The 121,896-nt window shown below is 42.0% G+C and overlaps 4 protein-coding genes across 9 annotated transcripts; 1 reads left to right on the top strand and 3 right to left on the bottom strand.

The window, feature by feature from the left end:
- Positions 1 to 2,110: 2,110 nt before the first annotated feature.
- LOC106560385 (beta-1,4-galactosyltransferase 6-like) lies at positions 2,111 to 22,174 on the top strand. Of its 5 annotated transcripts, XM_045687748.1 has the most exons (10): positions 2,113 to 2,707; positions 7,506 to 7,621; positions 8,081 to 8,197; positions 8,543 to 8,656; positions 10,093 to 10,217; positions 10,496 to 10,612; positions 10,804 to 10,991; positions 11,784 to 11,906; positions 12,005 to 12,106; positions 17,532 to 22,174. In XM_045687748.1, the coding sequence occupies exons 3-10, from the start codon at positions 8,098 to 8,100 to the stop codon at positions 17,677 to 17,679; spliced, it is 1,017 nt and encodes a 338-aa protein (XP_045543704.1). In that variant the 5' UTR covers positions 2,113 to 2,707; positions 7,506 to 7,621; positions 8,081 to 8,097; the 3' UTR covers positions 17,680 to 22,174. The 5 variants fall into 5 exon arrangements, with proteins under 5 accessions (XP_013978735.2, XP_045543704.1, XP_013978734.2 ...); XM_014123260.2 differs by lacking the exons at positions 7,506 to 7,621; positions 17,532 to 22,174 and adding an exon at positions 13,553 to 14,410 and having other exon boundaries at positions 2,111 to 2,707; XM_014123259.2 differs by lacking the exon at positions 7,506 to 7,621.
- A 2,088-nt stretch (positions 22,175 to 24,262) lies between these two features.
- ttr (transthyretin (prealbumin, amyloidosis type I)) lies at positions 24,263 to 27,768 on the bottom strand. Of its 2 annotated transcripts, none has more exons than XM_014123263.2 (4): positions 27,596 to 27,768; positions 25,353 to 25,492; positions 25,059 to 25,194; positions 24,263 to 24,438 (listed from the first exon to the last, which is right to left on the bottom strand). In XM_014123263.2, the coding sequence occupies exons 1-4, from the start codon at positions 27,659 to 27,661 to the stop codon at positions 24,331 to 24,333; spliced, it is 450 nt and encodes a 149-aa protein (XP_013978738.1). In that variant the 5' UTR covers positions 27,662 to 27,768; the 3' UTR covers positions 24,263 to 24,330. The 2 variants fall into 2 exon arrangements, with proteins under 2 accessions (XP_013978738.1, XP_013978737.2); XM_014123262.2 differs by lacking the exon at positions 27,596 to 27,768 and adding an exon at positions 27,439 to 27,589.
- Positions 27,769 to 35,385: 7,617 nt separating this feature from the next.
- si:ch73-74h11.1 (desmoglein-2) lies at positions 35,386 to 61,026 on the bottom strand. Its single transcript, XM_014123213.2, has 14 exons — positions 60,775 to 61,026; positions 51,116 to 51,244; positions 50,173 to 50,328; positions 49,889 to 50,027; positions 49,312 to 49,481; positions 48,816 to 48,950; positions 47,883 to 48,068; positions 47,179 to 47,708; positions 44,911 to 45,053; positions 41,617 to 41,838; positions 39,267 to 39,512; positions 38,913 to 39,037; positions 37,342 to 37,707; positions 35,386 to 37,135 (listed from the first exon to the last, which is right to left on the bottom strand). The coding sequence occupies exons 1-14, from the start codon at positions 60,835 to 60,837 to the stop codon at positions 35,960 to 35,962; spliced, it is 3,786 nt and encodes a 1,261-aa protein (XP_013978688.2). The 5' UTR covers positions 60,838 to 61,026; the 3' UTR covers positions 35,386 to 35,959.
- A 22,855-nt stretch (positions 61,027 to 83,881) lies between these two features.
- On the bottom strand, positions 83,882 to 110,887 carry LOC106560387 (desmoglein-3). The gene is made up of 14 exons (XM_045687747.1): positions 110,675 to 110,887; positions 107,495 to 107,626; positions 105,218 to 105,376; positions 104,803 to 104,944; positions 104,280 to 104,443; positions 102,146 to 102,280; positions 101,679 to 101,864; positions 101,080 to 101,477; positions 100,785 to 100,927; positions 93,286 to 93,507; positions 92,347 to 92,586; positions 90,140 to 90,270; positions 89,668 to 89,985; positions 83,882 to 89,035 (listed from the first exon to the last, which is right to left on the bottom strand). The coding sequence occupies exons 1-14, from the start codon at positions 110,723 to 110,725 to the stop codon at positions 87,821 to 87,823; spliced, it is 3,636 nt and encodes a 1,211-aa protein (XP_045543703.1). The 5' UTR covers positions 110,726 to 110,887; the 3' UTR covers positions 83,882 to 87,820.
- Positions 110,888 to 121,896: the final 11,009 nt, after the last annotated feature.

Here is a 121,896-nt window from a genome sequence, read left to right as displayed (position 1 = left end):
ACTGATTCCGGTCCAGTCATTACCACAAGCCTGTTCTCTCCAATTAAAGTGACACCAACCTCCTGTGCTTAGCCTACCAGATCAGGAAAAACTCTGGGTCCCAGGGACCCCCCCCCCATAACACATATTGGAAGGAACTATGAAATGTAAGATGATATATCCATGACTCTTTATTGAAATCCACCCCCACATTTTTTTTAACGTTACTTAAAAAAAAGATATATCTTATGAACACAACAAATACAAAAAAAAACGAAATATACAAACAAGAGTACATAAACCTAACAGACAGGGGTATTACATATCAAGATTCATTTTCAATTTGTTAAATCCTTTTATGGTGCGTATTGCTTTTTTGTTTTTACATTTACTGATCATTTCAAAATAATATTTAAATTCTATCTTAAATAATGTGAAGAGTGGTTTGTTCTCTGCCCACTTAATTTTATGGAAAAAGAATCTTCGATGAAAGATAAACAAAGTTAAATCAGGGTCCATATAATTTGGATCAAAATAAAACATAACATCAGAGTCTCTCAAATTAACATTAATAGTTGTTTCTTTTAAAATAAAATCTTCTAACTCACTCCAAAATCTGGGTCACAACCACAAAATACACATTTGTTATCAATAGCTATTTTAAATCTGTGTATAATAAAGGTCTTTACAGGGTAGATTCTATGAATGAGTTTGTATGATACTTCTTTCACCTTATTAGATATACAATATTTACCAGACAACAACAAAACTTTGTTCCAGTTCACTTGTCCTAAGGCTGCATTCCAGTACATTTTAGCAGAGGGAATAGTAACATATTGACATAGTTTCCTTATATACATGTTATTACATTTATAGTTTAAAATGTCAATTCCTTCTAATTGTATTGAGGCTACAAAATACTCAATATTTGCACTTGGAGTATTGTTATATTCTCCTAAAAGAAGAATAGCACCTTCAGGGACAGCTCTAACAACAATTTGATACTCCTCAGGAGTGAATGTAACATTGTGTGTTCTCATAAATGCTGGATAATCATATAGTTGTCCATCATTATTTAGGTTAAACAATTATTGAATAATGTTGTTTTCAACCAGTTCTGGAAAAATAAGACTTGTTTTTGTATTTTGTCTTTATTATTCCAGATTGTATACCTATGTTGGGAAAAATTGGGTTTGTACATGAGTTCCAAGTTAGAAGTACTTGTTAATGAAAGTTTGCAAGCTTAATAGGGATTTTACCCATATCAAAGTTGCATTTTAGTAAGAATTCTAGACCACTGATCTGTTGGAATATGAAATTAGGGATGATATTCCAAATGTAACACTTATTTCTTAAATAGTTTTGTATCCATTTAATCTTAAATATTATATTAGAGGTTTTAAAATCCACCGCATTCAACCCTCCCTCACTTTGGATACTACATATTACCACTTTTCTTAAATAATTAGGTTTATTCCTCCATTTGAAGTTAAATAATTCAGTATCAACCATTGTAGTTACTGACAGAGGAACAGCCAAGGCAAGGGAGGTATAAACTAATCTGGACAGACCTTCAGATTTTGATAAAAGTACACGCCCAGATAAAAAAAGATCTCTTAATAACCAGGAGTTAAATCTCTTTCCAATTTTCTCTACAATAGGAGAGAAATTTAAGTTGGCCCTTTCTTTCTGATCTTTGCTAACTTTAATACCAAGATATGTGATCACATATTTTACAGGGATATTACATACTGAGTTTAAGTCACATCTTTTCAACGCAAATAATTCACATTTCCTAATATTCAGAGAGAAACCTGATACATGTGAGAATGCATTATTAATACACTCAATAGCTTTCCTGACTTCATTATGATCTTTCAAAAAATGGTGGTGTTGTCAGCCAATTGTGAACACCCCACATCTTGGACCTGTTGTACCACCTCTGAAATCACATAATCTTACAAATTAAGAAAAATATTCTTTAGGTATGCTCTACTATCTAAAATTGTCGATTTAGTATCTCGAAATGTTTAGATAGTATGTCGAGATACTATGTACGTTTACAGAAATCGTGACGGGAATGGGCTTCCGTGCAATCAGAATCGTCAGATATCACTGCTGATTTGGTTAAGTAGTTTGCCAAGTGTGAGTGTTTTGGAAACATAGTTGAGACTTATTTGTGTGTGGTGGGAGGCAGCGGTGCAGACCAGCTTCCACCCGATGGTCTTTTTTTAAACCTTCAACGCCGGGCGAGACATACATATCTAAACATGGACCAATATAACGAGTATTCCTAAGAAATGTGCCAGTATTAGTTATTTGTCTACCCATATCAGTAGCTAACGGTTTCACTATGCCCGATGGACAGTGTTCTTTGAAGCTTGGCAGTTCCTGATGCAGGCCTATTTTTTTCGATCTGGAAATTTCTTGACGGGAAACCAAGATTGGGCAGCTTGGCTAGCTATCCCAGTATTACCCTTTTCGCTGCATCCCCGACTCAAATGATGCGGGTTATGTCGTTGCATTGATTTTGCATGACCATATAATCTACTTTTAGCTTTTTTTTATTCAAACAGTATATTTTATGGGATTAGCGGTAAATCAGAAACAAATATGGTGAATTGGAGGCGGCTGCTGCGGGTATCGAACCGCTCCTTTTTGGCCTTAATTTTTTTCTTCTCCATGTCTACGACGTGTCTCTACTTCATATATGTTGCTCCTGGGATAGGTGAGTTCATTAGCTAGCTAAACACGATCAACTAATGTTATCTTATAGCTAACTACCCAACCTTGGCATCATCAGGGATGCTTTCCTGACAACTAGCTGGCTAACGTTACTAATTAGCTTGTTGCTAGCTAGGTGGATGGCTGGCTAGCTAACTAACGTTACTCAAATCAGAGTTAATTCATCGTGACTGTGTGGCCAATCGGACAAGCTAGCGATCAGTTTACAAACTATTAGGATTAGTTAGTGAACCGGTACCTTGTAGATCTAAGTTAACTAGCTAGTCATGTGGATGATTGCGTTATATGTTGCTACAATACTACCACGGATCTGTGCAAAACTGCTACAGTATCTAGCTAATTGTATTTTTTTATTATATATTTTTTTATTTCTTGCTGATGTGAAACATAAGGGGCATATCAACGTATGTTTTGAAAATCGGTTTTAAAGCGATGATTATTCACTTTTCTAAATGTTAAACAGCGTCGGGATTGTAGTTAACATGGAACCAAATATGGGCGAATGTAACGGTTGAAAACCCTAGCTACATACGGAGTAGGGTTTGTGAGAGCTATGTTGCTGCTTGCTTGCTAGCTAGCCAACTACCGTTAGCTACATTGTGATGCTAGCTAACTGGTTACTGTAGCAACATTGACTGAGAACTATCATGCGCTCCCGATTTTGCGACTTGTCTGCTTGCTCTGAAACAAGCCATCTAACAATGTAATAAGCTAGCTAGTTATCCTAACTAATTCATTTTCTTTCAGGGATTTCATAAAGGAACATTTAACTGATGGTTGACAGGGTCTGTTAGCTACCCATTGGCAACAAGCTCTTATAAACATCTGTCATGCTGTTGGGCCATGCCATGGTGGGAATATGGGGTTGTCCCCATTTACAAATCATTGACAGAGCCTGCAAGTTGATCCACATGACCAATCCTGCTAGCTAGCTGGTTTAGTAGCTAGGGTACATCTAAAATGATAGGTCTATATTTATTTCACATGAACAGAGAGTGAGCAAGGTAACCTAGAATAGGACCCATGTCTATACCATCAGTCAGCCAATGCTTACTAAGGTGGCAATAGACCAGCTGTTTCCAAGTAGGCTAACACTTGTCTTGAAAGTTATTTTGGAGTCGTTTGTTTCTTTGATCAGCAAATTCGTTGTCCCAGGGGCAAAATCTCTCTATAGCTATCAGTAGCTAAAATTACTTGGGCCTTTGTTTTCTGAAGCAACACAGGCTTTTGTTTACATATAGTTAACCAGCTGTTAAGCCTATGTCCATAGTCACACACTGTAACTAGGAATGGTACAGTGTTATGGCTACTGCTAAGCTGTAAGGATCACATTATGGACATAGTGCTGATATTATAACTACTGTTCTGCAGCACTGTTTTGACAAGGACAACAGACAGCCAGGAGACACTAACCTGGTCCCAGACTTGTCCGTGCTGTTAAAGTAACTGTTCAGTTAAAATCTCACTTAAAAGTTAATATTCTGTTAACTCATACCCAAATAATGTTGTTCACTCATACTATATTCATTTTTGTGGCCAAAGCATAAATTGGAGGGAGACAAAAACACTTAAAAACCCACCTCAAACTTGTACCTCAAACAGACTATATATATATTTTTAAAAGCTTGCTATTTCCTCATAGAGAAAGTCATAATCCTGAGGAAGATGATCTGGCCATTCAGCGGTCTACTTGCATTAATAGTTTTAATGACTGGTATATGTCCACATCATTCTGTTGTTGGGGTACACCCACACCAGTCCAACACAGAAAATTTGCATTTTAACATACTTAATTACCATTTTTTGGTAGGAAAACTATTTCCCTCATATTGTAAATCATATAGGTCATATTTCATAGAAATCTGGAAACACTACATAAATGTTTAACAATGACCATAGGAGTTGGCAAGACTGCACAGAGTAATGCTCTGTTTGATATCACAGGAACTTCCCACTGACTGTCCCGCCGACATTTGCAATTTGGGCAACTCTGGCGTTTGTCACATTAGCTGAAACCTAACCCTTTTTCTCTTCAAAGACTCTCTCAAAGCAGTTGAGAGAGTAAAGTCAGCACTAAGAGATACATTTTTTTTTGAATAAATGGATCAATGTGTTTAGTTTGGATGGCAAAATAGATATTCACCTGACTTTGTATAGCACATGTTAGGGGCCTACTGGTTAAAATGTTTGATTTTGAAACCGCAAATAGGGAGGGGACATTGTTTTTAGGCCTAAATGTCATGGGCGTGGTCCACTGACTAGTTCTGTGTGGCTGGGCTGGGGTGACCTGTCTAGGCATTGGTGGTGTTGTGGTGTGCTGTTCAGTCCCTGCAGGATTCTGTGATCGCAAAGTGCTTAGTAAAATGAACAATTCCCTGCATATTATGAGAGGGCTTGCAAGTTGGACCAATCACTGCACTATTTCTGCATAGAAGAGGCAAATCATTGCAATATTATCACATAAAATGGACCCATCACCGCAGTACAAAAAGGGGGCTCGCAATTTCAACCAATCTCAACCAACTTCTTCCCTCGTCAGTGCATTTTTGCAAAAAATGTATCGCATCTTGCCACGCAAAATGTCAGAATTGATGCAGCAAAATCAACTATTTCTCCCCTGCAAATATAACAAAACATCCTGGAGTGACTGGCTGATGTGGTACTTGTCACCAAAGTTGTTAGCTCTCCCAGATGAGCACAGTGACACAACTGTCTGGATGGGGACAAAAACACATTTCAAACGTACAATACCGTTCAAAAGTTTGGGGTCACACAGAAATGTCCTTATTTTTCAAAGAAAAGCTAATTTTGTCAATTTTTTAAAATAACATCTAATTGATCAGAAATACAGTGTAGACATTGTTAATGTTGTAAATGACTATTGTAGCTGGAAACGGCAGATTTCTTATGGAATATCTATATAGGCGTACAGAGGCCCATTATCAGCAACCATCACTCCTGTGTTCCAATGGCACGTTGTGTTAGCTAATCCAAGTTGATCATTTTGAAAGGCTAATTGATCATTAGAAAACCCTTTTGCAATTATGTTAGCACAGCTGAAAACTGTTGTCCTGATTAAAGAATCAATAAAACTGTCCTTTAGACTAGTTGAGCATCTGAAGCATCAGCTTTTGTAGGTTCGATTACAGGCTCAAAATGGCCAGAAACAAATCACTTTCTTCTGAAACTCCTCAGTCTATTCTTGTTATGAGAAATGAAGGCTATTCCATGCGAGAAATTGCCAAGAAACTGAAGATCTCGTACAACGCTGTACAATCTCGTACAGAACAGTGCAAACTGGCTCTAACCAGAATAGAAAGAGTGGGAGGCCCTGGTGCACAACTGAGCAAGAGGACAAGTACATTGTTTCTCTAACTAGACGCTTCACAAGTCCTCAACTGGCAGCTTCATTAAATAGTACCTGCAAAACACCAATCTCAACGTCAACAGTGAAGAGGCAACTCTGGGATGCTGGCCTCCGTTTTTTAATATTGGATGTTTCTGTTTGTTTATGTGCCGTGTGTCTCCAATGATTGGGACAGTTTGATTATGTAACGGGTCTGGATTATATAGTCAGTTGATCACAGTTCGTATTCTACAGTTAGCTACGGTCAGCAGCACAAAGAGCATGTTGCACACACACCCTCATCTGTGCTTCTACATTGCTTAAAAAATGTGATAATGCCCTAGTTATGATGGCACAGCACTGACCTTGATATGCAAATGTTTGTGGTTCAGACTCTGAGATAGGCATATTTCTATGGGTAGGTCAATGTGGTGTTCTGTATCTATGGGCCAGCCTGCACCATGAAATGAAATGGGTTGATGGTGTCCAATCTAATGATGGAATGATTGATGTTTTAATACTCTCTTGTTAAACCTGAGTCAGTCTTAGACCATCTCTAATAACAGTAACAAGGTTGATTTGCTTTATGCTGTTGGGCTATACTATAGGCTAGTCAGTGCTGCAGTCCTGGTTGAAGTCTTGTTACTTAGCCAGAAAATGCGTCTGTGAATGTTTTAGTTGGCATTTCATTGTAATGGGCTCGTAGTGCTTGACCTGTCCTCTCGCCCCCCTCTGGTCGAAGAAAGTCTGGCTGCTTCTGATAAGACTCAGAGGCATAATTCTCCTTTTACCGAAGTAGATACACTCACGTATACACACATTAATGCTTGCACACTGTACACATACACAGGGTGCGCACGCACACACTGCAGACCGAGAGGGAGTCATACTTCTGGAATCCATCATTCAACAACACTCATTGTTTGCCGTGGCAGGCTTGCATCCTTATAAAGATGAAGGAACTGAATTGCTATACAGGATCAAAAGGTCCTCTGTAATGGGTGATAAAGCAAGGCATGCAGGTGTGCTTAAATGCGGGGCTGGGAGAGCGTGGTGTCTCGGGGTGTGAGTTTGTGGTGATGCAATTTGTGTGTGTAATTGATGACGTGACCGTGTTTGTAATTGATGAAATGCTTGAGTGTGTAAACTGACAAGTCGTGTGTGTGTGTGTGTGTAACCTTAGCTGATGAGATGTGTCTGTGCACCCTGGCTGTTTTGCTGCAGTAGTGAATATTGGTAAATGATTCAGGGCCCTGCTGTTTGTCCGTAGTCGACCGTGAGACTGAGTCCCAAATGGCACCCAATTCTCTATATATCACACTACTTTTGACTGGGGACCATAGTGTGTAGTGCACACTATAGGGTGCTATTTAGGACGCAACCTGAGACGGGGAATTTCCTCTTATCGTGCCTCTTATCTTGCCCGTCGGCCCAGTGCGTCTCATCGCTAGCTGCTGCTGGGAGTTAAACCGTGGCATTGGGCCGGTGACAGCGAAGGTTGTTCCTTTCTGGCCAAGAGGCTGAGGGAGAGAGAGCTCTAATGCTGATGACGTGAGTCCGCTAATTTACTGTCACTGCACTTAGGAGTCACTAGACTGGTACGCGAGGGGTGTGTAATAGATCCACTGAAAACATTTCTGACTTCACTCTTCCTCTCTGTCCCTCTCTCTTCCTCCCTGCACCTCTATTCCCCCTCCACCTCGTTGTCCTCCATCTCTCTTCCATCCTCTCTCGCTCTGTCCGTCCCTGCATTCCACCTCGTCTTTCTCCATCTCTCTCTCGCTCTGTCCCTGCACCTGCATTCCACCTCGTCTTTCTCCATCTCGCTCTGTCCCTGCATTCCACCTCGTCTTTTCTCCATCTCGCTCTGTCCCTGCATTCCACCTCGTCTTTCTCCATCTCTCGCTCTGTCCCTGCACCTGTATTCCCCTTCTCTCCCCGTCTCCCTCTTGTTTCCTCTCTGCCCCGCTCCGTCTTCTTATCTCCTACCTCCATCTCCCCCTCTCTCAGCCAACACCTACTTCTTCATGGTGCAGGCCCAGGGTATCATGTTGAGGGATAACGTGAGGACTATTGGCCAGATGATCAGACTCTACACCAATAAGAACAGTACCCTCAACGGCACAGGTGAGTTCAATTGGAGACCCCCGTCCCACTGACCCGTCTGGCCAACCTCCTGTATTAGGAGGGTAGTAGGCTTGACAGTGCTTTAACCAACATGGGACGGTGGGCAGCCAGAAATCCCAGGAATGGCCTTCGCTCACAATCTAAAGGGAGTGAGAATTGCTATTTTCCTTCTGTTCTTGTGATTTTTGCCTGCACTTTGTCTCATGTTGGTTGAACCGCTGTCTAAACCCCCCCCCCCACTACCTATTAATCAGCACGATCCCTCTCTTAGCTACCTAAAAAGGGGAAGATGGGAAAAGTCCAAAGAAAAACATTTATTTACATGTCATTGTTTTGTTTCTGTAGATTACCCAGATGGCAGTAACTCCAGTGAATATATGGTCCAACCAACCACATACCTTCCTGAGAACTTCACATACGCCCAGAACCTCCCCTGCCCAGAACGCTTACCTTCTATGAGTAAGTAACCAGAACACTAACCTTCAAACATCAATTTGCCAACTAAGAGAATCTTAGTGAGATCAGGTGATGATATTATGTAACAACTCTCATGAGATAAGCTAGTCTTTGGTGTATCTTTGTGCCGCCTCTCTCTCTCTAGGCTGTTATCACGCTGGTTAGATCTAGATGGATGCTTTGGCAAAAGTTAAATGTTTTGCATTACCCATAATCCTCTCTGTGCTGTCAGTGAAGTCTGAAGACAAATGGGAGGACTGTTCTATGGCACACACACATTTTGTGTACCAAACATTAGGAACACCTGCTGTTTCAATGACAGACTGACCAGGTGAAAGCTTTGATCCTTTATTGGTGTCACCTGTTAAATCCACTTCAATCAGTGTAGATGAAGGGGAGGAGACGGTTAAATTATTTTAAGCCTTGAGACAATTGACATGGATTGTGTATGTGTGCCATTCAGAGGGTGAATGGGCAAGACAACATATTTAAGTACCTTTGAACGGGGTATGGTAGTAGGTGCCAGGTGCACCCGGTTTGTGTCAAGAACTGCAACACTGCTGTGTTTTTCACACTTAACAGTGTGTGTATCGATTGTGGCTGCTTTGCGTGATGTGTTGTCTCTACCTTCTTACCCTTTGTACTGTTGTCTGTGCTCAATAATGTTTGCTATGTTTTATGCTGCTACCATGTTGTTGCTACCATGCTATTTTGTCATGTGTTGCTGCCTTGCTATGTTGTCTTTTGTCTCTCTTTATGTAGTGTTGTCTCTCCTTTATGTAGTGTTGTCTCTCCTTTATGTAGTGTTGTCCTAAATGTATATAATTTTTTTAAATCCCAAACCCCTGTCCCTGCAGGAGACATTTTGGTAGGCCGTCATTGTAAATAAGATTTATTTTCTTAACTGACTTGCCTAGTTAAATAAAAAATCAAGAATGGTCCACCACCCAAAGGACATCCAGCCAAATTGACACAAATGTGGGAAGCATTGGAGTCAACTTGGGCCAGCATCCCTGTGAAATGCTTTTGACACCTTGTAGAGTCCATGCCCTGATGAATCGAGGCTGTTCTGAGGGCAAAAGGGGGTGCAACTCAATATCGAAATGTTTTGTACACAGTGTGTGTACACACCTACACACTCCCCTCTCAGTCTAGTGCTTCGGCCTCATAATATTATTTTTTTGTTCAATTTGACTTTAATCACATTTGGTTTGCGGTGACAGGGCTGGGTCTATTCCAGCTTTAGTCCAACCACTGTGTTCATGTCAATGCGTGATGTGTGTGTCTTCTACCCGCATGGTTTAAAAACCTGTGATTACTGCCAGTCTTCAGTTGAATATGTTAAGTGTTGTGCCTTCTTTGTAGGGTGTCCTTCCCCATAGCTGTGTATAGTAGTCATGTTTATGTTTGTTAAACAGGTCTGTGTTGTGTATTCTCAGAGGGTCCTATAGATGTGAATATGACTGAGATTCCTATGGAGGAGATTGATCTGAAGTTCTCTAAGTATCTGGATGTTCAGTTTGGTGGCCACTGGAAACCCAAGGACTGCAAACCACGCTGGAAGGTAGGACTGTGGACATGTAGGACTGTGGACATGTAGGACTGTGGACATGTAGGACTGTGGACATGTAGGACTGTGGACATGTCAGTTATTTTACTACTTTTCTTATCTTTGTTGTCGATAAAGAAATTGAACTGTAGTCATATTTCTATACACCTGTCTTTATTTTATTATATTAGAAGCGTATCTTATGCTTCCTCTGAATTCAAAACACATGAGCTTATACATGCTGTGGTTATGTCTGACTGTCCCCGCTCTGACTGTCCCCGCTCATTGTGTAGGTAGCCATCCTGATCCCGTTCCGTAACCGCCACGAGCACCTTCCCATCCTTTTCCAGCACCTCACCCCCATACTGCAGAGACAGAGACTGCAGTTCGCATACTACGTCATCGAGCAGGTAACACCGTTTTCTGTTTGTCTGTAAACAAGATCTGTTGTTACTGCCCACATTTATTCTGTCATCCTATTTGGTCTCTTTGTTTTGTCAACTCTGCCACCCACTGGTGAGAAATATAGAATCTATGATGTAGACAGAGCCATGTTATTTAACGTGTCGTTCTCGCTCCTCCCTCTTTCCCTCTCCTACAGTCTGGGACGCAGCCCTTCAACAGAGCCATGTTGTTTAATGTGGGTTTCCTGGAGGCCATGAAGGATCTGGACTGGGACTGTCTGGTGTTCCACGATGTTGACCACATCCCAGAGAATGACCGTAACTACTACGGCTGTGGTCAGATGCCTCGCCACTTCGCAGCCAAACTGGACAAGTACATGTACCTGTAAGTCACTGAACACGCCCAGGACACACAGCAAGTCAAGTGACCTAGTTATGAACCTTGGCGTGTCAACAAGTCAATGTCCCAGGCACATCTTCCAAGAAACACTTAGAAAAGCAATTCAGTAGACCGCCTCCTCACTCAAGGGGAAAATAGGACCTCTGATCTTGTTTAGTGACTGAAGATGAGACCTGGAGAGTTGATGCTCTCCCATAACCAGACTATGGTTTCACTTCCTGTATGGGAGACATGTACTGAAGAGTCTCTTTATGTTCATTATTTCTTGTCATTATTGTTCAATATTTTACATGTTCCTTTTCTTTCTTTACAGACTTTTTATTTCTACAACAAAAGGAATTAATGAATGTTTTCATGATTTTCTGAGTTTTTAGTTCAATGTGAGAATAATTTGGGAATAAACCGCTTCATTTAAACAGACTGTAAAACACGGGCTTGAAGGCTAAATCATGTTGTCATTGGCTCTTACAAGGTCCTGAAGTAAGGCTTAATTTATGAACAGATTTTCCACTCTGGTTATGTGTGCGTCTCTTCTAAATTTGATGGCTGTATTGTACATAGTCTGACAACATAATTGTGTGTTGTAACACAGCCAGACTTGTCCTTTGTTGCTTGGTGCTTACCTTTGATACCGACTGGTAAGGTTTCTCACTTTTTCCTTTCTTGTTTTGTTTAACACTCACTCTCTCCCCAGGCAGGGCTTGGCTATGTAGTTGTCTGTCCTGTGTTTGGTTACAGGTGTGTATGTGTAACGGTGTCTGTGTGTGTTTTGCACAGACTACCGTACAGTGAGTTCTTCGGGGGCGTGAGTGGACTTACAGTGGAGCAGTTCCGCAAGATCAACGGCTTTCCCAATGCTTTCTGGGGCTGGGGAGGAGAGGACGATGACCTCTGGAACAGGTTAGTGAGTTTGTCAGTTGGCTGTGTGTTTGAGAGAGACACATGTATTATCTAATTGGGTAACTTAGTGAAAGACTCTGTCCCCCTCTCTCCCCCAGAGTGCGCTATGCTGGTCTGAACGTCACGAGGCCGGAGGGAGAGATGGGTAAATACAAGTCCATCCCACACCACCACCGAGGAGAAGTGCAGTTCCTCGGCAGGTCAGTAACACGCGCACACACACGCATTAGCAGTGCGTCACCATGTCAAAGAATGTTTACCTAACATTACCGTAAACGTCAAATTAGCTTTGCTCTTTCAATACACCTTTGCTCTGGTCATTGTTACTCGCTACTTGAATGCAGCTATTTCCTCATCTATTACTCCCCATTGAGCAGGTTGTCCAGCGCCCTCTGCAGGCAGGGATGTGTCGCTGCATTTTAATCTAGTTTTATTGGTGTTCCCTCTTAAATTTGTTCTCGTCATTTTAACAATAACTTTAATGTTATTGTACTCATGGAACATTCAACCGTGTGACATCTTTCTGACTATCACAGTTCTGTAGTCCTGCTAGCCTTGGTGTACACAGAGAGATATGATCAATAGAATAGGAGTTGCTTTGCTTCCAAGGTTTGTGTAGGTGTTTGCTCTGCCAGCTTTGAGTTATTTAACCTTCCGTTCATTGGCTGAGTCCCTTTTGCCCTGTTGAGTCATGTCTCTTTACTCAAGTCAACCAGGTCTCATCCTCATACAGCCCACAGAGTAACTCTGCCCTAGAGGACTGATCCTCATACAGCCCCCAGAGTAACTCTGCCCTAGAGGACTGATCCTCATACAGCCCCCAGAGTAACTCTGCCCTAGAGGACTGATCCTCATACAGCCCCCAGAGTAACTCTGCCCTAGAGGACTGATCCTCATACAGCCCCCAGAGTAACTCTGCCCTAGAGGACTGATCCTCATACAGCCCCCAGAGTAACTCTGCCCTAGAGGACTGATCCTCATACAGCCCCCAGAGTAACTCTGCCCTAGAGGACTGATCCTCATACAGCCCCCAGAGTAACTCTGCCCTAGAGGACTGATCCTCATACAGCCCCCAGAGTAACTCTGCCCTAGAGGACTGATCCTCATACAGCCCCCAGAGTAACTCTGCCCTAGAGGACTGAGGGCTATGAAGGCAACCCCTTAGCATGTAGAGGGTTCAGATACAGAGAGGGATGGAGGGAGGGACAGCGTTTAGTTTATTTAGGTTCCCATTAGCTGTTGCACATACAGCAGATACTCCCTGTTCCTGGGGTTCAGAGGAGGGGAGAGAGTTTCTCTCTTGGGGTTAGGGTTTTCTTTCTGCAACTAGAGCACAAGCTGCTCCAGATAGCTTTAATGCTAATGAATCAGCTTACACTAAGGATCCTCCTGGTGTCGTTATGCTTGTGGGTACAGTGCATTCAAAGTATTCAGACCCCTTGACTATTTCCATATTTTATGTTTCAGCCTTATTCTAAAATTACATTTACATAAGTATTCAGACCTTTTACTCAGTACTTTGTTAAAGCACCTTTGGCAGCGATCACAACCTCGAGTCTTCTAGGTTATGACGCTAAAAGCTTGGCACACCTGTATTTGGAGTTTCTACCATTTTGTTCTCTGAAGTTCCTCTCATGCACTGTCAGGTTGGATGGGGAGTGTCACTGTACAGCTACTTTCAGGTCTCTCCAGAGATGTTCGATTGGGATCAAGTCTGGGCTCCGGCTGGGCAACTGAAGAACATTCAGAGAGTTGTCCCGAAGCCGCTCCTGCATTGTCTTGGCTGTGTGCTTAGGGTCATTGTCCTGTTGAAGGTGAACCTTCGCCCCAGTCTGAGGTCCTGACCTCTCTGGAGCAGGTTTTCATCAAGGATCTCTGTACTTTGCTCCATTCATCTTTCCCTCAATCCTGGCTAGTCCAAATAAGTCAAATCAAATGCTAAAGATAACTAAGGATCCCCCTGATGTCATTATGCTAATGCTAACTAAGGATCCCCCTGATGTCATTATGCTAGCTAAGGATCCCTGTGGTGTCATTATGTTAATGATAACTACGGATTCCCCTGATGTCATTATGCTAATGCTAGCTAAGGATCCCCCTGGTGTCATTATGCTAGCTAAGGATCCCTGTGGTGTCATTATGTTAATGATAACTACGGATTCCCCTGATGTCATTATGCTAATGCTAGCTAAGGATCCCCCTGGTGTCATTATGCTAGCTAAGGATCCCTGTGGTGTCATTATGTTAATGATAACTAAGGATTCCCCTGGTGTCATTATGTTAATGATAACTAAGGATTCCCCTGGGTTCATTATGCTAATGCTAGCTAAGGATCCCTGTGGTGTAATTATGTTAATGATAACTAAGGATCCCCCTGGTGTCATTATGCTAGCTAAGGATTCCTGTGGTGTGTAATTGATTTGGTGTCAATACTAAGTGCTAAAGTAGTTTTTATGGAAATTATTCAACCATTTATGTTGAATATAATAAACTACATTCATCAATCTGACTCCAATATTATGTGAATAAATGCAACTGGCTGTGCGTCTCTGAAGGAATCTAGTCAAGGTAGCGAGCCTTACATCACCTCTCAGTATGACTATAATGAACATGTTTAACTTGTCCGTTATACAATTATTAAGAGACTATGTACAAATGGCTAATCCTGGTGACCAATGTTCTAGCATTAATTTGAGCCAAGCAGATCAGAGACGTCAAGGTGGTATCCAAGCATGTGTAGCGTAAATCAGTGGTTCACAACCAGGGGTACTAGGACCCCTGGGGGTACTTGTCCTATTCATGCGGGGTACTTGAGAAGGCTCATGAGACCGTAGGCCTACTGGTAAAATGCACATTAGGGGGTACTTCAGGGATACTCCGGGCAGAGCAAAATTCAGTTGGTGGTACAGTAAATAAAGGTTGGGAATCACTGGTGTAGATAACTACCTCTAGACCTACAAACATTTTAAGTGTATAGTCAATCAAATAATTACTCCATAAACAAGGAATACATTTCAATTCAACTAATAATTATGACTAATACATTCTGACACTCAAACAATTAGTGTACATGAAATGCATGATACATTAGACTACTCAGAGTAAATTACCATCACCAGTAGGTTAAGACTTAGTGCCCTCAAAGTATTCAAACCCCTTCACTTTTCATGCATTTTGTTACAGCCTGAATTTAAAAAAATTGTCACTGGCCTACACACAATTCACCTATGTCAAAGTGGAATTATGTTTTTAGATATTTTTACAAATAAACGAAAAGCTGAAATGTCTTGAGTCAATAGGTATTCAACCCCTTTTGTTATGACAACACTATTTTGTGCAATAAGTGTTTAAGATGAATTTTGAATGACCATCTTATCTCTGTACCCCACACATACAATTATATGTAAGGTCCCTCAGTCTAGCAGTGAATTTCAAACACAAAGACCAGAGGTTTTCCAAAGGGCACCTATTGGTAGATGGTTAAAAATAAAAAAGCAGACATTGAATATCCCTTTGAGCATGGTGAAGTTCTTAGTTACACTGGATGGTGTATCAATGCCACTACAAAGCTACAGGCGTCCTTCCTAACTCTGCCAGAAAGGAAGGAAACCGCTAAGGGATTTCACCTTGAGGCTAATGGGGACTTTAAAACAGAGAGTTTAATGGCTGTGATGGGAGAACTGAGGATGGATCAATAACATTGTAGTTACTCCACAATACTAACCTGATTGACATAGTGTAAAGAAGGAAACTTGTACAGAACAAAAATATTCCAAGGCACTAACGTGATGTATTGTCAACCTTCTTGCCCTTTGTGTTTGTACCCGTTTTGTGCTGCTACCATGTTGTATTGCTACCATGCTGTGTTGTCATGTGTTGCTGCCGTGCTATGTTGTTGTCTTAGGTCTCTCTTTATGTAGTGTTGTCTCTCTTGTCGTGATGTGTGTCTTGTCCTATATATTTTTTTAATCCCAGCTCCCAACCCTGCAGGAGACCTTTTGGTAGGCTGTCATTGTAAATAAGAATTTGTTCTTAACTGACTTGCGTAGTTAAATAAAAAGTAATACTGCAAAATAATGTAGCAAAGCAATTCACTTTTTGTCCTGAATACAAAGTTGTATGTTTGGGGCAAATCCAATACAACACATTACTGAGTATCACTCACCATTATTTTCAAACCTAGGGGTCGCTGCATCATGTTAATGTAGCTAAGCACAGGCAAAATCCTAGAGGAAAACCTGGTTCAGTCTGCTTTCCAACAGACACTGGGAGATGACTTCACCTTTCAGCAGGATAATAACCTAAAAACAAGGCCAAATCTACACGAGTTGCTTACCAAGGAGACCGTGAATGTTCCTGAGTGGCCAAGTTAGTTTTGACTTAAATCTGCTTGAAAATCTATGGCAAGACCTGTCTAGCAATTATTAACAACCTATTTGGCAGACCTTGAAGAATTTTTAAAATAATAATGGGAAAATGTTGTACAATACAGGTGTGGAAAGCTCTTAGAGACATACCCAGAAAAACTCACAGCTGTAATCGCTGCCAAAGGTGCTTCTACTAAGTATTGACTTGGGTATGAATACTTATGTAAATTAGATTTCTGTGTTTGCATTTTCAATCAATTTGCAAAAATGTCAAAACAGGTGTTCACTTTGTCATTATGGGGTATTGTGTGAGGATGAAACATATTTAATCAATTTTGAATTCGGGCTGTAACACAATGTGGAATACGTCGAGGGTTATGAATACTTTCTGAAGGCACTGTAACGTGGTTACACATGTCTTCAGTTCAGAATCATCTCTAAGAGTGAACTGTGTGTAATACACACAGGAGCTTGCTAGCAACTTCTCAAAGTATGAAAAAATTCACTGTCTTTTTTAAACCAAATTCAAGCAGAAACTTGAATTAACATTTCTTAAAAACAAAAGACAGGAAAACACACCCAGATTCTAATCAACTCAATTTAAATGATAGGAGCGCACCCCTGTGTTGCTCCCTCTTTCAACTGTCCGCTGTCCGACAAACAAATCTGTACCACTTACAGTACAATAAAACATATCAAAATTCGTAGCTCTTTATTAACTCTTGAAACAGTCCAAACATTACAATTTAATTCACACTAACATTAATTTCCTCAAGTTTTCATCAGTCTTCACACTAACGTGTCCGTGCTCCCAGGGATCTGTGGGAACATCTCTTCTCCATGAATACCACAGATAAGGTGTGTTTGACCCCTGTGACAGCTCACAAATGGTCAGCCATCCAAACACAATGTCATAAATCGTGATGGAGTCATCACGCTGGACCTCAGGGCCTGCAAATCACCAGTCACAAGTATATCACCTTCTCTCATTTTTCCACTACACGAACTAGACCAATCCTCTCCTTTCACTGTGACTCCAAGTATAAATCATACTGTAACGGCTAGCTTCACCTCCTCTCCTCTCTTTCCCTATGTCTGCACCTGAAATGGAACCCTATTCCTTACGTAGTGAACTACTTTTGTTCAGGGCCCCTAGGGAATATGTATTTATAGCTAGGGAATAGGGTGCCGTTTTGTGACTGTCAGTATGAATGTTAACCGCTAGCTAATCCTCCCCCTCCCTGTCCTCTCTCTCCAGGTACAAGTTACTGAGGTATTCCAAAGAGAGGCAGCACCTGGATGGACTGAACAACCTCAACTACACCCCTGAGATCTCCTTGAGCTCCCTGTACAAGAACATCACCGTGGACCTCCACCCTGACCTGGCCCCCATTACAGACTACTGAACTCTGACCAACTGTCCCTGACCTCGTCACACCCCCTCACACTCCAACTGGGACCCCAAAGCAGGGCAGAGGGGGGCTGGGGGTGTGGTGGGAGGCACACCGTGTAATGCTGCCAAGAAACCTTACTCTGAAGAAAATGTCCAACTAAAATATGAAAGCGGAAGGGGCATATAGGGTCTGTTTAATCAAACAATTGTGTGTTTTGTGAGGATTGTGGATGTTGAGATGGGGGGGTGTGTGTGTGTGTGTGTGTGTGTGTGTGTGTGTGTCTCTGCATGTCAATGTGTCCATGCTGGCTTTAGCTATTAAGCTACTTAACATCAACATGTCATAATTCAGTATGAGGAGGGAGAGGCAGTGTTGTTTTCACATCAGATGTTTACTGCAAAGCCTTAAAGTGTCAGGCTCAGCCTCAGAACCATGGCTCTCTGGTTGCCTCCCAAACCACACCCTATTTCCTATATAGTGCCCAGGGTCCTTAGTGCTCTGGTCAAAAGTAGTGCACTTTATAGGGAAAAAGGTGCCATTTGGGACTTTGCCTTTATCTCACAGCTCAGCACAGTTTTCACTTTTAACGTCTCAGTACCATCACCTTGCAAGCCAACAGACATTTTGTGTCTTCACTTTATATCATTTTTACACTGTTCGTTTAAAAAAAAAATGAAACATATTTCTTAGAGGACAGGCGCTAAGTGAAGGTGACTTACTTGTGTATTTGTGATGTACATTTTCTGATATGGTCAAATGTTTTTTTCCTTTTTTAAATCTTTTTTTCCTTTTTTTAACGGACGTTTTAAAGCACTATCCTGTTTCTCTGTGTCACATGAGTGTTTTGCTGTTCCTTTGCTGCACTGCTGACACGCATGATGCACAGAGCATGTATGTAAATACTTGACTCTTAAAGCTCGAGCATAGAACACGTATGTAAATATTCAGCCTTTTAAATGCTCAGAGCCTGTTATTATTCCAGTGGATTTGAATTTTGTTTTGGCAGCTACCTTCCTGAGGACTTACCTGGTTCTTCCATTTAAATGGGAAGATGTTCTAACAATAGATGGCTTAAAAAAGAAAAAATATATCAATCTCTTAGGCTGACATTCTTTTGCATGCCTTAATTTATTTTATTACAAGATGTTTTTTTCTTTTAATTGTAATTTATATCATTTTGAGATGTCTATATTTTGTTCCAGTTTAGCCTTTTGTGTCTTTTTATCCCTCGAGGTGCACTGTGTGGAAAGACTAACTGACGTTATGAAGTGTGCTCCTGTACAGAAAGACGGGTCAGAGGACTACAGTAGCTCTGGTTCAGGGTGTTATGTCAGGCTTGCTGAGCCTTCAACAGCAAGCCACCCGCAACAACCTGGAGCAGAGCTTAAGACTGCAGATTCTAAAGCTGGATGTCATTTTTCCTCTGGTATTTGTAGTCTGTTATTATGGAGGAGTTTATACAGTGCGGACAGTGTTTGGTACAGGATTATGTTTCAGACGTGTGTGTGTGTGTGTGGCTCATGTATTAGGTAACTGGACCATGTGTTTGAGCATATGTTAGGTGTCTTTAATGAGTGTGAGCTTGCAGATTGGGCAGCGTGTGTGTTTGTGTGTCTGAACCAATTATTTATATATATACTAGATGACTGACGACAGGCGCTGTTTTGAAGCCACCGCCCCTCCATCTTGGCACTCCCCCTACATCGCAAAAATGTATTTTTGAAGCTGTAGAAAGGCATTAATGTTTAGCTCACAATTTAAAAGTATACATTAAGTGTGTAATAGAATAAACATAGAAATAATTTGTTTTCCTTAAAGTATACTTTATTGAAGTTGTAATGCTACTGTCCCCATTACAACAACAAAAATACTTGTCATTTTGTCCTTGAACCATTTAATTGAAATGTTGTAGAATTTCATTCGTTCCTATGGAGGACTGCTTCTTCTGTGGAGTGCCAATATTGCTGACCGGTGTCTTCAAAGCCTCTTACTAGCCAATAGCATTCGCAATCCAGGGTTTGTATACAGTATTGGTCTGAACTGTGGTGTGTTCCTAATAAGCTTGCAAGGTATTGAGAGGGGCCAGAATGAGAGAACAGCAGCTAATGCAAACAGCTAACCCTGTTCTTGAATGGCACAGACTGCAACTTGGGCCATAAAGACTTGAAATTCTTACAATTTTTAGCACTACTAAGATTAGCAAGGACAAATGTAGGAGGTATTTAATTTTTTACCTGTTAGTGTTTTTTTCTTGTACATAGTTTTCTCATACACTTCATATTTATGCGTAGATTTACTTTTATCTGTGTTTTTCTAGTGATTTGTTCATTTGTCAAATGTACTTCTCAAGTAGAACTGCTCTATCTAAACAGCCCAGGTTTTCTCCATCACAGTACTGCAAGAATGCAGGAGAATGAGTGTGTGTGAATCAAACTGTGATATTCCTGTCCTGTTCCAACCATGGGGTTTGTTGGAAATGGCACCCTGTGTCCTATAGTGCACTACTTTTGACTGGACTCCTATGCGTCCTGGTAAAAAGAAGTAAACTATACGGGGAGTAGGGTGTCATTTGGGATGCAGCCTTGCTCTCTCCGTCCTGTCACTCTTGTAGTGCTGGGGAGGAACAGTCATTTTTGCTCATAAGCTAAAGTGGCTAACAAAGCACCAGGCTAAAGTCTGTGTTTGGTTTGGCTCAGATGTGGCTACAACGGTCACATAAGACCTCAATGGTGTATTTCTGACCAATCAGATGAGGTGAGACAGAATATAAAAAGACATGGTAGTAATGACATTCTTTTGGAGGTGGTCAACTGTGCCAAAGTTCCACTTCTGATACCCATCATCATTCTACCTACCTCTCTTCTGCACTTATCTCTACTCGTCTTTCCTTCCTTCCCCTTTTCATTCTCCTCCCATGAGATCCTCTATGGTGTCTCAGTAACTCGTCAGTGTTGAGAGAAACCTGACAGACTTAGTGTTGATCATAGGGATCAGGGTTGAGGTATTACGGGCCATATATCTATGACATACTGTATACAACGTATAGCTCTGGGTATTCGGGGTATAGGTCAGTGTTGGGGGCTTCTCTTGTGCTATGCCTTATGCTCCGTAACAGATTTTTGCATAGGTGGATAAATGCTCTTGTTGTTTTTATACGTTGCGGAAGATGTGAGCAGTCTAGTTGTCGTCCCTCTTGAGGGCATTATGAGTTACTGTAGCAGAGACACTGAGTCGGTGGCTTCTTTCTCTGGATCCCGTCATCTTACTTGCTACAAAGGATCTGCTTCTTTTTATCTAATCCTGTTTATATTGTCTCTTTCACTCTGTTCAGGGAACAGTTTGAAGAGATTAATTATGGAAAGCATCCATCACTGGAGCTGGTCTAGGATCAGTATTCTGGCTGTGTCCCAAATGGCCACACCCTCTGTTGTACATATTTATTGTTATTGCCTCTGAGGGGAGTGGGGGGAGGGAAGGGTATGTTAGGGGGCTGCCGGGCAGTGTGCTGGCTACACCTGGTCACAAGTGGTTTGGTTTACACCCCCAGCCTACCTGTGAGGAGGGCAATGACTCCCCTCACCCTTCCTACTGCCTCTCTATTGTTTTTGTTTTTTTCAAATGACTATATTCACCACTACACAATTAGTAATGTGGACTATTACATTTTTGCAGTATTCATATTTGTGCCTTTTTTTATTTTTCTCTCGGTTTTCACTTTGCATTCTTGGTTGAAAGATACAGTAAAGGTTTGGATTGTTTTTGAACTGAAGTTAGAGTGCACTTTTTCTTTTTTCTAAATCAATTTTTTTTTAAATTCAGATTAAGACGCACGATACATTTCCATGACAATGGGCTGAGTAGGTGTGTATCAATGTTTGTCCGTAATCAATTTTTCTGCTGTTCAATCAGAGGTCTGGCTGCTTGGACCATGTACAATCCTCTTGAATCCTCAGCTCTCCGGTCTCCTCAATATGCTCTGCTCTGTTTGAACAAAGAGTCATAACTGGAGCCAGAGGGCAGACTCTCGCGTTACTACCGTCTGCCAGGAAGTGCAGGATGACGCAGAGGAAGTAGTGACTTTTTTTAATTGCAGTCTGTCGGATTAGTGTCATCTGGTCTACAAATCATAAATTCTCATTTGAGGTCAGGCATATTCATTTCGACTTTGTGGGTTTGTAATATTTAGATTGTTCGGAGAATAAATTTGTGAAAATATAAAGACCTTAATTCGTTGTAGCGCCTACTCATGCGCCACACACCTTCTCGCAGTTCTGTCTTGTTCTGAAATTTCGTTGCCTATAATCATGTGCTATAATTCCCCCCCCCCCAGACATCAGACAACTTTTTACATGGTGAAGCTGACCGGTTAGCCATCTTGTCAATCTTCCACAATCTTTGGTATAACAGCCAGTAAAAGAGTACTAGAGTTGAACTGTTAGACTTTGTAAAGTTTTTCTTTTTGTCAACAAAAGATGAATAAACAACTTCATTGCCAGGTTCTGGGAAACACCTCTGAAGTCTTCGATTTTTTTGAATGTGTTCTTTTTCTGCATCTTCGACCACTGGTTCTTATGCTGTGTTTAAAACCAAGTGGGAATGTGGTAATTACCAGTTGGATGCATTCATGTGCTTTGAACTCATTGAGAAACGCCGAATGGCTAATGGCCAACAAGCTGCGTAATCCATTAACTAAAATTACAACGCTCATACTTTTAAACAAATTAGTGTTTAAAAAACCATGTTAATAGAAAGCTTTTTATAAATGTTTTGTTGCATTTAACTGCATTTCCTTAGTAGATGATGTCAGAGGGCAGCATGTGGGAGAAGTCGGAGCTCAGATGATAGACGAGTTTCCCAGTAGTAATTACCAGTTGGAGGTGTGATAAAATCCTTAATTTTTTATCCCGTTTGTATGTAGTAAATACCACCTTCTCACTTGGTTATGAACTCAGCATTATCATTAGGTTGTCAAAAGGCCAAAACAGAAAGCGATGTCATATAGAGAAATAACTGTGTGTAAGACAATACATGCAGTTGAAGTCGGAAGTTTAGCCAAATACATTTAAACTCCGTTTTTCACAATTCCTGACATTTAATCCTAGTAAAAATTCCCTGTTTTAGGTCAGTTAGGATCACCACTTTATTTTAAGAATGTGAAATGTCTGAATAATATAATTATTTCAGCTTTTTATTTCTTTCATCACATTCCCAGTGGGTCAGAAGTTTACATACACTCAATTAGTATTTGGTAGCATTGCCTTTAAATTGTTTAACTTGGGTCAAACGTTTCGGGTAGCCTTCCACAAGCTTCCCACAATAAGTTGGGTGAATTTTGGCCCATTCCCCCTGACAAAGCTGGTGTAACCGAGTCAGGTTTGTAGGCCTCCTTGCTTGCACAGGCTTTTTCAGTTCTGCCCACAAATGTTCTATGGGATTGAGGTCAGGGCTTTGTGATGGCCACTCCAATACCTTGACTTTGTTGTCCTAAAGCCATTTTGCCACAACTTGGAAGTATGCTTGGGGTCATTGTCCATTTGGAAGACCCATTTGCAACCAAGCATTAACTTCCTGACTGACGTCTTGAGATGTTGCTTCAATATATCCATATAATTTTCCTCCCTCATGATGCCATCTATTTTGTGAAGTGCACCAGTCCCTCCTGTAGCAAAGCACCCCCACAACATGATGCTGCCACCCCCATGCTTCACGTTTGGGATGGTTTTCTTCAGCTTGCAAGCCTCCCCCTTTTTCCTCCAAACATAACAATGGTCATTATGGCCAAACAGTTCTATTTTTGTTTCATCAGACCAGAGTACATTTCTCCAAAAGTGGAAATTGCTCCCAAGGATGAACCAGACTTGTGGAGGTCTAAAAATGTTTTTCCTGAGGTCTTGGCTGATTTCTTTTGATTTTCCCATGATGTCAAGAAAAGAGGCACTGAGTTTGAAGGTAGGCCTTGAAATACATCCACAGGTATACCTCCAATTGACTCAAATTATGTCAATTAGCCTATCAGAAGCTTCTAAAGCCATGATGACATTTTATGGAATTTTCAAAACATTTTAAAGGCACAGTCAACTTAGTGTATGTTAACTTCTGACCCACTGGAATTGTGATTCAGTGAAATAATCTGTCTGTAAGCCATTGTTTGAAAAATTACTTGTCATGCATAAAGTACATGTCCTAACCAACTTGCCAAAACTATAGTTTGTTAACAAGAAATTTGTGGAGTGGTTGAAAAATTAGTTTTAATGACTCCAACCTAAGTGTATGTAAACTTCCGACTTCAACTGTACTTAACAAGTTGCATTATACAGTAACTAGGCTTTAGGTATGCGCTACTCATTGATTAACCTTCACCACTATTCATTACCTTAGTTAACCTACACAGTAGCCTATAGAAGGGAACTGAACTAATCCATGAATGTAAATTACCTTCCGACAGGTGGCTGGTACTCATACGAGACCCTCGTCCTTCAGCAGATCAGTGCAGACAGTTGTCACGCTATGTGTAGTTAGACAACGATGAATGTCTGGAATATGAGTATGTTGGTGAATGTGTGTGGCATTGTATGTTAAACAAAGGAAGGCTCAGTCAGTTCTTTACCTGCACTTTATTTGTTAAGCTTGGTCAGGTGTGTATTTTGTGTGTGTATGTGTGTGTCACTCATGTGCTTTCATCACGACAGCCGTGGTAGTGTAGGAGAAGGGACTCAGCAACAGGGCCAGAGTGTAGTGACGATGTCCCTCCGCATGGGCCTCGAACACCACCTGTACACACGACACATCAGTTTGTACTGCTGTTTTACTTCTATGAATTCTCTCCCACAGACTGATATCCAGGAAGACCGATTTACTTTTGTCCAACTAGGTCTATGAACTCTTTCCACTTAGGACAAATTATTTCCATTGAGTAGCAAACAAAAAGTTATTGATACAGGTCAAAGCCAGTGTGCTGTCGCAAACAATTTAATCACATCATGGCGTTTCATATAATTCATAATGGAAGGAGGGATATTGTCACATTCTGTTATTTTCTTTTCCCTTTAACCAGCTAATTATTTTGTCTCAGATTTTTAGGTCCAACTGTTTATGGTTTGTCTACTTTCCATGTTGGGTAATATATCTATGGGGAAAAACTGGTGTATTTCTAGATGTAATCTAGTCTTTAGGCACATTACTGAGTTACAAATGTCCGCTGTCTGGCCTACTACACAGGTTGTACACAAGGTTCTACATGGAACCAAAAAGGGTTTGCCTTTGGAGACAGCCGTAGAACCTTTTTGGAACCTTTTTTTCTAAGAGTGTACTGTAGTACATCATGCTACACAACCTTAGTTTGTAGGTCTCTGAGAGCAGTGAGAGGGTTAAAGGTTGGTGATTGTACTCACTTCAGCAGTCTCATGGAAAGGTGTGGTTCCCTGAGACTTCCAGTAGGCCTTAGTGTCAAACTCAACTCGGTACACCCCCGACTGGAAGTCCTGATCTGAGATCAGATTATGGACCTCCCCTGTCAAGTCTGTCACTCTAAGAGAGAGAGGGTGTCACAGGTTACACTTTTATAGCTTAGAAGCATAACATTTCATTATGAAATTGGTTAACAAATCTTTCTGAATGCATATTATATTAGTTTAAATAAGTAAGTTAACAACATTACCCAAACAGTGGTGCATCCTCATACATACCCACTAGCAACCTGTGCCCAGGTCATTTCATTGACTCGTCGGGAGACACTCAGTGTCACGGCGCCTGCTGGAACACCCTTCACCGCATCCAAAATCTTAACCATCAATGGGCAGTGAGTGTCTGACTCACCGTGCCTGTCCTGGACCACAAACCACAACCATGGTTATAACTAATACAATCCATAAACTGGCTGGACCACAAACCAACCGTCACACACTGCACACAGACAGTATCACAGTCATTCAAGACTTACCACAACACAATCATAACTAACAATACACATAACACAGGACCTAGTTTACAAAGACAAACACTAGAATCAACATCCTGGACATTGAGAAGACTGACCACACAAATATAAACACCCATGGCTGGCCAGACAGTTAAAAGTTCGGTGTTACTTTTTGGCTATCAGTTGGTGCCCAGCATTAGCATACCCATGTGCCTATGCCAGCCAGACACAACACCCCTTACAAAAAAGAAATGCAGTTTTGAAAGTGCACTAACTGCAGTTGACTGTGGTATTTTGGACGCAGTAATTGCAGAATAACTTCAGTTTACTGAGCAGCAGGTAGCCTAGTGGTTAGAGCATTGGGTCAGTAACCGAAAGGTTGCTAGATCGAATCCCTGAGCTGACAAGGTAAAAATGTGTCATTCTGTCCCTGAACAAGGCGGTTAACCCACTGTTCCTAGGCCTTCATTGTAAATAAGAATTTGTTCTTAACTGACTTGCCTCGTTAAATAAAATAAAAACTGCAGTCGCACTGCAAAATTACTGCAGTAATATTGTATTTGCAGCATACTGCAATCTTATGAAATAAGGGACAACTCTGCCAACAGGGTTAGAAATACATACCGTAGTAGACAGACAGTAACCTACAGTAATGCATTCTGTTGGCAGACAAGGCATTCTATTGGTCAGACAAGGCTGGTAGAGTTCAAATAATAGCTATAGAAATGGTTACAAACATTTAACCAGTTGTAATCACAACACTTGGCCTTAATATTGTTTATTTGGTTCTATCACAAGGTAAAACCAGTCATGAAACAGAAGGCTTGGAATATGGGTTTGACTTTCTAATTATGAAAGTATCTGAAAATCTGCCATTTTGTAATGTCTGAGCTTTGGATTTTGAGGATAGAAAATGGTAGGTAAGCCTAGGAACTTTGTCCAGTGCTCCCATGTAAAATGGGGGAGGAAAGAATGAGGACTACTTTTTCCAGCTAATTTTAGTCATTTCCAGTGTAGTTGGAGGACAAGAAGGTCAAAGTGTGGATGTGGACCAGAGAGAACAAGTGGGGATGTGAGGTCATTGACCGCGTTGCATTCCATCCCACACTGATGGTAAACACTACTGCCTGTAATGCACGCACACACACACACTCTAAGATGCTGATAGCATCTGACAGTGTTGGAAGCTACTCTGAAAATATAGTTTTCCAAGCTACCAATTACTTCACACTGGAGGAAGTTAAGCTACCCTTAAGAAATATATACTTAACTAAAGTTACTGTGAAAAAGTAGTTCAAATCATCTAAACTATTTTGTGGTATATTATATCTAAATTTGAAATGTCATACACTACAAATTGCAAGAACAGATCACTCTGGACTCAGATGTTAACAGAACGTGTAATTTGGCTGATTTAACACAAACACTGTGTTTTAAGTGACAGTTATGCACTGATGGCGAAAAATAGAGAAATTATTGTCTACTTCACCTTTTATTTTATTTTAGCCCAAAAAAGTACAAGTACATCTCTACATGGCAAGAAAGTAAAATATGTTTTTTTTGCTACTGCAAAATGTAGTTAAACTAGTAATTTAACTATATGTAGTTCAGTATTCCCCAACACTGGCATCTAATATCTCAACTTCAAACACAAACAACTGCGCAAATGTTTCATATTCTAGGTATGACTTTTTATGATCTAATATTGTATGTTTACACAGCTAACAAACCCTATCAGTTATTGTTTATCAGTTAAATGCCCTGACAACATGCTGACAACATGCCCTGACAAGCCCACACTGAATGGTGCAGTGACCCCTGACAAAGACAGACAGACGCCCAAACATACTCACCACTGGGGCGGCGCTACAGAGTAGGACAGCAGCGGCTAACAGCACACAGAGCAGTGAACTGTCCATTTGGAGCGATAACTGGTTGGCGGCTCTAACACAGGCAGACCTATAGACTGTGACCCCTGACAAAGACAGACAGACGCCCAAACATACTCACCACTGGGGCGGCGCTACAGAGTAGGACAGCAGCGGCTAACAGCACACAGAGCAGTGAACTGTCCATTTGCGATAACTGGTTGGCGGCTCTAACACAGGCAGACCTATAGACTTACAGACTGACTGACTGACTGGCATAGAATTGGGCAACACACCCCTATCTGGTACCTTTATACACTGACCCCCCCCCCGGCCCGGTGCCTGACTAGAGAGGCCGGTGCCTGCATCTATTGACTAAGTCAATAATGAGGGAATCAGTAACTCTCACACACAAATCATGCTTTGTGGCCATCTTATAAAAATGTGATTGGGAAGAGGGTAATAGAATAACGTAGGTGCCAGTCTTCTAAGAATCCAGATTACTCTAACCTGGAACAACAATGCATGGGTCCAATCCAGGAGCGGATATAAATGTCACCTTAATTAACCTGGAGATAGAATTACAAACCACGTTCCCTCAATTCCCAGACCCAGATTTACCTGTCATTAGGTGAAATTACATTACATTGCAGAATGTTATCAAAAGTAGCTGCTGTCTATCACTAAACACATCACTGCCAAACAAACAGAGATTCATAGTACTTCATACCAATCTCAAATACGACACAAACCTACATCCAGGTTCTGGAGGATACTCTAGCATACACAGTAGAAGTACAAGTTCAGCTCTTGAAGTAAAAAATGCTTTCCTGAAGACAACAGATTGACTCCTCAAGAATTAATAAGAAAACAAGGCCCTAGATAAATCCCAACTTTTCAAAGTTATTTTATAACATGTTCCTGTTCCAATACTTCCTCTCCTCTCTTGGCTATTGATAGAGAGGCTTAGTGTACTGTAATGTGTCAAGCTACTGTCATACAGTACAGTATCTTCTTACATTTTGCCTGCAGATGAAGCCAAAGCATTTATAGCTCATGTTGGTTAGTGATAAACCACCGGGGAGGCCTATATTCAGTAGGTTGCAATGTTCAGAGGCCGACCCACAGATAAAAAAGTTTAGTATACAGTGAGGGAAAAAAGTATTTGATCCCCTGCTGATTTGTACGTTTGCCCACTGACAAAGAAAAGTGAGAGACAGAATAACAACAAAAAAATCCAGAAAAACGCAGGTCAAAAATGTTATAAATTGATTTGCATTTTAATGAGGGAAATAAGTATTTGACCCCCTCTCAATCAGAAAGATTTCTGGCTCCCAGGTGTCTTTTATACAGGTAACGAGCTGAGATTAGGAGCACACTCTTAAAGGGAGTTCTCCTAATCTCAGTTTGTTACCTGTATAAAAGACACCTGTCCACAGAAGCAATCAATCAATCAGATTCCAAACTCTCCACCATGGCCAAGACCAAAGAGCTCTCCAAGGATGTCAGGGACAAGATTATAGACCTACACAAGGCTGGAATGGGCTACAAGACCATTTCCAAGCAGCTTGGTGAGAAGGTGACAACAGTTAGTGCGATTATTCGCAAATGGAAGAAACACAAAAGAACTGTCAATCTCCCTCGGCCTGGGGCTCCATGCAAGATCTCACCTCGTGGAGTTGCAATGATCATGAGAACGGTGAGGAATCAGCCCAGAACTACATGGGAGGATCTGGCCAATGATCTCAAGGCAGCTGGGACCATAGTCACCAAGAAAACAATTGGTAACACACTACGCCGTGAAGGACTGAAATCCTGCAGCGCCCGCAAGGTCCCCCTGCTCAAGAAAGTACATATACATGCCCGTCTGAAGTTTGCCAATGAATATCTGAATGATTCAGAGGACAACTGGGTGAAAGTGTTGTGGTCAGATGAGACCAAAACGGAGCTATTTGGCATCAAATCAACTCGCCGTGTTTGGAGGAGGAGGAGGAATGCTGCTGTCATGACGTTGGCCTCTTTTGGTACAGGGAGGACAGTTGACCCCCTCCCTGTTGCACCACCACCCAACCCCCCCCCAATCGACCCTGTGTGTAAAGGGTCGTAAAAACTCTAAAATTCCAGGAGAGTCTCTGGCCACATGGCCCATAGAGAGACAAAGGAAATTCTTCCAACTCATAGAATTGGAGAGCCAAGCGACATTTTGTGTTCTGGAGAAGGTATGGAAGATTGGTGAAGAATCCAGCTACGAAATGATCCGCTTGGTACAATTTTGTGATACTCAGAAGAGACAATATAGCCATATTACCATAAAACTGTTTATATAATAGACTCAGCATAAGACTTGCATCATATGGGTGTATAGAATGTATTAATAAGGATAAAGCTTTTGTAAGACATTGAGATGCTATTGTACTGATGTAATGTGATAGAATTGTATTTCTGTAACCAAATCTAACTCAGTCATAGGCACGTCCCCAGGGACCCATACAGGACCAGGCGTCATTTGACAAGCTGTTCTATGGGCACTATAAAACACCCCCCTGATTTACATTTACCCAGACCAGGCCTACACTCCGTGGCCACATAGGTTCTACCATCTAATTCCTCTACTGAAAGTGAACCATACCACGTGGTTAACTTTTAGACTATTGATACCGACAGAATAAGAACAAGTCTTTGATATTAATTATTAGTCTGCAGCTAAGTAAATTATATCATCGAACGCGAAGACCAACGAAACAACCATTCTATGACGACATTAATGAATGTCGCTCTGAAAGATCCATTCTAACCGAGAGAGAGAGAGAGAACGCGGACAAAACTCCCCAACAGAACTACTCTCCAACAAGAATCAGAACGACACACTGAGCGTAAATATATATTGATTGCAATTGTTCCCGAATGAGTGAGCCTTCAATTGTCAATTGTTAATATTAATGAACCCTGTGTAACTTCTCAGCCGACCTTTTATGATCCATTGTTCAACAGGCTGACCTGCCTGTTTAGCCAGTAGGGCACATTCCGATACCAATCATTTGTGACGATAATTACTGTTTGTATGTTTTTCTGTTAATTACTTAGTGTAGTAAATAAATGATTTTAAGACAATTGATGTATGGATGATTTTAGTAAAGACTGGGTTCGTGCAGATACAACAATTTACGACGTTTGGGATGAGACTGGACTAGAGGTAAAATACACCAATTAAACTAGAAGATAATCTGCCTATACTATAATAGAATAGAATATTATAGTACAGGAAAGTTATATTAGGAAAATTATAGCTTTGTAATCTGAATATTCTCCTTGGTGCCCCGAACTCCTAGTTAATTACAATTAAACGATTAATCAGTTTAATCGCGTGATAATAATTACAGGGAGCTAATTGATAAACATATCTTCCATTTAATGGTACCCCCAAAGACACGACACTGCCTATGACCCCAAGAACACCATCCCTACAGTCAAACGTGGAGGTGGAAAGATGCTTTGGGGGTGTGTTTTTTTGCTAAGGGGACAGGACAACTTCACCGCATCAAAGGGACGATGGACGGGGCCATGTACTGTCAAATCTTGGGTGAGAACCTCCTTCCCTCAGCCAGGGCATTGAAAATGGGTCGTGGATGGGTATTCCAGCATGACAATGACCCAAAACACACGGCCAAGGCAACAAAGGAGTGGCTCAAGAAGAAGCACATTAAGGTCCTGGAGTGGCCTAGCCAGTCTGCCGACCTTAATCCCATAGAAAATCTGTGGAGGGAGCTGAAGGTTCGAGTTGCCAAACGTCAGCCTCGAAACCTTAATGACTTGGAGAAGATCTGCAAAGAAGAGTGGGACAAAATCCCTCCTGAGATGTGTGCAAACCTGGTGGCCAACTACAAGAAACGCCTGACCTCTGTGATTACCAACAAGGGTTTTGCCACCAAGTACTAAGTCATGTTTTGCAGAGGGGTCAAATACTTATTTCCCTCATTAAAATGTAAATCATTTTAAAGCATTTTTGACATGCGTTTTTCTGGATTTTTTGTTGTTGTTATTCTGTCTCTCACTGTTCAAATAAACTTACCATTAAAATTATAGACTGATAATTTCTTTGTCAGTGGGCAAACGTACAAAATCAGCAGGGGATCAAATACTTTTTTCCCTCACTGTATAGGTGTTAAACTCTTCTGCATACTTTTGACCTTTTTATCAGAGTATTCCCATATAAAACAGGACAGTCTGTGGTAACAGGTGCGTGTGCTGTTGAGAAGTATCTGTTGGCCCGTGGTTGGAGAGTTTTGTGGTGTGTGGGAAGACATCTTGCAGGTCTCTTCATGTTTGTTTTACTGCTTCTCTTCTCACTGCCCTGAGGGGAATCAAAATATCCATGATCTTTTATGACACCTATGAGAACCACAGACCACAGGTAGTTTGTCTCAAACGGCACCCTATTCCCTATATAGTGAACTACTTTTGACCAGAGCCCTATGGGCCCTGGTCAAAAGTAGTGCACTATAAAGGGAATAGGGTGCCATTTGGGACATATCCACACACTCAGCAGTTTATTGAGCTCGAACTGACAACCGAGAGAAACCACTGGCTGTAAAGAGATTAATACGCACTAATAAATATTTTTTTCCCCCACCAAAACATTTATTTAATAAGCATGTTCAGACAATTTATTTCATTTATTATATTTGTTAAAAAAAGGAAACAAAACATTCAACGTCAGAAGTTTCAAACATCAAACCATCGTTGGCATTCCATCATTGTTAACAAAAACAATGGTGTCTGTGTTGGTGTCTGTGTAGTGATTCCCAGTGCTATAGTATATGATGATGCAGGCTAAATCGTACATTACAAGTATTATTTTTCACATTTATTTTCCCCCATACAAGCGCAGTCTTGTATCTAAACATACCCCACTCTGTCTTGTGATTTACAGTAATGATGTTTAAGTAGTTTCTGTTTGAAAAAAGCTGACACCCATTGACTTTGTAGTAAAGGCTGAAATGAGACCACATACCACAAAAACCGAAAGACCAAACATACTGCTTTACATAAAAGGTCAACCATTATTGAGAAACCAATGACTGACAAACACAAAGCTGTGATGCAAAACCAATGAACAAAAACCTACAAACAGAAAAAAACTGATCTATATTTCCCATCTGCCAAGTTCTGAAAGTTGGTTCATAAAGCAGTAATTGCCTGTTCACTACTCTGCAGAACATTGAAAATAAATACATTTGGCTTCTTCAACCTGCCATGCCCTGTCATAACCATCAGAGGAGCTATTAGAACAGGAGTAGGAAACTATGGAGGAAAAAGGGAGGAACAGACTATAAAAGAGACGGTGTGATGTATAAAGGTGTTAAAAGGTATGGAAAAGAGTTTATCAGAGTATTTGCAAATAAAACATGACAGTCTGGTAATAGGTGGGTGTGCTGTTTTCCTGACTCATGGTTAGAGAGTTTTGTGGTGAATGTGTGATGTCGCTCTGCAGGTTTCTGCATGTTTGTTTTATTGTTATTTTCTCAATTCCCCAAGGGCAATGACAACTGATATGATATTATATGACACCTATGAGAACCACAGACCACAGTGTCTCAAATGGCTTCCTATGTTTTTTATTGAACCTTTATTTAACTAGGCATGTCAGTTAAGAACAAATACTTATTTACAATGACGGCCTACCTTGGCCAAACCCAGACGTCGCTGGGCCAATTGTGTGCCGCCCTATGGGACTCCCAATCACAGCCGGATGTGATAAAGCCTGGATTTGAACCAGGGACTGTAGTGAAGCCTCTTGCACTGAGATGCAGTGCCTTAGACCGCTGCGCCACAGTGCACTACTTTTGACCAGAACCACAAAAGCTGAAAGACCCAACATTCTGCTTTAAATAAAATATAATCTATGATTGAGAAACCAATGACTGACAAACATAAACCTGTGAAGCAAAACCAATGAACAAAAACCTATAAACAGAAAGTCAGATATATACAAAAATATCCTCTCCACATTATGGCTGTGAGTGCAAAGAGCTCTCACTGTTGTTTGCACTTTGCTGTGGGACTCTTTGGACTCTTGGGACTCTTGGGAGTAGATTCTTTCTTGGAGCCCATCCTGAATTTGTTACGGAAAGATAAAGCCAATGGCTTTGGGGCCTGTTCTGACCCACCAGCCGTCCCTGCGGCCTCACCTGTTGCCTCACCTAATGTCTCACCTGCAGCCTCCACTACTGTATCATCCACTGCTGCACCTGCCACTGCATTTATAGCCTCACCTGTCTCAACAGCAATCTCACCTGTAGCCTCTGGTGTTGAAGAGGTCACCTCAAGCTCCTCGGCCAATTCTTCGCTATGGGACTCAACCTCTTCTGTAGCTACTGTGGACTCTGTTTGTTGGTCAGCACTAGCCTCTACTTCCTCAACTGTCTCAACAGCAGACTCCATCTCCTCTCCTACTACATTCTCACTATCGTCTACTTCTACTCTTAGTGTTTTGACTTCAGCGATTTGACGAGAGGTGACCAGACTCTCTCCCACCTCGTCATCCTCTTCTTCAGATTCCTCTACATCACCTGTAGCCTTTAGGACTGAACAAACTGCTTCTTCTGCCACTAGTTCAACAGACTCCACCTCACCCTCCACAGTCACTAAGTCTGCGCCTCCAGATAAATCTTGATCAACAGAAACTTGGCTCTCCCTAACAACAGTGCCCTCTTCTATCAATCCATCACCTGACGTTGGCATCAGGCCTGTAGTAAACCGGCTTGGTATGTCCTCTATGTTCTCTGAGTCTAGTGTTTCAGTCTCTTCTGATGTCTCTATGTCCTGATCTACCTCTGTGTACTCCTGCTCTGGTGCTGACTCATCAAATGCTTCAATCTGTACCACAGAGGTATCCTCCTCTGTCGCCAGGGAAGACTCCACCTCTCCCGCCACCTTTCCCTCCAGCTCTCCCTCCATCTCTTCCACCTCTCCCTCCACCTCTCCCTCCACCTCTCCCTCCATATCTTCCTCCACCTCTCCCTCCATCTCCTCCTCTGTCACCTGGGAAGACTCCACCTCTTCCTCCACCTCTCCCGCCAGCTCTCCCGCCAGCTCTCCCTCCATCTCTTCCACCTCTCCCTCCACCTCTCCCTCCATATCTTCCTCCACCTCTCCCTCCACCTCCTCCTCTGTCACCTGGGAAGACTCCACCTCTTCCTCCACCTCTTCCTCCACCTCTCCCTCCACCTCTCCCTCCACCTCTCCCGCCAGCTCTCCCGCCAGCTCTCCCTCCATCTCTTCTTCCACCTCTCCCTCCACCTCCACCTTTTCCTCCTCTTCTCCCTCCATCTCTTCCTCCACTTCTTCCTCCATCTCTCCCTTCACCTCTCCTATCTGAGCACTCAGCGCTGCCTCCTCATCTCCCTGACTTCCCTCCTCCTGGACATCAGTGACGCTATGTGATATTGGCTGATTCAGCTGCAACTCTGACACCAATTCCTCCTCAGGACTGCCCTCTTCTTCTTGGCCATCAAGTGCACTGTAAGCTGCTATGAGCAATTCTGATTTTAAGAAAACTTCTTCAGGTGCCTTCCCCTCCTCTTTCTGGTTATCTGTTAGGCTATCTACTGTGAGCACATCTAACTGAAGCTGTGGCATAATTTCCGCCTCAGCTGTACCCTCCTCTTGGCTATTAGTGATGTCATCAACTGGGACCTGATCTTGCTGTGCTTCTGATACCATCATCTCTTCTGTCTCAGTAATACCCTTCTCTAGTTGACCGTTAGTGACTGGATCCACCGTCAGCTCAACTTCCTGCGATTCTGAAACCACTTCCTCCTCCAGAGTCAGTTCTGTTGATTCTTCCTCGGTTTGCTGATCTGTACCAAATAGATCTAGAATGTCTTCTTCCTCTGCTGGCTGATCTGTACCAACTAGATTTATGTCTTCTTCCTCGGCTGACTGATCTGTACCAACTAGATCTATAAAGTCTTCATCCTCGGTTGGCTGATCTGTACCAACTAAATCTATAATGTCTGATTCGGACATGGAAGCTTCTTCTGAGGAGGCCTCGACTACCATGGACACATCCTCATCGGACAGCTGGTCCTCAGAGTCAACTAGGCCTTCTTCATTGAGAGCTCCAGAGACTTCATTTAATTGAGTTGATGTATCTTCCTCTGTTGGATGGCTTGACTCAATGGATTGGTCTGTTAGTTTGTGTTCTAGTGACTCAGATGGCTCAACCTGTTCTGTTGATGGCTCTGAGGCCAAAGCTAAAGTTACGGGTTCTTCCTCAGTCACAGCTGTTTCTTTTGTCTGTTCTAAAGGCTCCTCTTCCTCCTCCTCGTTCTCTTCCTCCTGCTGTTCCTCTTCTTCGTCCTCCTCCTCTTCCTCTTCCTCCTCTTCCTCCTCCTCTATTTGCTCACCTGATTCACTATGGCCCTCAAACACCAGTTTCCTCTCAATCTCTGCCACTGACTCAAATGACTCTGGTATTTCAACAGTAACCGGAGTTGGTTGAGATTCACCTGTTGGCGCTGCCCCCTCCCTCTGTCCACAGCGACCCCCTGGGGGGCTCTGTGGCACCCACATTGGGAGTTCCTGCGATCCTATAACTATCTGCCCTACCCTCCCTGGCCCCATTCCAGCCAGCCCAACCCCAATAGGCCCACCCCCAACCTGCCTCACCCTTGTAAAGGTGTGTCCTGGCATAACGCCATACACACCTCCACCACCCCCACCCACACCCTGGGCTGCCAGGCCTAAAATCCCCCTGAGGGGGAGCAGCCTCCTTCACCAGGAACGCACCCCTGGGCAAACTGCCCTGAGAAGGTACACCTGGGACCCCAGACCCCACCTGTGGCTCTCCACTTACATTAACCTGCCTTTCCATGTAAACATAATTACCATCAGGGCTGTGCCCCACTACAGACAGACCACCCAGGCCACCTCTGGGTTGGGAGCCTTGGATCCACCCAGGACTTCTGGGACTACCCAGCCCCAGCATGGTGGGGCTTCCTGGGCTACTGGGACTGATGGGGCTAGTGGAGGTCTCTGATATAACCCTGTTGCCTTGGATGACAAGGCCTCCCAGACTTCCCATGCTTCCAGACACAGGGGGACTGTTGAGCACTACAATACGCTTTAGATTGGTAGTAGAGGCGCCATCAGCCAGTACATACTGTATGGGTTGCATCAGGGGCTGCACCACGGGCTGCATGGTGGTGTAGTACATAGGCTGTTGCTGCAGCAGAATCGTCTGGGTAGGGGGCGGTGGGAAAGTGGCGGACTGACTGTTAGAGAAGTTACTAACCCCAGTGGCAGAGGGACTGGTGGGAGGTGTTTGGGAGATATTGACTCTGCTGGTGCTGGTGGACGATTGGTTGATATTGACATTTCTAACGGAAGATTTGGTGATGTTGACATTGCTGGCGGTGACGATGCTCTCTCTTTTGATTTCAGGTTGTTTTGGCTCTAAGATGCGCTCCACCATTCTGGGTTTGGGTTGAGGTTTTGGAGGAGAGCAGATGTCAGCCAGGGTCTTGAACTTTGGCCCCAGGTCATTGAGGAACTGGAGGTCGTAGTCAGATTCCAGGAGGCTGCAGCATCCCACCGAGCCCACAGGAGAGCCCTGGCCCTCGTAGTCATACACCAACTGACTGTCTTTCAGTGGAGGGTTCTGAGATGCACATGCCACTTTCTGCATGAGGGGATAAGATAGACTCATTTGACATACCGTGTGCCTTTTTTGTGATCAGAACTTAGATTGCACATTGTACATGCTCGAGACCTAATGTTGTATATGTTGGGGACCTAAATCAAATGTGGTCATAAGACATTTTCAACAGTTTCTGCATTATTGAAATACAGTATTTTCTCTCATAACAAAGATGTTCAACCATTTACCTGTGAGTAGTAGCCATCCAGGAAAGCACATGGGAGTGCCATGTCCTCATAGATGTCTTGTTTGACATGTGAGGTGTGTGTGGCGTATCTGGAATGCATGGTGCTGCTTCCCAGCCCCATATTAGCCTCAACGCCTCCACCATTCTGGAGTCCATAGGTGTAGTCCATCTCCATACCCATGGGCCTGTGGCTCTGTTCCCGACGCAGTGTATGCATGTCCTCACTGGAGACCCCACTGCTCTGACGTATATTGTTTGTAGTATTATGTGAGGATTTTGTGGCGATGTTTGCTTGCTGAATTGATTCTGTTCCTAGTGCAGCCCTTCCATCAGTTACGGTCGTAGGAATACTGAGTAGGGGCACCTCCTACACAACAAAACAAAAAACAAATAGACAATCAAACCGACATGTTGATACATCTCAAATAACCATAGGAATGCAACACAATCTTAAAATAACGTATTTTACGTACAATAAAAGTTTGTGGACATTCCTTGAAATTTGTGGATTTGGCTATTTCAGCCACACCCGTTGCTGACAGGTGTATACAATCAAGCACACAACCATGCAATCTCAATAGACAAGAATTGGCAGTAGAAAAGCCTGTACTGAAGAGCTCAGCATAGGATGCCACCTCAGTTCATCATATTTCTGCCCTGCTAGAGTTGTAAAGGCTGTTATTGTGAAATGGAAACGTCTAGGAACAACAATGGCTCAACCGCGAAGTGGTAGACCACACAAGCTCACAGAACAGGACCGCTGAGTGTTGAAATGCATAGCGTGTAAAAACATTTTTGACACTCATTACCGAGTTCCAAACTGCCTCTGGAAGCAGTCCGACAGATGAATCTGGGTTTGGTGGATGTCAGGAGAACGTGCCAACTGTAAAGTTTAGTGGAGGAGGAATAATTTGGGGCTGTTTTCATGGTTCGGGCTAGGCCCCTAGTTCCAGTGAAGGGAAATCTTAACGCTACAGCATTCAATTACTGTACATTCTAGACGATTCCTTGCTTCCAACTTTGTGGCAACAGTTTGGGGAAGGCCCTTCCTGTTCAGCATGACAATGCCCCTGTGCACAAAGCGAGGTCCATAAAGAAATGCTTTGTCAAGATCGGTGTGGAAGAACTTGACTTGCCTGCACAGAGCCTGGACCTAAACTCCATCGAACACCTTTGGGATGAATTAGAACGCTGACTGCGAGCCAGGTCTAATCGCCCAACATCAGTGCCCGACCTCACTAATGCTTGTGGCTGAATGGGAGCAAGTCCCCTCAGCAATGTTCCAACATCTAGTGGAAAGCCTTCCTAGAAGAGTGGAGGCTGTTATAGCAGCAAAGGGGGAACCAACTCCATATTAATGCACATGATTTTGGAATGAGATGTTCGACGAGCAGTGTATATAGTGGCCATATAGTGTATTAACGTAAAAGCATTGAATATGTATGTCACATACAGTATGTTGATGTTTGTAATTGTGAATATTTTACATATAATAGCTATACCTCTCATAACTGACATATAAACTGACAAAATAGTTACAATGTCAATATGGGAACTTGAAGAAGGCATCACCTTATCCTCTCCCTTTCCCTCAGTGTGGTAGGATATGAGGTATTCCTTGGCATCGAACGGCAGGTCAGTGAACTGGTTAGCGAAGGCTCCTCTACACTGACAGAACAGCAGCAGCAGAGGTACCACTGCAAACACAGAGACAAGGAGACACACTTCAGGGTGAGTATGAATGTGTGTGTGCGCACGTGTTGTATCTACGTATGTGAACTGATGTGTATTCCTAATAAACTTGTGAGGTGTGTGTGTGTGTGTGTGTGTGTGTGTGTGTGTGTGTGTGTGTGTGTGTGTGTGTGTGTGTGTGTGTGTGTGTCTGTGTGTGTGAAATATGAGTGTCTTTAGCATAGCCCAACTCACGTAGCAGAACACAGCTGGCTAAGATGAGCAGTCCGATGGCGGGGGTACCAATTTTGGCATCGGTGGTCTTTTGGCGTAAACTGATAGTCCTGGAGCCACAGTCTTCTCCCTCCAAACAGGTACATACCTCCACCTTGAACACCTGTGGCTCTGGGCAGGACAGGCCCTGCTCGTCTGCTACCACCACCCTCACCTCATACTCACCCGGCCACAACGCATCAGTAGATCGCAAGACAGCCGTCGTGCCTAGGATATGGAGGGATGTTGGGAGAGAGAGAGAAACAGAGAGAGATACTATGAATCCCCATGAATATGGATGAAATGTTTGACTGCATCATTACAGTGCATATTAACTTAATTTATGTTGTTAAACTCTTACTTTTATGTAATTTGTTTTAATATAATTTTTGGGTTGAGGGGTTTGAGTGCTAGTGCAAACAGTTAAGGGGGCAGAAACATCATTGTCTAGTTCCTCTTCCTAGTGAGAAACAGTTAGACAATGGACAGTGTATACAGTGCCTTCAGAAAGTATTCATACCCTTGACTTATTCCATATTTTGTGTCACAGCTTGAATTCAAAATGGACTAAAACATTTTTTTCCACCAATCTACACACAATACCCTATATCGACAAAGTGAAAACATGTTTTTAAAATGGATTTAAATGAAATACAGATATCTAATTTACATAAGTATTCACAACCCTGAGTCAATACATGTTAGAATCACCTTTGGCAGCGATTACCACTGTGAGACTTTCTCGGTAAGTCTCTTAGAGCTTTGTACACCTGGAACGCACAATATTTGCCCATTGTTCCTTTCAAAGTTCTTCAAGCTCTGTCAAATTGGTTGTTGACAGCGGTGGAAAAAGTACTCAGTTGTCACACTTGAGTAAAAGTAAAGATACCTTAATAGAAAATTACTCAAGTAATAGTGAAAGTCACCTAGTAAAATACTACTTGAGTAAAAGTCTAAAAGTATTTGGTTTGAAATATACTTAAGTATCAAAAGTATACTTAAGTATCAAAAGTAAATGTAATTGCTAAAATATACTTATTCCTTATTTTAAGCCAACCAGATGGCACAGTTTTATTTTATTTATTTATTTATAAATAGCCATAGATTTTCATGCAGATTGAAGTCAAAACTGTAACTCGGCCACTCAGGAACATTCACTGTCTTGGTAAGCAACTCCAATGTAGATTTGGCCTTGTGTTTTAGGTTATTGTCCTGCTGAAAGGTGAGTTCATCTCCCAGTGTATGGAAAGTGGAAAGCCGACTGAACCAGATTTCCCTCTAGGATTTTGCCTGTGCTTAGCTCTATTCCGTTTCTTTTTTATCCGGAAAAACTCACAAGTCCCTAATGATTACAAGAAGACCCATAACATGATGCAACCAACACTATGCTTGAAAATATGGAGAGTGGTACTCCGTAATATGTTGTATTGGATTTGACAAACATAAAACTTTGTATTCAGGACAAAAATGCAATTGCTATACCACATTTTTGCAATATTACTTTAGTGCCTTGTTGCAAACAGGATGCATGTTTTGGAATATTTTTATTCTGTATTTGTATTATTTTCACTCTGAAAATTAGGTTAGTATTGTGGAGCAACTACAATGTTGTTGATCCATCCTCAGTTTTTTTCTATCACAACCATTAAACTCTGTAAATGTTTCAAAGTCACTATTGCCCTCATGGTGAAATCCCTGAGCGGTTTCCTTCCTCTCTGTAAGGAAGGACGCCTGTATCTTTATAGTGACTGGGTGTATTGATTCACTATCCAAAGTGTAATTATTAACTTCACCATGCTCAAAGGGATATTCAATGTCTGCTTTTTATTTTTAACCATCTACTAATTGGTTCCCTTCTTTGCGAGGCATTGGATAACCTCCCTGGTCTTTGTGGTTGAATCTGTGTTTGAAATTCACTGCTTGACTGAGGGACCTTACAGTTAATTGTATATGTGTGGTGCAGAGATGAGATAGTCATTCAAAAATAGTGTTAAACACTATTATTGCACATGGAGTGAGTCCATGCAATTTATTATGTCACTTATTAAACACATTTTTACCCCTGAACTTATTTAGGCTTACCATAACAAATTGGTTGAGTACTTATTGACTCAATACATTTCAGCTTTAAATGTTTAATTCATTTGTACAAATTTCGAAAAACATAATTCCACTTTGACATTATGGGGTACTGTATTGTGTGTAGGCCAGTGACAAAAAAATGTCAATTTAATCCATTTTAAATTTAGGCTGTAACACCAAAAAATTTGGAAAAGTCCAGGGGTGTGAATACTTTCTGAAAGCACTGTAAATGTTCCTGTACTGTTCTTACCATTGATGTGTTCTATTTCCCATTTGCCACGTGTCCCCTCAGCCACCACGGTGAAGGTGAACGGAGCTCCATTGGGCGAGACATCCTCGTCGAACGCAGTGGCGTTGACCGTATGTTTTCCTGAGCACACGCTCTCATAGGTAGTAGCCAGCATGGGGCAGTGGTCGTTGGAGTCTTGGACCTGGATGGCTATGGTGCCCGTGGCTGTCTTAGAGGGCATATCTGTAAAACAATAGATGTTTTCATAGTCAAACTCATATAGACCACAGTTTCAGGCATACTAATGACAAGTCTTATAATGCATTGTAACTGGATCATATTGCATTATACTGTACCTTTCAGCATTGAGTGAAGTGTTACCGCAGGGACAGTACTTTGGCTTGATACACTCTTAAAAATAATGGTTCCAAAAGGGTTATTTGGCTGTCCCTATAGGAGAGCCCTTTTTTTTTTTTTTTTTTTTTAACCTTTATTTAACCAGGAAAGGCTCATTGAGATTTAAAATCTCTTTTTCAAGAGCGTCCTAGCCAAGATAGGCAGTGCCAAGTCATTACAAAAATTAGACAAACAACATGAAAAACTACAAGTAATCTAGTAAAAACCATAAAATTAACAAAGAATATAACAAAATCAAAAACAGCAAATTAAAAACATTGACAGGTCAGGGAATCAGTCTCAAGATCATTCATCAGTGATTTAAAAATACCAATCGGGACAAGTTCTTCCAGTTTAAAAGTATTTTGTAAGGCATTCCAAGACGATGGCGCAGAGTACATAAAAGCCCTTTTACCAAATTCAGTTCGGACATTTGGAACAGTTAGCAAGATAAAGTCCCTCGAACGAAGAGAGTACCCACCACATTTCTGAACAATAAAAATGCCCAAATAAAAAGGTAGTAAACCCAAAATGGCTTTGTAAATAAAAGTATACCAGTGACTGAGCCTACGAGTGACTAGAGAAGGCCAGCCAACCCTGGTATACAAAGTGCAGTGGTGCGTAAGGGTTTTGCAATTTAAAATAAATCTCAAAGTGCCATGGTAAAGGGTGTCAATTGATCTCAAACACTGAGCGGAAGCATTTATATATAAAATATCCCCATAGTCTAGTAAAGGCATAAATGTAGCTGATACTAGCCTCCTTCTGGCTTCAAAAGAAAAACAAGCCTTATTCCTAAAATAAAATGCTAATTTCAGCTTCAATTTTTTTGTAAGTTGTTGAATATGCATTTTAAAAGAGAGGCCATCATCAATCAAAATTCCAAGATATTTATATGAGGTTACAACCTCAATCTCCTTGCCCTGAAAGGTAGTAATAGGTGAAAGGTTCAGGGGTCTATTTCTTGCTTTAGAAAACACCAGAAGTTTAGTTTTGTCAGTATTGAGGATAAGCTTAAATTGAGACAAGGTATGTTGAACAGTATTAAAAGCAGTTTGCAAGTTCTGGAAAGCTTTTGTAAGAGATGAAGCACAACAGTAAATAACAGTATCATCAGCATAAAAATGAAGTTGTGCATTTTGGACATTTTTGTCTAAATTATTTATATAAATAGTGAATAAGAGAGGACCAAGTACAGAGCCTTGGGGCACACCATTTAAGACAGACAATTTAACAGACCTAAGCCCATCAAATTGAGTGCACTGAGTTCTATCAGACAGATAGTTAACAAACCATGCAACTGCATGCTCTGAAAGACCTACACTCGACAATCTCTGCCTTAGTATAGCATGATCAACTGTATCAAAAGCCTTAGAGAGATCAATAAAAAGTGAGACACAATGCTGTTTTTTGTCAAGAGCTTCAGTGATATCATTTAAAACCTTCATGGCTGCTGTAATTGTGCTATGCTTCTTCCTGAAACCCGATTGGTACATTGATAAAATAGAGTTTTAAATTTAAAGTAATTATTATAATACAAAAAGCTTTGTTAAATAACATTAAAATGTGGCACTTAATTCATTGGTTCCAAGAACAACGCTTTTGGGTTCCATGTTAAACTCTCTGTGGAAAGGATTCTGCACTGTTCTAGATATCACCTTTTGTGTAGCTCTGGGACCTTCATTTTAGTTTAAAGTGCCTTCAGAAAGTATTCACATCCCTTTACTTTTTCCACATTTTGTTGTGTTACAAAGTGGGATTAAAATGGATTTAATTGTCATGTTTTGTCGATAATCTACATAAAATACTCTGTAATGTCAGTGGAAGAAAAATTCTAACATTTGTAAAAGATAAATGAAAAATAAAACACTATACTGTATCTTGATTAGATAAGTATTGAACCCCCTGAGTCAATACATGCAGAAATGTTTTGGTACCCTTCCCCAGATCTGTGCCTCGACACAATCCTGTCTCGGAGCTCTATGGACAATTCCTTTGACCTCATGGCTTGGTTTATGCTCTGACATGCACTGTCTACTGTTGAAACGTATATAGACTGGTGTATGTCTTTCCAAATCATGTCCAATCAATTGACTATACCACAGGTGGACTCCAATTAAGTTGTAGAAACATCTCAAGGATGATCAATGGAAACAAGATGCACCTGAGCTCAATTTCGAGTCTCCTAGAAAAGGGTGTATTTACTTATGTAAATAGGGTATTTCTGTTTTTTATTTTAATACATTTGAAAAAAAATCTAAAAACCTCTTTGCTTTGTCATTATCGGGTATTGTGAGTAAATTGCTGAGGATTTTTTACATTTTATTTCATCCATTTTAGAATAAGGCTGAAATGTAACAAAGTGTGGAAAAAGTCAAGGGGTCTGAATACTTTACAAAGGCACTGTATCTATCAATTTTTATTTTCTGGATAAACTCTGATTAGTTTTCAGTTCTGATGGATAGACGTCTTGCTTCATGCTGTTGTTTTTGACAGGCATCACTCCATCGTCATCACATTTGATTCCCTTAGTTGAGCAATGAGTCTACACCCCGAATAGTTGAGCTGTTAAAAAGGACCTGTCTCTGCTGTGCTTTTTCCAAGATGAATTATCTCCGGCAAATATTTCCACCCGCTCTCATAAACATTGAATTTGTTAAGGGAAGATGAGAGTTGAGCAACACACCCAGCTGTTTTAGATTAGAAATTCAGTGGCAAGGCGGGGACCAACAGCACAAGACAAGAAGATCATTTTGAATTATGAGAAGTATTTATGACAGTTACTGTTGAGGCTAATTTCTAACAGGCTAACTTTCATATTAATGTAGAAGAATGAAGAAGAAGGAAGAAGATGATAGTCAGTATTTTAGTCAATTTCTGTATTAAGCCCTAGCTAGACGCTAAAGTATCTTACAGTACCTTGGGTAATGACGAGTATCTTGGCAAAGTATGTCCCATTCACCAAGAACTTAGACTCTCGATCTGGCGTCTTGATAAGTCTTATCTCAGCTGTCTTGTCATCGATGGTCACCCAGTTGTCTGGGTCATAGGCTTTGGCATACCTGGAAAATGCAGTAAGGAATATGGATTTATATGAAGAAGACAACATACGCATTAAGAGTCTGAATATATCACTAACTCTTGGGTGATTCCTAATGAAACAAGAACAAAAAATACCATTATTTTGGATTTTCACCACTAAATTATTTTAGGCTAACGGTCCTTTGGAGAAAGGATTGTTGACAGATATTTGACATTTGTATCTTAAAGTGTAAATAATTAATTGAAGTTGGAATATTTGTAAAAAGACACTGTAATGTTTAATCTGTACATGCTACTGTACAAAGCAAAAGTTGGTGTCATATGAAACTTTACCGCTTGCTCTGTAATTGTGTAGTGATTATTATTATTTGACCATGCTGGTCATTTATGAACATTTTAACATCTTGACCATGTTCTGTTATAATATCCACCCGGCACAGCCAGAAGAGGACTGGCCACCCCTCATAGCCTGGTTCCTCTCTAGGTTTCTTCCTAGGTTTTTGGCCTTTCTAGGGAGTTTTTCCTAGGGAGTTTTTCCTAGCCACCGTGCTTCTTTCACATGCATTGCTTGCTGTTTGGGGTTTTAGGCTGGGTTTCTGTACAGCACTTTGAGATATCAGCTGATGTACGAAGGGCTATATAAATACATTTGATTTGATTTGATTTAATTTGATTTGATTTTCCAAATTACTACTACAGGTAGCCTGTAGTAGTTAGAACGTTGGGCCAGTAACCCGGAAGGTTGCTGGATCGAAGGCCGCTGGGCAGGTAGCCTAGTGGTTAGAGCGAACCGGAAGGTTGCTGGATCAAATCCCCGAGCTGACAAGGTAAAAATCTGTCGTTGTGCCCCTGAACAAGGCAGTTAACCCACTGTTCCCTGGTAGGCCGTCATTGTAAAAAATAATTTGTTCTTAACTGACTTGCCTAGTTAAATAAAGGTTAAATTAAAAAAGATACACATTTAAAAACAATTCCTACACACATTTATGAATATTGACAAATATTAACATCAATATTGAAAATATACCATTTTTGATTTGGAAAATGTGTCAATATATTGTTGAACATAATATAATCTACAGGCATATCAAAGTGGGATCTCTGCTATTTTTAGTGTTATGACCCAATTTGTAAGCATTACTGACAGAGTGAACGTGAAAAGGATTACAAATGGTTGCCCTTTGCTAGTTATTTGCAGGATGTGCAATGATACAAGTAAAAGGAGGGATGTGATTGGGTACACTGTCTACTATGCCTACTTTGCCAATTTCTCTGTTTAAAATGGGCCATAACGTTAAAACTAACAGTGATCCCACTCTGGAACTGTCACGTCCTGACCAGTAAAAGCGGTTATTTGTCACTATAGTATGGTCAGGGCGTGGCAGGGGGTGTTTGTTTTGTGTGTTTTGGTGTTTTTGATTCGTGTTCTATGTTTTCAATATCTATGGTTAAATCTAGTTTTCTATTTCTATGTTGGTTTTTGGGCATGACCTCCAATTAGAGGCAGCTGGTTGTCGTTATCTCTAATTGGGGGCCATATTTAGTTGATGTTGTTTCACTTGTGTTTTGTGGGTGGTTATTTTCTGTATAGCCTGGGAGCCTTATGGAACTGTTTTTCGTCGTTTGTTTATTTTGTTTAAGTGTTTTCTTTAAATAAATTAAGAAGATGAGCACTTTACCCGCTGCGCCTTGGTCGACTCATTACGACGCCTATGACAGGAACTTTGATATGCCTCTAGAGTATTATGTTAAACAATGTATAGAAACATTTGCTAAATCAAAATTTTAAATTTTCAATATTCTTAAATGTATGTAAGAAATGTGTAATTGAAATCAAAATACTACACCAACTTTAGCTTTGTAGCACCTACAACATGGAGTTTCAAAGAGGCCTGGGTAAAGCTGAAATGTCACAAAATGTCATATTCAAATTTAAATGAATTATTTCTCAGTTATACTTTAAGATGAAAATGTCAAATATATGTCAACAATCTTTCCTCAAAAGGACCCGTCTATGGATTACATTTAGTGAAAATCCTCAAAAACATGGTCTTTTTTTGTTTTACTTTTGTGATCAAATTACTGTTGATCACCAGACTGATAATTTAACCCATTTCTGGTCGTTTCCTTGGTCAGCCCACTAACCTGACGTCCTCAGCAGGCTCCCCTGTATCTCCGTCCACAGCAGGGTACGAGGCGATCACTCCATCCTTCGGCATTTTGTTGGGATCCTCAGAGACAGGCACAGGCTTGGTGCTGGGCTTAAATGCTGGACCTTCCGGCATGTTGTTAACTACGATCGAAATCGGGTAGGTCTTCCCCCCTTTAGGTGTTGGCTTTGGTTTCGGCTTCCCATTGGGATCAGGCTTAACCCCAGGCCCAACTCCTGGTTTAACCCCAGCCCCAACACCTACCCCGGGCCCAGCTCCAGCATCTACATTCACATCCACCCCTGCATTCACCCCCACATCTCCCCCAACATCTACACCAACACCCACTCCTACATCAACACCAGCTCCAGCCCCTGCCCCAGCGCCAGCTCCAGCTCCCGGCCCTCGCCCCTCCCCAGCATTAACATCCACATCCATCGCTACAGCACCCCCTACAACAAAAGGAGCTACGTTCTCAATGACTATTCCAAGTTCTAATTTCTGGACTTCCTCGAAATCTACTGCCTGTGGGTTTGAGATGAGGAAAAAATATAGTAAACTCTTAGACATACTGCATCAATAAATAGGCCTCTACAGAACTGAGTTTGACAACTCAAACCATATGTGAAAATACAGTCAGATAACATAAGCTCAAAATGTCCAAACAACATTGAGTGAGGTCTCAGAGTCTGGTCATACCTTGATCAGCTTCAGAATGCCTTCGTTGGTGTCTTGGTCCGTCTCGATGGAGAAGCGTCCGTCCTCGTTGCCTTGGGTGATGTGAAAGACGGCCCGCCAGTTATCTGTGTGTTCTAGATCTCTGTCCACTGTTTTGATCCTCATCACAATGACATCAGCAATGTTCTCGTCAACTTTCCCTGCATACTGACAGAACAATGGCAGGGATCAGCCTCAACAAATATACATACAGTATGTTATACAGTATGTTTCTGCCATAGGTAACAGGCTGAGTTCCCTTTATTATTTAATCCCCCACGTTACAATGGTACAGTACAAATATAAATGACAAGCTATAGTTTGACATCTGATTGTGCTAGCTGAATGGCGGCCAGATACAGTCCTATAGAAAGTCTACACCCAGTTGAACTTTTTTCACATTTTGTTGCGTTACAAAGTGGGATTTAAATATATTTAATTGTAATTTTTTGTCATTGATCTAAACAAAATACTCCGTAATGTCAAACTGAAAATAAAATTGTAATGTAATCGCTGCCAATGGTGTTTCTATCATGTATTGACTCATTTTGGTGAATACTTAGGTAATCAAAATATATTAGAGTTTTATTTTACATTAATCTAAAAAATATATTACATTTTTCTTCCACTATTGACATGTATTTTGTGTAGATTGTTGACAAAAAAATACAAATAAATCAATTTTAATTCCACTTTGTAACGCAACAAAATATTTTTTGAAGTTCAAGGGGGTGTAGACTTTCTACAGGCACTGTATGTATTTGAAGGATAACCTCAGTAAAATGAGAGAAAATGTATTACAAACATTTGTTATTCATCATTAATATCATTCCAAGATTGTGATCCCACTGGCATGGAAAACACAGCATGTAACAAAATGTCAGGAAAGGTTGAAACCTAGGCTGTATCTTTTACCTGCCCCTTCTCCAGTGTGGGGACGTTGTCATTGATGTCCAGGACCTTTATTTCCACAGTTCCTGTTCCCGTGTTGCCTCCAGCTGCCCCGCCCATATCTGTCCCTTGGACGATTATAGTGTACGAATCGTGAGTCTAGAAAAGATAAAGCAAAGAGACTTTCATATACTGGTATTTCACATCAGACCTTGGTTCACTTCGTATTTTAGCTGCTTTTGATTGAGCTTGCCTGGTGTACACTTGACACTTCTGGCTACCAAATAGTCTGAAAATACCATACAGACCACAGGAGGTTTATGGCACCTTAATTAGGGAGAACGGGCTCGTGATAATGACTGGAGTGTCATCAGTTGAATGGTATCAAATACATCAAACACATGGTTTCCAGATGCCATTCCATTGCTCCGTTCTGGCCATTATTATGAGCCGTTCTCCCCTCAGCAGCCTCCACTGATACAGACAGTTTGTAGGGCTGTCAAGGCCTCATCAAGTGTACCTCTCTGTCCAGTGTGGCATCCTTGACGAAGAGTTTCCCTGTATTCTCATCGATGGTGAACATGGCTCCGGACCCTGCTGGTTTCTGGCTGATGATCTTGTAATGGATCTTAGAGTTGATGCTCCCCTCCTGATCGTCATCTTTCCCAATGATCTGCATGATTTCTGTGCCTGATGTTTCACAGGGCAGGGGGCAATGGGAGAGGACAATGTGAGACATATTATTCCAAAGGCAAGAGGCAGCCTCGATATGTGTTTCTGGATTTGTTAAACACTGTGTGGTACATCAGATGATGTCCAATCTGATTGTACAGCACCAACGAGAAGAGGGTATCTGTCTTATTTGAGGGCATTTGGCGGCAGGTAGTCTAGCAGTTTGAGTGTTGGGCTAGTAACTGAAAGGTCGCTGGTTCAAATACCCGAGCCGACAAGGTGTAAAATATGTCAATGTGCTCTTGAGCAAGGCACTTAACTCTAATCTTCTCCAGGGGTGCTGTACTACTATGGCTGACCCTGTAAAACAACACATTTCACTGCACTTATCAGGTGTATGTGACAATTAAAAAAATGTCATGTACCTGCTTTGCTGGACTCTGCGATGGACCCAGAGTGCAGCTCAAAGTAAGGTGAGTTATCGTTCAGATCAATGACATGAATCTGCAGAGGAATATTTGCTTCCGCCAAGGTCCCGTTTCTGTACCTGGCCACTCCAGTCAACTGGGACAGTGGGAAAATAATACAAAATATATATATGGGTTATATATGGGTTTCAGTTACATATTAACAAACACCTTATAAGCTGCAGTCATAACTGCCATGTAATTCTTATAGATGACAACTTCATAACGTCAAGGAGACTCACGTTGTACATGGGACATTTCTCCCGATCCAGGATGCCAGTGATGCGTACAAAGCCATTCTCGGGGTTGACAATAAAGAGGTTAAAGGGGGGTTTGTCAGCCCCCTTCCCTGCCAGGTAATACTCCACCTTTGCCTCTTTGTCCTTATCAGAGCGGATCTGAACAAACAAATTACATTCAAACATAAGGAAACAGAGACAAAGGGATAATCATACCTGAATATAACTTGTGGAGTTCCTCAATGATCCATACATTTAAAAAGGTACATTAATGATGTTCTGTTTCTAATATGGCCTGACGTCTTAAAAACATGTTTGTTACATGCCTAAATTCATTATTGCTTATGACATGTATTTCGTCAGTATAGTTGTTTATCATGGGTTCAAATTCCATAGAACTCAAACCACTTCAGCCAGGATGGAGTGACTCACGATTAAGGATTATGCCCAACTGCTTATTTGCATCCAAATACGCATCACAACAATCAACTTCTATGTCTCTCTAGATGAAACAGGCTGGTAACCTGAATCTCTGCCTCCTTTTCTCACATGAACCAAGTGAACATAATGCCCAGACCTATACTCATCATCCTTGCCTGCCAAAGCCATTGGTTAGAAACCTGTTCCTGGTTTCATTCCTCCAAGCGTTTAGTTTCTCATGCCATCCACAGAACAGACCTGAGTTTTAAATAGTGGTTGTGTTCCTTCAAATACTTATTTCATTGAGCCTGCCTGGGGTGCCAGATGGGTGAGGTGGGTTTGCACTTTTGGGACTATTAAATTGATTCCATTGTGCCAGCCAGGAAAGCTCAATCAAGTACAGCTAAAAACAATAAGAAATGTGCTGGGACGAACAGTGGCGCAGTTTCACTTTATGCGGATTTCAGCTTATTTCAGTAGTCATTATGATTAGTCAGGTTTTGCTTGGTGTCTTAGTTTAGCAGACCTTGGCAATGTACTCTCTTTGTGTGTAGTCTGTATTCTCGTAGATTTTGGCAGGAGGCAGGATCCATTCTCTCTTCTGTCTCCTGAGATTCTTTCTTCGCATCTCTGCTTCTGCGTCAGCACTGATAACCTGGAATATCAAAAGAGCACATTCAGAGTTACAGGTAATCTTATACAGTTAACGTCTGTGTACACTACAAAAAAAGAAGAGTTGATTCAACATACAATTGTAAGGCAACCAGCTGCAATAGCATTGTGAGTTTGCTGAACATTTTGGACTACATAGCTGAACCAACATACATTCTCAAGTTAAATTGTATGTTCATTCAACTTTGAATTTTAGATAGAGTGAACATACAAGTCAACTTTAGAATTTATTCCACCTTATTTGCATATTTCACAGTGTAAAATCAAACTCTTTATGACAATACATTACATATATCATGTGACCTTTCTTTGAGGGCCTAGTTTTACACCCTAGCGCAGTGGTCTGTTTACAGGCTGCATTAAGCCTGCAGGTAGTGATGTTATGTTTGATACCGGAGCTCCGAGGCATGTCTTGCAAAATGTGAGATCCCACTGATTTCGCAGTGGTTCCGGTGCTTTCATCAATTTCAAACTGCTTTCAAACACCGACCTCTACTGGACACAGTACTTACAAATACACTATATACAAAAGTATGTGGACACCCCTTCAAATTAGTGGATAAGGTTATTCAGCCACACTCGTTGTTGACAAGTGTATAAAATCGAGCACACTGCCATGCAATCTTCATAGACAAACATTGGCAGTAGAATGGCCTTACTAAAGAGCTCCATGACTTTCAATGTGGCACCGTCATAGGATGCTACCTTTCCAACAAGTCAGTTTGTCAAATGTCTGCCCTGCTAGAGCTGCCCCGGTCAACTGTAAGTGCTGTTATTGTGAAGTGGAAACGTCTAGGAGCCAAAAAATGTGTTTGTCCTCGGTTGTAACACTCACTATCGAGTTCCAAACTACCTCTGGAAGCAATGTCAGCACAATAACTGTTTGTCGCTATGGAAGAACTTGACTGGCCTGAACAGAGCCCTGACATCAACCCCTTCAAACACCTTTAGGATGATTGGAACACTGACTATGAGCCAGGCCTAATCGTCCAACATCAGTACCCGACCTAACTAATGCTTTTGTTGCTAAATGAAAGCATGTTCCAACATCTAATGGAAAGCCTTCCCAGAAGACTGGAGGCTTTTATAGCAGCAAAGGGGGGACCAACTCCATGTTAATGACCATGATTTTGGAAAGAGATGTTTGACGAGCAGGTGTTCACATATTTTTGGTTGTGTAGTTAGGATTTTGGACATGTAGTTTCACCTGACTGATAGCTTAGCAGGTAAAGTATGGAACTATGGAACATTCAGGGTATGAGGTTTGAATCATGTTAAAGGCACAATATTTAGAAAATTGTTTTATGTTGTTCAAATAATGAACTGTAGTGAATGGGCGGAGAAGCACAGGGCAAAGTTCTATATCCCAATTCAAATTCAATTCCAAAAAATGATAGGCTATTACAGACTGGAAATAAATATTGTTTCATGCATTTGCCTATTTTCATATATTATAAGAGTTCTGATTTTCTCCATATAGGAATCCCCCTTATTATAAATAATGTAGAGTCCCTTATATTTTAAAAAGACTCAAGCTAGGCTATATGATAACACTGGTAATAAGTCAGTTGTTGTAGCCTATTAATTGTGAGGCACATCAGAGCCGAAATCATAATAATATAACTAGTTTTTTTGTTTCACTGGACTGATGGTCATGTCTCAGCTGAAGGATGGAGATCGTGCGAGTAGAAGTAGAGAAGCGTGTTTCATGATTTCTAAAAGTGTTGAATAAAAACGCTGTTGTAGTGCTGTTCATTGTCTTTAAGGCCCTCAATTAGATCAATGCAATCAGTGATTGATATAAAGGGGGACTGAAGGCCCTTCATGGCAAAATCACTGATGTCAAATAACTTGGCAAACGCTCCAACACCCTCTTATATACCCGATCTCTTGAATTGAACAGTGAGCTTTGTTTGGCCATTTTACTTGTTTTTTTGTTAACCAAGTTGACTAGTGAGTCTTAGTTAGCTTGCTAACGGTGAGAAGCCTACACAGTGTAGCCTAGTCTACACAGCGATAGGTACTGTTTACTGCACATGGTATCAGTGCGAAGTGACACATGCCAGAACGTGCCCATTACTTTGAAAGTAATAAGCTCCTTGTATTATTATTATTTTTTTACAATTTCCTTTTAGTCCCCCCGGTAAATAATCAAGCATAATTCAAATTCATTATATAGGCTTACATTAAATAAAACCTAGTGCTGTACATAAAATCTATGTAAGATGTCCTTGAGTGTCCTGAAAGGCATCTGCCAAATAAAATGTATTATTATAATGGTCAATACTGTATATATCCCTTTCGTTTTCCCACCCCCTCCCTACTGCTTGCTATGAATTCCAGCTGATGGTGTATGCATGTTTAGGCCAGTGCTTGATTTGGACTGAAATACAGTAGGTGCCGATACTCATTTTGGGTATCATATTTAGGTGCAGGAACTCTCAGTTCTTTTGAGCTTATATTCTATTCGTAGGTTGCACCTCCGTCACTCGGTCGCATCATACCATTGTTATGAACGTTCTCAAGCCCTCTATCGGCGGCACCATAGTGGTGCCCTATAGTGGTGATAAACCCAGTCATTCTGGACAGAGGCTGACTACTGTTTAGTCTAAATTAAACTATAGTGCCTGGAAATACGGTGACGTTGCTAAAGTAGTCAAATATTTAGTAGGAAACAACTTTGCCAGCATTATCATGTCGTCAAATGTAGTTTAGATAGATGGCAATGTTGTTTTTAGCCAGCAAAGTTCGTCAGAAATAGCTAACAATGCTAATGTTAGTTAGCTAAAATCCGGTGGCCTCCCCTCAATTTTAGCTAGATAGTTAACGTTATACTGCATCTACAGTTATTCTGGTGACAACAACACTTTTTGCCTCCTTTTGAATGTCATTGTATTTCCAAGCCACAGTAATGCAGTTTTGATTAAATCTTTATCAGCGCTCATTGACGATGCATTGAGTAGAATGCTCCGTCGGCCATCAGTCCAAAACGTACGTTCAAAACAATATTGTGACTTAACGTGCAACTCATGAAAATTAGGTGCAGGAACAAAAGCAGAAGAACATACATTTGTAATTTTACTCAACAAGCTTGATCAAAAAAGCTACATTTCTTGTACTTCTGAAGTCCACCCAACTCGCTGATTAAGAAATTGGTTAAGTTGGCATTTTTTGTAGCCTCACATTATGTAATTTTGTGTTTACTTTAGTGGTCCTCAACGTGTAAAAGAGCAGCTCATTTCAAATTGTTATGCAATTATGCCTTCTTATAAACTAGAACCTCAGCCATACACCCTATACAATTTAGTGCAGAAGAACTCCAATGAAGGCATCCTGCCCTGAATAACCTGCTCTTTCCTTGATATAGACTGACCAGGAGAAAGCTTGGATCCCTTATTGATGTCCTACTGGCTATGTCACCCATATGTAATGCACTATATTTCATATACAGTAGAACACCTGCAGAGCATCCTGAATTATGGGATATCTATGGTGTCACCACTGTTCCATACCTTCCCGTGGAGTTATGGAGACAGACACTGGTTAAATAAAATAAAAAACCTACTGCAAAGGCCAATTGTTCAACAGAGTGAGCAACATTATGTACTCAGAATATACACTGTTGTTATACAACAGGTTATCTGACTAGTTTCCCACAAGGAGTAGAAAATAGAGCACCATGACCTTTACTTCTCTGCAACATAGCTTGACAACATTCTTCAAGGAAAATGTTCGCCCATTGTTGTCTTCGTCGATTTCATTTGATTATAGGGCTTCCTCAGGCAGTTTTACTAAGCCTTTGGTAACACTTTATTTTACGGTACTGTTTCCACTGATATTTAAGTCGTAGGAAAGTGTGTGTTGTCAATAATAAGTACTTCCTTAAACGTACAATCATTCAACTCAATTGGTTATCACCTACACTTTAATACCAAACACTGCATAGTGAGGATTTTTTATGAATCCCAAAGAATCGAACAAGTGAGCCATATGTTATTGTTGTATGATAAGTACTGATGTGATGTCCACGTAAACATCTGGAATGTTTTGTTCTGAAAATGAAAGTGCAACTTTGTCATCCTCTAACAATGACCAGACAAGAAACATTTAGAGAGAGTGAGAGAGAGAGAAAGAGCCAGGGAGAGAAAAAGAGAAAGAGAACGTCAGAGAAAGGGAGAGAGAGGGAAATATAGAGGGAGAGAGAGCAAGAGAGGGAGAGAGAACAAGAGAGAGATGGAAATAGAAAGGGAGGGAGAGAGAGAGTACGAGAGAGGGAGGGAGAGGGAAATATGGAGGGCGGGAGAGAGAGAACGAGAGAGAGAGAACAAGAGAGAGATGGAGAGAGAGAACAAAAGAGAGAGATGGAGAGTGAGAACGAGAGAGAACAAGATAGAGATGGAAATAGGGAGGAAGAGAGAGAACAAGAAAGAGAGGGAAATAAAGAGGGAGAGAGAGAGATAGAGAGAAGAAGAGAGGGAGTGGGAATAGAGAGAGAGAGACAGGGAGAGAAGAAGAGAAAGAGAACATGAGAGAGAGAGCCCGGCTAGCAAAGTGGATCTGGGCCGATTCCGGCTGAGAGTCGGGGCACTCGGCTGAGAGTCAGACTCGGCCAACGTCATGGGGCCCGAGTCTAGGCCGCTGTCATGTGGCCCAAGTCTAGGCCGTCTTCGACAGTATTACTTATGGCTTGGATTTGGGGATTGAGCTCGGGCCGATTCCGGTGTGAGTTATCTGGGCCAAAAGTATTACTTGTGGCTCAGGCCGATTGGGGCTACTCTCTGGCAGATGATTGCACAGGCTACTTTATATAACTAACATTTCATTATTTATTTATTTTTCCATATTTTCTCATTGTTTCTGTAATCAAAAAATACAATTAACATTTAAATTAAATTCTTTAAGAGTCCTGTTTTAAGTAGTATTTTAGTATTTCGATACTTTGTGCAAGGCAACTGATAAGCATTACAAATTTTGTGGATGGAGCCTCTCAAGTGGCGCAGCGGTCTAAGACACTGCATCGCAGTGAAAACTGCCCTGCTACAGATGCTGGTTCGAGACCTGTGCCGACTGGGAGACTCATGAGGCAACGCACAATTGGCCCAGCGTCGCCCGACTTAGGGGATAGTTTGGCCGGCTGGAATGTCCTTGTCCTATCGCGCTGTAGCAACTCCTGTGGCTGACCAGGTGCATGCACGCTGACACAGTCACCAGGTGTATGGTGTTTCCTCCGACACAAAATGTTTTTTTTGTGGATGGATATAATTTGTATGTATAAAATGTATAATAGTACTATTTAAAATGACTAAATCGCGTAATTTTGTAATCATTAATTTAAATTTGCATCGGGGCCCTTCTGGGGGATTCAGGTAAGATGCCGGCAAAGTCGGTTGAATTCCGGTAGACGGAAACGGACCGATGTACTTGGGCCGATTCTGGGCAGTCATTCATTTTGATTTTGTGCCAAGTCCGACACCCGATTCCGGGCCAATTTAATCAGTTCCGGGGGCCGCTTCTGAGCCAATTCCTCATTGCTAGCTGGGAGAGGTTTGAGAGAGAGAGAGAGAAAGATAACATGAGAAAGAGACAGAGAGAGCGGATGAGAGAGGGAAATTGAGTGAGATAGAGAGAAAGAGAGAGAGAGAGAGAGAGAGACTGTTGGCACAGAAATAAGGCGGACTATGGCTACAGATGGGTTGCGTCTGTTTTCTGTCTGATCAGATAAAGATGTACTCTCATCCATCATCCATCACACCATATACAAAAGATGTGATAGGTCCACACTCAAAAAGATATTGCATAAAGCTTACTTTCTTTTTAAATTTAGTTTTTTGTTTTCACTGCATGAGGGATAGTGTACACAGACATTTCGGTTTTGCGGCCTTCTTCAGTGTGTAGGTACAAAACCTTGTATATAGGTAGACCAGAGATGCCACATCCCTGATTGTCAGATGAGTGGCAACCCCAATTAGAAGCACCTGCTGCTCATCGGTTGATCACCTGTGTTCCCTACAAATGCTGCTTTGAATTAAAAAGATTTGTACCTGCACACTGAAAAAGTCTGCAATGCCTAAACATCTGTGTACGCTATCCCTGATGCAGTGAAAAAAAATATTATGTAAGCTTTATGTTACATCTTTTTGAGTGTGGACCGATTAGACATTTTGTTTGTCTGAATTTGTGAGTTTTACACACCAGCCAAGCTTCTGGGAGAGCACAAAGGTCCCCTTTTGATTGTATGTCAGGGTTCCCCAACTGGCGGTCAGCGGGCTGAAATTGCCCCTTGGGTGATTTTATTTACCCCCCCCCCAAGTTTTCTTAGCAAATTGTTTTCATATTTTTATTGTTGGACTGTAAAAACACCAGATTTTTTCAAATGTATTTTGGAAATCTGTATCAAGTATTCCCACGCATAATAGAGAGATGTTATCGTATACAAATGTAAGCAAGGTTTGAAATGATTATGTTTAGTGAAATATTATATCTGTTTGGGCTCCTTGCAGTCAATTTGCAGACCTTCTGCTTAATATTTTTTTTTTTGCCAGTGGCTGAATCTGGTTGATGATTCCTAGTGTATGGTATGTAGCCTATAGCCTATAAGCTGTGTTTGAACATGTACATAATGCATGTCCTGGATTGTGGCCTGTCTCCCTCTCTAGAGAGGAACATTTTGTCCCCTATAGCGTCCACACCTCTCTGTTAGCTGGGGAGAAAGTTAGAGCGTCGATCACAGCGGTTTATTGCTTGAGGGAAATAGATCTGTCTTTTCCTGCCTGCCTTTACATTTTTATTTTGTACAAAGCAAATGACAATCATACTGTATGTTTTCAACCTGAGGCAACCTGAGGCACAGTACATGGTGTTGCAATGAGGCGGCAGGTAGCCTAGGGGTTAAGAGCATTGGGCCAGTAACTGGAAGGACGCTAGTTTGAATCCCTGACCCAGTAAATTGGAAAAATCTGTAGTTCTGCCCTTGAGCAAGGCATTTAACCTCCAACAACTGCTACCCAGGAGCCAATGATGTTGATTAAGGAGGCCCCCCGCACCTCTCTGCTTAAGATGGGTTGGGTTAAATGTGGAAGACGCATTTCGTTTGTGTCACGTCCTGACCGGTAAAGGGGTCGTTTGTCATTGTAGTATGGTCAGGGCGTGGCAGGGGGTGTTTGTTTTGTGTGTTTTGGGGTTGTTGGTCTAGGGGATTTTGGATCTAGTTTTCATATTCTATGTTCCGTTTTCCAGGTTTGGCCGAGTGTGGTTTCCAATCATAGGCAGGTGTCTTTCGTTGTCTCTGATTGGAAGCCATACTTAGGCAGCCTGTTTTCCTTTGGGTTTTGTGGGTGGTTATTTTCCGTTATAGTCTGTGAACCTTACGGAACTGTTTGTTGTCATTTGTTTTTCTTTGTTTACGTGTTCTCTTTAAATAAACAAGTAAGAATGAGCACTATACCTGCTGCGCCTTGGTCTGTCCTTAACGACGCATGTGACAGTTTGAGTGTATTCAGTTGTGCAACTGACTAGGTATCCCCTTTCCCAACAAGTGTGTGTGTGTTCTGTTGATTTTTTTGTGACCTATATTATTTGCATTGCATGTCAAACAAAAGTATCTCTGTTGGAAGTACTTTACAGGTATGTGAATGAGCGGTTGCATTTTTCAGCTTCTCCCTCTCTCTCTGTTTTGGATTGTGCTGTTCCTGGAATGGGTTAAGGTCGGTTGAGAGGCACCTGGAACAAGTTATGATTTTAATTGTGCCCATGGGGCTTTTTCTTGCATTTAATTTTTTTGTTTTGTTTTGTTTTACCTTACCTGTATACACTGAGTGTACAAAACATTAGGAACACCTGCTCTTTAAATGGCATAAACTGGCCAGGTGAATCCAGATGAGCGCTATGATCCCTTACTGATGTCCCACTGGCTATGTCAGCCATATGTAAATGCACTATATTTCATATAGAACACCTGCAGAGAGTCCTGAATTATGGGATCTCTACGGTGTCACCACTGTGTTCCATACCTTCCTGGGGTTATGGAACACATAACCCCTTCCCAAGGTTATGGAGACAGACACTGTGTACCTACTGCAAAGGCTGATGTTTCAACAGAGTGAGCTGCTGTTTCTTTGCAACCACCATCCACTTACTTGTACATTATGTACTCAGACAATACACTGAACCCCTCAGGTCATGTTGTTATACAACAGGTTATCTGACAAGGTCACCTGTTAAATCCACGTCAATCAGTGTAGATGAAGGGGAGGTGACAAATTAAAGAAGGATGTTTAAGCCTAGAGACAATTGAGATATGGAAAGGCGCACCGGTTTGAGTGTGTCAAGAACTGCAACGCTTCTGGGTTTTTATCCCTCAACAGTTTCCTGTGTGTATCAAGAATGGTCCACCACCCAAAGGACATCCAGCCAACTTCACACAATTGTGGAAAGCATTGGAGCCAACATGGGCCAGCATCCCTGTGGAACGCTTTCGAAACATTGTAGAGTCCATGCCCAACAAATTGAGGCTGTTCTGAGGGCAAAGGGGGTGCAACTCAATATTAGGAAGGTGTTCCTAATGTTTTGTACACTCAGTGTAAACAGAATTTATAAGTTTACAATGGCTAATGGGTTAAGGCAACAATAAAGACCAAGATGCAACAAAGACCAAAGTAAAATACCACTTAGGCTCTTTATGACTCACAACACACAGCACGGACTAGAAGAATGAAACCACACTGAAGAATCATGCATAGTATATTGTTTCACTGCATAAATCACTCATAATGATGGTCATTATGCTTGTCTGCATGGAATGAATGGGTTTCTGCAAGAACTTGTTTGTCAACATAATTGCACAAGCAACTTTGGAATTAGAAAAAGAGAATGTTCTCTGACACTAATTTCTTACAGCTATAGAGCAGGGATCATCAACTACATTCAGCCGCGGGACAATTTTTTCTTGAGCGGATGGTTGGGAGGGCCGGAACATAATTACTAATTATTTCTAGACTGCAAATTGACCGCAAGAAGCCCAAACAGATATAATGTTTGACTAAAACATAATAATTTTCAACCTTGCTTACATTTGTTTACAATCACGTGTCTTTATTATGTGTGAGAATACTTGGGAATAGATTTCTTAAATTAAAATCTCTTGGAGCTGATTTCCTGATGTTTTCAGTCTTTTGTGTCACAAAAAATGGTTTCCTTTAGTATTTTTTTTTTTAAGATTGGGGGGCCAAATAAAAGCACCCACGCCACCAGTTGGGGAACCCTGCTAAAGAGGCATCAACAGTGTTTAAAGTTGTGCTTCCAGCTTTGCGGCACAAGAGCAAATAGGTGTTTTTATAAAGCACATTTAATAAGGCACATGCCTAATTAAGACTAATACAAGATAGCAGATTGCAATCAAATTACCTAACCTGAAGCATAAAATATCTACTTGCAACAACAGGCTCTCCTTCAACATTTTATATTGACATTTCAATATAAATGATAATATTTCAAGAAAGCGCCAGGGGTACTCACCAGTGCCACGATCAGCAGAAGCAGCAGGCAGACTCCTGCATGCCTGACCCTAGCCCTAGCCATGACAGTGTTATAGAGTCTGCACCATACAGACAGTTAATGTACAGTACAGTCCCCCTCTCTCTTTAGTCTTACTCTCTCCCTCAGAATGTAGAATTTAGGCTTGAGAATTCATGAGGCGGGTGTTAAATATGAGGGGAGGGAGGTGTCTTATGTATTTTCTCCTCAGGGACGATGGACACCTACAGCATGTCTTATGTCAACAACCATTACCCCCCCACCACACCTCCCCCTCCCCCCATCCCGACCACACCCCTCTCTGCCACACCCTCCCATAACCACCCTCACTCTCTCTTTTTTCTCTCTCTCCTTTCATTCTCCCTCACTCTCTCTCTATTAGTTGACTCCCCTTACCCCTTCTCCCCCTCTCTTCCTCTGGGTGAATATTTTTGAAAGGTGTGTTCCTGTGTGGTGCTGACACAGGGAGCTGTCAGGTTGGTATACTTTATAGTACCTTCCAGCCAGGGCGGTCGCAGTAACACTGTTAAACTGGCTCTGCCTGTCTTAGGTTGTGACCCAGATGGCACCTTATTCCCTATATAGTGCATTACTTTTGATCAGAGCCGTATGAGCACTGGTCATAAGTAGTGCACTACATAGGAAGAAAGGTGCACTTTGTGACACAGACTCACTCTCAGTTGATAAAACATCAACAAAGGAAAACAGAGTCATCAACGTCAGCTTATCTGATAAGCCAGCTGTGAATTACAGCTTGGCTCAGTCCCAAATTGCACCCTATTTCCTATAAAGTGCTCTACTTTTGATGGACCCTGGTCAAAAGTAGTACACTATATAGGGAATAGTTTGCCATTTAGGACACATACCTGTCTTGGGTCTGATGGGATTGTTGTGTAAAAACCAGTGAGAATTAGTGGAGCATTATTTGCAGCATGTGTGGAATTATTCAAACCCTAGTACCATATGAAAAAAAACTTGGTCGCTAAGCACGTATGACTGCTTATAATGTTAAGAGGGAAAGTTATTTTGGGGGTAAATATTTGAAATAGGTGTAGAAATACAATGACCATACCTGTGAAATGTTTTTATTTTGTTTAACAAGTCACATAATAAGTTGCATGGACTCACTCTGTGTGTTCAACATAATTTTTTTAAGGCTACCTCATCCCTGTACCTCACACATATATTTATCTGTAAGGTCCCGCAGTTGAACAGTGCATTTCAAACAAAGATTCAACCAGAAAGACCAGGAATGATTCCAAATACCTCGCAAAGATGGGCACCTATTAGTAGATGGGTAAATATATACAGACATTGAATATCCCTTTGAGCATGGTGAAGTTATTAATTACACTTTGGATGGTGTATCATCAATACACCCAGTCACTACAAAGACACAGGTGTCCTTCCTAACTCAGTTGCCGGAAAGGAAGGAAACCGCTCAGTGATTTCACCATGAGGCCAATTTAAAACAGTTACAGAGTTTAATGGCTGTGATAGGAGAAAACTGAGGATGGATCAACAACATTGGAGTTACTCCACAATACTAACCTAAATGACATAATGAAAAGATGGAAGCCTGTACAGAATTAAAATATTCAAAAACATGCATCCTGTTTGCAATAAGGCACTAAAGTAAAACAGCAACAATTGTGGCAAAGAAATTAACTTTATGTCTTGAGTACAAAGGGTTATGTTTGGGGGCAAATCCAACACAACACATCCCTGAGTACCACTCTTCATATTTTCAAGCATGGTGGTGGCTGCATCATGTTATGGATATGCTTGTCATTGGCAAGGACTAGGGAGTTTTTTTAGGGGAATAAAAATAAACAGAATAGAGCTAAGCACAAGCAAAACCCTAAAGGAAAAGTCTGCTTTCCAACAGACACTGGGAGACAAATTCACCTTTCAGCAGGAAAATTAACTAAAACAGACTTACCAAGACCACATTGAATGTTCCTGGGTGGCCTAGTTACAGTTTTAACTTATATCGGCTTTCAAATCTATTGCAAGACTTGAAAATGGCTGTCTCGCAAAATAATCAACAACCAACTTGATAGAGCTTGAAGAATTTTTTCAAGAATGATGTGTAAATATTGTACAATCCAGGTATACAAAGCTCTTAGAGACTTACCCAGAAGTATTCACAAATGTAATTGCTGCCAAAGTTAATTATAACATGTATTGACTCAGGGTGTGCATACTTATGTAAATTAGTTATTTTTGTATTTCATTTTCAATAAGTTTTCAGTTTGTGATTATGTGGTATTGTGTGTACATCGGTGAGAAAAAACACTTAAACAAATGCAAACATGCTGCTAATTTGCTGTTATTCTAGCTGGAGAGGTTGGCTATCTAGCAAGCAAGGGATAATGCTGGCAACGGAACATAAAGAACGAATGACTGGGTCATGTCCAAAGATAAAGAATAAAAATAATTAACAACTGGGTCGCGTCCCTGGCTATAGAACAAAGTGGAAAGATGAGAAAGTATGAATTCACTGAGCATATTCCTTGAAAACATGTCATTTTTACCGGTATAGGTGTGCTTTAGTAATGTACATTACCTTGGAAAAATGAACTCCGCGAAGGGACTTGGGTTCGCCTCATCCCACTGAGTCATCCATTATTTCCAAGGTAATGTGCAGAATGTTGGCATTTATCCATTAAGTATCATATATAGTTTCTTGCAATATCACTCTGTGACTTTAAATAATATTTTTCACAAAACCTTGATTCCTAAAAGATGGGTCTGGAAATTTGTCTAAAATCCTAAATGAATCAGGAGTAATTAGGGTCAGCTATACCATAAGGACAATTATTCATGTCCTCATTACATGTAGTGCAACAAGACCACTCTGTAATGTTTTCTACTTTTGATAGATTTAAACAAACAATATTGGAATCACCATGGTCACAACCATAAACTGTCAACTCCATCTGCCTGATAGATTAAAATAGAATATTAATTTTGGTTCAAATATGTTTTTTAGAGTCATAAAGCTACCAAGGAAAAACTAAATTGCTACTGTGTATACAACTTAAATGAAAAATTATTTTTTTATTTTTGTCAACTCGTGAAACATAATCTCCTACATATTTTTGTCTAATGTCAACTCCGTCGGAGTGTTAGAAGATCTGATAGAATGGTTATGTTTTTACTGGGGATGTTCAAGTGAATGATTTTCCATATTTTACAAATGTTTGTATTTAACTTCTTTGGGATAGGTGGCAGTATTTTCACGGCCGGATAAAAAAACATACCCGATTTAATCTGGTTACTACTCCTGCCCAGAAACTAGAATATGCATATAATTAGTAGATTTGGATAGAAAACATTCTAAAGTTTCTAAAACTGTTTGAATGGTGTCTGTGGGTATAACAGAACTCATATGGCAGGCCAAAACCTGAGAAGATTCCATACAGGAAGTGCCCTGTCTGACAATTTGTTGTCCTTCTGTTGCATCTCTATCAAAAATACAGCATCTGTGCTGTAACGTGACATTTTCTAAGGCTTCCATTGGCTCTCTAAAGCCGCCAGAAAGTGGAATGGAGTGTCTGCTGTCTCTGGGCAAAGAACAGCAGCAGAATTTGTAAGTGGTCAGCCTGGGGACAGTGAGACTGGAGATGCGTGGTCACGAGACGTTGAATGAATACAACGTTGCCCGGTTGGAATATTATCACTATTTTACGAGAAAAATAGCATAAAAATTGATTTTAAACAGCGTTTGACATGCTTCTAAGTACTGTAATGGAATATTTTGAATTTTTTTGTCACGAAATGAGCTCTCGCGTCACCCTTCGGATAGTGACCTGAACGCACAAACAAAACGGAGCTATTTGAATATAACTATGGATTATTTGGAACCAAAACAACATTTGTTGTTGAAGTAGAAGTCCTGGGAGTGCATTCTGACGAAGAACAGCACAGGTAATCCAATTTTTCGAATAGTAATTCAGAGTTTAGTGAGCCCCAAACTTGGTGGGTGTCAAAATAGCTAGCCGTGATGGCCGAGCTATGTACTCAGAATATTGCAAAATGTGCTTTCGCCGAAAAGCTATTTTAAAATCTGACACCGCGATTGCATAAAAGAGTTCTGTATCTATAATTCTTAAAATAATTGTTATGTATTTTGTGAACGTTTATCATGAGTAATTTAGTAAATTCACCGGAAGTTTTCGGTGGGTTACAACGAAAGCAAAACATTAGATTATGTCAGCAGAGTACCCAGCCAGAAATAATCAGACACCCATTTTTCAAGCTAGCATATAATGTCACATAAACCCAAACCACAGCTAAATGCAGCACTAACCTTTGATGATCTTCATCAGATGACAACCCTAGGACATTATGTTATACAATACATGCATGTTTTGTTCAATCAAGTTCATATTTATATCAAAAACCAGCTTTTTACATTAGCATGTGACTAGCATGTGACTAGCATTCCCACCGAACACTGCCGGTGAATTTACTAAATTACTCACGATAAACGTTCACAAATAGCATAACAATTACTTTAAGAATTATAGATACAGAACTCCTCTATGCACTCGATATGTCCGATTTTAAAATAGCTTTTCGGTGAAAGCACATTTTGCAATATTCTCAGTAGATAGCCCGGCATCACAGGGCTAGCTATTTAGACACCCAGCAAGTTTAGCACTCACCAAAGTCAGATTTACTATAAGAAAAATGTTATTACCTTTGCTGTCTTCGTCAGAATGCACTCCCAGGACTTCTACTTCAATAACAAATGTTGGTTTGGTTCAAAATAATCCATCGTTATATCCAAACAGCGACGTTTTGTTCGTGCGTTCAAGACACTATCCGAAAGGGTAAATAAGGGTGACGAGCATGGCGCAATTCGAAGCATGTCAACCGCTGTTTACAATCAATTTTTATGCCATTTTTCTCATAAAAAAGCGATAATATTCCGACCGGGAATCTGCGTTTAGGTAAACAGACGAAAGAAAATAAAGCATTCGGTCGACTCGGGCACGCGCCTAAGCCCATAGTACTCTGATCGGCCACTTGCCAAAAGCGATAAAGTGTTTCAGCCAGAGGCTGCCTCGATATCGTTCAGCTTTTTCCCGGGCTCTGAGAGCCTATGGGAGCCGTAGGAAGTGTCACGTTATAGAAAAGATCCTCAGTCTTCAATAAAAAGAGCCAAGATGAAACACAACTTGTCAGACAGGCCACTTCCTGCATGGAATCTTCTCAGGTTTTGGCCTGCCATTTGAGTTCTGTTATACTCACAGACACCATTCAAACAGTTTTAGAAACTTTAGGGTGTTTTCTATCCAAAGCCAATAATTATATGCATTTTCTAGTTACTGGGCAGGAGTAGTAACCAGATTAAATCAGGTACGTTTTTTATCCGGCCGTGTCAATACTGCCCCCTAGCCCTAACAGGTTAAGATAGATTTTTTTAATCAATATTCTGAAAACATAGTGTAATCACATTTCTGCAAAATACAGTACCAGTCAAAAGTTTGGACACACCTACTCATTCAAGAGTTTTTCTTCTACATTGTAGAAGAATAGTGAAGACATCAAACTATGAAATAACACATGGAATCATGTAGTAACCGAAAAAGTGTTAAACAAATCTAAATATATTTTTGATTTTAGATTATTCAAAGTAGTCACCCTTTGCCTTGATTACAGCTTTGCACACTGGCATTCTCTCAACCAGCTTCATGACGAATATCACGTGTGCTCCCTCTCTGGCCTCTAGGTCACCAGGCTGCTCATTATGGCGCACACCTGTCACCATCGTTACGCGCACCTGTGTGTCATCAGACTCACCTGGACTCCATCACTTCCCTGATTACCTTCCCTATATGTCACTCCCTTTGGTTCCTTCCCCAGGCGTTATTGTTTCTGTTTCATGTCTGTGTGTTATTCGTGTTTCTTGTTTTGTTTTGCGTTTATTTATTAAAACACTCACTCCCTGAACTTGCTTCCCGACGCTCAGCGCACATCGTTACAGAATAACGCCTCACCTAAGGGAAGCATCAGGGACTGTTTTTAATTTCTTTTATTTATTTTGTCAACTGGAATGACGTCGGGTTCGGGAGCAGCTACAGGCTCCCCTGCCTCAGCCAGCTCGTTGGGCTTTCATGCCTTCATCAGATCACCGGGCTCCCCTGCGTCCACCAGCTCGTCAGGCTTTCGTGCCTCAGCCGGATCGCCAGGCTCACCTGTCACCATCGTTACGCGCACCTGCGCATCATCAGACTCACCTGGACTCCATCCCTTCACTGATTACCTTCCCTATATGTCACTCCCTTTAGTTCCTTCCTCAGGCGTTATTGTTTTTGTTTCTTTTTTTTGCTTACTACATGATTCCATATATGTTATTTCATAGTTTTGATGTCCTCACTATTTTGAAATGTAGAAAATAGTAAAAGTAAAGAACCCTTGGATGTGTACATGTGTCCAAACCTTTGACCGGTACTGTATGCTGAAACTCCTATGTATTGTTTATTTTTGTTGTATTATTGTCTGTGCCCTATGGGTCCTGGTCAAAAGTTGTGCACTATATAGGTAATGGGGTGCCTTTTGGGACGCAAACCCTAAATGTCTCCTAAATTGATGAGACAGAACAGTGTGAAAGGATTTACCCTGTTGTGTCCCTGGGTAACAACCTGTTCACCGATCAGCTGTCTCTCCACCAGTGTCACACTTCCTAGCCTGCTCCTCTTGCTTGACCCTCAACGCACATGTACTGCTACCCCTCTGTGCAGGAGTTGGACCAAGACTTACTGCACCCAAAGAAACTGAACTACTTAGAGAGATGGGACTTAGAGTTGTTGGATTTTCCACCATAAAAAGGCCACCGCAAACCTCTCCCTCCACGAGACCCCTGTGTACTCCAGACCTCATCTGCTCTGACATCATCAAAATCAAATCAAATTTATTTATATAGCCCTTCGTACATCAGCTGATATCTCAAAGTGCTGTACAGAAACCCAGCCTAAAACCCCAAACAGCAAGCAATGCATGTGAAAGAAGCACGGTGGCTAGGAAAAACTCCCTAGGAAAAACTCCCTAGAAAGGCCAAAACCTAGCAAGAAACCTAGAGAGGAACCAGGCTATGAGGGGTGGCCAGTCCTCTTCTGGCTGTGCCGGGTGGATATTATAACAGAACATGGTCAAGATGTTAAAATGTTCATAAATGACCAGCATGGTCAAATAATAATAATCATAGTAGTTGTCGAGGGTGCAACAAGCACGTCCGGTGAACAGGTCAGGGTTCCATAGCCGCAGGCAGAACAGTTGAAACTGGAGCAGCAGCTCGGCCAGGTGGACTGGGGACATCCCTAACCTCACCTGCTGTGATATCACCTGTTCACACCCCACATGTCCACATTTCACCTGTTCACTTGACAGCATGATTTTCTGATGCCCCGAGAGTGTCCCCCAATGGAAACATGGAAATGGTTCAGCCCAGCTCCACCCCCTACCAGCACCCCTTGGCTTAGTTCCCCACCTCCACCCCCCATGAGGACCATGTTCCTCCTCTGCTGGTCACCAGTCTCTGCCCCCCACCGTGGTTCTCCTCTACATGGACCATCTTTTCCCCTCTTCCCAAGGTTGTGTGAGGGAAGGTGAACGTGCCATTGTGTAACCCATTGTGTAGTCCTACCCCATGTGTGTTGTGCTCTGAGTGTCCCGTGAGCATGCCACCACTAGGGGTCCCGTTGACCATTATCATGCCCTGTATGTTGGGAACCTGTTGCTCCACTACATAGTGCATCTGCTGCATCATAGGCTGCATGGTGTTGTAGTACATAGGCTGCTGCTGCAGTAGGAAGGTCTGGTCAGGGGGAGAATGATTGACATTAGAGACAGGTCTGGTTAGTGTGGATTGGGTGATGTTGACAGAGCTGGAAGATGATGTTGATGTTGACATTACTGACAGGTGATTGTGCGAGGTTGACATTGCTAGTGGCGACAGGGATCTCTCTTTTGATGTTGATGTTAGGACGTGGTGGTGATGCTGGTTCGATGATGGGATCCACTTTGGGCTTGGGAGGAGAAGAGATCTCTGCCAGGGTCTTGAACGTTGGCCCCTGGTCGTTGAGAAACTGGAGGTCATTGTCAGATTCCAGGAGGCTGCAGCACTGAGCCCACAGGAGAGCCCTGACCTTTGTAGGCATACACCAACATACTGTCCTTCTGGATGTGGTTCTCAGCTGCATAGTGAGCTTTCTGGAAGAAATTAAAGGCAAATACAATACTGAAAAATGTGATGATTCACAACCAAAGATCTCTTGACTTGTCTGTAATCTTCTGAGCCAGAAGACGTGACATATAGTGCATTTGGAAAGTATTCAGAGCCCTTGACTTTTTTCACATTTTGTTACGTTACAGCCGTATTCAAAAATGTATTTAATACATTTTTTCCCTCATCAATCTACACACAATATCCCATAATGACAAAGTGAAAACAGGTTTTTAGAAATGTTTGCAAATGTGTACAAAATATGTAAACTGAAATACCTTATTTACATAAGTATTCAGACCTGTTGCTATGAGACTTGAAATTGAGCTCAGGTGCATCCTGTTTCCATTGATCATCCATGAGATGTTTCTACAACTTGATTGGAGTCCACCTGTGGTAAATTCTATTGATTGGACATGATTTGGAAAGGCACACACCTGTCTATATATTGTCCCACAGTTGACAGTGCATGTCAGAGCAAAAACCAAGCCATGGAATTGTCTGTAGAGTGCCGAGACAGGATTGTGTCAAGGCACAGATCTGGGGAAGGGTACCAAAAAATGACTGCATCATTGAGGGTCCCCAAGAACACAGTGGCCTCCATCATTCTTAAATGGAAGGAGATTGGAACCACCAAAACCCTTCCTAGAGCTGTCCGCCCGGCCAAACTGAGCAATTGGGGGAAAAGGGCCTTGGTCAGGCAGGTGACCAAGAACCTGATGGTCACTCTGACAGAGCTCCAGAATTCCTCTGTGGAGATGGGAGAACCTTCCAGAAGGACAACCATCTCCGCAGCATTCCACCAATCAGGCCTTTATAATAGAGTGGCCAGACAAAAGCCACTCCTTAGTAACATGGCACATGACAGCCAGCTTGGAGTTTGCCAAAAGGCACCTAAAGAACTCTCAGACCATGAGAAACAAGGTTCTCTGGTCTGATGAAACCAAGATCGAACTCTTTGGCCTGAATGCCAAGCGTCAAGTCTGTATGAAACCTGGCACCATCTCTACGGGGAAGCATGGTGGTGGCAGTATTATGCTGTGGGAATGCTTTTCAGTGGCAGGGGCTGGTAGACTAGTCAGGATCGAGAGAAAGATGAACAGAGGACTGTACAGAGAGATCCTTGATGAAAACCAAATTCAGAGCGCTCAGGAACTCAGACTGGTGCGAAGGTTCACCTTCCAACAGGACAAAGACCCTAATCACACAGTCAAGACAATGCAGGAGTGGCTTCACGACAAATCTCTGAATGTCCTTGAGTGGCCCAGGCAGAGCCCGTACTTGAACACGATCTAATGTCTCTGGAGAGACCTGAAAACAGCTGTGCAGCGACGCTCCCAATCCAACCTGACAGAGCTTGAGAGGATCTGCAGAGAAGACTGGGAGAAACTCCTCAAGTACAGGTGTGCCAAGCTTGTAGCATTGTACCCAAGAAGACTCAAGGCTGTAATCACTGCCAAAGGTGCTTCAACAAAGTACTGAGTAAAGGGTCTGAATACTTATGTAAATGTGATATTTCAGTTTTTGAACTGTCATTATGGGGTATTGTGTGTAGATTGATGAGGGAAAAAACGATATAATACATTTTAGAATAAGGTTGTAACATAAAACATTGTTATGGAAGAGGGCAATGGTAATACCATTGATCCATTAGACACTGTTCTTTCTACAGTTTAATTTCCAGATCTCTACCTGAACCTTCCTCTGCTTGGCTCTTACTACATTTCATTCCAGGAAGATGTTCCCTCCTTTATGTCATCTTTCACTCCCCTTCATAGATCTGAGACAATTGGGTAGGCAATAGCTCCACATAGCTTCCAACATATTGGTTTCCCATATTCAGTCCTATCAGATCTGTGATGTCTGGTGTGTGTTTTATTTACCCTGTCCTCCCCCATCCCTCTGTGTGGTAGGAGATCAGGTGTTCTTTTGTATTGAAGGGCAGGTCAGTGAAGGTTCCTCCTACACCTCCACATATGCACAAAATTAGCAAGAGCGCCACAACTGGAAACACAACCCACAAACACAGGAGTTAACTTCTATCACCTCACCTCCATAATATATATTCCATAATTCATAGCAGACCTGGGTTTGAATACTATTTTAAATACATTCAAATACTTTAGATGGCTTGATTGATCTTTTCTGGCTCAATGGGACCAATAAAATAGTTAGCCTAAGTGCAAACCCCACTCATCTGGCACTCCAGCCAGGCTAAAGCAAAAGTCTAAAGTATTTGAAAGATTTCAAATAGTATTTGAACTGTGGTCTGATCCATAATCCAACTCAAGAATTGCGTGGACCTGGAGTTCTTGAACCCATACTTACATGGCAGCACCGGGAATCCCAGGATGATTATACCTATTCTGGGCATTCCAACCGTGGTCGACGTTCCCGTGAGAGTCTGCAGCTTGCTATCCCTCGGCCCGCAGGCAGCTCCCTCAGAGCAGGTGCACACCTCTATAGGCAGGCTCAGGGGCTCAGGACAGGCCAATCCCTGCTGGTCCTGGATCTGGAGCTTGAGATCATATGTGCCAGGCCACAGGGGTATCAGAGTCCTGAGGGAGGCGCTGGTGTCTGAAAGGTCAGTGGTCAAGAAAGGGATACGTAATATATATAATGTTGGATTCAGGGTAGACTTTGAACATTGAGATTAAAGACATGATAGATCAGACGCATAGTATATAAAGGAGTGAGAAGTTAATGGTTCTCTGTAATAGGACAGTGGCTGTGAAATGTGCTGGGTGGACGGGAGGGAGTCACGGGAGTGCGATAGGTGATACGAGAGGACATCTGTGGATTAGGGGAAGGAGAGGTTGAGGTCAGGAGGTCAGGTCAGATCCCCTGAAGGGAGAAATAATGGTTTATTGTCCTGTTACCCTCTTCCTGTCAAACCATAAGATGTAAGGATTGGAGAGAAGGAGGGATGTCTAAAGTGGAGTATATATATTTGTGATGATGGGAACATGTCTTTGTCTGAATACAGCTGTGTCGACCCTTTGGGAAGAATTAAACTTGGTTAAGCTTCTCTAGTGTCCATGAGTTATTTACCCTGAAAAATTAGAACCTATCAATAAATACTCAAAAATGAATGGCCATATGCCTCTACATTTGAAAACGTTTTCCACACAAACTAGTCTTTGCAAATATGAGTGACTAGGGCAATATTTCACTTTAATGTATATAATCTCCTCTCCGGTATAGATATTGTCATGTCAAGTTGTCCCACCTGCAGGGCGATGGTCCCTGTAGCCGTCCTAGAGGGAATGTCTAAGGATGGGAACAGACAATCAGCCCAATGTACTGTAATAATGAGGGCTAGGGTACGAGTTTATTTAGGGTTAGGTTAGGGTTAGGGTTCAATCAGATTGAGCATTAACCAGCATTAATAGTAAGGTGCTTCTACACCTGCATTGTTTGCGGTTTGGGGTTTTAGGCTGGGTTTCTGTACAGCACTTGAGAAATCAGCTGATGTAAGAAGGGCTATATAAATACATTTGATTTGATTTGATCTAAGGGCCCGGGGCTAGGTTTATACTAAGCTAACATATGGAATTGTTTTAAAATAGTCATACCAAGGACCCTTTTTATTTTGAATTTTAGAACCCCTGTAGGTATATAAAAAAATAAGCATTTTTTGAAGTGTCTGTCCTATATTTGAGAGAGATTATATTTTTCCCGTGGAATTATCCGTATACATTTGACCCATTCGCTTCCATACATTTTTCGGCCCGGTACCGGGTTACCTTCAGACACAGTGACACTTGTTGTAGAGAAAAATAGAGAACACCATCGTGTTCACGAAAGTCTCATCTTTCCATATTAGTTATAAGCCAAAACCATTTTCTGGATGTCTCCTAGTCTGACAAACAGAGCTGTAGCTCTGCCACCTTCCACCGCAGATGCAGAAGGCCGACATCAGCGGATGCGGTGTGTTGAGACGGCCCCCATGCAAAAGATATCTCTAGCTTAAACAGACATATTTTGATGGGGATATTTTATTATGCAGTGCGCGGACATCGCCTATAGGTTTTTTTTTTACTCGCATTGGCCGATATCCGCATAGCAGATGCTTCGGCGGTGTTGGAGGTGTAATTGTGGTATGAGCTGTTATATTCAGTTTTTTCATTGATTTGGAGGAATGTCTAGAGTAAACTCCTCTCACCTGACTTTTTCTGCTGGCTCTGAAGTGTCTCCGTCGAAGGCAGGATATGTAGCGAGGACGTCTGATAAGGGGCTTCTGTCCTCTGGGCTCTCTGACACAGGTATTCCCTTCACCTTGGGCATAAACACAGGCCCTTCTGGCATACTCTTTACAGCAATCTTCAATCGGTAAATTTGACCACCTTTTGGCCTTCGTTTTGGTTTATACTTTGGACCAGCCCCAGCCTTTGCTCCTAACAAAGCCACAAGATCAAGGTCAAGATCAGCATCAGCTCCTGCCCCATCTCCACCACCACCTCCTCCTCTTCCACCTCTTCCACCACCTGCTCTACCTCTATCCCGTCCCCATCTCCCTCCCCCTCTCCCCCGACTACAGGTGCTTTGTTATACACCAACAGTTGCAGCTTGATGTCAGGATTCTCCTCAAAGTCAACAGGCTGCAAGAGAGAGCGATGGATGACTGGTTAGTTATGACAAGCCTGACATTATTGTACATTAATCCTTAAGAGTCTATTGACTCATCCGTGCATCAATTTAAGCAACACAATACAAAAATCCCTATCAATCCACCACATCCGCCTATGTCGGCCTTCCGCATCTGCGGTGGAAGGTGGTCGAGTTACAGCGGTGTTGTCAGACTACAGTATAAGACATCCCGAAAATTGGTCTTCTCGCAAAAATGTCTGTAGCGTCCGAATGGTCAAAAATATGGGGTTAAATATGTGTAAAAATATGTATTTCCTGAGCTTTCTTATATCTCCTAGATATAGGACATGCACTTCAAAACCATTTCTTTTTTTTACAGTCTTTTGCCATTTATGAATGTGTTATTCAATGCTTTTATATGGGCTATAGTAGTAAAGGCCAAATTCAATATTTTATCAAATACTTTTAAAGTGTATTTTTGGGATACCTAAAGGGGTCCTAAAATTCAAAATCAAATAGCTAAATGATCCAGTTGGACCGTAACAGCTAGCCAGTCTGACCATAACAACACATATCTTCACTTCCATTATTTAACATGAACTGTATTGTGGCATTACAATTTCTCCAGTAGGTGGCAGTATTTACTATCCTACAATAGCTTAGAGAGATTCTTCTTAATGAATGAAAAGCATAATTTATACTGTTTTCATTAACCTGTGTGTCACTATACTGACAGAATCATCCCCTACCTTATGGAGCATCAGAACTCCCTTGTTGGTCTTGGGGTCTGTCTCAATGGCGAATACGCTATCCTCGTTGCCCTTGATGATCTCAAACATAGTCAGACAGTTATCTGTCTTCTCCAGTTCTGGATCTAACGCCTAGATCCTTGCCACCTCCACATTGGCTGTGTTCACTATACTGACAGAGTACTACACATACAGGACAGATGGACAGTTATGAAAATTATATTAATAATCTCAGAATAATCTCACACATTTTATGTGTGATGATCTCAGTAATGGTTATAAAGATGTGATGCACATCTATGCAGATAAACCAACCTGTCCACTCATACTTTTGCAAATACTCTGTGTGGTTTTGTGTGGCATATAGGTACTGCATTTGAATAATATGTTAAACTAGCTGCAGTTTTCACCTCATTCTTCTCCAATCTGGGGATATTGTCATTGATGTCCAGTATGTTGATGTGCACTATGGCTGTCCCTGTGTTGCCTCCAGGTGCCCCATCCATATCAGATCCTTGGACAGTCAGAATGTAAGAACTCTGTCTCTGTAGACAGATTATAAAAGTATTCTGTTTTTAAGGGTTAACCTGTTGTGGACAGACGTTCCGCTAGCGGAACCCCGTTCCGCCAGCGGAACCCCTAGCCAACAGCCAATGGAACAGCAGGGCGCAGTATTCAAAACATAACAAATCTAATAATAAAAATTTCTCAAGCATACGACTATTTTACACCATTTGAAAGATACACTTCTCATGAATCCAACCACGTTGTCCGATTTCAAAAAGGCTTTACGGTGAAAGCAAAACATTAGATTATGTTAGGATAAAACCACAGCAAAAAAACAACAACACAGCCATTTTCCTAGCAAGGACAGCCATTTTCCAAGCAAGGGTAGCCGTCCAAAAGCACAAAACCAGCTAAAATTATGCACTAACCTTTGACGATCTTCATCAGATGACACTCCTAGGACATTATGCTAGACAATACATGCATTTTTTGTTCTATCAAGTTCATATTTATATAAAAAAAAAAAACATTTTACATTGGCGCATGACGTTCAGAAAATGTATTCACCCCAAAATTTCCGGTGAATGGGCACATCAATTTACAGAAATACTCATCATAAACGTTGAAAAAATATATAACAATTAATTAAAGAAGTATAGATGAACTACTCCTTTATGCAAATGCTTTGTCAGATTTCAAAATAACTATACGAAGAAAGCACATTTTTCAATATTCTGAGTACTGAGCCCCAAGCTATTCAGTTAGCCGTCCAGCCACGGCATCCAGAAAACTCAGAAATATGTTAAAAATATTATCTTACCTTTGCTGATCTTCAGCTGAATGCACTCGGAAGGTCTCCCACTTCCACAAGAAATGTTCATTTGTTCGATAAAGTCCATCATTTATGTCGAAATAAATCCGTTTTGATGGCGCGTCCAGATCACCATTCGCAAAATGCATCTATCCACCATCGACGAAAAGTTATAAAGTTTCCTCAGCGTTTGTAGAAACATGTCAAACCATGTTCACAATCAATCTTTAGGGTGTTTTTAACGTAGAATTTCGATAATATTCCAACCGGACAATAGCAGATTCATTACAGAATAAAAATAGCTATCCCTGCGTGACAGCGCACGAGGTAAGTCAATGACCCCAGGTCAACCACTTACTGTTCTGGGTGTTATTCAGTCAAATTTACATTTAAGTCATTTAGCAGACACTCTTATCCAGAGTGACTTACAGTAGTGAATACATACATTTCATACATTTTTTTTTTTTCTGGCCCCCCGTGGGAATCAAACCCACAACCCTGGCATTGCACACACCATGCTCTACCAACTGAGCCACAGGGAAGACATTGTAGAAGCCTCAAACAAAGTTCTAATGACTGTTGACATCAGGTGGAAGCCTTAGGAAGTGCAATATGACATCCCAGACACTGTAGTTTGGATAGAAAATAATTTGAAATGACTACAACCATCTGAGGTTAAACTTCCTGGTTGGATTTTTCTCAGGTTTTTGCCTGCCGTATGAGTTCTGTTATACTCACAGACATCATTCAAACAGTTTTAGAAACTTCAGAGTATTTCCTATCCAACTCTACTAATAATATGCATATCCTACCTTCTGAGTCTGAGTAGGAAGCAGTTTAATTTGGGTACGTTTTTCATCCGGCCGTGAAAATACTGCCCCCTATAGTGAAGAGGTTGTTAAAACCTCTTGAGGATACAATCCCGCTAACGGGATTGGTTGGACAACAACCAGTGAGATAGCACGGCGCGATATTCAAAACAAAATAATCTCAAAATTAAAATTCAAGTATTATACGGCATTTTAAAGATACTCTACTCGTTAATCCAATCACATTGTCTTATTTCAAAAAGGCTTTACGGTGAAAGAAAAACAGATTATTTTAGCATAGCACCTCAGCAAAAAATAAATAAAAAGCCATTTTCCAAGCACGATAGCCATCACAAAACCAGATATACAGCTAAAATTAAGCACTAACCTTTGACAATCTTCATCAGATGACACTCCTAGGACATCATGTTAGACAATACATGCATTTTTTGTTCGATCAAGTTTATATTTATATCCAAAAACCCAATTTTTACATTGGCGCGTGACGTTCAGAAAATGTTTTCTCCCCATAACTCTCGGTGAATAGGCACATTTATTTTACGGAAGAACTCATAAACGTTGAAAAATGTTCTAACAATTATTTAAAGAATTAGAGATAATCTACTCCTTTATGCAACCACTTTGTCAGATTTCAAAATAACGTTACGGAAAAAGCACATTGTTCAATATTCTGAGTACAGAACTTAGCCTTCAATGCTAAGCTATACAGTTAGCCTACAACCACGGCGTCAACAAATCTCTAACAATATGTTCGAAATATTTACTTACCTTTGCTGATCTTCGGCGGAATGCACTCGGATGGGCACCCACTTCCACAAGAAATGTTCATTTGTTCTGCAAAGTCCATCATTTATATCCAAATACGTCCGTTTTGTTGACCCATCCAGAACACTTTACAATGCCATGTGGCGTGGACGCAAATCCATAGACAAAATGTTCAAAGTTCCATTACCGTTTGTAGAAACACGTCAAACGATGTTTACAATCAATCCTTTAGGGTATTTTTTAACGTAAAATTGCACTAATTTTACAACCGGGCAATAGCTATTCCTCCCAGAAGAAAAATATAAAAACGATGATGTCACGTGTACGCGCGTCATAAGACACCTCTCCTCAGACTGGCCAATGATTGACTGAGCCAAAATGATCTGCCCGGTAACAGATGACGGTTGAAACCTGTTCATAAAGATTGTTGACAGCCAATGGAAGAGTTAGGAGGTGTAACGTAAATCCTATGTCACTGTAGTTTTCCAAGGGATTGTAAACAAAAAATACATTTCTAAATTCTCCCACTTCCTGATTAAATTTTTCTCAGGTTTTCTGCCTGCCATATGAGTTCTGTTATACTCACAGACACCATTCAAACAGTTTTAGAAACTTCAGTGTGTTCTATTCAAATCTAATAATATGCATATTCAGTTTTCTGGGTCAGAGTAGTAACCTGTTTAAATTGGGTACGTTTTTCATCCGGCCGTGAAAATACTGCCCCCTAGCCCCTAGAGGTTAGGGTTAGGGGTTAGGTGCACAATATAGACATGCAGTGACAGAAGGCACGCTGGTCTATAGCAACGTTTCCCAATTCGGTCCTGGGGATGCCAAGGGGTGCACATTTGAGTTTTTTGCTCTAGCACTACATAGCTGATGAGGAGTTGACCCAAAACCAAAATGTGCACCCCTTTGGGTCCCCAGGACCATGTTTGGGAAACGCTGGTCTATAGCAATGAGGCCAAATGTAAATACTTCCTGGTCTATCATTGGCTCCTTCACGTAAATGCCTTATTACTAGGCTATTCAAAATCAAATACAAATTCACTATAATTGTATGTTAACTTTGTAAGCCAATCAATTAACCAACAGCATTGCTTAGGCCTATATATTCTCTCCCAGACTCATGGATAGAACAATTGGAGTGTAGAATTAGGTAACCAGTCCACCAGTATGCATAATAATACAGGCGATTTCTAGAATTTGTTTAATTATGGAGTATAGGCTAGACCAATATGTACCAAAGACATCTTAAATCAGTTGTATGTGGTAGGCTATGTATTGTATAACGGCACAATCATTATTTTAATAGTCTTTTTTTTCAGGTTTGGGCACATATATAGGCCTATGCATAAGCTCTAATATGTGTATGGTTGTTTTGAATTAATCATCACCTTAGAAATCGCTGTCCATTTTCGTTGTGTTAGGCTTTGAAACAACATCCACAATGACCATGTTTTCCACTCAGTTTCAACCGGTTGTTGAACTTCTTTCTTCATCACAGTGAGGTGAGTTTTAAAAGCACAATACTGTTTTGATGATTAGTGTTTGATGTGATTTTCTATTGCATTTGCATTGATGTCAGAGTGGTTAGAGGGACAATAGAGCCCTGAGTACCAGGCCATTAGCGACCTGATTGTCATTAGCGAGTTGGGTACTACCAATGCATGTCCAGAGTGCATAAAAGGAGATTACTGGGGCTGTGTTTTTCTTTTCCGAGTTCCCACCATAAATCCAGAGAATGCCAGACTTTTATGACAAGATTTGCCCACAAAGGACCACCGCGCCATGTTTAAGTGAGCACATCACAAGCCAAGGTGAGTCCAAAAATGTCTTGTATGCTGCTGCATAAATTATGTAGTATGCAAGGGAGATATGTATACTGTAGCTAAGAAAGTAATACACTAAGTATGTTGTGTAGTAAGCTGTTAATAGCCCATGTGCCTCACTCTAATAATTTGGTCTATTTTCACCTCTTAATTTCACGTCACGTTACTGTTCTGACTCGGTGGTGCTGCACATGTAGCCTATAACCTGTTTTTGAGAAATGTCATCATCTAATATTGTAAGAGGTTTCATTGTCTGCTTATATGCCCCCTTTAATTATCCTACGGTTCTGACTTGGTGTACAATGGAAAATACTGTAAGAGCAGCTCATGTTCTGCATTCTGTCGCTGTACATTTCAAAAGTGCTGAACACATAGTTATATTGACTACGTCCATCTTACTGTAGCTCGCTCATTAATGTCGGAATGCGTCTTATCCACTCATCGTTCCGTTATGCCATAGTTTGTACATCTCAATTGTCAGTAGAAACCACATTTGTTTAACCCTTGTGTAGTCTTAACATTTTGTATACTCCCCTTGTCCTAAGGGTAAAAAATGACCCGCCTTCACTAAACCCATAAAATTTAGCAGCTTAATTGAATTTTAAACCCCACATCTATTTTGCATGAAGAAACAACCTGTCATTCATCACAAAATTTGTGAATATCTTGGTTTTTCCTCTTCACATTGCAGAAAGACTGATCAGTGGACACCACTCGTTTTTATTACAACACACCTGTCATCATTGTTTTCTTTACTAAAGTAGAGGTTTATTATTATTATTATTGCTAAAGGCACTGTATAGGTGTAAGCATACTTTTTTTTAGCAAGAGATAGCACTTGGCTAGCCTAACAAAGTAGCAGAAATATGCAGAAAGTAGTTTTGAATGCATTTTATGGAAGGGAATCAATAACAGTCTTGAACTTTTTTGGCAACATAGTGTTATATTCTTATATACTATACAATGAGGATTTCAACTACAAAATACTAGTCTTCTCCAATTTGTTTAACCATTGCCCCCACCCACAAGGTGTATAAACAACAACAATACATAAGAATAAAATAAGATGGATACAAAACAAAAATGTAAAGAACATAAATCCTTCAACTCTAATTAGCACATGTAGGACAGTATGCAAGTGTGTGTGCATGGACTTTGCAGATGTATTTCTCACATGTGCAGCACATAGTATTTGTTTTACAGTCCTTTGGGGGGCAGAATTGGCATCTCCTCCTCTTGCCTGCCCAAGCTTTAGCCTCAGGTGGATCAGGACAAGATTCAGCCCCCTGAACAGCTTTCACAAGCCCTGCAGAGGCTGCTGTGCAGGGGAGGTGCTCCCTTCTTTGAGTGTGTGGGGTTACAAGTGCCTTTCCCAGCTGCTCCAGGAACACCCTCCTCTTGTTCCGCTTATCAGCCATCCAGGTAGGGTTGATCTTGTTCCATATCACAAAGGCATTGTATGAGGACACATCAATGATGTTATGGAAGATGACCAGGGGCCAGCGGGCAGTCATCCTCCTGCAGCTGTAAGTTCCAATCACCTTATCCTGATTGTCCACACCTCCTTTGAGGTGATTGTAGTCCAGGATGATGGCTGGCTTCCTGTCCTCACGATCACTGATCTCAGCTGTTTTCTGCAGTGTGCTCAGGAGGACCACATCCCTGTTCCTCTTTGGGAGGTAAGAAACTAGAGTGGTGATGGGGGTAAAGGCAAACTTTGATGAGAAGGCCTCTCTCCCCCTTGTTGCGAGGAGTGCAGGGGGGTGTTCAGGCTTGTTCTTTCTAACTGTGCCATAGTCTTCCTCTTAAGGAGCTGCTGGCTGAGTTCAATCAGTAGCACACATAATCTCAATTTCTCGTGTGTGTGTGTGTGTGTGTGTGTGTGTGTGTGTGTGTGTGTGTCTGGCTTTGTGGCTTTTGTGGTGTGTAAATGAAAAATGACCCTAAGACAATCTTTGTACCCTGGTGGTGTACAGCTTTCATGGAAATATGAACAAAGGCAATGTTTCACTTTTTTTGTATAGCAAGCCCTTGTGCCAAACTGAGTCAAAAGCTTTTTTGAAATCAACAAAGCATGAGAAGACTTTGCCTTTGTTTTGGTTTGTTTGTTTGTCAATTAGGGTATGCAGGATGAATACGTGGTCTGTCGTACGGTAATTTGGTAAAAAAACAATTTGACATTTGCTCAGTACATTGTTTTCACTGAGGAAATGTACGAGTCTGCTGTTAATGATAATGCATTAGATTTTCCCAAGGTTGCTGTTGACGCATATCCCACTGTAGTTATTGGGGTCAAATTTGTCTCTCTCGCTCTCATTTTCTCTCGTAATCTCTCTCTCTCGTTCTCTCGCTCTCTTTCCTTGCAGAAATTCATCCATGAATGCCTGATTCACGCAGTCTCCTCTGAACAGTTGATGTTGAGATGTGTCTCTTACTTGAACTCTGTGAAGCATTTATTTGGGCTGCAATTTCTAAGGAACTGGTAACTCTAAGGAACTTATCCTCTGCAGCAGAGGTAACTCTGGGTCTTCCTTTCCTGTGGCGGTCCTCATGAGAGCCAGTTTCATCATAGCGCTTGATGGTTTTTCCGACTGCACTTGAAGAAACTTTCAAAGTTCTTGAAATTTTCCGGATTGACTGACCTTCATGTCTTAAAGTAATGATGGACTGTCATTTCTCTTTGCTTATTTGAGCTGTTCTTGCCTTAATATGGACTTGGTCTTTTACCAAATAGGGCTATCTTCTGTATACCACCCCTACAACACAACTGATTGGCTCAAATGCATTAAGAAGGAAACAAACTCCACAAATGAACTTTTAGCAAGGCACCTTTTAATTTAAATGTATTCCAGGTGACTACCTCATGAAGCTGGTTGAGAGAATGCCAAGAGTGTGCAAAGCTGTCACCAAGGCAAAGGGTGGCTACTATAAAGAATATCAAAGATAAAATATATTTTGATTTGTTTAACAGTATTTTTGGTTACTACATGATTCCATATGTGTTATTTCATAGTTTTGATGTCTTCACTATTATTCTACAATGTAGAAAATTGTAAAAATTAAGAAAAACCCTGGAATGAGTAGGTGTCCAAACTTTTGACTGTTTTGTATGTATATGTTGTTGAGGGTGGGGCTCAAGCTGCGTCTCTCTCTCTCTCTCTCTCTCTCTCTCTCTCTCTCTCTCTCTCTCTCTCTCTCTCTCTCTCTCTCTCTCTCTCTCTCTCTCTCTCTCTCTCTCTCTCTCTCTCTCTAATACTGCAAAACATGTGGGAAAGAAACAAACTTTTTGTACTGAATACAAAGTATTATGTTTGGGGCAAATCCGACACACATCACTGAGTACCGCATATTTTCAAGCATGACGGTGGCTGCATCAGGTTATAGGTATGCTTGTAATCGATAAGGACTGGGGAGTTTTCAGGATAAAAAGAAACGGAATAGAGCTAAGCACAGGCAAAATCCTAAAATAACAACCTGGTTCAGTCTGGTTTCCACCAGACACTGGGAGATTAATTCACAATTCAGCAGGACAATAACCTAAAACACAAGGCTAAATTTACACTGGAGTTGCTTACCATGACAACATTGAATGTTCCTGAGTGGCCTAGTTACAGTTTTGACAAAATCTATGGCAAGTCTTGGAAATGGCTGTCTAGCAATGATCAACAACCAACTTGACAGAGCTTGGAGAGTTTTAAAAAGAATAATGGGGAAATATTGTACAAACCAGGTGTGCAAAGCTCTTAAGACTTACCCAAAAAGACACTAATCGCCGCCAAAGGTGATTCTAACATGTATTGACTCAGGGGGTTGACTACTTCTCTAAACAAGATATATTAGTGTTTTATTTTCCGTTCATTTAAATAAAATGTTTGTAATGTCAAAGCGGAAGAAAAAGTAAAAGTATTTTGTGTAGACTGTTGACAAAAAAAAATGACTACAACATTTTCTTATCCCACTTTGTAACACCACAAAATGTGGGAAAGGTCAGGGGGGTTGAATACTTTCTGAAGGCACTGTAGTTTACATCAATATTTTCAGACTTCCTCAGCCATAACAATTAACGAACATGTGTCTGTCTAGCTCAGACTTTATTTCAGCATTTCTGTTAAACGTTTTTGAGATACGTGTTTGTATGCTTTGTCATTTATGCATGAAAAGGTCCAGATTATATTACATTTTGGATTTTCAAATACTAAAATACACTTACACATATATAAATAAATACACATATACTAGGATTAAGATGTGAGCAGCATCTTTCTTGCCGTTTCAATTTAACACTCAAGGCTCACCTCTGAGGAATGAAGTCTGCAGTCTAGAGAACACCTCTGAGGAATGAAGTCTGCAGTCTAGAGAACACCTCTGAGGAATGAAGTCTGCAGTCTAGAGAACACCTCTGAGGAATGAAGTCTGCAGTCTAGAGAACACCTCTGAGGAATGAAGTCTGCAGTCTAGAGAACACCTCTGAGGAATGAAGTCTGCAGTCTAGAGAACACCTCTGAGGAATTAAGTCTGCAGTCTAGAGAACAGGTTGGGTTTCTTTGATCTCTGTTTGTCCCCAAGGGTACAAAGATTGTCTTAGGGTCATTTTTCATTTACACAACACAAAAGCCACACACACATGAGAAATTGAGATTATGTGTGCTACTGATTGAACTCAGCGAGCAGCTCCTTGAGAGAGAGAGAGAGAGAGAGAGAGAGAGAGAGAGAGAGAGAGAGAGAGATCATAGTTCACTTTGGTTAAAAAGGCTAGTCGACGGCATCAGGAATAATAAAAGAGGAGCTTTATTGAAGCTGTAACATTTAAAATAATGTCTCTTTTTCAAACCAAAATAGAAACATAACTTAAGAGCGAGTGTTCCAGAGACGTTTCAGTAGATAAAAGCCTGATTGGACTGACTCATGTCAAAACTTTAAGGGATAGCGTACTATAATTGTTATTCATATAACCGACTTGCTTCAAAAGTGTTGTATATAATTAATGTATCGGACACTCCTAACTTCAGTCTAAATAACAAAAAGGACTTTGATCTCTAAATACAGTTGAGATGAAACATTGGCTTGATGACATTTGGTTGATGAAATCTGAGATCAGACAGACCACAAAGACAGTGACTGTGCAGGAGGTCAGTAGTTTGTGTCTTCTTGTGCAATACAGCAATAGTTCTTTATCTCAGTCATCTCCTTTTTGCCAAACTTTCTCTGGAACAAACACGACTAAGAAAAACTGTTTTCAGATATACCCAGCGTTTGACAAAGTACATACCAGTGCATTTAATAAAAAAGTAACATAAAATAACTATACAATGTTCTCCTGGTACTTTGAGAATTATTAGATAGTCCTAGACAAGTGGTAATAATTTCCCCCTCTTTTGTTAAAAACAAAATAGACCCTGATTGGACGAATCCATGTTTAGGTAACAGTCTGAGTGCATACACAAACACAACAAGGTATAAAAAAGTTACATAAAAATATGAGAATATTTGTACACAAAAACACAAACAACATAAAAATACTAAGACCCATCCTCAAGTACTATAACTGATGCAACTACAAGTATAGATTCAATCAAACCTGGATTTAATTAAAAGCTTTGGGGCATAGCTATTAAACTTTGGTTTCAGAATGAGCACCCAACAGTTAAGTGAGAAAAACTGTTTGACAATCTCAGCATTATTACGTTGACAAACTCCGACTTCCATGTTTTGAGCTTAAGACTGAAAAATGGAAGAACATTCTTCATGCTTCAAGCTTTGAGAACATGCTTGCTGCTTTTAGAACGTCCAATTAATGACTCAGATCAAACAAAACCATCAAATAGTTACAATACAATACAAGGCCAGCAGAGACAAAAAAATAAAAATATCTAAACAAACCTGTCTAATCACTGAAATAACAAATATGGATGTGTATGCCAGAGATGGGTGTAGAATATATAGGTTATAGCTCAGCCACTTCTGTTGTATCTCTTTGCCTATTGGCTATAGCTCATCCACTTCTGTCCTATGTGAGGCTTGCTCAGAGCCCTGCTCAGAGCCCTGCTCAGAGCCCGAGCCCTGCTCAGAGCCCGAGCCCTGCTCAGCCGGACTAGCAGGTTCCAGGTATAAGTTGCCAACAAGGTGCAGAATCTCAGACTGACTGGACAAGATGTCAGGGTTGGTATGGAAATGTACAGTCTAACATGGTCTTGGTGTGCATGGACAAGTCCCACGTACTGAAGAGGAGGTGTGTGTGTACGTGTGCCTTCATGCGCGTGTGGTGGGGGTTGAGAGCCTGTCTCAGGGAGATCTCAGGGAGACGTGGGTGGAGCCATTCACATAGAATAACAGCAATCACACGTCTGTGGATGACAAACTCACACTAACAGCCAATAGAAAAACAAAAAAGCTTTAGATTTGTTTGGCCTGTAACGAAGTGCTCAATACTCAATACAGTGCCCCTAATCAAAATCAAGTTGATCCTTGATGCGAATCAACAGAAATTAGGGTTGACCCCAATTATTTGACTGGTCGAATGTTTGGTAGATAGGCTGTTGGTCAACCAAGATTTTTTTTAGTTGAGCAGTAGCGAATATATATTTTTATGGCACAGGACATGCCTGTCTTATTCGCGGCCATCTCAGTGAACTAATCCATTGCAGAGGTCGCGGGGATGGCACAGTCCAAGAAGGGGCACGTGGCTTCACAATGTACTTCCCTCTCCAGAACACGGTCTCTCCTGCCAATTTGTGAACATTCATTGTTTCATAACTTCATAGTGTGAATTGTTGGCATCTGATTGTTAGTGTCTATCAATTCCCCATTACATATGTAGTAGTACATTCAGTTAATTCCTATCATTTCTAATCTACAAGGTTTTTTTGGATACGGTAATGTGTGTTAATGCATTCAATATAATATAATTCCAGTCTTTTACCGTTGTCATTGTCGGAGTGGACACGTTGTTTGCAGAGCGCACAACCTATGCTACACTAGTGAGAAACAAGTTTGGTTTATTTCATTCCATTTACGAGTTTTGTCAATTTAGCCATTGTCTTTTGTTTGGAGTGCTCCTGTCAATGTTGAGTTCGAACGCATTCCTGATTACCCATATAAGTAGGCCTATAGGCTACCTGGCCTGCAGGCACATGTAGGCATATAAATATGCCCATTTGGGGATCTGATAGCATTTCTGTTCGGCCTAATGCATTACCACTGTGGAGCTTCTCAAAGTAATCTTTTCTTCCCCTCAAACAGCAAGCAAACAAAGTCTGTTTTTACATCCATTGAGAATGACAATAGTTCATCAATGTATTTGAAAAATCTTTCCAGCTCTCTACCTTTCGATAAACACTCAGTGGTGAAAGGGAAAAATGTCATGCTCTGATCCAGTGGAAACATCATAAAATAGGCCTACCTGATTACTTTTTATCCCTTGCACAAACAGCCTAAAGGTGTGTCTCATTGGCTCGCAAAACTCTTGAGGGCCCAGAATATTTTATACAATGTGGCAAGGTTCTTCAGGCCAGACCCAAGTTAATAGTTGATACAATGTTTCAAGTTCGTTACAGACAGGCCATGTGTAGCCAATGTGATTTATAGGATATTTATTTTTATCAGGATATTTTCTACCTGCAGGCTGCAATGTTTTTATTTGTTGGCTTTATGGGCTCTTTTTACATAGTTGGCAATGGCAATAGAAGTAACTTTTTAGGTTTGTATCATTTTCATTTAGATTTGGAGATAATTTTGACTAACCACATGACAATGATTTTGAAATACAAAGATGTTATTATAAATGAAAACTGCTACACAAAAATGTGCATATGAAAATCATAACTGGCACACAGATCGGTAGAAATGGTAAAATAAATTTGCAATCCACATGAGAAAGTTTGCTGACTCCTCGTGTAGCCTATTCCTGGCAAGTTCAGGACAGTAACGTCAGAATCTGCGAAGGCCAGTAGGAGCAGGAGGACGGTCGGGACAGATAAATTCTTTAAAAAAAAAATCTTTATCCCTGGTTCCCTCTTGAGTCATTCGTGCTTATTTCATCAAACAGTGTGCTTATAGCGTCAGACAAGCTCAATGCATATATAGTTGATTTGATTAAAACACATAGGTTGTGTCTATACATGGAAAAATACACGTTTTAACCAATCGATTGGTCGAAAGAAGAGACAACTTTCGGTCGACCAAGATTTTTTTCAGTAGGGGACAGAAATACACATAATTTACTTAACAGCTAAAAAGAAGAATTACCATTGTCCCCCCAGAAGTTTAGAAAGTCAAATAAAGGTACCATATTGTGTTTGTACACACAAGAGGGAATCAAACAGTTCATTATTTCAGATGGAAGCTGAATCGCACTCACGTGAAAACACACGTGTACACACTGCCTGGTAGAACTAAGTTGGGATGCTTTATAGGCCTAGCTGATAGAATTTGCTGTGCAAGCAGACACAAGGTTACAATCTATAAAATATTCTGAACCTACACACTTACACTTACCCACTGCCACATTTTTTAAACAACAATCTAGCACTTTCTCATTCTAAAACCCACTATACATCTAAGCGTGATATGCTCTTCAGGGACAAAAAAATACCCCCATCTTGACCACTGAATTGAAATCAAAACTTCCAAGGTGGTGACATTTCCATCAATAAATAGCTTCAGTGGCATTTAATGTGTCTTGTGTTTATAGTATTATATTATTGGTCAAGACCTTATTTACTGGTGCTCTGGTTGGTCACAACTCTCTTCTCTATCACTGCCTTGCGGGAGGAGGAGACGGGGCCTAAGCTGACCTTGCTGGAGGACCCGTTCAATCCTACAATGCCGCTCTGTGAGCCTACGCTGGACTCTGCGGCTGAGCTCTGCTCTGTGGTGTAGAGGACTCTGTGTGAGCCAGAGAGGCCGTTCCTCTGCATGGACCCCTGGGAGAACCCTAACACCCCTCCCTGGCCTTTCTGCACCCCACTACCTCCGCTGCTACCCCCCTGTCCCTCCATCACCAGCATGCTCTGTGACCCTGATAAGCCCCCTCGCTGCAGGGAGCTACTCTGCTGCAGCCAGGCCTGACCCCCCTGAAGGACCTGACCCCCTTGTACCAACTGACCACTCTGAAGAACTTGCCCCCCCTGAAAAACTTGCCCCCCCTGGAAAACTTGCCCCCCCTGCAGCATTTGCCCCCCTTGGAGCATCTGCCCCCCCTGCATCACCGGCCCATCCACCACCATCATACCCTGAGAACCAGACATGTTCCCCATATGGATCAGGCCTCCCTCTCCCCTGCCAAGGGTGCCCTGAGCCTGGGTACCGGTCACCACCCGTTGCCCCTGCAGCACCAGGCCCTGGGCCGAGCCTGACGGAGGCCCGTTGACCATTATCATGCCCTGTATGTTGGGAACCTGTTGCTCCACTACATAGTGCATCTGCTGCACTACGGGCTGCATCATAGGCTGCATGGTGGTGTAGTACATAGGCTGTTGCTGCAGTAGCAAGGTCTGGCCCTGGCTTCCTCCCACCATGTCCTGCTTCTTCAGAGTAGACAAACGATCTGAACGATCTGACTCCCTCACCACAGTCCTCTCGACGTGTGTCACCTGGGCCGGGGCAGGGGGCGGTGCTGGGGCTGGGACCGGGGCGGCGGAAACCACTCTGGACGCCACATTGGTCGTCACACTGCTGGCTGCTGTTGGCATGGAGATGATGGGTCTGGGTGGCAGAGGGGCAGAGACTTCGGTTTGGAACCTCTCTCCGCGGCACACCTCGGCCAGGGTCTTGAACTTTGGCCCCAGGTCATTGAGGAACTGGAGGTCATTGTCAGATTCCAGGAGGCTGCAGCATCCCACCGAGCCCACAGGAGAGCCCTGGCCCTCGTAGTCATACACCAACATACTGTCCTTCTGGACGTGGTTTTCAGCTGCACAGTGAGCTTTCTGAAAATACAACACAGACCCACACAGACATATGTTACAATACAGACACATCAATTAACTCCATCGCCTGCCACTATTCATTATACCATACATTCAGTGTATATAGATCGGTTAGCTGACAAGGTCACGGAAATTATGTGCCCGCTTCAATGGGGCAGAAGTCCTTGAGTTTTTGTGATTCTGGATGGCCAGATAGCTACCAACAATGACAAGAAACTGCCATGAGGGGAATCGTAAGTGACTACTTTCAGCTAGTTTCTGATACAATGTCTTGTTTTGAGGTGTTTTGACTGATTTCATGTCAATGCTAATATGGCAAAAAATACGCTAGCTAGCTAACCAACAACTGCAATGATGTATTTGACAGACATCAAGTGCTTCAATAAACATTTGGAGATTAAATATAGTTTACATATTGTCAACAATCTAAGCCAACCCCGTCTGTTTTGCCCCATAATTGCGCATATGTCGGTTTTGTTGCTAAACAACCAACCTGTCTATTCTACCAGTTAAATATACACACAACCTTTCATATATGGACACTGTATTTCTATTTGTGCTCTCTACTCCATGTTGATGCACAATCTACTGACCTGACAGTCAGAGGCTGGATTTATTTTCTGCCTCCTTACCTGAGAGTAGTACTCCTCCAGGTAGTGATCAGGCAGGGCGATGCCTTCATAGGCTCCTCCTCCCTCTCTGCTCTCATACTCAGAATAAAAGCCCCCTCCATTCCCATGGCCGATTATCTCTCCTCCATTCTTATATCCAATATCCATAAGGCCGTCTGATTGGTAGAAACCACCGCCCATCGTGGAGGAGGAGTTCTGTAACTGACCACCACCTATCATTATCCCCGCCCCTCCGGTCGTTGCTGCAATGGTTCCCGCGTTGGCCATTTTGACCCTTCCTGTGTCGACCTGAACTGGTGCGTTCAGCAGAGGTACTTCCTGTAAGAGGTCAGGGGTCAGAGGGTTAAAAAAAATTGCTGTGACATCTTGGACCATTAACCCCAACGAGAATCATACTACCATAGTGGAATCATTCACACAAAAGATTATCTGTGACCCCGCACGCACACACACCATTCTTTCCCCTTCTTACCGTGTTCTCCCCCTGTCCCTCAGTGTGGTAGGAAATGAGTTGTGCCTTGGCGTCAAAGGGCATCTCAGTGAAGCCCCCAGGAAGACCTCCGGCACCCCCACACGTACAGAACAACAGCAGGAGAGGGATTACTGTGGAGACAGGACCATGAGAGGGGGGTTAGACGATACATAAGAGTAGCAGCTTCAATTAAAAACCGAGAGCTATGACAGAGCTATGACCTGCCATTATACGGCATAAGCAAGAAAGTAAAAGTAGGGCTGATGCTGACTATACAGTGAGATCCAAAAGTATTGGGACAGTGATACATTTTTTGTTGTTTTGGCTCTGTACTCCAGCACTTTGGATTTGACGGGTGAACCGTTTAGAAATTACAGCACTTTTTGACCATAGACCACCCATTTAATGGGACCAAAAGTATTGGGACAAATTTACTTATGTGTATTAAAGTAGTAAAATGTTATGTATTTGGTGGTCCCATATTCATAGCACGCAATGACTACAACAAGCTTGTAACTCTACACATTTGTTGGATGCATTTTCTGTTTGTTTTGGTTGCGTTTCAGATTATTTTGTGCCCAATAGAAATTAATGGTAAATAATGTATCGTGTCATTTTGGAGTAAATTAAACTAGAACATGTTTCTAAACACTTCTCTATTAATGTGGATGCTACCAAGATTACAGAAAATCCTGAATTAATTGTGAATAATGATGAGTGAGACAGCTACAGCGGCATAAATATCATACCCCCCCAAAAATGCTAACCTCCCCTGTTATTGTAATGGTGCGAGGTTAGCATGTGTTGGGGGTATGATATTTGTGAGTCTATAACTTTCTAACTCATAATTATTCATGATGAGCCGTAATCACAGCCTGGTCTCATAGACTAGATGTAATATAGTAAATGTAAATCCACTCACAGTACAATACTGATGTATTTACAAGTGTAGCAGGAGACCAACTACTTTTTTTGTTTATACCGTATAATTTAGTTAAAGGGGCACAGCCATGGGTGGGCCAGGGAGGGCATAGGCCTACCCACTTGGGAGCCAGGCCCACCCATTCGGGAGCCGGGGCCCAGCCAATCAGTTTTTCCCCACAAAAGGGCTTTATTAAAGACATAAATACTCCTCAGCAACCCCCCTGTGGCATTGTGTTGTGTGACAAAACTGCACATTTTAAGTGGCCTTTTATTGTCCCCAGCACAAGTTGTAATGATCATGCTGTTTAATCAGCTTCTTGATATGACACACCTGTCAGGTGGATGGATTATCTTGGCAAAGGAGAAATGCTCACAAAAAGGGATGAAAATGAATTTGTGCACAAAATTTGAGATAAATCGTTTTTTGTGCATATGGAACATTTCTGGGATCTTGTATTTCAGCTCATGAAACATGGGACCAACACTTTACATGTTGCGTTTATATTTTTGATCAGTATATTTGAGGTGTCGACTCAGACTTGCTCTGACATAAATATCAATCAAGTTCAGGCAATGATGTTTGATTAGGCATTAAAATGTCAGTCTTAAAATGGCGCAATAGATGACTTAGTGATATGGCTCTCTTGTCTCCTCAACTAAAGCTGGGATTGTTTAAAGACAGATCAGTTCAGAGCTGTGTGAGAGAGGAGGGACTATGGGAAGAGTTTAGTGTACCAGCCATAGAGATAGATAGAGGATTCATCATGGATCTGACCCATTTTAGCATGGACATTTCCATTGAGGGCTTCCACCATGCATCGGCCATTTTAAAGTAGTCAACTGGGTGGGGATTCCTATGGGCTGTAGCTTCAATGGCGCAGCCCATGCTGTCACAGACGCTATAAATGGCACAGATATAAAGATGAGTCATCTATCTATCTCTATGGTACCAGAATATTTAAGAGGATCGGCCTGACTGAGCAGGGCTCTAAGCAGAATTACTGATCTACAATACAAATCCCCTTGCATCAGAAATATCTTCTCATTATATGATCAAGATCAGTGAATCTGCGCCTAGCTCAGGCAATCCCCATCCCCTCGATGACTAACTCTAGCTCTATGTCACAATGATGACTTTGATTTTCCCACTATTGTAGACATTGATGAATCCAGTTGGTCAAAAGATTTGTCCTGAAAATATGGAATACATTTCCCTTGTTTCACTGCAAATCCCTGAATGCGTTCTTCCTTTTTTTTCTTCTAGATGATGACATCATACTCACGCAGTAGCGTCAGCAGACCCAGGAAGAGCAGTCCAATTGCTGCAGGCCCTAGCACAGCCCCGGTAGAGCCCTTAGCTCCTCGCGTCGCGCACGCCTTCCCTTTGTCCGCACACGTGCAGACATCTACCTTTAGCTTCTGCGGGTCAGGACACGCGTGCCCCTGCTGGTCGCGGATCTCCATGGCAACTGCATAGGAGCCCGGCCACAAATCCTTTTGGGACCTCAGGATGGTCGAGGTGTCTGTAGGGTCAGAGGTTAGACACAAACACAGTCAGACATGAGACAGGTTGTCAGATAGATATACTACATCTGTCTGGGGATTGGGACCACAACATGGACGGTATCACTTTCCTTCATCATCTCTATGACTAAGGAAATAGGTATGTCTGTCAAATCAAATCAAATCAAATTGTATTGGTCACATACATGTGATTAGCAGATGTTATTGCGGGTATAGTGAAATGCTTGTGCTTCTAGCTCCGACAGTGCAGTAATATCTAACAAGTGATATCTAACAAATTACACAACATATACCCAATACACACTAATCTAAGTAGGAATGAATTAAGACTATATACATATGGACGAGCAATGTCAGAGCGGAACAGTCTAAGATACAGTAGAATTGTATAGAAAACAGTATATACATGAGATGAGTAATGCCAAATATGTAAACATTAAGTCATTTAGATACCGTAGAATAGTATAGAATACAGTTAAAACATATGAGATGAGTAATGCAAGATATGTAAACGTTATTAAGTGACTAAGATACAGTAGAATAGTATAGAATACAGTATATGTGATGTGATATGCTTGGCTATGCTACCACTCAGTGTAGCTCTTCTTGGTTACTAGACTAAATAACCCTAATGGTTTTATTGTGTGCTATCATCATCTTATTCCCTCAGTAGGAACTCCATTCTCCAGGCCCCTCACCGTTTAGGTGCTCGACCACCCACACTCCCTCTGTTCCCTCTGGGATGATGGTGAAGGTGAAGGGGGCTCCGTTGGGAAACGCATCCTTGTCCACTGCAGTCACGGTAATAGCATCGGCTGTCATACACATGGTCTGGACGTTACTAGTAAGAGTGGGGCAGTGGTCGTTCAAGTCCTCCACCTGGATGGCTACCGTACCCGTGGCTGTCTTAGAGGGCATGTCTGAACAGGAAAAGAGTGTGACAATCAATCAATCAATCAATCAATCAATCAATCAGTCAGTCAGTTAATCAATCAATCAATCAATCAATCAAATGTATTTATAAAGACATAGAAAGGAAGTGTACCCAAAAGCACTTCAGCCCAGCTTGAACAAACGGAATCATGTGCTCGACAAGTAAATCCCAAAACATTCCTTACCCCAGGACACTTGAACAGGTGACTATCAGGGAGAATACAGAAAAAGGAGCACTCTGTTTCTGCATAGATCTGATGGATTTATTAACGGGACAAACTAACAGGCTGACGTTTCAGCGTAGTTCGCCTTCATCAGAGCCTTGAGTAGGAAAAGGTTGTAGGCACTAAGCGAGTGCTAACCATGGCTCAGCCTCCACTTTGAAATTCTGGGGAATTGAGAAAGTTTCTCTTTCCACCAGATGAGGCAATATCGCGAGGAAATTGCTACCGAGAGAGGCATTTTGGACGGACTGCTAAGACGCAGTCGAGCGAAAGGGTCAGCTCTTTCTCTTCTTTTGTAAATATGTTTTTGTTTATTTCTCTTTCCTTTGTTATTATTCAAGTGGAATGCACTGTATATGTAGGAAGGAATCAAGAAGGCTTATTATAGTTGGTTAAATAGCCCATGTCTAGTTGATATTATTGACAGCTCTAAATTATTGTTTGAAAAACATGGCAAGTGTGACACTCCCCTGTGAGGTTAAATAGGTGCCTCCCACCTTTTCCTACTCAAGGCTCTGATGAAGGTGAACTACGCTGAAACGTCAGCCTGTTTGTTTGTCCCGTTAATAAATCTATCAGATCTATGCAGAAACAGACGGCTCCTTTTTCTTTATTTCCCTGGATAGTCACCTGTTGAAGTGTCCTGGGGTAAGGAGTGTTTTTGGATTTATAAAGCCCTTTTTTTTACCATCAGTTGTTGTCACAAAGGAATAGGGAAGAAGATTGTTAGGGGAGGCAACCCATTTCTGATTTTGATAGTTGTCATGCACATTGTTATTTGTTATGAGTGAAAGCTGTGTACTCCTGTTAAGTGACGGCGCTTTAGCCCACTCTGCTGGGTTAAAGAGTACTACAACAACCCTGCTTGTAGGGCGCTTTCACAGATAGAACAATGAGACAGATATGTCACCTGATGTAAAGTGAAGCATCCGATTGGCGTTACCACTCACTCAGCCCACTTCTCAGAGTAGGTGTTCCCTAATGGAAATACATGCTAGAACGTGCAAATACGATCTCGCTAGCTTGTGCTTGACTCTGCCCACCTTCTTGCTTGTTCTGGCCACTATGATTCATTTGTTCCCATTTGAAATGACAGGCTGGGGTCTATCTTGGTTTAGTTATACAAATCTTTGGTGCTACCCCATGATGTATATAAATCATTGGTGCTACCTCCTGTTGGTGGAAACAGAGTACTACAGTTCATCTGCTTGTGAGGCTGGTCTGCTCCCTCTGCTGGTGTATGTAAAGCAGTACTGCTCCAGTTTGTTCCACAGCCCAGACATACCACAATTATGATTAGTGTGAAACATATCACAAGATAAACCTATTATATAGATGTATTAATCAAATCCTTGACTACAGGAGCCGGATTCACAAAACATTACTTACGAAAAAACGTAAGAAGTTTCTTAAGGCAAAAATAAGAAGTTCATAAGATAGTTTGTAAATGCAATTCCTCAAAATGTTCTTAGTGTAACCGATATGAAATGGCTAGTTAGTTAGCGGTGGTACTGTTACATTAGGAATTCATAGTTTTCATAGGAACTTCGTAAATATATTTTCTAAGAACTTCGTAAATATAATCTTATGTGGCATTGACATTAGTGACGTGCTTGAAACCAATAAATAAGCCTATGTGACAGGGATGATATGTTTTGGTTATTTTGTTGTTTTTCACACATTGGTCATTATAGCCATCAGACTAGCTATATCAAAACCAAAAATGGATAACTAAGGAAAGAGCAATAAAAACTTCAGCAAACAATAGCTTGAAGTGATGGTGGAGGAAATAGCAGCCAGGAAAAGGTTGCTGTTGGGGAGACTTGATAACTGCGGGGTCAATGCAGAGACCAAAAAGAGAGGATGTGTGAGAATGGCCGAGTCTGTCGCCGCCGTCGGGGGTATGGCAAGGGACAGTGACGGCGTAAAAAATAAGTGGTCCGACATCAAATCGGCTGCAAAGAAGAAGGGAGCTGAGAGACCATTCACATGGAACAGCTGGAGGAGAAGGTGTCGTCCATGATAGGAGACGGTGGTAGAGGGACTGCGCGACCGTTAAATTAGGTAGCTCCGTTAGCTAGCTAACGCGTAACGACATTATAGCCAACATAGCTAACGATGTTAACGTTAGCGAAGTTCTTCTTTGTAAAATGACGAGATAGCGCTAGCTATTTAATGTTATGGGTGTAAGATGGCACAGTTATGGCATCTGTTGGTAAATGTTAATTACGGCAACTTCAGTGTTTTTACCGGTGTGCTTGAGATACCCGGATGTATTGCAATGTACTTTACAAGACTGGTTACTCGCATCAATGCCTCTGTCTCGTCATTTAACATCCAAACATGGTGTCAGAGAATCGGATAACTAACCATGATCTCCGCAAATTAGAGTGAACTGTTCTGGTTTACAAAAAAATGCTTCCTTGAGTAAAATGTTAACGGAATTGACCTTAGCTAGAGTGAGTTTTCTAGTTAGTAGTTAGCTTAAGTGTTGTTAGCACCGGTTAGACATGGCAGCGAACATTCCCCCTCACGCCGTTGTGAAGCTCAGCGGAGATTGGAGCACGAACTGGGATACGTTTAGAGGACAATGGGAGGACGATGCACTAGCCACGGGACTTCTGGAAAAGGACGATGATGTAGTGGCTGCCACTTTGAGGACTATAATAGGAACTGAATGCCGACACATATACAAACACAACCTGAACCTAACAGCAGCTCGGCAAGGTAACGCAACAGCTATTCTTGATGCTCTTGAACATTACTTTAAGCCAGCAAAGAACGTTATCTGCGAGCGTTATATTTTCGGTTGTTGCAAACAGGAGGACGGGGAGTCCATTGACAGCTTTGTCACCAGCCTAAGGGAAAAGGCATCTACATGTGAATATGGTGCTTTAAGAGATGAACTGATCAGAGATAAGATAGTGCTTGGTATAGCTTATGAGGGCACGCGCAGACATTTGCTGAGAGAACGTGACCTGACGCTGGTCTTGGCAGTGGAAACATGCCGTGCAGCAGAGCTTACTGATATACGGATAAGGTCCACGGAGCTAGAAAGGCAACATATGGACAATGTCAATGCTACATTCAGGCAGCTAGTAAAGAAATTCCCCTTTGCCACAGCTAATGCTAATACTACAGCCAGCTCTGCAGTAGACAACCCCAAAACATTTCTCATGGACGGGAAAAAAGAACACTGCCCAGCCTATGGGAAAATATGCAAATCCCGTGGTACAGCTAATCACATCACAAGGGTCTGCATGAAAAGCAAGAGAAAGGAGGGTAAAGTGAACTCCATTGAAACAAACACAGATGAAGGGAACAACAGCACTGAGGATGTATATGCTAGCGAGTTAGGGCAAAAGGAAAAAAGTGGTTTGTCACTCTACTACTTAATAATAAACCACAGCAATGCCAGCTAGATTTGGGAGCCACATGTTAAGTTATGAGCCTTAAAGACAAAAGGAGGCTCACGCCCAGAGACAAACTCACACAGAGTAGCACCAAGCTGCAACTGTATTCAGGCCAATTCATGAACTCTTTAGGCCTGTTTGTGACATAGTGTGTTTTACGTGGCCAGAAACACACCCTTGAGTTTGAAATAGTTGAGGCTAGTCAACAGCCATTACTGTCAGGTTCTACATGCGAGCGCCTCGAGCTTATTAACTTCACCATCCCAGCAGACCTTAACATTGTAGACAAAGTCCAGGCTGGGCCCCTGAGCAAGGAGACACTCCTAAGCAAATACCATGATGTCTTCAACTCACTGGTCGAGTCAGTTCCCGGTGAAGTCCACTTTGAGTTGGACACAGCAATCCAGCCTGTCCAGTGTGCACCCCGCAGTGTACCAGTGGCCATGAAAGCAGCTATGAAGGCTCAGCTTGAAATATATGAAGCAGATGGCCACATCACATCTGTCACTGAGCCTAAAGACTGGATAAGTAATATGGTTATCATCAAGAAACTAGACAAGCTACGGATATGCATTGATCCTAAACACCTCAACCGGGCTCTGCGACGTTCACATTACATTATTCCCACGTTGGAGGATGTTCTTTACAAGCTCCCAAAGGCCAGAGTCTTCACGCTCGTGGACGCCAGAGATGCCTTCCTGCAGTGCAAGCTCGACGAGCCCAGCAGCTACATGACCACCTTTTGGACACCCTGGGGCAGGAAGAGGTGGTTGAACCTCCCGTTTGGGGTCTCCGTGGCACCAGAGGTGTATCAGCGGAAACAGCACGAGCTGTTGGTGGCTCAGTGGTGTGGAACCCATAGCGGATTACATCCTCATAGTGGGCTGTGGGGACAGTGATGAGGAGGCAGAACGTGACCATGACGCCAAGCTGCTGGCCCTGATGGACAGATGCAGACAGGTCAAGCTAAGGCTAAGCATAAAAAAGCTTTAGTTTAAAGTGCCAGAGGTCCGCTTTCATGGGCACATCTTGGCCTCCACCGGATTGAAGGCAGATCCTGAGAAAGTGAAGGCTGTCTTGGAAAGTAGTAATATTCAAGGGTCAGAGAGTTATTCCCCGGTCTCTGCGCCCTCAGATGTTGGCGCGCGTGCACTCAAGTCACATTGGAGGTGAGGCCTGTTACAGACAAGCATGTAACACACTGTATTGGCCAGGAATGCAGAGTGAAATCAAAGACTATGTCAATAAATGCAGTCTGCAATGAATATGCCATTGAGCAACAGAGAGAGACGATGATGTCCCACGAGTGACCAATGTGCCCCTGGCAGATAGTAAGTCTAGATCTCTTCCAGCACAGTGGCAAAGACTTTCTGCTGGTAGTCGATCATTACTCAGACTTCTGGGAGATTGACCTCCTCCCCGACCTCTCAACAGAGACAACGATCAAATGCTGCAAGGCTCAGTTTGCCAGCTATGGCCAGCCAGGTTTCAGATAATGGACCCCAATTCTCCGGATTTGAGTTCTGAAAATTTGCAGCAGAATGGGAATTCGAGCACATCACGTCATCGCCACGACACCCAAAAGCTAATGGGAAGGCGGAGTCGGCGGTCAAAATCGCAAATAACCTCTGCAAAAAAGCTCTGCGAGAGGGCAAGGATGCCTGGAAAGCAATCCTGCAGTGGCGCAATACCCCAACAGAAGGCATGGACAGCAGCCCGGCCCAGCGCCTCTGCCAGTAGCCAACACTCTCCTGGAGTAGCCAACACTCTCCTGTGTGGTGACAGACGTGCCACTGAAGCTACGTCACAGAAGACAGGTCTCCAAGTCCATCTACGACAAATCAGCAAAAGACTTACCTGAGCTCAGGGTGGGTGAAACAGTGCGGATGAAGCCACTACCAGGGGACCAGACGGGCCTCTGTAGACTTGAATCCTGTGTACAGAAAGTTGCACCAATACTCCTACGTGGTCGAAGTGAATGGATCACTGTACCATAGTAACAGGGTTGACCTTCGGATTGCTGAGCCAGCACCTACTCAGAATCCTGATGGTCAAAGGACGGAACCCCAGCAAGTCACATGGGGCCTGAGGCACTGGGCGAAGAGCTAGGGGATCACAGGTTGGCCGCTCTCTCGCCCATCAATACTCCCCTTAGACAGTCAGGTGACACGCCTGTGCGGGAACACGCAGTCCTCGCAGACGCCCCCTTTCTTTTCACGCTGCGGGCGTCTGTCCCAGCCACCAAAAATACTTAATCTGTAGGTTTCCCATTAGGGATTGTTGACAGACAGAGATATAAAAAAATTGGGAAAAGTGAAGAGACTATCAAAATGTGTGAAGTTGATACCTGAAAAAAAAACTAAAATGTTCATGTTGGAAATTATTACTACGATTGTTTTGTTAGTGAATTGACAGCTCCTGTCCTATTTTAAAAAAGGGAAGATGTTATGGGTGTAAGATGGCACAGTGATGCCATCTGTAAATGTTAATTACTGCAACTTCAGTGTTTTTACCATTATGCTTCAGATACCTGGATGTATTGCAATGTCCTGAACAAGACTGGTTACTCGCATCAATTCCTCTGTCTCGTCATTTAACATTAAAATATTTAACACTTCTAGAATATTGTAATATATTGCTAATTACTACTTAGCTAGATAATGCGTGTTTAATTTGTTTTCTTGCTGTATTTAAATATCCCGTAGCCAACTGTGTCTGTGGCGTAAGAAAACATTCATGGTTACAAAAGTATCCATTCGTCTCAAGACAAGGGTTTAGCTGTCCTGAAGTTAAGTACATTTCCAAGAAGAAATCCTAAAACATTATTTTCAAGATTCCCATTTCTTCTTAACGTTTTTCTTAGGAAGAAACATAGGAAAAAAATTAAGAACATTTCCAATAACTTTATTGAGGAATAGCCACTTTGCTTAACTTTCTTCACAAGTCTATAATTAAGGAAAAAATGACAGTTAAGAAGAAATGTCTTCTTAAGAAGGTTTTGTGAATCAGGCCCCTTTACTGCACATCAGATCTAGTGCCAGTCTGTTTGTGCTATCATGTCACCTCCTTGTCACTCATTGTCATGCCAAACATGACATGAAATGTTTAGCTTGACAAGGACAGCAATGGCGTTTACAAGAGCACAAACAGATCTGGGAACAGGCTACATCCGGTCAGCCTTGATGTATGGATTACGGAGTATGAGCATAATACAAGGCTATAAGGAGTGTTACAAGTTAGGATTCAGGCTCAGGGGTTATATAGACTAATGTTATATAATCTTGTGCTATGTAGAATAGGTTGTAATAAGAGATCATGTCATTTCATTCAGAAATGCTACAGAAGGCTATAGACTAACTAGTTCAACTTGAGTTATTCATGTTATGTACCATATGTCCTATACAAAGGTAGCAGATGTGATGAGGTAGCCCTCTGTGCAGCTTCAAAATCAGTGTAATCCTATGGGCAAAGATGGAATTTCATATTGCGCTAACTGTTAAGATTTTGGTTTCTCCCATGGGAGACCCAGGTTCAGATCCTTCCCTTGGCACATTGACATTCAATATACTGTAGGGTGTTGTGTGTCAAGGCTAAGAAGCTAACTGCCAAGAGGCTGAACTAGCTTACCTTGGGTCATGCAGAGAACTTTGGCGTAGTATGTCCCGTTGACCAGGAACTTGGACTCTCTGTCAGGCATCTTATTGAGTTTAATATCCCCAGTCAACTCATCAACGGTCAACCAGTTGTCTGGGTCAGAGCCCTTAGCATACCTACATCAGGAAAAACAGGGATAGTGGAAAATGTTTTGGTATATGAACTTATGCATATCGGATGGGGTTTGTGTATTTGAGCTCAACAGATCAGACTAGGTATTGCCAAATGTGTGCTGTGTAAGTGTGTGTGTGTGTGAGCCACTACAGACCTGACGTTCTGTGCAGGCTTTAGTGTGTCTCCGTCGATGGCATGGTAGGAGCCGATCACCTTGTTCATCTTGAAGTCTCCTCCCTCTGAGATGGGGATAGCCTTGACCTTGGGGTCAAACCGTGGCCCCTCTGGCTGGTTCTTCACAGCGATCTTCACTGGGTAGGTCTTCATAAGTTTCCCTGTAGAACCTCCACCACCAAACCACGATCCTCCAAATCCTCCTCCACCTCCTCCTCCACCTCCTCCTCCACCTCCTCCTCCACCTCCACCTCCTCCTCCACCTCCTCCTCCTCCTCCTCCTCCTCCTCCTCCTCCTCCTCCACCATTATAGGGTGGAGCCTGGTTAGCTACGGCTATTCCCAGCTCAAGGTATTTGACGTCTTCATAGTCTACAGACTAATGGATGGAAGAAACAAAAAGGCACATGTAAACAAATGGATCTGGTACTTGTCTTTCATTTCAGCAGAAAAAGAAAGGAGAAAATGTGTGTGTAAGTGTGTGAATGCATCTGCGTGTGTGTGTATCTGCGTGTGTGTGTGTGTATACAGTATATCTGTGAATGTATGACTGTGCAGTGTGATAGAGCTCACGCTGTACCTTCTTGAGCATCAGAACTCCCTCGTTGGTCTTGGGGTCTGTCTCAATACTGAAGTAGCCAGCCTCGTTGCCCTTGACGATTTCAAACTGAGTCGCCCAGTTAGGAGTGTACTCCAAGTCCATGTCCTCCGCTTTGAACCGCATCACCTCCACGTTCACTGTGTTCTCCTCAATACTGCCCTCATACTGCAGAACCACACAAAGAGTATCAGACACTGCATCAGCCTCTAGTGTCCTAATACTATACAGAGGGGGAGTAATATTAACCTGGTCCCAGATCTGTGTATGTGCTAGTCAACACCTCTAACTAGCATAACTAGTTAACATTGTCTTCCGACAGATGGCGCCATTCCAAAGCAATGCATTGCCATGAACAGTGGATATGGAGTCATCATCTGACGTGAGACAATGAAATAATTATATTATACAGATCTAGGATCAGGCTGGAGGAGTAATGTTCTACATACCACATCTTTCTCCAGAGTGGGAGGGTTGTCGTTCACATCCTTGATGTTGACTCTAAAGGTTCCGGTGCCGGTGTTGCCCTCTGGTCTACCGTTCAGATCTGTACCTTTCACTGTCAGCATGTACCAGTCCTGCACCTAGAAAACAAAAGATAATAAAATATACACTGCTCAAAAAAATAAAGGGAACACTTAAACAACACAATGTAACTCCAAGTCAATCACACTTCTGTGAAATCAAACTGTCCACTTAGGAAGCAACACTGATTGACAATACATTTCACATGCTGTTGTGCAAATGGAATAGACAACAGGTGGAAATTATAGGCAATTAGCAAGACACCCCCAATAAAGGAGTGGTTCTGCAGGTGGTGGCCACAGACCACTTCTCAGTTCCTATGCTTCCTGGCTGATGTTTTGGTCACTTTTGAATGCTGGCGGTGCTTTCACTCTAGTGCTAGCATGAGGCGGAGTCTACAACACACACAAGTGGCTCAGGTAGTGCAGCTCATCCAGGATGGCACATCAATGCGAGCTGTGGCAAGGTTTGCTGTGTCTGCCAGCGTAGTGTCCAGAGCATGGAGGCGCTACCAGGAGACAGGCCAGTACATCAGGAGACTTGGAGGAGGCCGTAGGAGGGCAACAACCCAGCAGCAGGACCGCTACCTCCGCCTTTGTGCAAGGAGGAGCAGGAGGGGCACTGCCAGAGCCCTGCAAAATGACCTCCAGCAGGCCACAAATGTGCAGGTGTCTGCTCAAACGGTCAGAAACAGACTCCATGAAGGTGGTATGAGGGCCCGACATCCACAAGTGGGGGTTGTGCTTACAGCCCAACACCGTGCAGGACGTTTGGCATTTGCCAGAGAACACCAAGATTGGCAAATTTGCTACTGGCGCCCTGTGCTCTTCACAGATGAAAGCAGGTTCACACTGAGCACGTGACAGACGTGACAGAGTCTGGAGACGGCGTGGAGAACGTTCTGCTGCCTGCAACATCCTCCAGCATGACCGGTTTGGCGGTGGGTCAGTCATGGTGTGGGGTGGCATTTCTTTGGGGGGCCGCACAGCCCTCCATGTGCTCGCCACAGGTAGCCTGACTGCCATTAGGTACCGAGATGAGATCCTCAGACCTCTTGTGAGACCATATGCTGGTGCGGTTGGCCCTGGGTTCCTCCTAATGCAAGACAATGCTAGACCTCATGTGGCTGGAGTGTGTCAGCAGTTCCTGCAAGAGGAAGGCATTAATGCCATGGACTGGCCCGCCCGTTCCCCAGACCTGAATCCAATTGAGCACATCTGGGACATCGTGTCTCGCTCCATCCACCAACGCCACGTTGCACCACAGACTGTCCAGGAGTTGGCGGATGCTTTAGTCCAGGTCTGGGAGGAGATCCCTCAGGAGACCATCCGCCACCTCATCAGGAGCATGCCCAGGCGTTGTAGGGAGGTCATACAGGCCCCACACACTACTGAGCCTCATTTTGACTTGTTTTAAGGACATTACATCAAAGTTGGATCAGCCTGTAGTGTGGTTTTCCACTTTAATTTTGAGTGGGACTCCAAATCCAGACCTCCATAGGTTGATAAATTGTATTTCCATTGATTATTTTTTGTGTGATTTTGTTGTCAGCACATTCAACTATGTAAAGAAAAAAGTATTTAATAAGATTATTTCATTCATTCAGATCTAGGATGTGTTATTTTAGTGTTCTCTTTATTTTTTTTGAGCAGTATATATAAAAAAACGGAGTGTTTAATAACAATCTGTCTACTAAAAACAGCGTGCATGCGGCCGGGAAGTCCATGTCCCATCGCGCTCTAGCGACTTCTGTGTCAGGCCGAGCGCATGTACGCTGACACGGTCGCCAAGGGTGCGGTGTTTCCTATGACACATTAGTGCGGCTGGCTTCCGGGTTAAGTGAGCAGTGTGTCAAGAAGCAGTGCGGCTTGGCGGGGTTATGTTTTGGAGGACGCACGGCTCTCGACCTTCGCCTCTCCCTAGTCCGTATGGGAGTTGCAGTAAAGGGACAAGACTGTAACTACCAATTGGATATCATGAAAAAGGGGTAAAAATAAAGACAAAATAAATAGAAAGAAAAAATAAATAAATAAAGATGGGTGACTATGCTGTATGTACCTCTCTGTCCAGTGTGGCCCGTTTTACTCTCAGTTCTCCTTCTTTGGTGATGTAGAACATGCTCTCTCCTGGAGGCTCCTGTTTAATTATGCTGTAGGAAATCTGAGAGTTCTCATTCCCTGGTTCGTCAGCGTCTGTCGCAAACAACTTCATGATGAGCGTGCCTACAGACACAGAAAAAAAAACTGTCATCAACACTAATATCTCTATTAATGTTCATCAAATAACATTGCCCCGGGACATTTAAAAAACATTCATGGGATGTTGTCATGCTATCATTAAACTTGGCAACCCAGAATGAAAATCTTGCACCAGCTACTCGATTATTAGTTACGTTGTCTGTCCATGAGAGATTATGCTGTCATTAGCTGGAAAACACGATGGGATTGCATTGGCACATTCCCATTTTCTTGGGGAAGTTGTAAACATTTTACATTTTACATTTGAATCATTTAGCAGACACTCTTAAACAGAGCAACCCACTTTTCTAGGGGAAGTTCTTGATTTATTGCCAAACACTTGCCTTCTGGGCTGAGCTCGTACACCTCTCCTGGGTAAATATCACCGAAAATAGGAGGGTTATCATTTTGATCCACAACTTGGACCCTCAAATCAATGTTCTTTTCTGCTTCACTGCCATCAGTGAACTTAGCGGTACCTGACAACTGAAGAGAAAAAAAAACATCATCATCATCATATCTATCTATCTATCTATCTATCTATCTATCTATCTATCTATCTATCTATCTATCTATCTATCTATCTATCTATCTATCTATCTATCTATCTATCTATCTATCTATCTATCTATCTATCTATCTATCTATCTATCTATCTATCTATCTATCTATAAACCAAAGGACATCATACATTGCGGCAGTACTAATACACCTGTGCTATATCTTCAGTTATTTGGCTCTGCTGTAGGTGATACTCACATTGTACATGGCGATAGTCTCCCGGTCCAGGATACCAGTGATGCGTACAAAGCCGGTGTCAGGGTTCACTATGAACAGGTTGAAGGGGTATTTAGAAGCTCCCACCCCAGTTAGAGAGTACTGCACATTACCAGTCCCATCATCTGAATCTGACCGGATCTGAAACACAGGCACACAGATAGACAGATAGAGGAGTGAGTCGACACAAACACAAAATACAACAAACATGACAGCAATATTAACATTGCTAGAGACAAGAGACACATATTTAGAGAGTTGGACCAATGTGGTTTCCGCATTATAATGCATTTACAGTACCAGTCAAAAGTTTGGACACACCTACTCTTTCAAGGGTTTTTCTTTATTTTTACTATTTTCTACATTGTAGAATAATAGTGAAGACATCAAAACTATGAAATAACACATGGAATCATGTAGTAACCAAAAAAGTGTTAAACAAACATCACTCTCCTTCTTGGTCAAATATCCCTTACACAGCCTGGAGGTGTGTTGGGTCATTGTCCTGTTGAAAAACAAATGATAGCCCCACTAAGCGCAAACCAGATGGGATGGCGTATCGCTGCAGAATGCTGTGGTAGCCATGCTGGTTCAGTGTGCCTTGAATTCTAAATAAATCCCTGACAGTGTCACCAGCAGAGGACCCCCAGACCAGCACACCTCCTCCTCCATGCTTCATGGTGGGAACCACACATGTGGAGATCATCCGTTCACCTACTCTGCGTCTCACAAAGACACGGCGGTAGGAACCAAAAATCTCAAATTTGGACTCATCAGACCAAAGGACAGATTTCCACCGGTCTAATGTCCATTGCTCGTGTTTCTTGGCCAAAGCAAGTCACTTCTTATTGGTGTCGTTTTCTAGTTGTTTCTTTGCAGCAATTCGACCATGAAGGCCTGATTCACGCAGTCTCCTCTGAACAGTTGATGTTGCGATATGTCTGTTACTTGAACTTTGTGAAGCATTTATTTGGGCTGCAATTTCCAATTTCTGAGTCTGGTTACTCTAATGAACTTATCCTCTCCGGAGGTTACTCTGGGTCTTTCTTTCCTGTGGCGGTCCTCATGAAAGCCAGTTTCATCATAGTGCTTGATGGTTTTTCCGACTGCACTTGAAGAAACTTTCAAAGTTCTTGACATTTTCCGGATTGGCTGACCTTCATGTCATAAAGTAATGATGGACTGTTGTTTCTCTTTGCTTATTTGAGCTGTTCTTGCCATAATATGGACTTGGTCTTTTACCAAGTTGGGCTATCTTCTGTATACCACCCCTACCTTGTCACAACACAACTGATTGGGTCAAACGGATTAAGAAGGAAAGAAATTCCACAAATTAACTTTTATTAACAAGGCACACCTGTTAATTGAAATGCATTCCAGGTGACTACCTCATGAAGCTGGTTGAGAGAATGCCAAGAGTGCAACGCTGTCATCAAGGCAAAGGGTGGCTACTTTGAAGAATCTATAATATTAAATACATTTAGATTTGTTTAACACTTTTTTGGTTACTACATGATTCAATATGTGTTATTTCAGTGTTGATGTCTTCACTATTATTCTACAATGTAGAAAATTGTAAAAAAATAAAGAGAATCCCTTGAATAAGTCGTTTTTTTTATTTAAGCAGGTAAGTTGACTGAGAACACATTCTCATTTACAGCAATGACCTGGGGAATAGTTACAGGAGATGAATGAGCCAATTGGAAGCTGGGGATGATTAGGTGGCCATGATGGTATTATGGGCCAGAATAGGAATTTAGCCAAGACACCAGGGTTAACACACCTACTCTTACAATAAGTGCCATGGGATCTTTAGTGACCACAGAAGGTCAGGACACACGTTTAACATCCCATCCGCAAGACAGCATCCCTACACAGGGCAATGACCCCAATCACTGCCCTGGGAATTGGGATATTTTTTTTTAGACCAGAGGAAAGAGTGCTTCCTACTGGCCCTCCAACACCAATTCCAGCAGCATCTGGTCTCCCATCTAGGGACTGACTAGGTCCAACCCTGCTTATCTTCAGGAGCAAGCCAGCAGTGGGATGCAGGGTGGTATGCTGATAGGTATGTTCAAACTTTTGACTGGTACTATACCATGTTAGCTCTCCATTAACATTATGTCAGGAAAGTCTAAACAATGCTATGTAACTGAATATCTAGAATTAGAACAATATTCTACATTCTAAAAGTTGACTTAACTCTCTAAATATATGGCTCTGCTAGCGACCAATTGCACCTCCGCCATGTGGCATTACCTTGGCGATAAACTCTTTCTTGGTGTAGTCTACATTTTCTTCTAGTTTCTGGGGAGGGATGATCCATTCCCTCTTGTGTCTCCTTAGCCCAGCGGAATGACGTGCCTCCACCACAGCCACAGACACTAAAACCTGCTTTCACAAAACAAAATACATCAATGGTTACTTTCATGGATAACAGTGACATAGCATTAGCAGAAACCCCAATCATCTCACCCACCCCATCCACTATCAATGTGTCCAGAACATATTAACTGATTGCTCCTCCTTCTCAAGTTCTCATAATTCAGACAGGTCTAACAAATGGTAAATACCTGGCAGAATTATACTTTATGGTGAGTGATTGTGCTTGATTGTGCCATGTTTTGGAGAGAGAAAAAAAGATAAAGAGAGAGAGTATTACTTGTATTATGCTTCTCTAGATCAGCGTATCTCAATTTCCAGTCCATGGACTGGGACAGGTGCCTGGCATATTTTTTTACCTGGTAGTCAACTATTTTATCTCCCATTTTAGTTTGGGGTCCTGGTATAGGAAGAGCCATTGTTGTATGTCCCTCTCCTGTAGTGAGTTACTCTTTGATCTGTCATTCAAACACTCAGGTTCCATGAGTTTACTGTGACTTGTAATGAACCTAAACCAGAACTTAAACCTGTTATGATACAGTGAACATCCTAAACCAACTTAAGTACTGAGGCATAACTGTGAAAGCAGTGAGACCGTGCCAAGCCTACTGCAGACCCACCCAGCCAACCACTCCTAAGTAAAGAATAGTTATTGTAGCTCACAAGGAGGAGTATGAACCTGTATATAATAGTGGGTGGGCACGTGAGAACAAAAGATGTATCAGGACTGGCAAAAAACAAATGCCAAATGGCATCCTATTCCCTATATAGTGCACTACTTTTGACCAGAGCCCTACGTGAGTCCTGTAGGCCCTGGTCAAAAGTAGTGCACTAAATAGGTAATAGGGTGCGATTTGGGATGTATAACATGTTTGACAAATAGCCCTGTGGATGGAATGACCAACAAGCTTTGACAGCCAGATCATCGTCAACATGAAACTGTTGTCACTAGTTACCACAGCCATAAAGTCATAATTATGGCTAAACCCTGCGTATTTCTACAATTGATCTTCTTAAAATCTGATTTTAAACTTAACCATAACCCTAATATTAACCACAGAGTAAATTGTTGTTTTCATGAATTTTTACTTTAGGCAGGCCTAGCACATTTTGACTTTGTGTTTGTGATAACTGGTAACAACGACATTAAGTCAAATTCATGCCTTTTAAAGACCATTTGAGTGAATGCTGTAGAAATACTATTTTCTATCATGTACAAGGTTAGGCTAGTTCCGCTATATCTCTCAGTTGTGATCCGCAGCCATGAAACACACCCAAAACCCACTGGGCACACACTGGTTGAATCAACATCGTTTCCACGTCATTTCAATGAAATTACGTTGAACCGTAGTGGAAAAGACGTTTAATTGACTTTGTGCCCAGTGGGACGGTTCTGCAAGGTTGCAACTAGTTACCACAGTCAAAGTCATAAACCCCTACTTATTTCTACAATTTATTTTTTTAAATTTGATTTTAAACCCAACCTTAACCCTAACATTAACCACACTGCTGACCTTGTGCCAAACCATAACCTTAAATTCAGACCAAAAAGCATTTATTTGTTTTCAGGTATTCTTATGATAGGCCTATAGCCAATTTTGGTGGAAACTGTTCTGTGGATGCCATTTTGAAAATGTATTGTAGGAGGACTTATTCATATTTCAAAACTCCTTTCAAGCAGTGCTCTCAAAATGAAAGGGATTATTTCTCACTGTCACGAGTGAGAGCAATGTTACCATGACACCTGTGTATATGCAAATAACAAAACACTAAACTTTTGAGATTTTCTCCTTTTTATGGTGGTTCTGGCTCGACCTGAGGGTTATAACTAAGTAACATGTCAGTCCTATGTGACCCCCGAGTAAAGGTTATGGGCTCTTGATTGACTGGGTTATATGCCTAACCACCTGAAATGTGTGGCCTAAAGATTATACGCCTACTGTCAATATTCGTTAGAAAAGTGACACATCTTTATTTTGTAACCTCAGCAAAATAATAATTGTATAGACCTACAGAAAGAATGGGTTCGCTTGTGGACGTCATAATCCCTTTGATAGCCAATGAGTTGTGTGCACTTGTCTCGCGCATATTTGACCGGTAGGCTGTCACCTTTTATACAATTTATAAAAGTGTTTATTACACAACTCCTTTTTGTATTTTTAATAACGGCCAGTGGCGGTTCTAGACCATTTCAACTGGGGGGCCAAGCTGGGGCCAGTTGTACTGTTAGAGGGGCCAGTTACATTAGACGTTATTGTTGTCATATCGTTTTCTTCACTGCATTACAGGCATTAGCAGGCAAAATACCATGTTCCGCGTTGCCACTGTCTAATAACGGATGTAAAAAAAGAACGATAGGAAAAATGTGTTATGTTAGCCTTATTTGTTAGCGTACTACAGCCAAACATATCTGTGCGGTTTATGTGTCAGAACGCCCATGTCGGAACGACCAAAAAACGAATACCAACAAGAAAAGTGGAAAATTGACAGTGTTGGGTAGTAATTAAATGACATTTTTGCAGTAGTAGTGTTAGATTAACTAAATTCAAATCTTGGTAGTGTTTTCAGTAGGTCGAGTTAAGTACTTTTTGGTATGTACCGTGTAATTTAGCTAACTACTGAAACGAACTAACGTTACACACTATTTGTTTTACAAAGAATAAAATAACATCGGTGAATTTATTTTTCACCATCAGACCTGCCTATAGCCTAATTCTCACTTGAAACATCGTTTTTGTGTTTAATATGATAAATTACAGATTATGTTAACATCTAACTACATAGGGATCTGTTCATGCAATTTGTATTATATGACATTTCAAATTTAGATATGATAATTTTTCACATAGTAGTTTGGATCTCGTGAACTAGGCTACTTTTTCAAAGTAACTTTAGACTATATTGTTCTTAAGGGTAGCTTTAGTTTAGCTTAACTTCTTCCAGTGTGACGTAATTGGTAGCGGGTAAACTATATTTTCCAAGTAATTTAGCTTCCCCAACACAAAAAAAATGTATAATCCAAAAACAACGCCGGCAACGTCAAATAAGATAACTCACCGTGAATGTAAGTAGCAAAAGAGCAGCGGCGGGCAAAGAAACCCGATTCATGACCGGAAGAATGTCCCAAAATCCAAACACCTGAGCTAGAATCCGAGCTATATCCACAAGCGAGTCCTCGACGTTATAATAGTGGACGTGGGTGAGAGACTTCTTTCAGTGCACTGTTGATGTACTGTAAATTGAGGCGGTGCCTCCTCTCTCTTCTTTGGTTGGCTGGTGACACCACATCCACACCCTCACCTGGAGTAAGGAGATCTCTATCTCTCTCTCTCTCTCTCTCTCTCTCTCTCTCTCTCTCTCTCTCTCTCTCTCTCTCTCTCTCTCTCTCTCTCTCTGTGTGTGTGTATGTGAAAGAATGTCTTTATTCTTTTGGAACTTTTGTGAGTGTAATGTTTAATTACATTTACATTTACATTTAAGTCATTTAGCAGACGCTCTTATCCAGAGCGACTTACAAATTGGTGCATTCACCTTTGCTATTATGCACATAGCAACATGCTCTAGGAAAGGCACCAATTCAACAGCGCATTGATGTTTCTGAACCGCAGACAGCGACCACTTTCCAACGTGGATTATAAAATAATATTATTTTTATTAGTGTTACACCATTGTTCTTATGTGATATAACCATACTGTATACAATTTCAGTAGCACATGTCTTAGACTGATGGACTGTGCCATTTAAAATGTATTGGAAAGAAGTTATCAAGTCATTTCGCATGCTATAGAACATAAAAAAAAGTATTTGTTAATCTTGTGTGACATATCCTGTAGGGTTAAATGGAATTGAAAGTCAAACATTCTTGCCTTTTAGGAACAATATAAAAATGTTGTTTTAATGTGGGAATTTTAATGGAAATTAAAGTTGCCAACTCTGCTTCATTATAAATAACAAAACACCTCAGACTGCAATGAAATGAAATGTGCCACTTTCAATTCCTTGTAAAAGTAGAGATTCTTCCGTCTGTCAGCATTATCAGCATTCTTTATTCCTCTATTCTGTATACCACTCTGGAAAGATAGCTAGCATTAATGTTCTATACACATGTTCTGACACGTGGCTGGTAGTGATATGGTATAAAGAGAGGGTGCTGGAAAATACGTTAATTAATTAATTAATTGCACTTCATCATTGATGTACATTTTCGTTTTTTGTAGAGCTAAAAGCATTAATATTGGTTAAATTCAATGAGAAGCATGCAAGGGTGTTTCAGTTAATTCATCTACAGCTTTATGTATCCAGGAAATAAAATAACCAAGAGTAAAATACATTGGGATTAAAAGGAGCCCTCATTAGAACTGTTCAATTATTTTATATGAGGGTGCGGCCGCAGAGAAGTGTTGGATGGATGAGTCATACTTTCAGCGAAACCTGAACCTGAGAGAAAAAAGAGATAGAGAGAGAGATAAGGGACAGGGAGAGTGGGAGAGAGAAGGTGGGGATAGGGGAGAAAGGGAGAATGAAGAGAGAGGCAGAGGGGGTACAGGAAGAAGAGAGAATGAAAAAGAGGATGAAAAAGAGTGCAGAATAGAACTTTGAGCGGTGGACAGGGAGAGGAGGATATACTGTAGGTGGGTATAGGACTGGAGAGAGGAAGGGAGAGAGACAGAACCAGTCTTTCTGGAAACGCCCCAACACTTGTCCACCCCAGGTATAAACACAGACAATCAAACCCTGTATGAGCATGTCATACAATGACACACACACACACACACACACACACACACACACACACACACACACACACACACACACACACACACACACACACACACACACACACAAAGAGACTGGCTCTAACATGTTTAATGGAACTTAATAACAAGGGTGGAGTACAGCTGTAAATTCTCCCTCTCTCTCGCTCTACCTTCATCTCTCTCACTTTCTCCTTTTTTCTGTCCTCTCTTTCTATCTGCTCCATTTGAAACATGACACTCTTGTCATGGTGAAGCAGTGTTGGTGTAACCCAAGCTGAGGTGGCGTCAGGCACAGAGAGAGACATAAAGAGAGGCTTGTATACAGACATCCCTGAGCTGGCTCTAGTCTATACTGACACAACCTCATGTGGACATATGGGTTATGATGTTAAATTAACCAGTAGAATACACACTGGGGAGGGTTTCTTTGTAGCTAAATTATTACAATCGTTTTGCATTCCAAATGTTACTCTATTCCCTACATAGTGCACTACTTTTGACCTGGGCTCATAGGACTCTGGTCAAAAGTAATGAAGTATATGGGCCCTGGTCAAACGTAATGCACTATGTAGGGAATCGTGTGCTGTTTGGGACGCAGGCATAAATTCTCTCCACAACCCTGTTAAACAGTCGTGAGAATGTGAAATGAAGCACTTTGCTGTTCTACGAATAGGGTGAGTCTGGGTTGTTGAGGGAAATAACATGCTACTTTAGTTACGAAGGCTTCAGGAAATTCACCTTGATCAGGTGTTGCAGAAAGTCCTGGAGGTTTTGTGTTTTGTCTTCTGTGGTATAGCTGTTCTTAGTAATAAGAGGGGAATCCAGTGTGAGATAATGATCATCACAGGTGTATTATTCACACAGGTATTATGATCACAAGTGTACTATATTCACATAGGTATTAGAGATGGACACACCTTGTTAATTAGATGTGACTGTTCTGGGAACAGACTGAACAGGTGACTCACCTAAGACATGTCTGTTGACTAGCAGGTGCATACATGCACATACCTGTTCCTCTTCATGGCAGTTATTATTGGGGTCAGAGAGAGAGGAAATATCTCTGTCAAATATAGAGGAGTTGGAGGGAGATTTATTGATGATCAGGGTCGAGGTAAGGTTTATGAAGACTGCTAATGAGTTATTCAAGGGTGCTGCTGTAGGTGTGGTGTGTGTAGTCTGTGGTGTGTTTAGGAGTTGGGAATAAAACAAAAAATATATATATTTGACTAAGTTCAGTTGAAAGTTTTGTGGGTTGAGTCCCAAATAGCACCATAATCGTTATAACATCAGTTACAGTAGTTTGGTTATTTCTCGCTAGAGGGAGACCAGCCTGGTCTCATAGACTAGATGTAACTTGGGAGACAGAGTGAATATATGAAATCCACAGTCCACTCCTCTCAGTGAGACAGCAACAGTATCGTTCTGGGTATCATTATGCACCCCCCTCAGGCAGGCGTTGTCATGACTGAGACACTCCTACTAGGCAATGACAGGGCGTGGCAAGGCCGTCACCAGGTACGCATGACCAGGTGGGGCATGGCAGGGTGTCCTGCCAGGTAGACACACCCAAAAGCAGGATCTACCTGTGCTGCCTAGCACCCTGTCTAACACCAGTTATTGTGAGGTAACAACCAGTGGAGGCTCCTCAGAAGAGGAAGGGGAGGACCATCCTCCTCAGTGAAATTTAATACAAATAAAAATAGTGATACACTAAAAAAGTTTTCCTTTTTAGATAAAACTATACTAAATATATTCATATGTCACCAAATAATTGATTAAAACACACTATTTTGCAAGGAAGATCTATAGTAATTTCAACAGCACTCTCTGGGTCAGCACCATGGTGTAGTCAGAGGACAGCTAGCTTCTGTCCTCCTCTGGATCCACTGACTTCAATATAAAATCTAGGAGGCTTGTAGGCCTCACCCCCTTCCATAGACCTACATGGTAATTATGACCACTTCTGGAGGACGTCCTCCAACCAATCAAAGCTTTTTCAGTATGAACTTACATGTTGTCCATCCAATCATACGATTAGGATCAGAAAATGAACCTAGTGTGTTGTATTGGGGTTGTGCCGCAGAGGATTATAAGGAGTTCTATGTGTTGAGAAGCTTGGAAGCTTGAGTTGGTGACATTATTGGATAGAGATTGAAAAGTGATAGTTGAGTATTTTTTTTATATTATTCAATTCAAATTAGTTTCTTCAAGTTACAGGAGACGGAGGAGGTAGATTATACATTGTTTTCTTGGTTTTATAACTTATTTCTGTGTCCAGTTAGTGCAATTTATTTCAATTTGCCCTGCTAACTTCAGTAGCAAGTACTGTTAGCAATAGCTAACTAGCTAGTTACCAGCTCGAGTGTGCACCTTTCGCCACCAATGCTACCGCAAATTGTGTTTAGTTTTTGTTGAACCCCTTTCATCCTCTGGGATACACGGAAAAGGTGCGAATTGAAACCGAGGGTCGACCTCTGCCTGAGATCTGTTTCATGAAGAAAGATGAAAAGGTGAGGGCGTTCAATACCAATTGGTATCAAAAGTATAGCTGGTTAACGGGGAGCCTTTTTTTGAATCCGCTTCTATTGCTGGCCTTGCCTGCTTTTTGGAAAGTGAGCCTTGGGCGAAAGAGGGTACAGTGACCTGAAGATCATTGATCGTTCAGTTAAACGGCAAAACAAAAGCAGGGAGCATATAAGATTCAAGCTTCTGGGAAAAAGCCGCATCGATCATGACGAAGGTCTGCATATTCAAAATGCGCAACACAACGAGAAAGTAAGAAGAAACAGGGATGTTCTCAAGCCGCTTATCAATATCACTGCGTTGTTGAGCATGCAATAATTGGCTTTTAGAGGACACAACGAGAGGGAATGTTCTGGAAACTAACAAGTGCGGTCACAAACCAAGGTAAAGACAGTTTCAAGTTGGATATTCAATGGATATTCACGCTTTCAAACCTCAATAGCTTTCAAACCACTTGAGCCACAGACTCCAAATAAGTGTCATGATGTTGGAAACATTGCGCACAACATTGCACAGGTGTTATTTTCACGATTTGGACATTCATCCGCTTTCCAAAGGCAATGTGGAAATGTGGGCGGCATTTTGTATTCCAAGTTGAATTAGTTAGGGAGCGTAAACAAAGTACAAACATTTTTTACATTCGAATTTCAATAGCTCCTTGGTCATGTGACCTACTGACCTCAACCAAGGTTCAGAATGTCCACCCTTCTATATTGCACACCCTTTGGTTTGTCCATTTTCATCTCACACGTTTTTACATTCATTTTTCAAACTTTCTCATTTTAATAGCTCGTTGGTCATGTGACCTACTGAACTCAAACAAGGTTCAGAACGTCCACTGACTACCCTTCTATATTGCACACCCTTTAGTTTGTCCATTATCATCTCACACGTTTTCACATTAATTTGGTAAACTTTTGAATTTCAACAGGTCATGTGGGTCAGTAGGTCATGTGACCTACTGACCTAAAACAAGGTTCAGAAAGTACGCTCAGGGGCCTACACATTATACACCTTTTAGTTTGTCCATTTTTATCTCACAAGATTTTACATACATTTTTCAACTTTCTAATTTGTGACCTACTGACCTCAAACTACTCTCCGAATATACAGGACTGAGATCGAATCGGACTACACCGGCTCTGACACTCGTCGGATGTGGCAGGGCTTGCAAACCATTACTGACTACAAAGGGAAGCTCAGCCGAGAGCTGCCCAGTGACACGAGCCTACCAGATGAGCTAAACTACTTCTATGCTCTCTTTGAGGCAAATAACACTGAAACATGCATGAGATCACCAGCTGTTCCGGAAGACTGTGTGATCACGCTCTCCACAGCCGGTGAGTAAGACCTTTAAACAGGTCAACATTCACAAGGCGCCAGGGCCAGACGGATTACCACGACGTGTATTGCGAGCATGCACTGACCCTCTGGCAAGTGTCTTCACTGACATTTTCAACCTCTCCCTGTCCGAGTCTGTAATACCAACATGTTTTAAGCAGACCACCACAGTGCCTGTGCCCAAGAACACTAAGGTAACCTGCCTAAATGGCCACCAATCCGTAGCACTCATGTGTGTAGCCATGAAGTGCTTTGAAAGGCTAATCATGGCTCACATCAACACCATTATCCCAGAAACCCTAGACCCACTCCAATTTGCATAACGCTCCAACAGATCCACAGATGATGCAATCTCTATTGCACTCCACACTGCCCTTTCCCACCTGGACAAAAGGAACACCTATGTGAGAATGCCATTAATTGACTACAGCTCAGTGTTCAACACCATAGTGACCTCAAAGCTCATCACTAAGCTAAGGGACCCTGGGACTAAACACCTCCCTCTGCAACTGGATCCTAGACTTCCTGATGGGCCGCCCCCAGGTGGTAAGGGTAGGTAACAATACATCCGCCACGCTGATCCTCAACACAGGGGCCCCTCAGGGGTGCGTGCTCAGACCCATCCTGTACTCCCTGTTCACTCATGACTGCACGGCAAGGCACGACTCCAACACCATCATTAAGTTTGCTGATGACACAAAACCTATTTGTCATGGGTCCTCAGATCCAAAAAAGGTTCTACAGCTGCACCATTGAGAGCATCTTCACTGGTTGCATCACTGCCCGGTATGGCAACTGCTTGGCCTCCGACCGCAAGGCACTACAGAGGGAAGTGCGAACGGCCCAGTACATCACTGGGGCCAGCTTCCTGCCATCCAGGACCTCTATACCAGGCGGTGTCAGAGGAAGGCCCTAAAAATTGTCAAAGACTCCAGCCACCCTAGTCATAGACTGTTCTCTCTGCTACCGCACGGCAAGCGGTACCGGAGGGCCAAGTCTAGGTCCAAGAGGCTTCTAAACAGCTTCTACCCCAAGCTGTAAGACTCCTGAACATCTAATCAAATGGCTACCCAGACTATTTGCATTGACCCCCCCCCCCTTTTTTTACATCGCTGCTACTGTCTGTTGTTATCATCTATGCGTAGTCACTTTAATAACTCTACCTACATGTACATATTACCTCAACTAACCGGTGCCCCCACACATTGACTCTGTACCGGTACATCCCTGTATATAGTCTCGCTATTGTTATTTTACTGCTGCTCTTTAATTACTTGTTACTTTTATTTCTTATGATTATCCGTATTTTTTTTTACTGAATTGTTGGTTAGTGGTTCGTAAGTAAGCATTTCACTGTAAGGTGTACCTGTTGTATTCGGCGCATGTGACTAATACAATTTACATTTGTGTTGTTGTCTGTGTCACACTGCTTTGCTTGGCCAGGTCGCAGTTGTAAATGAGAACTTGTTCTCAACTGGCCTACCTGGTTAAATAAAGGTTAAATAAAAAATAAAAACATGTTTTTTGATTTGATTTGATTTGAGAGGGGCCCAAGCCCTGGAAAGCGTCGCAATTCCGGCGGCGTCCAGTGAGCTCTTGCTGGCCCTTGAAAATCAGGGGGACAGGGTGTAAATCTCGTGCCAGGCACTACCCATATCCGCAGCAGGTCTCCAAGGTGAACAGCCTCTGGCATGTTAGAACAATGTAGGTTAAGGAAGTTGGCAAGTAAGATCCTTAACTTCGGGATAAGGATTGGCTCTAAGGGCTGGGTCGGTCGGGCTGGGGTGCGAAGCTGGGCTCAAGCCGCGGCTGGGGGAGCAGTCGCTCTGTCTCCCTCCTCTCACCACCGTTGGAAGTTCATTGTGCGACCCATCTCGCGGTCTCTCGTACGTGGTCTTGCAAGGGGCTGTGTGCGGGTGTTCGTCAGGGTGGTGTCCGTCGGCTTGCCGAAGGCAGACCGTTGGAGTGTTGGGGAGATCCTTCACGCGGATGTCCCCAGCTATGGTGCTCGCCGGCCCTGTTCATGCTGGGTCTTTGGCGGGTCGCATCGGCCGGCGCTTAGCAGCTGACTTATAACTGGTGTGGACCAGGGGAATCCGACTGTTTAATTAAAACAAAGCATCACGAAGGCCTGAGGTGGGTGTTGACGTGATGTGATTTCTGCCCGTTGCTCTGAATGTCAAAGTGAAGAAATTCAATAAAGCGTGGCTCAACGGCAGGAGTAACAATGACTCTCTTAAGGAGTCCTTAGCCTTAGTAAGGGAGATAACGAGGTAACCCTCTAGCAGGGCTCTTCAAACCCTCCCTGTATGTCACCTATTTTCAGGTGTCGCTAACAATGCAAACCAAACGGGAGTTACCTCGGTACTAGTCCGTATGCAAAGAGAGTCCTGCAGATGGTGACGGCTGTTGATCGTTACCGGAAAGGCGGCAGTCGGTCCTGGAATATGGGGCTTTAGGTCAAGCATGAAAATGTAAGGGCAGTTCCATCAGACTCAATGATTTGCTGAGGGCTCTTTTAAACGAATCCTGACCTTGACAGGAAGCCAATCAGAGAATGATGGCTCGAACGCATCCCTGGCTTTGGCTGGGAGGGGGGAGTTAAGTCCTGGGAGACGGCTGATGAAAGTGTACTACTGGCATCAGTCTGATCACAGAGCGGTTGTGGTGAAACGTTGAAACATGCGTCCCCCGTATACTTAGCTAACTCTAAACCGCGAAGGTTTGAATCGAATGCTGGCTAAGTGCGGGACACCACACATTGTAGGTGGGGAGGTCTCCTCTACGCTCACTAAACTCGAGTGGGAGACTAAACCAATTGGCTCCGCAGTGATAGGGCAATGCATGGAACTGGATCATGCCCTACGAAGTGGGGAGAGGTATCTCCAGATTGTCTAGGGAGGGAGGCCTACATCTGATGTGGGTAGTACCACCCACTCCCATTGATTTGCTGCGGACCCATAAAACGGACGGAAGAAGCCTAGGTTCCCACTGGGCATGGATCACTGAATGTCAACATGATGAAATTCAAAGGACCGTACCCACCTGTCGCGGTCGCACTCAAATCACCCAAGCACATTTGGTGTATGCTAATGATGCGACGCTACCATCTGTGGGATTATTACTGAACGCCTCTAAGTCAGAATCCCCCCTAAACGTAACGATACCATAGCACCATGGATATTCGGTTGGCCCAGGATAGTCTGCCTCTTTTGGCAGGTGAGTAGAGCCGTTCGTGACGGGGTTGGGGTGCGGCCGGATGAGTTTCCGCCCCTCTCCTGATGTGCACGGCATTTTGTGGGGAACCTGGTGCTAAATCACTCGTAGACTACCTGATTCTGGGTCAGGGTTTCATACGTAACAGAGCAACTCACTCGCTGTGATCTATTGAAAGTCAGACCAATATCCAAGCTTTTGTCGGGACAGAAGGCGTTTTCCTCCACCATCCTCCTTCTTTACTTACAGGTTACCAGGTTTACGCAGAAGGGCTAGGGACCAGAGGCTGGACACAGTGTGAGAGAGCCCAGGCAGGCAGGTAGAAGACGTAAGTCATTGACATGGGGCTCTGGATAGGTAGGGGGCTAGGTGGTGGTCGTCCATCCACCCGGGGTCGTCCTCTGGTGGGACTGTGAGTCAGGTTGGGACTCGCTGTGGAAGTCAAAGGGTCACCAGGTGCACGAGTGCACTCAGAGTCCGAGCAGGGGTGGCTGAACTCTGGGGCCATGGTGGTTGGAGAGGGGACTTAGTCTCTGAGTGAACAAAAGCAGGCAGATCACCAGGTGCACAGAGACTGTTTTGGGTTACCAGGCACACAGAGCCTGTTTCGGGTTACCAGGTGGGCGTGGTTCCTGACAGCGGAAATATAGACGTCTTAGTGTCCGGGGAGGGGTGCTTAAGTGTGGGTGCCCCGGTTCGCCTGGTGGGCAAGGTTATGGAGATGGCTGAGCCCCGGCCGAGACGCGATGATGGGTGATGCCTAGTGAGAGGGGTGTTGACCAGGTAGGGGGAGTGGGTGTGGACTCCTGGAGGCCTGTAGCTCCAGGGAGTAAGCTATACACTCTCAGGCCCAGGGAGAGGGCAAGCAAGCGGGCAGGTAGTGTAGGCCTAGAGGCCTGGAGTCAGAGGTCACCAGGTCAATGGGGGCCTGCCTGGAGGTCAGGAAGGCCCCAGGGAGAAGGCCCAAGTGATTAGGTGTGTGAGTGACACTGTCCTTCAGGGGAGCAGAACAGGCAATTAATGTAAAATCGTGTGAGAGTAAAATGGACAAACAAAAGGGTGTGCCATGTATAAGGCTAGTCAGTGGATATTCTGAAAGTAGTTTGAAGGATGTAGGTCACATGACCAGGGAACAGTTGGAATAAAAAAATGTTTTAAAACTTAATGTAAAACCGTGTGAGATGAAAATGGACAAACTAAAGGTTGTGTATTATAGGAGGGTAGTCATGACATGACCAAGGAGCTATTAAAATTCTAAAGTTTTCAAAATTCATCTAAAAACGTGTGAGATGAAAATGGACAAACTAGATGGTGTGCAATGTGAAGGCCAACAGAAAGTACGTTTTGAACCTTGATTGAGGTCAGTTGGTCACATGACCAAGGAGCTATTGAAATTTGAATTGTGAAAAATGCATGTAAAATTGAGTGAGATGAAAATGGACAAACTAAAGGGTGTGAAATGTGTAGACCCACTGAGTGTACTTTCAGAACCTAGTTTGAGGTCAGTAGGTCACATAACCAAGGAGCTATTGAAATGTACAACTTTGAAAAATGTATGTAAAATCACCTGAGATGAAAAGGGACAAACATATAGGTGTGCAATATAGAAAGGTAGTTATTGGACATTCTGAACCTTGGTTGAGGTCAGCAGGTCACATGACCAAGGAGCTATTGAATGTAACATGTTGACAATTAATGTAAAATCAAGTGAGATGAAAATGGACAAACTAAAGGGTGTGTAATGTGTAGGCCCACTGAGTGTACATTCTAAACCTTGTTTGAGTCAAGATGGTCACATGACCAAGGAGCTATTGACATTTTAAATAGTGAAAAATGCATGTAAAAACAAGTGAGATGAAAATGGAAAACTAAAGGGTTTGCAATATAGAAGTGTTGTTATTGGACATTCTGAACCTTGGTTGAGGTCAGTAGGTCACATGACCAAGGAGCTACTGAAATGTAACATTGAAATGATTTTAAATAGTGTGAGATCTAAACCCACAACAAAAATCGTCAAATAGGTTGCGTGGCCAAGGAGCTATTGAGGAGCTATTGATATTTTTAATTATTGTAAAAAATCATGTGAGATGAAAATGGACAAACTAAAGGTGTGCAATATGTTGGCCCACTGAGTGTACATTCTGAACTTTGTTTGAGGTCAATAGGTCACATTGCCAATGAGATATTGAAATTTACAATTTTGAAAAATGTATGTAAAATCACCTGAGATGAAAAGGGACAAACATCCTTGGTTGAGGTCAGTAGGTCACATGACCAAGGAGCTATTGAAATTGAACATTTAAATTATTTAACAGTAGGTCACATGACCAAGGAGCTATTGAGGAGCTATTTTAACAGTAAAAAATTCATGTAAAATCGACTGAGATGGAAATGTACAAACTAAACTGTGTGCAATGTGTAGGTGCACTGAGTGTACA

Source organism: Salmo salar, chromosome ssa10 (assembly GCF_905237065.1).
Source record: "Salmo salar chromosome ssa10, Ssal_v3.1, whole genome shotgun sequence".
Taxonomy (NCBI): Eukaryota; Metazoa; Chordata; class Actinopteri; order Salmoniformes; family Salmonidae; genus Salmo; species Salmo salar.
This window is presented reverse-complemented; position numbering and strand designations above follow the sequence as displayed.

What these genes read in the sequence shown, in the direction of transcription:
- LOC106560385 (XM_014123259.2), top strand. Translation starts at nt 2,593, where the DNA reads ATGGTGAATTGGAGGCGGCTGCTGCGGGTATCGAACCGCTCCTTTTTG. An exon ending in CATACTACGTCATCGAGCAG is followed by an intron (nt 10,613 to 10,803) that starts GTAACACCGTTT and finishes CCTCTCCTACAG; the next exon opens with TCTGGGACGCAGCCCTTCAA. An exon ending in GAAGTGCAGTTCCTCGGCAG is followed by an intron (nt 12,107 to 17,531) that starts GTCAGTAACACG and finishes CTCTCTCTCCAG; the next exon opens with GTACAAGTTACTGAGGTATT.
- ttr (XM_014123263.2), bottom strand. Translation starts at nt 27,661, where the DNA reads ATGGACAGTTCACTGCTCTGTGTGCTGTTAGCCGCTGCTGTCCTACTC. An exon ending in TGGGCACAGGTTGCTAGTGG is followed by an intron (nt 25,195 to 25,352) that starts GTATGTATGAGG and finishes TCTCTCTCTTAG; the next exon opens with AGTGACAGACTTGACAGGGG. An exon ending in CTTTCCATGAGACTGCTGAA is followed by an intron (nt 24,439 to 25,058) that starts GTGAGTACAATC and finishes TCGTGTGTACAG; the next exon opens with GTGGTGTTCGAGGCCCATGC.
- si:ch73-74h11.1 (XM_014123213.2), bottom strand. Translation starts at nt 60,837, where the DNA reads ATGGCTAGGGCTAGGGTCAGGCATGCAGGAGTCTGCCTGCTGCTTCTG. An exon ending in TTCTGCTGATCGTGGCACTG is followed by an intron (nt 51,245 to 60,774) that starts GTGAGTACCCCT and finishes TTGATATTCCAG; the next exon opens with GTTATCAGTGCTGACGCAGA. An exon ending in GATACTCGTCATTACCCAAG is followed by an intron (nt 41,839 to 44,910) that starts GTACTGTAAGAT and finishes ATTGTTTTACAG; the next exon opens with ATATGCCCTCTAAGACAGCC.
- LOC106560387 (XM_045687747.1), bottom strand. Translation starts at nt 110,725, where the DNA reads ATGAATCGGGTTTCTTTGCCCGCCGCTGCTCTTTTGCTACTTACATTC. An exon ending in GGGCCACACTGGACAGAGAG is followed by an intron (nt 102,281 to 104,279) that starts GTACATACAGCA and finishes TTTGTTTTCTAG; the next exon opens with GTGCAGGACTGGTACATGCT. An exon ending in GGTGGTCGAGCACCTAAACG is followed by an intron (nt 92,587 to 93,285) that starts GTGAGGGGCCTG and finishes CTGACCCTACAG; the next exon opens with ACACCTCGACCATCCTGAGG.